Here is a 142,878-nt window from a genome sequence, read left to right as displayed (position 1 = left end):
GGATGGGTGTGCACGCTTGAGGGAACAGCGTTAAGCCAGTGGGGAGCTAGGGCGATTTGCTAGGCACCAATGGCTTTGGAAGTAACAAGGAAGAATACAGGGGATTGACTGATGGATATAGAGATCAATAGCCCTGAAATATTTCATCCAAAGCCTCCTCCAGGTGACTGCAGAAAATGTTACATCTAAATCAGGTTTCCAGATGGCCCAAGAACCAATATAAGTTGTGCTGTTGCTAGTCCCTCGCGCCTTCAGGCGAGGTGTGATTTAAAGGGTTTATGGTGAGAAGGAAGGTGCTGAGACGTGTGAGCCTGCGGGGCGGGCAGCAGGGAGGCACGGCACAGAGCTCTCCTCCGGAGCAGCACGTATTTATAGGGCTGGGAACACGCTGCAGGCAGGAGGGAGGCTGCATGAAAGGGAAGGAAGGGAAAGCAAAATTCCCTCTCCTAGGTACTGGCACAGAGGGAATGCCAAGACCATTACAGTGAAAGACACAAGGGACCATGGGGTGAGTCAGAGATGGGTATCTGCACTGCAGGGGACACTGGGCACTGTGTCCTGGCACCCAGCAGGAGCAGGAGGAGGGAAGGGCTGGGGAAGTGCACCACGGAGCAAGAGCACCCAAATCCCCAGTGACATGCAGCACAAACACCACAGTACCAGTCTTGCTTGTGTGTCTGTCCACAGGACATGGTCTTGAGTCCTGACCAGGAGCACATCCTACACGTGCCTCTGGGACATCACGGAAGGGGATAAGTTGGATAACACCATAGGTCTCTCTCAGCAGCCCAAAGACTGCAGCAAGAGCCCATCTGGGGCCTGATGCCCCAGACTGTGTGACTACAAAACACTGCAGGGAAATGGCATTTCATGGGGTATGCAAAGCTCTCCCCATCCACACTGGAACAAACTGCAGGTTGTGAAGCCCAAAGAAGGGTATAAGGGAAGCTGGAAGAGGTAAATAGTTGTGAGCAAAGAAGTTACTCATGAGGAGGTCAGCAAAGGGGTCTCATACAGCACGAATCCAGCTTGGCCATTCCAGAAGGAAACCTGTCCCTGCTGGCTGGGCTGAACTCTGAGCGGCTGCAGGATGCTCCGGCTCTCCTCAGGGATGGGGTTGCAGCAGCGAAATGCCTGGTTCCGGTGCAGGACTCACCTCCTTACAGACTTCTCCCACTGATTCTCAGTGTATTCAGTGCTGCAGTTTTGCTTCCATTGCTCAGGCTGGGAAACTGGGAAACTGCCACATTAACGCATGCTAGCACTCAAACACACTGTGCTCACCACTGTGAGGGGTTAAACATGCTGGAGGAGATCTGAGAGGACAGGGACCTGCTGATATGTGCCCCACAAGCACACAGAGAGCAACAGGCAATGTTTTAGCAGTTTGACCACTGGACATCCTGACCCCATGACTGATGGCCCCAGTGTTTCAGCGTGAATTATGGGCCTCACGCGATGCCAACAGTTATCGATTATAAGATAAGCCTCTGCCGTCGGGGCCTCGCAAGCCTCATTGGGGGAAGGACGGCTGCTCTTTAACACGAACTGATCGATTATACCGAGCCGCGGGGCTCAGCGGGACGACACCGCCCTCTGGCGGCCACGGAGCGCAGAGCAGCGGAGAACGGGAACGGGGAACGGGAACGGCGCAGCTCGGGTGCGGTGCGGCGCTGGCTCGGCAGAGTGTGCTCTCTGCCCGCACAACGGCTGTGCCGGCAGCAGGAGTGATGCTGCTGCTCCTGCTGGTGCTGTTGGTGCTGCTGGTGCTGCTGGTGCTGCTCCTGATGCTGCTGCTGCTGCTGCTCTGGAGTAAGCCTGGATAGAAGGGGGAAGACCCCATCCCTTCTTGACCAACCTTCATCCAGGGGGCGGCTGCAGCCCAGCCCTGACCGCCCCCAGCACGGCTCGGCCAGTGTGCTGGGGCTGCCCGGCTGGGCAGTGCTGTCCCCTGGGCCAGCAGCTGGTTCCGGTGATGGTCAGAGCCTCCCTCGGCAATGCTGAGCCCCTCGTGCTCATCAGCCGCCCTGGAGAGACTCTGGGGAGGCTTCAAAGCAGCAAAACCCTTCCTTCACCTCCTGTAGTAATGAGGGAAGCAGGATTAGGCTGGGCTTTAGCTGCACAGCTAGCGTGTTGCCTGGAGATCAATTTGGGGAAAGGGAATGCAGTGGTAAAATGCCTCCTGCTAACCCCGGGACAGTGCCGGGTTGTGCTGAAGGGGCAAGATCACAGCTTCTGCTGGATTTGTGTCTCACCTAGAAAACACATCACTTTCCTGTAGTCAGCAGGCTCACACCGCTGGAAAAAGGAAGGGAAGCAGGGATGTGGGTTATCCAGCTCACAGGCAAATCTGTGCTGAGGGAGCAGCTGAGGCTGAGTGTGAACAGGCACAGCCCCATCCCACCCGGTGCTGTCTGATGCTGCCACAGGGAACAAAGGCCACACTCACACTGCCTCTCCAGCTCCAGCTCTGCAAACCTCTGGGCCAGCCTGGGTTTAGAGAGGGCCCAGCAACCTCAGAGGTGCTGCCCGTTGGTGTGGCTCCATGTCCTGTGCCAGCCCCTGTGCCAGACAGCCACATTCCCTCTCTCTGGAGCCTTGGTGGGATGGGGGAGCCCAGTCCAGCTGCAGAAGTGGCACTGGTGGTCCCCAGCCCTGCCTGTTCCAAGGGAAGCAGTGTGCTGGTGCACTTGCCAGGCTGGAACTGGGCTCATCCAGGGCTGTGTGCTGCGGCTGTGCTGGCGTGATTGAGCATGCTGGAGTCTAAGTGCCTGGGTATATGGGTGTAATATACTTGTGCAGTGTGAAGCTGGGTAGCAACAACATCTCCTTTTATCTCCCCTGCCTGAGGGAACAGAAAGAAAAGCAACTTTCTGTTGTGGGCTCTTTAATTTTGTGTGGCACTTTACAGCCAGGGTGAAGGGGCTGTAAAAAACAGGGCTCTCCAACACCAGGCATCAAGAGCCCTGCTGCCTTCGGGGCTGGCTGAGCTGCTCCTGCCCTGTTCGGTGTCCTGCCCTGGCCTTGTCCAGAGGCAGCTCCATCTCTCTTGCCTGCCCCGGTCAGGGAGCTGCTGCCTGTATTTACAGCCATCCCCTTGCCCGCTCGCCTGTTTGATCCCGACAGCAGGCAGCGATGCGCCCGCTGTGACAGTTCAAGTTGTGTTTGTTGCTGCTTTCCTTCCAGCTGAGAAATTCACTCTGTGAACTTTTCATCCTCTCCTCCTGGGGCAGAGGCCACGGCTGGTGAGGCAGCACTGAGGCAGCACCGAGGCAGCACCGAGGCAGCACCGAGGCAGCATCGAGGCAGGTGATGCTGCGGCTGCTGCCTGCTCAGGGGGAGGCTTGCCCAGCTCCATTAACCTTGCAGACCCACGAGGTGTGCAGGCAGCCGGTGTCCCTGTCACACACAGGCCTGTGGAGCAGCAAGCTCAGGGATCCCCTCTGCTCCTCATGGTGCTGGCGGCTCCTCAGCCTTGTCCCAGGCTGCTCAGCACTGCAGGGATGGTGATGGAGGGCGGCTGGGCTTGGAAAAGAGGAGGATTTGCTGCATTCCTGCTGGGGCAGCTGGGGCAGCTGGAAGATCCCCGTGCGGGCACAGACAAACCCAGGCCAGGCTCAGGAGCAGGCATGAGGGATTAGCAGTCACATCGATGGGGCTCCGAGCAGTGCTGTTCCACTCCCCGTTGTTAAGCACCCTGTAACTGTGAGCGATGGTGCTGTGCGGGCGGCTGCTGCTCTGTGTGGTTCAGCTGTATTTCTGCTGTTCTGGCAGCACAGAGCCCAGCAAAGGACAAGTGTGGCTGTGTAGAGACATTCACTCAGGTGATGCTGAGGGAGCTGCAGCTAAAAAAGCAACAGCTTCGTGGGGAAATCCTGAGGTGGGGAGAATGGCTCCTTCCAAAGCTGCTGTGGCATGGCGGTGGCATGGCTTAGTGAGCACCTAATGAAGGCTGGCACCCTGCTTGGTGCCCTCTCCATGCACTACCTGCCGAGGTGATCCTGTCCCCTTCCATACACCAGTCACCACCATGAAGGTGAGATGCACCAGTGCCACGGTGCATCCATGCTGTCCCCTGCCTGAGAGACCTTGGAAACGTTCCATCCATCATGAAGAGGCAGAACAAGTCCCGGTGCCACCAGCTGGCAGGGAGGGAAGCTGCTGGAATGCTACTGGATCCCACGGGCTGAGCTTTAAACGTGCTGCATGTGGGTAGATGCTGCCAGTGACTCTTGATCAAACGGGGGACGGGTGTCCCATGGACTGCACTTGACGGCTGTACTGTACAGGAGGTGCTGCCCTGATTAAGTGTCTCAGAGACTTTTCTGTGTCGGAGTGAAGACAGGCAGCGAACACCTGGTAACTCTTTGCATGCCAAGGCTGGTGGTACAAGAGGAAACAGATGGTGCTTTGCATTCACACAAGACGAGAGCAGAGAAGTCTCTTCTGGCACTTCAAGTGTGAGCTGGGCGAGGAGCGGAATCTGTACCTTCGGATAGAATCTTCCCCCAGACATGCTCATGTTCTGGCAAGAAACTATAAAAACCCCAAATCTTGGCAGTTCTTTCTGGTGCATCAGCCTTTGCCCTGGTGGGACTGAGCTGCAGCCTCCAAGAAAGAGCAGTCTGCAATGACAAAGGGAACTCGGGAGCACGTTGCTGTTTGATTTGCTCAGCAGCAATCTGCAGCCCTAAGAATGAGATCATGAAACTGTGCGAATTGTCAAGCCCTCTCCTTGCAATAAATCAGCATCTCAGTGCGTTTGTAACTTATCTTATCAGCTTAATACAATCCTTATCCACAAAAGCACTAATCCAATTCCTCTGGAGGGATGTGTCTGATTAGATTAATTAATCTGTGTGCACTGTGGATTCCCCTAACACTTGAACTCTTCTGGGGCAAACTCCTCTCTGAACCCTGAGCTGTTCTGCCTGAACTGGGCCAGGAAGGGGAGAAGGGCAAAGGCATCAGTGCGGTGGAGGGAATGCCGGGTGCTGAGGCTGCTCAGACAGAGCAGGATGGGACACACATGGTTTTAGGAAGCGGGATGCTGCCCAGGGATGCTCGTGCAGGGAGCCCCATGCGCTGTGGATGCACAGCCCAAGACACAGCAGCTCCTGCCTCCCTCCAGTGCTGCGTATCTGACCCTGGAGCTCTGCAGGGCTCTGCTTGCTGATGCATTTCCATGTTGCCCCACTTTTCATACGTGTTTTGATGAGTAAATTTGCCACATCAAGCTAATCTAACTCCCAGCAGAGCCCTGTGTGCACTACAACATGATGGAATCAAAATGATGATGTTTTAATTGCCAGCTGGCATGGGCACACCTATTTTTAGCCATTATCTACATAGCTGCTGAGATAAAAGCTTTGGAAAATTATTAGGTTTTGCTCAGATACTTGCTTAATGACACCAGGATTATGGTGTTGGTTAATGGTGTGTAGGTGAGGTGTGCAGGAGGGGGGAAGGCTGCAGGGGTCCCCCTGCAACAGGGCTTTGGGGGATAGAGCTTGGGGTGCCCCCAGCTCCAGGGGACGTCGCTCCTGCAGGCCCAGGGCAGCAGCAGCAACGGGTGGGTGAGCCCAGGGACTGCCCCATGGGTGATGGGAGCTGTGCTCCGGTGCAGGCCCAGGACATGGGATGGCTGCAGGTGGATCTGTCCCCACTCGCTGGGCAAGGACTAAACCCCATCTCTAATGTTTGTATTCAGATGCTCTCCCAGCCCCTTCTCACACACAGCAAAGGAGGTGATTTGAAATTTATCAGCAAGTGTCAAGATAACCTATACAATTCAGAATCAAAGTGCAAAGACCAGCACGAAATGACAGCTGCAGCATCCATGGAATCACATGTTTTATCCCAGTAAGTACATGAAAATTGCAATGTGCTTTTCTGCTATTCAGGCTGAAGGGCTCCTTTAACACAGACCATCTCCTGATATCAAAGTGAATGATTTCTTTCATTATTCCTGGTTATGAAGCCTATTTTCATGTTATTTGTCATTTGTGAAGCCATTTGGTTTAAAGATGGCTCAAAGCTTTTGTACTGAGCAATCAGGGACAAAGTAGGGAAGGAATAACTAAGGGGAAGATTGGGATTCTTCATCTGCTCTTGCATAATCAAACGCAGAAGCTGCTCCATGCAGGGCAGGGATCCATTCCCTGGCAATTGGATTCCATGGGCACTCCAAGGCTCAGCCCCTTTCCAGGCGGGTGGATGTGCAGGAGCAGGGCTCCACTCTGCAGCTCAGCTTCCCAACAGCTCCTCTGGGACACGTGGGGAATTCAAGTGACTTTGGAGCCAGTGACTGTCTGCAACTCACAGGTTTGGATGTAAGGGCCAATCTATCGTGCAGTTGTTTGCACACCACCAGAAATGGGGAATGGATCTGCTGGAGGACTTTTAGAGGGACCTTTTATCCTCCCATCTGCAGCCAGGCTCCTATTCCTCATGCTGAAAAGCAGCCGTAAGAGTGTCCTGAAAACCCACCGCTGTGCTGCTGCAGGGCTGATACATCACTCACCGAGGAGTGATACTGAGGCACCAGCTAGGAGGGAAACAAGGGGCAGAATCAATTCTCCAGCAAGTGTTGTTTGATTTTGTCATAACTCCTAATATTCTATACTGAGAAGCATATCTGCTCAGCCTGTGGATGGAAAGCTGTTGCATTAACATGCCACAGAGGGCAGCTGCAGCCACTGCTTGATTCCCACCACAGGACATGGGCATGCTGCTCTCCTGTGCTGAGCCCTCCTCACACCCTGGCTGGGTACCGCTTCCCATCTCCATCCTTATGTGTCCTTGTCCCCAGAGCTGCCGCCATGCAACACATCCCTGCCGGCCCATGGGAAGCTTATCCCTTGCCCAGTTAGTGCACAGGGCTCAAGGCAAGCTGGGATCCTACCTGCTCCCTGCATCCCTGAGGCTGTGGGAGCATGGACAGGAACATGAGGGAACAGGGAGAGCACATGAGGGCTGAGCAGCCTTTGTGCAGGCACTGCAGCCATCCTGGGTACCAGGGGCTTGTCCTGTGGCTGCAGAAGATGCCGCTGACCCCAAGGAGCTGGAGGCATTTTGCACCTGAGATGAACAGCTTTGCTCTAAGTACAGAGGTAGGGATCCCATTGCTTCCAGGAGGGTATTTTTATTGGCTGCTTGCAGAGAAGTGGCACTGCGAGTCTAAAATAGCTACTGATGTAAAAGCAAATATAGGGAATGTGCCTGCAGAGGCCCCTCCCCGAGGAAACAGATTCCATCTGCTCTGGCACCAAGCACATTTCAAAAGGGTTTTAGTCCAGTTTCAGAGATTTTGTTCTCTCTCTTTGTACTCTGTATTTAAGACTGATGTGAGATAGGGTGACGTGAGCAGAACCTGCCACAGGGGAGCCTGGAGCAGCTTCAGCTGGAGCCGCTTGGGAGCAGGGACTTTCTGCCCTTAGGGGCTCTTTCCAGGAGAGAGGAGTCATGAGAGCTATCACACACCAGCACTGAATGGGAGCAGCCTCTTGCTGCTGTCAGATACCATCTGAGGGCATAAACATAAAACCTATTTTCCCACTGAGCACTCCCTATCACTTACCTCCCTGTGTCACCATCACACCTCTCCTGGTCCCCACATGTAGTGTTTGCTGAGAGCAACATAAATACAACCACTCTTAGAAATGGGCTTTATCAAACTCACCCTTCTCCCAGCAAATCAGCAATTAATTCTGCGCTGATGAGAAGTCCCTGCTAATGAAGGAAGCAGGAGGAGGTGGGCTGGGGCACAGCAGGTAATAACCACACTGGAGCACTCGGGAGCTAATTGGAAAGGCAGCAGAGATGGAAGAGCTGTGTAAGCATGAAGGAGTCAGCAAAACCAAGTGCCAGCTCCTCCATGCTGCCTCATGGCTGCATCCCAGCCCCATGGCCCTCGGTGCTCATTGGGACTCACCTCCGGGTGCTGAGGACCCCGGACAAGGGGACGGATGGGATCATCCTGCAGAGCTGCCATCAGAAGGGATCACAGCACAGAGCCATGGAGTGTGGCTGTGCTGGGAGCCCTGGGGCACCCTGCACACCAGGGGAGCCCGTTCTGGTCTGGGGTCCCCTTACCCTTACACGTCCTCCTGCAGAGACACACACGTGTAGGGGCTCTATTTGAATTTGCATCCTTAAAGCGACAAGTCTGGAGACAAAAGGAAAACCTTTTCCATGACTGAGAATTAAAGTTATTGCTTCCTGACCATCGTAAAATTGACTTCTACAATAAGATACTTAATTAAATGTATCCATTCTTCTGATACTACTCAAAGAGTTAAGTCCAGAAATGATGCAGAGACACTGTGGGGTAATGTATTCATGTGGATGGTTATCTTCCTCATAAAGGCATTATGAAAGTAGCAAAAGTAATTGCATTATATTTATGTCAATTCTCTTATTTAACTTGGCTGCAAATGAAGTATTCTGTATTGAACTGCAACCCATTTTAATTTACAAAACCAGCTCTCTTTGCTCGGTAGTATTGCAACTAATGAAAAATGACTCAAAGGAACAGATTTTTTCCATATGAATGCTCCTATAGACCCGAACAGACTCACTCCATAGCTGGAGCAGCTGCCAGGGCCAAGCCAGGCTGTGGGCTCAGGGAACATACACTGAGTTTTACCTTGCTCTGAAACTTGCAGGAGTCAGGGCTCATGTCCCACCAGGCCCCACTCCTGGGGGATGCAGCAGAGCCCTTCACATCCCATGGGCTCTGCCTGTGTCTCAGGTGCATCCAGGATTCAGCCCATTGTGTGACAGGGATGTCCTGGGCACAGCAGAGCTGCACTGTGCGGATGTGCCCCAGCAGCAGCATCACTCCCTGTCCCCATGTCAGTGCCCTGCACTAACCCAGCGCTGTGGTCCTGCTCAAACACAGGCACTTGTTACTGCTCACTCACAAGGACAGAATGTCTTCTGGCCTCTCAGTCCTGTGGGGCCGGCTCCGAGCGGGGCTATAAGAGCATCTTGTGCACCCAAAGAATGCAGAGCGATGCTGTCCTGGGCTGAATCCCGGCGGCAGGAAGGGCTGTGGGACCATGGGAGGCTGCCTTCGCTCCCGCTGAGGAGCCCTTAGAGCTGCTGGGCTTGGGCTGCTGGCTCCATCCTGGTGGGCAGCAAGGGCTTCACCTCTCCACCATCCTCCTAAGTGTTGCCTCATCTGCATCCCCAGGCCCAGGCTCAGCCACCTCCATCAGCAGGTCCCTGCGTGTCCCGATCAGTTCCCCTTGCCAGGCACTTCACATAGGATCTGTGGGAGATCACAGGGCCCTGCCTGCAGCACACTCATCCCTGCACCAGCCTCTCCAGCTCCTGAGATAACTCCCTGCTGTCTGGTGCATGCCTCAGCACTGCATCCATCAGGCTGGCCCTCTCCTCCTTGCCTTGTTCATGTCCCCATCAGCTCTCGGCAGCCATCACACCCTTTCCTCCTCCTCCTGCTCTGCAGGTCACTGACCTCAGGATGCTCTGCCCTGCTCCATGCTTTGGCCTGGCAAAAGCCTCCTTGTGCCGTGGTCGGAGATGGGATCCCATGGCTGAGGTCTCCCTGTCTCCATCTCCCCTCCCTGCTGTGTGTGCAGGAGCTCAGGTGCTTATTAAGCACATCTGAAGGCCACTGCTCACAGGCAGATGCAGAGATACAGAGATTTTCATTGTCAGTGACAATATTAATGTTGCATGATTTACAATCTCCTGTGCGCCTGCTCTTCTGCCAGCCAAGCGTCTGCTTCAGGCCCGTTCGGGTGCTTTAGATCTGTCCTTGAGGATGTAATAGAGTTATTGAGAGGCCACAAACATTGATTGATTCGTACCGACTTGCTTGGCAGGCGGCCTCGCGTGGTTGTAGGGGAGGGAAGGTTGGGGACAGGGACACACCGGGTGCTTACCATGCACCCCACAGCCGGCCCTGCTGTCCCCTCCTGGGAATGCCACTGGCGCTTGGTTCCTGGAGCTCTGGAAACACTGGGATGAATAGAGATGAGGAAAGATGTCCATAAAGATTCACCCTGTTCAATAAGCTGAAGCAGAAAGACACTGAAATCCATCATCCTGCAAAGCCACCTCTATTTTAAAGCTTGCAGTATTCTCAAGTAGCCAGAGCCTGCTGGATCTGGCTGGGAAAGGAGGGTGGCAGTTTTCCAGATGCAGATCCACACGCTCCTCATTCCAGCCACCCACCCAAGGCAGAGATGGAGATGCTGTTGGTGTGCGGGCTGGAAGGGGCAGCGCTGGAGGAAGTTGTGAGCACATGTTCTGCCTGGTGGACTGATGGATGGGCTGACACATCCCTGGCTCCTGCTGGGCAGTGGGTACCAGGCAGAGCCAGAGCTGCAGCCCTGCCAGCAGTGTGGGGTGGTTTGATGGGCCCAGAGCTGGGGGAGCCACTGGCTGAGCCAAGGCAGGAGCAGACAGGACAAACAGCTCCTCACCAAGCACAGGACCCTGGTACCATTGCCAGGACCTGCCCCCAGCCGAGGGGGGCACACGGCAGCGTGAGAGGGGCAGGATGGGTTTGGGGTCATCCCATCACTGATGGAGCTGTGGCTATGGCAGGAGGGGACTGGGAGCACCTCCAGCACCTCGGATGGGAGCAGCCTGAGGTCGGTGGCAGCCCCTGGTTGGCACCCGGATGCTCCCTGTGCCTCCAGCACTCCAGGTACTGCTGTGGCTGCTCCCACCAAGCGGCATCCCGAGGTGTAACTGAATTCACGCTCTTGGATTTAACTCATTATCCTGCCAGGATTCTGGCATTCCAAACGGTTCACAAGTGCTTCAGTTACAGGAATTGGGGTGTTCAGACAGCTCTGCCCACTCTGCCTTCCACTCTTCCCATGGCTTCCAGCTGCCAGGCACATAACCAGTTCCTGCCCCAGTCCTGGGTCATTGGAGGGTCCCCCCCTGGGGCTCAGCTCTCCCTGCTGCTTCTCTGTCCTTCCAGGGCATCTTTGGGTGGCCCCGGATGAGGCCCTTCATGGCATGGTGCAAGGTGATGCTGGTGCCCTGACCATGGTTGGTGCATCTCTCCTTCCCTGCTGAAGTGGGGAATATGTACTGAAGCAGTATCCATCCAGGAAGTGCCCTGCAGACTTGCAAGGAAATTAATAGCTCCATTTCCTGCTTTCATGGTGCAGAACTGTAATTCTTCATGGTGCTGTAAAGAGCCACATACAGAGGTGTGGGGTGAGCTCTGTGAAAGGACATTGTGATGGGAGCTCTGGAGGACACCAGTTTATCATGGTGGGAGCAGCTGGGGTGAAGAGCAGCTGCCTGCAGGCAGGGACAGACAGGAGGTGGGACTGTGCAGATGGTCCTGTGCAGAGCTGCGGTGCTGCCAGAGCCCAGGAGCAGCTCCCATCACCCCCAGGGATGTGGGGCAGCAGCGCAGGATGCTGGAGGAAGGGAGGGAGTCACTGTGCCCATTGGACAGCCCCCTCCAGCACCCTGGGCCCCTCTCACACTCACAAGGCAAAGCCTTCTTCAGCAGACCCTGCGTCCTCCAGGGCCTCCTCCAGAGCTCTTTGCTCCATGGTTATTTATCCAAACCACCAGGTCGATACCTGATCAGTTTGTAAGCACCAGGACCAGCTTTGGAGTCTTTAAATAAAGACATTCAGAAAGAAACAATGAAAGAAGCAGTTGCAGCATTTGCTGCTTCTTTGGGACAGAGACATTTTAATGCAGTTCCTCAGGACAAGCTTAAACATCCCACACCTGAACATCCCAGCTCAGGGCCTGGGCACTCACTGCTCCCATCTCCTGCTCCACAGCCTCTGCCTTCCTGCAGGATCCCACCTCTGGATCTGAGCAGCTCCCAGCCAGGGAGCTCCCTGGAGTCACCCCAAATAGCTGCAGGGGGGTCATTGCACCCTGCCCAAGCAGATGTTACATCCCAACCCTGAAGGCAGTTTCAATGCCAAGGTCAGTTGTTTGTCTTTGTTCCTTCAATTCGACATTGCCCCTTCCTGTTTGTGCTCTTAAAACATATAGCACCAACACAACACTTCATCTGTGCTCTGAAAGTCATCAGTCAGAGGCATGTAAAATATATACCAGGAACACAAAATCACCACCCTGTGCACATTAAATATTTCCTGTTTGGAGTTCCATGACAAAGTGTGTATCAAGACATGTTATGTAAAATGGACAAGTTAAATCCAATTCTGCCCAAGTTAACATCAATACTAGAAAGTTAACTTTTGCATTTCCCAGCTTTTTGACATTTCCAATCCATAATTTCAGTGTTGAGGTAAGGTTGAAGAGATTGCTTTTGATACCTGGGGTCCCCTTCCTTCATGCAGGTGATTTTAATGTGTTTCCTAACACATGTGATACCCCGATGCCTGGTGCTCCCAAACAGCAGTTTAACAGCAAACCACCATGCTCTGAGATGATTGCAGCCATCCCTCTCCATAACCCTTGTTTGGATCCAGCAGAAATACATGGATACCCCCATCTATTCTGCTTTGGTCTGGTAGCCAGGCTGCTATTGTCCTGGAGGGCTTCCAAGTGCCAGTCTGCTGAGGACAACACTTCAACACAACCGCTTCACTGGTTGTTAATGTTCTGCAGGGATATTCAAGCCATCCCTATTATCTTTCCCCAGGTATTTTAAGGATCAGTCAAGCATCTCAGGATCCACCCCACAGCTCATGCAGCTGAAGGAAGGGGAAGGCAGACCACAATGATCTGCTGTTCCTGTTCAGAGAGCAGTGCCAGGCTTCCCTGACCACAGGCCACCCCTGCAGCCCCAGTGTGCCCAAGGGAAGAGCTGAGCTCTCCTGGCTCATCAGGAGCCACAGTGACTCCAGGCTGGCTCCATTCCTGACCAGGGTGATCTGGGGTGAGCCAGTGCAGGGTTCGAGCTCCCTCATCAGTGCTGCGGTTGTTTCAGCCCCTGTTTGTGCTGAGCCCATTTGGGGATGCTCCTCAGCTTGCACTAACAGCAGGGCAGAGGCTGGTGCTGTTATTCTGCCAGGGAGTAACAGCATTTCAGAAACGGCTTTCTCCAGCCACAAAGGAAAGCCTTCACCTAGAAAATATGAGCTCAGACCCCCTGATGTGCGTGTGGTCATTGAAAACCATCTCAAGTCTTTAATAGAAAAGGTAGAAATTCCTTTGCTATTCATCTCTGATATTTATATAACTAACCACTGGGCTAAGGCACACTCTGAGCCCTCAGCTCAAACAAACAAGTATTCAAGGCTAGAGGTTTAATAATACCTTTGAAAACATAGCTGTTATTTCCTGGTTGCGTTTCAGAGACAGACAGTGGCAGCAGACCAGGTCTGCTGCAGGTTTGCTCCTGTGCTGCCGGACCCCTCTGGTACCCCCCGCTCAGCCCCAGCCTGCAGAGCCTCTCCTCAGCACACACATCAGTCCCTGTGCAGCCCAGGAGATGCTCCAGGGCTGTCTTCCACCCATGAGAGGTTTTGCTCCTGCTGCTGGTTTCAGAGCAGAGGTAAGGACAAGGCAGGGATGATGCACAGAATGGGACCTGCTCTGAACTGGTGTCAGTGTGAAGGATGCCCCAGCTCCTGAGGGGTTTTGGAAGGAGCTTCTGCACTGGGGTTCTGCAGATGCAGAGTGACAAATGAGGGTGCTCCAGCTGATGTCCAGGGCTGGCTCCTGAGCAGCTCCCAGAATACCCATGTGAAGGTGCCCTGTGGGAGCCTCCATGGGAGTGCTCACAGCCCCATTGCTGTGATGCTGGCAAAGGGGCAACGTCTGCTTCCCTGCGAGCAGGATTCCCCTGCACAGCTTGCAGGGCTGTCCTTGCCATCCAGCACAGCAGCTGCAGCGCCTGGGGGCTGCTGCTGACACCAGCACCCCCTCAACGCCCCTCTCAAAGCAACAGGGCAGCAGAGCAGCTTAAATTAATTAGGCCTTAAATTGTACGACAGCACAGCCAGGAGTGCAGTTTGTTTGTGTGTAAACGGGGCACATGTCACAGTAAATGCCAGCAGTCCCAGTGCTTGGAATAATAAATGTGCAAACAGCAATTAACAGTTTGCGTCTTCTGCTCACATGCAAAGGACATAATTAGCTAGTTCCATCTGTTAATTATACCTGCCGTGGATCAGATATTCATATCCCAGCCAGAACTTGGAGGAGGAAGGTGAGACTGTGCAAGCAAAACTCAGACACAGCTCCAGGAAGCTTCGGTCTCTCTGTGGCTGCTCAGAGGCACCGGGTGCTCACAGAGGTAAAGAGATGCTCCTCCTTCCCCCCGTGCTGCAGCCCCTGCAGGGTCCCTCTCAGTGTCCTTGTCCCTTCACCACTTTGGCAAGCCCCAGCGCTGGCAGTGCCCGCAGAGCCCTCGGTAGGAGGTATCCAGAGATGACCCCAAACCCCTTTGAGGCTGGGTTTGGATGGACCTTTGTCAGGGCAGGAGTCAGAGCTTGAGTCCAGCGTGGCAGCAGGTTCAGTCAGACCTGGGCCTTGGTGACTGATGAGGCTGAGCAGAGGCTTTAACACAGTGCCTGGTGCTTGCATCCCTCCACTTGAGTTCTTACCTCAGGAGATACAGGACGGATGCTCCTGCCTCACCATGCACCTGCCATGGGGTGTGATGGACACAAGTGCATGGCACCAGGGAAAGGTCTGGGCGCAGTGCTGAAGGGCAGAGCACGAGGGATGCTTCCAGCTGGGGTACCCCAGTCCTGCTCCTCAGCCTGGCCCAGTGCCAGTCCCTGCCCCAACTGGCCCCCAGCATCCAGCCCTGCCCCTGAGTGAGCATCTGGTCCTGTTGCTCATCCTCCTGTCCCACTGCAGCCCCTGTCCCACCCTTTGCAAACAAGGACTCATTCTACTGCCCCCATCCTTCCTGTGCCTCATAACAGCCCCGATGGAAGCCCTGGCAATGCTGCAGGGAGGGCAGCACAAGCCGGGAGCGGCTCCCCCACCATTGAGGAGTAACTCAGATCCAAGTGCGGGGGGGTGAGGACTGAGCCTGGGCTGCCAGACACATTCCTCTATGCTAATTTCAAACAGACTTTCAGGATGAGCTCTCGTGGATCTAAGCAAGCAACAGAATCTTAACTATCAGAGCTCCTCGCTGGCTGATAAAATATGGATAAAGGAGCCATCACTTTAGAACAGCAGGAAGAAAAATAATTGCCAAGGTTGGCTCTCATTTGAATATTCTTTCAAACCCTCGTAGCATGGAGATGGTTGTTGCTGTTTCATTCTGCTTGTGTGGGTAATTCTGCTGGACAAGATCTGTACTCGGCACAGCTCGAGCAGCAGTAATGAGGGGCTCTGCTAATTGCTGCATTGGACCCAGGCAACCCGTCTGCTCCAGCGCGGGGAGAACCCCTGGGGTCCCATAGCAGCTTCCTGTGCAGGGCCCCGGGGGGAGCCGCAGCAGCAATAGTGTGAGCAGGAAGGAAGGAGCTGCAGAGAAAGGAGCTGCATGGGTTTGGTTGGGAGGGTTTGGGTTTAACAGGGCTCTTTTTGGTGGGTTCCTTTTCCCCTCCCCGGGCTGGTGCAGAGGCTGACAAGGACGGTAAAGTGACACTGACTAATTGAATTCTGAACTAGCAGGAGCAATGCAAATATCTGACAAATTGATTTAATTGCGTTCACGTACAATAAAGCTGAGATCTAAAAGGTCAGCTAGAAAATGGAAAGGGTCCCTGGAGTGCTAACAGGAGGAAGCTGACTTTAATACACATTCATCACATTTTATCATCTAATTAGTTCACACAATGCCAGGCTGATAGACAGAGGCCCAAACAAAAGTATCGATTGATTATTAGCCACATATCTATCATATTGCCTCCAGCCGGCTGTCAGGGTGTGCTGGCAACTCCTGTCCAGTCTATCAGCAGAGGGGGGGCACTTGATAAATAGTTTTTCTATAGCAGAATTTAGACTCTGGAAAATGTTTTCCACAGACACTGAATGATAAAGATCCTGCCAAAGCTCTCAGCAAACCCACCATCAAACCCCGGCCACTCTTGGCTGCATCGGGAATATTTATGAGCCCACGGGCAGGAGGCTCTGCTCCATCCGGAATGCCCGACCCTGGCATCACCAGCACCAGCTCTGCAGCCACGCTCACCACCATGCTCAGCAGCTCCCCAGAACACTGTCATGCTTCCCATGCCATCCACCCCTAGCTCCCGGGACACACCTCTGCCGTGGGGGCAGCCTGTGGGTGGGATGCACAGCACAGAGTGGGAGCCAAGAAGCATCCTGGCACCCCAGGCTGGGGAGATGACTGCAAGGCCTGTGCAGTCTGTGTGTCCCCTCACAGGCAGGGATGTGCAGCCTCTCCTGGGCCACCTGGAACAGCTACATACACAAAAGCTCTTCCATGCACACCAGATGCAGCCACTGCACAAGGTTTGGGATGCAGCTGGATGTTGCTCCTGCCTCCCTCTATTTCCTCATGGTGCCAATACACTCCTGAGAGACCCGAGCTCCTTGCACGTGCTGGTTCAGAGTGGGTGCTTCCCCTTTCCAGGACTTCCAGGGGGAAGTTTGGTGTCCCCAAGAGCTGATGCTGTGGCAGAGACCTCGCTCAGCTCCCCCATGCACCTCAGCTGCTCCCAGGGAAGGCTCTGGGTGCTGACTGTGGGTCTGTAGCACAGCAATGCCATGAGTGTGAGTTCATCAAGCAGGAAGCAGTTGTAGCTCCCCATCAGCCAGCTGCAGGACATGGCAGTGGGATGAAGCCCCTGTTAACACCCTGCCAGAGGTGAGGGGTTAGTTAACAACACACAGTCCATGCATTGGCACAACCTGATTCCTTGTGCTGGAATCAGTCCGGAGCCAGCACCAGAGGGAAGGATATCCATTAGGGAGAGAGCATTCCAGAAAGCAACATGGGATAAACAGCGGTTTAGCCACATGCCGTAAGAGTGCATCGGTCCTTGCTGCACATCCACAGCTGCATTGATTTGCATTAGTTTTGTAAGAGCATATGGGATGGGACCTTGCTAAAATGACTTGTTTTTCCTTTTCCTCAGGCTTTATTCATTTGTATTCTGGATTATCTAATCATTTGGGCTTTAAATACCTACAGTTAGAAAACAGAGAGTTGACTACGGCCTAATTCACTGGAATTGGCTTCTGCTAAGACTGACACGTTCAACAGCTGCCAAAATGCCATCAGCCTTAGAAAGAGAATGTCTTTACTTTTTATTGTTAAAAAATGAGCAGAGTTAATCACTGCAATGGAAGCATTTAACTGGTGCACAGGATGTGCTGAATCTATTTGGCAATCTGGCTGCAGACTGGGCTTTAGCAGCAGCGCTGCTCTCAGCAGAAGCTGTTCAGGGACCCACAGGAATCTTGGCCAGATTCAGCTCCCCCAAACCAGTCCTGCCCCAGAGTCTTCCTTTGCCTCTTGAAGCTCTGCAGCACCACAGAGCTGAGCAGGGAGCATCCTGCAAAGCCTTCAGCACCCCTACCCATGCTCCCCTGCCCACTGGTAGATGCAGGCAGGGACTCCCCTTCTCTGGGGTGCTTGTACTGCACTTGGCAAAATGGAACCTACTGCAGTACAGGGGCAGCACCAGCTTCATCTCCCATCGGCATTCCTTCATTATCAGATGCTGCAGGAGGGGAGAAGAAAAGGTCCCAGACACAGTGGGGTGCACAGGCTCATGCATAGGGCTGGGGTTTCAGCTTGGCTTAGCCTCAGTTAAGTCTCTAACCTGGAGAAGGCTTCTTACATTCCAGTGGTTATCCCAACTCTAATTATCTCTCTGAGCAGCCTACACATCTAATGCATTCTGAACAAAGCTAGAAATAGAAGGATAATCAGATTATCCCAAATGACAGCTGCAACATCTGTATTTTCCAGAACACAGGCACATTTGTTGTACAGAATATTGTAATGAGGCCGGAACTCGTCAGTGTTACTTCTTTTGTCCCTTCCTCAAAGGAGCAGGGGTTCACTCTCCAAAAGAATATTAATTGGTGCAAAATGTGGGAAACTGTTCTCCTGCAGTGAGGTTTGTTTGCTGCTGCCATCCTGCAGAGGCACCGCTCCCCACAGCACCCAGCACACACACCCCATCCCTTCCACAGCTGACAGATGCTATGGGACCCTTCACATCACTCAGTGCTGCCTCCTCCCAGGGCAGGGCACAGGGACCCTCCTGCTCTCCAGGTCTATGCAGCCCCCCCATCAGCATGGCCACACAAATCATTGCTCCACAGAAGACACCCAAAAAAGGCCAACCGACAGCCTGAGCATCACCCAGACCCTGCCACAATCCCACCCTGAGGCTCTGGTGCAGGAAACAGCTCCCCCATTGGTATTGTCTGCAGGGACTCCTCACGAGGGGTTCAGAACAGCTTCAAGGCAGCAAAGCTCAGAGAACAAAACCAGATTCTCTGTTTATGCTCATTTTGCTTTCAGCCTTTTAGCTCTGCTCGTTCTGCAGAGGATTACACGCTGCTCACCAAGCTGGGGCTTCGGTACTTTAATTTCTTTTTTAGCTATAAACCCATTTTCCACTCTCTTTCAAGGAAAGCAGCAGGTACCAGAGTGCTGCTGGCAGGTCCAGGGCAGCTCCCCAGCCATGGCCAGAGCAAGACCAAGCCCTGGGTGCTCCTTAGGCACTGGAATGTGCAGCTTTGCTAACTGTGAGAGTGAGAATCTTCCTTAAGCCCCGATAACACTCAAGCAGTGGACCCCATCAATGACTCCTGTTACCACATTTCTCCTTCCCCAAATCATTGCTGCTCATATCCAAGTTTTTAGTGCAGGCTTGACTAAACTTCCTTCATTATAAGACAAGAGCAAGTCTATACTTGAAGCTAGTCAAACCACAAACAGCAAAGGTGCTGTTTTAGCAGGTACCCTCTCTTCTCCATCCAGATCTCCACATACAATAAACCCACTAATTCAAACATCACAAGATGCTTCAAAGAAGATCCTGGCATGGTGCAGCCTCTCTCCCATCCCAAACACAAGAACAGTCAGCAGGAGGCAGCTTGGATGCTCTGTTCTTATCCCAGTCAACAGTTACTGCTCCCACCTGTGTGCCCAGCTGCAGCTCCTCACCCTTACTATAAATACCACAGGTCCTGGCTGTCTGTTTTCTAGCACTTGAAGAACTGTGGTTGTGAGCTTGCATCTTACTCCTTTCCTTTCTTCCATCCTTTGTATGGGCCCCCTACAGAGGTGACTGGAACCATGCTGGAGCACCTGCCATGTGTTGGGGACCCTGCCAGGTCAGTAGGATAGAATTGGGTGCTGGTCTTGGGTAACAGTCCATAATTTGCTAATTTTCATTTAAATTGAGGTTTGTGCTGCTTTGATGAGGGATGTATTAAAGCCAGCGTGGCTGACGCTTCTTAAATAAATTCCAAGATGAATTCCATGCATATCCTGCATTAATGTGGAAGGTGGAGATAGAGGCCGGGGTGAGCTGAAGCAGAAAGTATACTGTAAATTGAAGCTTGGCATTGAATATAAATGGCAAAAGTTGGTGAGTGCCAATAACAGTAAATCAGGCTCAAGCAGTGCGTGGCCATAAGGCTGGGGATGGATTGTCCTGCAGACAGGGCTCTGTGGGGCCCTACTGGCAATGGGGCTGTTGCTTTCCTCAACCAGCAGCTCCGGTGGGTACCCTGGAGGGCTCCAGCTTGTTTCTGTTCTGCACTGGTCAATCTGCTTTGGGATACAATGGAGGTAATTGATGCTTCCCCCCCGGCTGGGGCCGCTCTGCTCCATCCCATCCCAGGGCTTTGCCAGCTGTTGCCAGCTGTTACCAGCTGCAGCCCCTCTTCAGCTCTCGGCTTGCAGGGGAGATGCTGCTTCACAGCAAACCCATCCTTGTGCCATGGTAGGAATGCCAAATGTCCCTCCTGAGGCTGTACCTCATGCACGGGAAGGGGCTTCCAGGGGTAAGCCTCTAGGCTTAACCCCTGTACCTCTCCCAGGGAAGGTGCAGGTGTTAAGGAGCTTCTGAGGTTTTTGTTCTCGCAGGCAGTATGTGTAGGGAAGGGTAATTTGTATTGGCAGCATGAGGGGAGAAGGAAGATGACCACAGAGAGACAGTCTGAGAAATGAGAAGACCAGAATGTTTTTATAATGAAGAAGGAACCTGTGCAAAATTGTTTTCGATTAATCTGCGGCTAACTGAGCTCATTAAATGGGAATTATTTCATATGGGACCAGAGAGAGCACCTGCAGAACTGCTGCTGGAGCAGGGGGGTACCAACCTGCCCTGCTGGCGAGGGCTGGCCTCAATGCAGTGAGCAGGAGGCACGAGTGGGAGATGGGCTGTGCTCCTGCAGTGGGGAGCTGCCCTTAGGAAACATGGCTCCCAGTATCCCAGTGCTCGCAGGGCGCTGGGGTGTGCTGGGTTGACTGGTATGTGTAGAGGGAAAGGAGACCATTTGGCAGCAGCCAGATGTAACAGGATGACTTGAGGATGTAGTGGACATGTTGGGAGCCTCCAGCCCTTTATGGAGACCCTTTATTGACTTGTTTCAATGCCAACCTCAGCTGGGCTGAGCTGCCCCTGCAGGCTTTTCCCGAGGCAGCTGAAGGAGCAGCAGGAGAACACTGGAGCTCCCCACACCTGCAGGACAGCAGGGAGGAAGGCAGCCGTCTCTGTCCCCTGGCACTGCTCATCATCCTCTGCTTGGGAATTGCCCATCGTGGTTCTGCAGCCTGGGAATGGACTGTGATCGATGGCAGCGCAGCAGGATGAGAGCTTTCACCAACCAGAGCTGAGGACCTGAACCGGCTCCAAGTTCCTCATGGAAATCCAGCTGGAGCGGGTGCTGCAGGCGGCACTTGGCTGCAACGCTCTCGTCTCAAAGGCAAAGCAGCTTCAAGGTTACACATGCAAAACCCTGCGTGGCTTAATGTCAGTGCTAATCCCACGTCTGCTGCTCAGGAGCAAGTCCTGGTTTTGTACAAGTATCACCCAAATCATCACTGTCTGCACTCCCTTCCCAGGCTGGGTTTTGCCTTGACAACAACCTGATTCCTCTGACCTGAAGGATTATTCCAGATTTATGCTGGGATGTGAGAAAACCCAGGATTGATCAGGCCTGGTGGGAACAGCAGAAGGCGAATCCCAGCTGTCTTCCTAACATGTCCCTAATCATTACAACCTTTTAACATGATAATTTTGCAAGCAGGTTTATCTCAGACAGGTCTGACAACCACTGTCTGTGGAAATCATCCTCCCAACCCCAGCCTGCAGGAATCTATGGCACTGTTGGGAGGGTGAGTCCCAGCCTCCTGGTCCTGCTGGTGCCTCTCCCAGCGAAGCAGCAGGCACTTTGGATCTGGGGGGCAGGAATGGCCCCAGCTTCTCCTGGGTTTTGGGTGGGCAGCTCTCAGCTTGCAGAAGGTGTTTTCCTCTTCCAGGAAAGGATGAGTATTCACTGGGAGTCCGTGGAGGTGCCATCGCTCTGCTCCTTGAGGATCAATTTCCACCCTTATCACCACAGTAATGCTCTCTGCAAGGCAATATGATTTTCTTCTGTGTAAACAGCAATAACTTCAGAATTACTTGGGAAAGATGGAGATCTCAAGAGATGTTTAAATTACTGGCTATATCTCATTAATCAAACACAAATGCAAGACTAGCAAAGACTCCAGTTGCTGAGCTGGAAAATGCTTAAATTCATTTATTGAGGCAGCAGGGAAAGGGGGATCCCTGCCAAGTGCTGAGGGGTCTGAGTGCCGGGGGATGACTGTGCCCAAGTGCAGCTCTCACTGCAGCTGTTCCTGGAGTCTCTGCTGGCCCAGGACCAAACCTATGCCGTGGGTTTATTCCCGTCTCTCCTTTGGCCACATGGAATCGGTGCCTGGAGCCGCTCTGGTTGGGATCTTGGCACCACCGGCACGGAGGAGCGGGGCTCTGCAGCCAGGAGAGCTGCGGCTGTGCCATGGCTCCTCCAGGTTGCCATGCCAACCAAGAGGAGACAAGCACCGCTTTAATCTGCAGAATCACCCTCTTGACACAAAATCCAAGCAGGTTGTGAGGAGCAGGGTGAAAGGTGTCAAGGGAACAGGGAGACCTTCACTGTGTATCTCCACATCCAGTGTGTGGCTGCTTCATCTCCCGTTCTCCAACACCTATGTTCAGAACTGGAAACACAAGAGCCAGATGCAAGCCCCAGGAAGGTCCCTGGCCAGTCTTCAGAAGGCAGCGGGGAACCCACTGGGTATCTCAACACAGAATACATCAGCATGCTCTTCTGATAGGGCATGGCTGCGTCACAAACGGGAAGCACTGTCCCAAGGGCATGAAGATGCCTTCACCTCATGTTCTTTCCCACTGTAGCAAGGAGGAAAGACATGGTGGAAACTGCAAAGCCATTTCTGCTCTTTATCCTCTTATTTTCATGCTTGAAGCCAGCTGGGTCTGTAGGTGATGAAGATGCAGCACCATTTTTCTCTGATCAGCTTCTGTCTGGACTTGCAAGGCAAGGAGGCTCATTCACTGGAGAGATGTCAAAGATAAGGGCCAGAAATGACTGTCTGCTGCGTGTCTTGCTCAGGAGCTGACAGTGTGCGTGTAGCATGATGTCTGGCCATCCCTGGAGCCCTTCAGGTCTGCCCTTCCCACTGCATGTCATGTTGGTATCACAACAACTGACACTGGAGACCCCAAGAGCTCCATGCTGAGCTGCAAGGAGCAGGGCATGCCTCAGTGTTGTTCCATGGTCAGAACAACCCATTCAGGGCATGCGGCTTCCTGTGTTGCTTTCCCTTGTGCCCAGCTGTGGGTGTCCACACACAGCAAGGTCATGGATGTAGAAAAGGAAACATCCAGTGGTGGTGCTGCATCTGCCTCTGCTCCATCCTTCTCCATGCATTCACCATCCTGCCCAGGCTTAAGTCTCACGGAGACCTCACCACCAGTGAGGGGCTGAGCTCCTGCCTGTGGTTCTCCCATGTCAGTGTGATGGATGTGGCAAACAGCGGTAATGGTGAGATCCAAAGCAATGTAGATTGTTCTGGGAAGGGGGTTTGGAGTTTCCCTGACTGCCTGGAGCACCCTGGATCACAGGATCTAGCCAAATGATCTCAATATTGGCTGCATCATCACCTATTGATATCCCAAATTCTGTATTTGTACCAAGGGAGCTTTGCTAATTTTCATGGATCTCCCGTGTTTCATGCCCTTGGTGTCCTGTCATGCACTGATAGTTTTAGTCCACAAGCTAGAGAGCAATATGCTTATGAGTAATAGCATCTTATTGGAGTGTAAAGATGTTCCTATTTCACTGATTTATCCTGCACTTAAACTAATTCAAAATTCACTTACTTCAAAAGTACTGGAAGCAAAATGCTTTCTGTAAATAGCTTAGCTTTTTCTAAACTGATATTGCTGAAAGGGAAGATGGAATAACTTACACTATCTATTTTCTCTTGGAGGTAGCACCACTGTATTATTTTGACTGTTTTCCATAACAAGGGCCATAGTTGATTCCTCTCTGTAAGAGAGGCTCATGGGCTGGCAAGGACTCTTTGACCTTTATATCCGAGTCTTTAGGAACTCTGTCCAGATGAATCTGAAGTTTATTTAAGCAGCTTGTTAGGCACCCACTGGGTTCCAGTTCACTGCATGGTGCCCTTCTGAACCAGAGTGCAGCAGCCCAGGAGTCCCTGCCAGCCTTGGGAGGTGATCCCGGGAAGCAGGGGCTATCCCCCTCTGCTTCAGCTGCCGATGATGCCCTGTCCTGACATGCAGTGATGGGAGCGGCTGAAGTCACTCAGCTGGAATCTGCAGGGGTTTCTGCTCCCAAGCATTCCACATGAGTCAGTTCTACCTGGGAATCACACCCACGGCAGGGTGAATACATTTACTGTGCATGGCAGAGGGCAGGCTGAGGCTGCAGAGTTTATCAGAGAGGGTTGTACTCAACTGGTGCAAGGGTGTCAATCATCCACTCCTGGCCCTTTGCTTAATTCCTTGGTGTTCTGTGCTCCAGAGCAAGACTGCTCCACCACGTGCAGCTGTGGGATGTGAACTGTAATCCCTAGCGAATGCCTCCTGAGTGCTTGTGAGCAATAAGGGTTTCATTGTACTAAACTCTCCCCAAAGCCCTCGCTCCCTTCCTGCTTCCTCTCTCTGTTCCCTCTTTCAAAGGGTCAGATGCTCTGAGACACCCATGGGGAGGTGCAGGGGTCCCATTGCCCTGCTGCCCCTGTGGGATGCTCTGGTGAGGGTGTGGGTTGTGTCCCACCCCAGTTTTGGGAAGCATCGGTAATGTCACCTCATACTGCTGTGGCTGGTGGTGCCCTGCCTTGGTTGGCAGCAGTGCAGGAGGGTCACAGGAGGTCTGGGGTGTGAGCGGGCTCTGGTCCCACACCAGCAGCCCGATGGTGGCCGGGTGATGCTGAAGCTGCTCCAGGCTTGTAAAATGTAATGTCCCAACAACATTTCCATCATGAGGGAACAAGAATTCTTATCTGATAGGGAAGAATGAACTCAGACTTCGGTAAGTGCCATCCCAGGCTACATTAGCGCTGGCTTGCTCAGAGCCCACTGTTTAGTTGGTTGTATTGAGCACAGTTCATTTCCCACTTGGAATTCAGGTATTACTTATGTCCCAGCCATTAGGGATACACCATCAGAGGCTTCTTTTTCTAGATTATAGAATATATCAGGAACAGGGAAAGCAGGTGTGGCACCAAAATCTAGCAAATGAATAGTTGTGATCTCTTATTAATCCTATGTCAATCCCAAGTAAAATCATTCAGAATCCTACAAGAGGCAGTCATGAAGCAGTCAAGAGAGCAGAGCCCCACAGAGTAGGTGGCACGGGTGATCCTGAAGAATAAATCTTAGTGGGAGCACGCTGGGTACCTCGTTACCAGGCAGAGAGTGATAAATCAGGCAGCTGACAAGAGAGCTCCAGGAATGATGAGGGAGGTGGAGGATCCATCTAATGAGCAGGGATTAAATTACTGGAACTGGTAGGGCTCAGCTGAGTGACAGGGGAGGAGGCACAGTGCAGGGAAGGGAAAGGGGGAGTAAGATGTATGGTTCAGAGACTCACACTGGGCATTGCTCCTGCCAGCGAAGGGCAGTTGATCAGGGGCAGGTCCTGGGAAGCCTCATTGTCCCTGTAAAACTGATGCTGGTCCAGGGGCAGCTCTGTATGGTGGGACAGGCTGGAAGCCTGAGCAGGGCTGGGGTGTGCGGCAGCAGATGCCATGAGGTCCCTGTGGCTGTCCCACACTGTGCTATCAGAGTCATCAGAAGCTGAGTCATGTCTGAGGTGACACTGCTGTGGGTTACGGCACAGGATCAGGCTCTGATGCCAGAACAGGTTTGTCAGCTCTAATTTAACAGTTTAAACCAGCAGCACTGCTGGCTACCGGGTCTGCAGTGAAGGGATGAAGTGAGTGATGTGACAGTGTCCAAGCATCAGTGTGTGATGGAGGGTGAGCACCTCAGCTGGTGGGGCTCTGGGCTGAGGCTCAGGGAAGCTTCATCCCCTTGTGGCTGCAGAGGCTCTCCAGGCAGCCCAGCCAACCACTGTGATAACACATGAGGAGCACCTTAGAGCACAGCACAGTGAGCTCCTCGAGGTGCAGCAGGGGCTGGCATGTCCATGCTGATTCAGTGGCACTTTGCCATGGACAATCACCCCTACCTCGTGAGCAAGCGCGGGAGATGTCCTGTGTCAGAGGGGGTGATGCTCTGCAAGGCTGCAGCACAGTGGCCCAGCACCCTCCTTGGCCAACCAAGCCACCCAGACAGCACATTCTGCTCCTGGAGTGGACCATGCAGCTGGTGAAGGGCAGCTTAGAAAGCAGAGCATGTTGGCAGAACGTTTCTCATCTGGCCTCCTGACACAAGCTGGAGCAGGCTGTGCTGCAGGTGAGCTGTCTGAGGCCCTGGGCTCTGCCATGTTTGTGGGTACATCCTGTTCCTTCCCAGTTCAGAGCTGTAGACTCCTCCAGCACCAGAGGCATCAGCTGCAGGGCTCAGGTGGTGAGGTGCAGAGCACAGCCGGTCTCCTGGCTCTCCTGCTCATCTCTGGCCCTCGCTGGCTGGCTGCATGATGGCAGGATGGCTCAGAATGAGCTCACTGCAGCCAGCAGGGCTGTGTCTGCACCAGCATCAGGACAGTCCGTGCTCTGGTCACAGCTGCCCTGGAGGCAGCTCTGTCTGCAGAGCCACAGCAGCTGGGGCCAGGTCTCTGTGTGTGCCTCTGCCCAGGGCACCCAGGCAGAGCTGTGCCTGCACTGGGACATGGATGGTGCCTTCCAAGAGCAAAGTCCCTTTGTGAGCGTGTGTGGATCTCTTCCTCCCTCCCTGCCTCGGTTTCCCCTTCTGTAGCCCAGCAATAATGTACTCGGCTGCCCCTCAAACATAAGACAGCATCTCTGCAACTGCTGCCTTCCTCTTCCCTGCCATCATCACTGCTCGAGCACAGGATGGATGCAGCCAGCTGGCACTGTGTTCAGCCATGTCATCCTGTCATGCAATCAGCCAAGGGCTGCCTTTGCAAGCCCTGGTCCTCGTCCTGCAACAGCTGAGATTAGAACAGGAGATTATCTCCTGATAATGTGCAGATAGAGCCACTCACCTGCCAGGAAGACCGAGGGCAGCTGAGAGGGAACTGGAAGCTTTGGTCCTGAATGATACTGGGACCAGCAGAGGGGAAGCAGGTTGTGAGGAGCAGTGGGAGGCTGGAGCCTCTGGCTGTGGCAGAGCATCACCTCAATGCGCAGCCTCTCAGCGGGACACTGGTCAGACTGGACCCATGCAGCCTTGGTGTGTGGGGCTGTGGCTCTGTGGGTGCCAGCAGTGGGACCATGGGATGCCATCCATTTTGTTGCTATGCCTGTGTCACCTGTGACTGCCCCTTGTCTAACCTCTCCTGTCGCCTCTGCCAGCAGGTATGTCTCAGACAATGGCTTTCCCTTTGGCTGTGTTTTCAGAACTATTCATTGTATAAATCATGGACCACAACATACTTGTCTCACATACACTTTTCCAAGTGCAAGAGCTGTTCCCTCTTTTATAGCATCAGTGCAACAGGGGATTGGTTTCTGAGCAGCTTGCCCAGAGATGCTCTTCTTCCTTCTTTTGTTAATTCTAGGCAAAGATGGATGTAGGTTCCTAGGCTGTATAGTTTAGATCACAGGAGCCACTATTAAAAGCTATCAGAACAAACACTTATTGTAAACCCAAAGCTGTTTCCATGACTGAGAAAATGCTTTGAGAGCCTGGAATGCTGCTGCAGAACACCTGGAGTGCCTTCTTGGGCTAGGGTTTAAATGTCATTGCACGCTCGCTGTTTATTCTCTGTCTGGTATATGTTTACAAACTTCATTCATTCCCTGAAGGAGGTAGAGCACAGTGTGAATTAATCTACCTCTTTTCAAGGTGTTTCACTGCTTCTGATGACAAGTCAATAATGAGGGGGAATTATGGGAGATTAACCTCTGATGCTCCCTGGAAAACAGATGTGCAGTGTCTGTAAACGTCAGGAAGCAAAGGTGATAATCTCTGAAGATTATTCCTTAGCAGAAGCAAATAACTGGGGCAGCAGCACTCAGTGTGACACAGGCCAGAGCCTTCCCTCCAGGGACCCATCCCACTTCCAGCCCGGTCCAGCAGGACCCTTTCTTTCAAGACACTTCCAATGGCAGTGTAAAGCCTTCCAAGGGAGGAAACCTCCATATTCCTTCCCAAAGCACTGCAGAAGGAAATTACTGTCCCTGATAAAGTACACACTTCCCATTTCACTCAAATGTGTCTAATTCCAGCTTCCCATCAATGGGTAGTGTTAAGCCTTTGATAGATTAAAGAGCCCTTTCCTGTCAGAGGTCTTCTTCTCAGACTGGTGCTTGTGAATCACAATAGGAGCACAGAACTGGGAGGGACAGCTTGGGCCATCAGATCCCATTTCCCTGCAATTGCTGGCAGCCATGTTATAAAGTCCATTTCAAACTCAATTTTAAAGCTAATTGCATGCCTTGCCCCCAATACTCCTCTCAGGAATCTGTTCCAGAACAGCATTTCTCCCAGTCAGAAACCATCTGATTTCCAGCCAAAACGTATTTGTGCCAATTCATACCTCTTTGTTTTCGTGCCAGTGCTGCCTGTTCTCTGAAGCCATTTCCCTCCTTCCTTGGTGCTCATCTGCTTCTGCTTTTAGAGCTCCCTCCCCAGCCCTCCTCTCACTTGGCTATATATGCCCAAGGCCCTCACATGGGCTCTTCAGTCTGGAGGTTGTCCTTGGAGTCTGGCTCTGCCCCTGTTGCTCTCCCAGTTTATGTTCCTGGAGCAGAGCTGATGGGAATAGTGGGAATTCCCATGTCTAAACAGAGCCAGCCTTGGAGCAGAGTTCTACTTCCCCTTCATGAGCCTTTGCATGGTCCCAGACAGACCCTTCAGCTTCTTGGAGGTGCAGCAGCATCTCCAAAAGGGCTTTCCAGTCTATTATGTGGGAAACCTGGCTCTGATTAGGACCTTGCTAAAAGCATGTGCAGGTTCAGGCCCTACCAACTGGTGTAAGGAAGGGCTTCTTGCTGCCTGCCTTGGCTTTAGAGACATCAGAGCATTTAGAGCATCACAGGCATGTTCCCCAGTCACACCAAATGATGGGGACTTAGGAGAAACAGCCTCTGAGGAGGCTGCTCCATGGTTGCCCACTACAGAGCTCCTCCACTGTGGTGTATCAGGCATGGACTCCAGGTCTGGTGAAATCTGAAATAGTTTATTTCGCATCTCACATCCCTTCTATAGTCTACTAGGTGCTAAGCAGTAACTTTCCACTCTTTTACTCCCTTATCAGCTCAATTTAGCAAAACTACTAAGGGTTACAAATACCCACACTGTTTGGTCTGTCTCTGAGATGCACATCCTGCTTTATCTTGCAAACTGCCTGCCCTGTTTTGTGAGCCAAATCTTCACCCTTCGTTGCTCTCTTTACAGTTCCCAAGGCTTAGGCCGAGCAAGGCATTAACACCTGGTGTTTTCTTCCCAGTTCCCAAGGCTTGACCCTATTCAGGGCAACAGCACCTAGTATTTTCTTGACTGTTCCCAAGGCTCAAGCCCAACCAGGGCAATAACTCCTGGATCCATTTTAACTATTCCTATCCCATCACACACACTCCATCTTCCTCCAAAGCAACTGATCTCGACCCCTGCCAAAATCTGGGGCATGAACTAGAGGATCCCCATAGGGACCTGTCCTGGCAGTTCCCACATGGGGCTACCAGCACCAGTTGCCTCTCTAGGCTGGACACTTCCTGAATGCTGGAAGTGCTGAATGCTGGGGATGCACTCCTATTGCTAATTAAGGTGAATGAAAGCGTGCAGATAGGCAGTGTAAATACATAAGCCCTTAAAAGCAGAACTGTCAAATAAAGTGTTACACTCCATCAGCTCCTATTGCCTGCACTGGCTGAACATCACCAGACGCTTGGATAACACTCCGATCTGCTCATAGATGCGTTTGACATCCATGCAGGAGAAATACACATTCTATGATGAATAAAAAGAGTCAGAGCCCAGGCAGAAAGCATTTAAAGCTAAACCATTTGTTTTAGAGGGCTTTACATTCAGGTTGTAAAATTTCCTCTGGTCTGGAAGCTGCTGCCTGAGAAGAAATAGTCTCTCTGTTATGTATGATTTGCTGCAAATCCTATTAGTCTTCTGTGCAGCATGTCACAGGAGAAGAGACACAGGGATGTCAGACCAGGGCATTTTGCTAAGCACTGCAGTTCAGATGTGTGCTCAGTGTAAGAAAGACCAAAGCACTGTGACTCTTCATTAAATGGTGTCTGTTTTGAGGGTTATCTTATATTTTTGGAACTGAAAACGATTTCTTGGGTTTATTTTTATGTGATATTGGGAGAGCTGAGAGCAGGCTTGTTGATGCCAGCAGACTCTGTGGGGTCTACAATTTGGAATACTTGTGTTTCCATGTCTGAGGAGGGTTCATTTCTCTCAAGGTAGACTTAGGCATAACAATAATACGTATTGTATATATGTAAACTCATGTATATGTGAAAGGACAGATACATGAGCTAAGCAGAGCAAACCCATTCTATGCAGTGCTTCCCGTGGATGCCAGTCTGTCCCCACCTGAGGATGTCACCCCCAGTCCTGCACATGAGCCCCCTCCCTGCTCCATGACCTTCAGCTACTTGGGGTTTGCATCTAAGGTTCAGTTCTGGTTGCTGCCCCTGCAGCACCCCCCGTGCTGCCCTATGGGCCCCACAGAGCCCCAAGCACACCTCAGGCAAGCGCCTGCCACCAGCCCAGCTCTGCAGCCTCCTCTGGGCACCAAGCAGGGCAGGAAGCTGGGGAGGGGATGTGAGGATCCGCTCCTGTCAGCTCCAGTCAGTCCCCAAACGTTCCCATTACCGTAATGCAGTTGAAAAGGAGTTACAGGAAATGATTTAGAGGACACAAGACACTGCATTTCAGAGGTCTCATGTGTGCCATAAAAAATATATTATGAAGGAATAATCTCTCTTGGAAGTGGCGCTGCACAGAGAGAACACATGTCCAGCTGAGAGCAGCATTGAGCTTTTGTTCATTATGGGGAAGCCTGAGCTCTGTCTCTTCTTCAATGAATATTTTTCCAGCTCTGGGTATGGAGTTCATATTGGAACTTAATTCTTTTCTTCAGATGATGCTTTTGGCATGACCGCAGCGCAGCTGAGACTCCAATGGCCCCGTGCCTGCTGCAGTTCACAGCCCGAGGGATATGGGTCAGATGAAGAGTGAAGTCAGGGCCCTGCATTCCTGGGAAGTGAACTGCCAGGAGATGGGCCATGGAACCCCCTGGAAAACTGCCCTCAGGGACAAGGGAGCAGAACAGAGCAGGCAGAGCTGTGGAACATAGGAGCTCTTGATGCCCAGGTGTAAGAAATGAGGAAGGGAAGGCAAGAGACTGACATGGAGTCAAAGTTAAAAGGCAGGAAGGAAATGTACAGGCCATGGTAGGGACAGGTATCCTGGGAAGAGCATATGGACACTGGCTGGTTGTGTAGGGATGGGGTCAGGAATGCCAAGGCACTGCTGGAGCTGAACTTGGAATGGATGCAGATATAACGAGAAGGGCGTCTATAGGTGTGTCAGCCAGAGAAGGAGGGTCAGAGAAAACACATCCCCTCAATGAGCCAGCCTGGCAAACTGGTGACAGTGGATGGGGAGAAGGCTGAGGCGCTCAGCAGCATCTGCCTGTCAGGCCTCTCCTTCCACAGCTCTCAAGTGGATGGACTGCAAGACAGGCACCGAGGGAGCAAAGTCCCTCCTGCTGTAAGAGATCAGGTTTGAGATCCATGATCTTCCAGAGCTGGAGGGAATTGGCTGATGTATCTGCCAAGCCTCTCTCCATCATCTCTGGCAAGTCCTGGCAGTCAGGTGAGCCCCCCTGGGACTGGAAAAGGGGGAACACTGCACCCCTTTTATAACAGCTATAAAGGAGGACGCTGGGAAACTGTCATCCTCAATGCTGTGCCTGGGAGGATCATGGGGTAGGTCCTCCTGGATCATATCTTCATCAGGGACACAAACAGCAGGGTCAAGTCCACCCTCTTCTCTCTCCCCCTCTGCTGTGTTCCAAGGAGACCCCCATTGCAGCCCTGATCCAGCTCTGGGCACCAACACAAGAGGGAGTGAGTCCAGAGGAGGCCATGGAGCTGCTGCAAGGGGAGCAGCTCTGCTCTGGAGCCAGGCTGAGCTGGGTTGGGGCAGCCTGGACAAGAGAAGGCTCCTGAAGGGGAGACTTTACTGTGGCCTTTCAGTATTTCCAACCCAAACCATTGTATGATTCTATGTTCCCCCTGAGGTTCACAGTAACAGCAAGATTTGGAGCAATCCCTGGACCTCCCCCATGAAATCTAGGCCGTGGCTCATCAGCTGGGGGTGTATGATGGAGCTCTGCCAGCTTCCTCCCATCCAGCCCTTGCCCAGAGCACCTCTGCATGACAGGATGCACAGCTCTGCAGTTCCCCGAAGCAGAGCAGGGTCACAGCATCCAAATCCCCCTGCTCACAGCCCTCCAGAGCTCACAGCCACATAGGGCTGGAAATGTACTCTGCACTTTCCAGTGCTTGCTCAGAGCCCAGCAGTGGCCCTCACACACGTTAACAGGCAGCTCTGCAGCTTCTGCCATGAGGATCAGGTGCTGGCTTTTGGGGTGATCTGCAGCATTCAGATGCTGGTGGTTTGGGGGCAGCAGTTCAGGTGCAGAAGATGAGGTTGCTGCTGGTTTAATTGAGAGGGCATTAGCAACAGCTGTGCTCCTCAATTCCTCTCTACTACAGCAATGCCAGCACTGGTCTGCTGCAGGGGGTACCATGGTGGCCAGGATGCCAAGAGCTGTGATGTGCCTCAGTGTCACAGGGCAAAACCTATGAGGAAGAGACTTCTGGGAGATCCCAGAATGAGGGAGAGGAGGAAGCTGAGAGACACTAAAGCATTTCTTCCCTTCATAAAAATCCTTCCAAAAGCCAAAGCTGAGAGCTGGAGGTGGGAAGTGCCAGAAATGTGGAGCTGAGAAGAGGTAGTGACTGCTCCAGAATAACTGTGAGGAGGGAGACTCTCAGTCCCAGCCTGCACCGCTAAGGCTGGGCATGGAGCTCCTGGAAGAGCAGCTTGTGAGGGTGTAATTGGTCTCACCTACTAGTGCAGCTCCTGGCATCCAAACTATGAACCCCCCCTGCTGCAAATGGCCCTTAGCTCCACCATACCAGCAAAGAAGCTGCTTCCTGCCCCTGCCCACGGTCTGCCACCTCTCCCCAGGCTCCCAGGAGAGAGCAGGCTGCCCTGTGGAACCTCTCCACTCTGCTCCTGGGTCTCAGAGGGCTATAGACAGGAGACCCTGCTGCAAGGGGCTGTCCCAGAGCACTTGTCTGGCCATTCCTCTCGGGGAGCTGGAGGGTTTCGGCAGGAGCCATGGGCCGGGGGCAGTGTGTCGGAAGGGTGGTGATACAGAATGCACTGGTGGGAAGCAGAGGGGAGCAGGGCAGGATAAGGGGCCAAGGAGCTGTAGCACCGAGGGACAGGAGCACGGTCGGTAGAGGCCATGGGGCGCTGCCTCCCTCCCTGCTGCCGAGAGCGCTGGCAGGGGAGGATGTGGCACCCGGCGGGGTCTGTCCGGGATAACCGGGGAGCAGCGGGGCCGCGGCGCGCCGGGGGCTGCCCTGCCCGGCGCTGCCGTGCCCGGTGCTCCCGGTGTTCCCGGTGCTCCCGGTGCTCCCGGCTGCTGTCAGCGGTGCTGAACGGGCGCTGTCCGCGGTGTCGAACGGCAGCGGCGCTCGGCGGCCCCAGCGCGCTCCCGGCGGCGGCGGGGGCGGGTCCTGCCCTCCCCTCCTCTTCCTCCCTCCCTCCTCTTCCTCCTGTCCCCGCGCCGGGAGCGCGCTCCCGCCTCCCACCCGGCACAAAGTTTAGCAGCAGGAAGTCGGTCGGGAGCGGAGCGGAGCCGGTGGCACCGGAGCGGAGCCGCCCCGAGCCCAGGCCGCCCCGGTGCCCGGCGGGGGCCGGCGGCGACCGTGCCATGCGGGGCTCCCCCTCCCCACCGGCGGCGGCGGGGCGGGAGGGCAGCGGCGCCCCATGCGGCGGGGGCGGCCGGGCGGCGGCTGACACCATGTGCGCCCGGTGCCCGGGGCGAGGAGCGGGGAGCAGCCATGGCCCCCCCCGCCGCCCAGCCGGGGGTGCCGGGCGGCCGCGGCTCTAAGGTGCCCCCGGCGCGGAAGCTCCTGTGCATGTGCAGCCTCTCGCTCTGCCTCACGTACCTGTGCTACAGCCTCATGGGGGGCACCGCACCGGGCGCTCTGCGCTCCCCGGCAGCGATCCCTGGCACGGCGACCCCGCGCTCCCCGCCCGCACTCCCCGGCACGGCTCTCCCCGGGCCCCCGCGCTCCCCCGCCGGCTTCCTGGGAGGCTCCGTCGCTCCGGACCCCTCGGCGGCCCCGGTGCGGGCCGGGAACGGCAGCCACGAACGGGCGGAGGGGGCCTGGCCGCGGACGCCGCTGGCCCCCGGGGAGGTGATCACGGCGCAGAGCGGAGCCTTCGAGAGGGACCCGCAGGAGTCGAGCACCACGGACGAGGAGCTGAGCAGGGCTGGGAGCCCCGGAAGCCGCGGCGGCAGCAGCACCACGCCGGACTACGGGGAGAAGAGGCTGCCGCAGGCTCTCATCATCGGGGTGAAGAAGGGAGGGACGCGGGCGCTGCTGGAGGCCATCCGGGCGCACCCCGACGTGCGCGCTGTGGGCACCGAGCCCCACTTCTTCGACAGGAACTACGAGAAGGGGCTGGAGTGGTACAGGTGAGGGTACGGGAGCTGCGGGGCGGCGCGGGGTGTGTGTGTGCGGGGTGTCGGTGCGCAGGCGGTCCCGGGGGTCCGCAGTGCTCCGGGGGTGCCCGGTTCTCCCACAGCCTGGCCCGGACCACGGCTCGGTGGGGCCCGGGACCGGTGCGTGGGTCCTCGGGGACACGACCGGAGCGCAGCTGGGGCAGGCCGGGCTCTGGCGTGGGTCTCTCGCCTGGGCGCGGTGGTGATTTGGAATGCGGTGTTCTCATGGGAGGGTAGGAAATGTGCGGAAACATCCTCCTCTAAGTGCCGTGCACTGAGCTCGGGCAGAGCCTGGCAGTGCCACTGCACTGGGTGTAAACCGCGTCTAAATGGGTCAGTGATTAATAATTACTGAAATAAACAAGATCGCGAGTGGCTCAGTGATGGATGTGGGGCTCCGGGTGCAGGAGGACGTCTGCCTTCATCCCAGCTGCAGGGCTCGCTTCACAAATAACATTTACTCTCTTATTCAACAAGTTCCGCTTCACAAAGTTTTTTCTCCATTGACAAGATCTGACATTACCCGTGAAGAAGCCTCTACCTGTGCTGGTCTGACACAGGGCGATGTTTTAAGGGAATCTTCAGCTAAAAGCCCTGATTGTTAGAAAACAGCGGGCTGCAGTAATGAAGTGTTAAGTGCCTTGGCAGGTTTAGCAAATCAATGAACTCTGAGGGCTCCGGCTTTCTCTCTGGCTTTTAAAAACGCAGGGTATCGGTAGAACCTGCAACTTACTGTTAAAAGCAACACATACTAGTTTCTTTATAAGAATCGGTCTATGGCTGGACTGGTGAAGTTCTGTCTTTTTGCTGTACTTATATGGTATTTGCTCTGAAATGGAGCAGAAATAAATAGAGGCAGCAAGTTAGTTACTGCTTGAATTATCTGGTCACTCTTTATCAAATAGACTACACAGTCTTCATGTCAATGGCATTTAAACGTGAGGAACTCTTCTGTGGCAGCTGTGGAAGCAAAGTCTTCATAACACTTGTGTGCTCCAGCATCTGCTTGGCTGTGTTGAGATGCTGAGGGATTTTTGGGGGGATTTCAGCAGAGTGGACATCAGCCCTGGGAGTGTGTTTGCCTCCAGGAGTGTGCTGCTCAGTGTGCTGCACCAGCACGGGGAAGGAATAAAGGGCTGACTGTGCTGCTTGGTTTTATATACATCATTTCAGACACAGTATCTTATTTCACTGAATTTTCTTGCAGGAAAGGTTTCCCTTGAAAAATAAGTGTAGAAACTTGCTGGAACAGGCTAGAAAGTGGCATATAAAAAGGTTTGGCTTTATTCAAAATAGGCAGAAGATCAAGCACTGAGTATGGCAAGCAGCTGCCTTTTCATCTTCTAAGTCATGCTACAAGGAAAGGGCTGGAGAGTGGGTGTAACTCCTCTCGGGGAGTGAAAGGCAAACACAGGTTTTCCTTCTCAGGTGCATTGTTAAATCCTTCCTCTCTGCAGCAGCAGCTCTGGGGTTTGTTCAGCTCATTTCCAGCACGGGCACTGTGCTGTGCTGGTGTGGAGGGGCTGGGTCAGGGCTGGTCTGTGAGGGTCCAAGGGCACAGGAGGCTGGGGTGGGTTCTCTGGCTGTGTTTATTGGCTCTATAGGCTGTATGATAGATTACACTGCTGTGTATCTGCTGTTTGCGGTGGCTTGAGGATGTGCCCCGGTTGTTCCACCTGAAGCCACCTCCACACCCGCCCAACCCCAGCAGTGTTTTCCTCTCTCCTTACACATGTCTGTCAGCCTCACTGGGACAGGACACCAGCTCACCCTGTGCTGGCATCTGTACCTCGGTGAGCGACAGGATTCCCCCACAGCCACACCAGGACCGGGCTGTTGCCCTGGCACAGGAGGCGAGTGCGCTTGGTGCTGTACATATGCAATGGAGGGGAAAGGTGGCCCTCCCCATTGGCAGCTCCTCCTGCCCTTCTGGAGCTCACTGACTGAGCTCACCCAAGGTGTCTGCTTCCAGCTGCAGCCCAGGATTGGTAATTGGAGATGTTTCCTATCCACAAAAATACCCGTTTTCTTTAAGCAAAGAAGCAGCTCTTGACGTGTTTATACCAGCGTCTCCTTACAGCCACCTCTACCACTTGTTTATGTTTTGCATATAACACTTCTCTGTATGCCTTATAAACTGTTAACTTTTAATGCTGTCAGGTTTTCCCTTATGTAGTGAAATGAGGGAAGAGCAGGTCCTTGGAGCTCCTTGTTTTGTCATTCAGACCTGAGGATGTCTTCTGCTCTGGCAGAGCTGTAGGGAAGAGAAGCAGCTTTTCCAGCTTGGTTTCTCTGCCCATAAAACGAAGGCAGCACCCACCACTGCCATGTCCTCTCGTGTGTCCCATGCTGTGTGCTGCGGGTTTGCTGTCTTGGGACAGTCACCTATGAGCTCAGTGGGAACAGTAGCCAGAGGCTGAAGTTGTGCAAGCAGAGCCCCAGTGCCAGCTCCCCACAGCCTGTGCTGCTTTCCCAGTATCCTTTAGGGAAAGCTGTGCTCTGGCTCTGCAGTCAGGGTTTATGTGGGAATTAGCGACCCGAGGTCTTCCCACACATGTATTTATACACACTGGGTCGAAGGTTTGTTTCAGTTGGTTGGTGTTGTGCTGCCAGAATCATTTGTGTAATTGTAACTTGTGATTCTGCACATCCTGGTGTTGGGCTGTCTGAAGGACAAGTGCAATGATGCCGCTTTCCTTAAACTGCTCTTAATACCCCCGTGTACATTAACTCTCGTTGATAAATGTCCTGGCGTGTCTATTTAATGCAGAATGTAAGCTGACTGCTGTTAAGCAGTGTGCTAAAGGCTGAGAGGGAAGTGACTTTTAACCTTTCCTTCTGTTAGCAGACTGGCAATGCTTTTCTCTGGTGTGTTACTGGCATAGCTTCATTGCTCTCTCAAGTAGCAGACACGGCTACCTAGTAGTAAATATTATCTTTGGTGATGAACTCTGCTGACTTCATCCCTTTCCCTGTACCAGGATGTGGTCCCACCATGGATGAAGGCTGTGGCCAGGGGCCGGTACTGACTTCCCTTTGGAAGTTGCTGGCAGCTCTTTCACCTGCTGGTTCCTTCTAAACCATGGGAAGCACTGGCCTTCCCTGCAGGAATCACTGCTGGTTTCCAGGCAGTGCCTGAGCATCCTCCTGCTCCCTCTTGTGCCCAGGGCAGCTCTTGGTGCCCACCTACCCCAGGCGTGGGGTGACCCCCACATGCAGCAGGGCTGGACCAGAGCCTTTTGCACAGGGAGATGCTCTCTCCTGTGTGATGCTTGTGCCTCAGTGGGCCTGTCCCATGCCATGAACTCTGCCCCAAGCTGTCCTGCAGTTGGAAATGAATAAAGAGCCATTCTGAGCAGAAGGATGATGTGACCTGGAGGCCTCTGAGCACAGGAGTTCAGTTTATATCTGTGAATATGAACAGTGGTCGGTGATTCAGACCTCAGGCTTCGGCATCTCAGAGCTCTCTGAGCTGAGTAGAATAGCTCAAAGCTCCAAGTGCACTGCTCCCACCCACAGGCTCAGCACCATGTGGTGGTTCACTGCTGTCCACACTTTCAAGGCTTTTTGGCCATCCCATGGTTAGCAAAAACCTGGAGATTTGTAACAGTATTTTGAAAACAAATCTGCAGTTTTAACAAGAAAACAGTCCCCACAATGCAAATACAGCAACTGATAGTGGTGGACTTAAATTGTGGAGCTTTAAAGCTCACTGATTTGAGGATTATTCCAAATAATCGGGAGCTCAGTTCTACGTGTACCTGCACACGGCTTTACTCCTTGTTTCCCTGTCGATGGAGCCTTCACAGAGAGGCTGCAGCATTGTCTGTAATGAGACCACGTTCCTCTTGCTCTGCCCTAGGCCTCTGTGTGTTAAGCACTTACACAGGGGCACAGCTTTCCGCATGGAGCAGCCCCATGGCAGGCGCTGCAGGAGCAGTCACCATGGCAGGCAATGAAGTGGTTTGCATGTCTGACGCTGGTTTTGCTGCCTGTCTGGGTTTTTGGAGCGCTCGCTGACCGTAGGGCCGTGTGTTGTGCTGTGAGCTGCTGCCCCCATACAAATCATGGATAACACCATGACAGGGAGCTGTTCTGCTGCTAACAAACACATGCTCTCCAGCCAGCGGTTCCAAGGAGCAGCTGTGGCTGCGGAGCCGGTGCTCACACTGTACCCCTGTGGGCTGTCACACACTGATAGGATGGGCTCAGCTCCTGCACTGCCCTGCGGGCTGTGCGGTGGGGCTGTCCCTGTGCACCGTGCCTGATCCTCCTCATGCATATTGCTATGTCTGAGGAGTGTGATGAGACCCCCCTGCAGCATCCCTTAACAGCTGTTGGACAGCAATAGCTTGGGGCTGTTTCAGCTGCGGTCCCACATGGTGTGACCCTCGCTGTGAGCAGTAATTGTGTGGCTGGGTAGTGCCTGTGTCTCTGATGTGCTTGGGGTATTCAGAAAATCAAACCCCTTCCATCGCGCTGTGAGGCTGTGCTGATGGGCACTACAGAACACCTGCAGTGGATGGATAGATCGGGGCTTGCTGCTAATGAGTGGCACCACTGCTGAAGGCTGGGAAATGCTGTGTTTCTCTGTGAAAGGCCTTCCCAGGGTACAATGCCCTCTGCACTCTGGTAACTTAGGGAAAGTGTATTGATTTTCTTTCCCTGGGACCTGCTGTGAGTTGGCTTTTGCTGAATTGTAGTGACTCAGCTGCCCTCTCTCCTCTGGATCCAATGCATTGGGATTAATCTGGGTTGAAGACTACAAGCATTTCCATGTCACAGCTCTTTCAATACATTGTCCCCCTGTGCCTGTCCTAAACCTTTAAGTCTGGGTTAGATCCCACGTGTGTGCTGGTTTTCCTAGCCCAGATCCTCCATGACTTGGAAGCACACACGCACACACCTACAGCACTGGCCTCCCATTGGTGCTGAGGTCTGGCTCCCAGTGAGGCTGGTGCAGGGTTGGGGCTGATCTGGGTCCCAGGCTGGAGGCTGTGGCAGGGGCCGAGGTCTTGCCTGGGCAGTCTCTGTGTTCTACCCACCTGGGGGTTGAAGAGAGGTCACTCCAGCATCAGACATGGGTTTTCTTCCACATCCAGAGCTGAAGGAGTGAGTTCATTGTGTGCCAGAGCTGGGGGGGACTCCTGGCCCTGTGTGCTGGGCTGGTGGAGCCCACCCTGCTCCTGATGGGCAGCCTTTCTGCTTGGTTTCAGCTCAGGGGATGGGCTATAGGAGCGATTCAGGCCTGTTTGCAGTGTTTTACCACCTGATGATGGTTACCCACAGGCTGCTTGACTGTAGCCATGGGAATGGCAGCTCCTCACAGGGCCCACAGCCCCTCCATGCTGTGTCTGCTCTTGCAAAGAGAGTGAGAAGCACGAGGGCCCTGAGTGCCCACAGGGCTGCTCACTGCTTCCACTGCTGTGTAAACCACTTGCAGCTCAGTGAGTAGTGTGGGGGGAGGCAGCATGTGTGGGGGACTCCATGGCCATGTCCCACCACCACAGCCCCTGGGTCCTGCAGGGTTATGAACCCAGGGCTCAGAGCACCAGCCAAGGGATGCAGAGATGCTCTCAGAGCATCCTTGGAGCATGTAGGGAACTGCCATAAGGCTTGAAATGCTCCAACTGTTGCACTGTGTTTTCAAGAATGTTTTCTGTGAGATTTTGCTCAATAATCCACTAAACAGACACTGCAGTACTTTGCTATTAATGGCTTAAGTGTTATTTGTAGTGTTACAGTTTGTGAGCTTCGCTCCGTGTGTGAGTGCAGCATCCCTGAAGCATGTAGATGCTACAGCAATCCTGAAATAGGCCCGAGGAAAAAACAGCCCCTTTGGAAAAGAGGAAGGCAAAGAGTCAGTTGGTTGTGTTCATGGGTTTAACTGACGAGCCTGACCCTGCTTGGTTCTGATTTAGTGAGGCTCATTCTGCTCTGCCCAAAGCCCAGACTAGCACAGGAGGTACAACAGGTTCTCAAAGGGACTTACGGACAAAGGCTTTTGATTTTCAAAGTGAAAATTCCAGTACAAATTGGTGGCACCGTGTATGGAGAAAGGTCAGAGCCTTCTGCTTCTCGTGGCTTTCTCTTGCCTCTTGTTGTCATGGGGACTTCTTTTCCCCGACTCTTTCTATCATGCACTTCAGCAGGAATTTTATTGCTTTGGGGCTGGAGAGGCTCATGTGGGACATTTCTCACTGCTCATGGTGCAATACACACAGGTAATTTCTTTCAAATGATTTTTGCTTGAAGTGGTTTCAATGAATTGCGAAGGGTGCGAGTATGAATGGATGGCTGCCTGTTTGTACTGGGCTCCGGTGAGGAACATGAACTGTCAAACTTTCCAGAGCATCAAGTGTGGGTATTATCATTTCACTGTGGTATGTATGTAGGCAGCAGTCCATCTTACCCTGTTTATTCAGTTTTTAAAGCAACGCTTAGGGTTTGAGGTAGTTTAGGTTGGTGTCCCTCCCTTTTAAAGAGTTAAAAAGGAAATCCTAAGTTATAGGAGTCTTTTCTAAGCAGTGTTTTCTCGCTGTGATTGAGCAAAGGCACAGGCATCCCTGTGGGAGCAGCTCCTCACACCTCTGCTGCACACGTAACATGGCTTTGAGCTGCTGCAGGGGATACTTGTGTGGCTGGGGTCCTGTCCCCCCCAACCTGAGGTGAGCATCCCCAGAGCCCCATGTGTTCGAGGCCAGGTTGGATGGGGCTTGGAGCAAGGTGCTCCAGTGGAAGGGGTCCCTGCTCGTGGCAGGGCTTGGAACTGGATGAGCTTTGAGATCCCTTCCAGCCCAAGACACTGTGGTTCTGTGCCAGGGACCTCCTTCCCACGCAGTCCCTGCCTGGCCCTCTGCTCATTCAGGCAGCTGCTGTTTCCAAGCCAAAGGAGGGTGGTTAAAAGCCAGTTGTTTGAAAGATGTGGAAAGGATTCATATTTATGGGGGGAAAAAAAGGAAAATGAACCAAAACAGCCTCAAAACCTCTAACGTGTTTTTCAGATCTCCCATTTGCATCCCCAGAGTCAACACACCAATTTAGTAAATGTTGCAAGGCACACAATTTTCCCCCTTGTCATATTATACATCCGAGCATCAAGGATGGATCATAAACTTGCTCTTTATGGCTTTAACATTTCAATTGCTAGTCACATTTTATGTAAATGAAGGTATTTACCTTGACAAGCTCTCCTGTGAAGTACAGTACTTCTTTAAGGAATTTATTTGGCAACATAAACAGGCCAAATGCTGCGGGTGGATGCAAGATTCACCATTGATTTTTACAGCTAAATAATGCAGGGTCCTCCCAAAATATACCCAGGATTGTCTGCTCCAATCTTGTCAGTGCCCCGGAGAAACTGAGGCAGCAGGACCAGGGGAATGGGAATAGAATAGCAAAGGGATGTCAGTTACAGCCCCAGACCTACTAAACAGAACTGGCTTTGGGTAAAAATAACTCCAGCTGCCAGACTTTATTTTGTATTACTGAGATTGCTGCAACACATTTCAAGCCAAAATCTGATTTCCATTCCCTCCAGAGCCAGGCTGGAGAGGACGTGGCCCCCTGCTTTAGTAGCAGGTAATCATTTTGGATCTGAACAGAGCAACCTTGCTCTGGGAGCCTGAATTTGCAGCTCTCCTTTGTTTTAGAGCATATTTCCTTTCATCTTGCATTGAGATGGGCACAGTAATATAATACACTTTCTATTAGTCTTCATACACATCTGCAAATAACTTTATTTCAGCCTCAGCTCTGCCCTTTCTGTATTTGTTCTTGATGGACATTGATATCATTAAGCTGAGCAGTGAGTGCGCTCATGGAAAGCCAGCATCAGCGCCAGGCTGTGCTCAATTCACATTTGGATTCTGCTGCCAGCACAAGCTGCTATGGCCCAGCCAGAGCACAGACAAAGCCACTCCACCTGCAAGAGGCCAACTGCAAGGGGCACCAGCCACAGAGGCTTTGGGGCTGTCCCCAGGCAGCTCAGCTGCTGTGCCTTCCCCTCCCCAATCCACATGGCTCCCAAAGGGTTTCCTTGCTCATCTGTGGCCGTGAGGAGCTGCACACCTTGGGCAGGTCATTAACTGGGTCTTACTGGGCTCCAGTCCTGTTCATTGCATCCAGAGTGCTGATCTGTGAAATGCTGGTGGCAGCCCATGGATGCTGGAGCCCTTGCTGCTGGAGGGCTCTGATCGGCCTTCAGTTCATCCCTGCTTGGTCTGTCCCCTGGGGAGCACCAGCATTGATCCTGCTGCTGCTCACCTGCACCATCAGTACTCTCACCCCCGATCTCATTTCTGGGCTATTTGGACTGTGTTAATCCCAAACCACCAACCACCACCCCTGCTGCTCCATGGGGCCAGGGGACTGCACCAGGTGGTATGGGTGGGACAGAGGTACCCTCTTCTACCTGAGCTGCTAAAATCATCCAGGAAGGCAAATAGCTGCAGCCCAGAGCTCAAGAGGCTCTGGAGGAGCTGGGTGGGATGATGGGGAGGTGTAAGCGTGGTGGTTGGGGCTGGATGTGACTTGTGCCATGGGCACGAGGGGATTAAACTTGCCTGGTAGTGGAGAGGAGCTCTTGGCAAGCATTCTTGCTTGCCTGTCTTCACTAACAGCTACCCAAGGTAGATTAACCATCTGGCCAAAAGAGAGCGATCCAAGCTAGCCAGGCATCTGCTGCGATTCCTGGTATGACCGTGTATATGTGTCCCTGCGGAGCTGTCAGGGTCCCAGTGTCGGACCCTGTTCCTGTTAGTGATCCAAGAGTGAAATTAAGACCCAAATGAGGTCAAGCACTGGAATCGATCAGTAAGTTTATTACAAATTACACAAAGACAGTTATTATAGAAAAGGAAAATTATTGTAATAAAGGGGATAGTGATGGGACAGGTTGGGAAAAAAGGTAGAAAATGAAGTAAGGATTCTCCCAGGGAATTGATATTGGAGTTTTATCTCTTCTCCTCCCACCCATCTCAGTCAAAGACAGGTGGAATTCCATCTCAGCTGCTCAGAACCATCTTTGAGACAATGGACACTGGAGTCTGATTTCACATCAGTCTCTCACAGGAGCTGAGCCTGATGGGACAGACAGTGGGGGCTGAGGGGGCCCTGGCACTCTAAGCAGGGCCCCCAAACCTCCCTCATGAGGGGCAGAGAGCCTGGTCCCCACTGAGAGGGGGCTCTGGTCTGTTCTCACATCTGCTGCTTGGGATGCTCTTGTGCCTGTGCGGTGGTATGGGAGGGGGCTGTGAGGCTGCTGCACATGCCTGCATCAGGAGCAATAACAGCTCCTTACTCAGCTCAAAATCCTCCAGAAACCCCCCAAAAGGAATCAAAGCACTCTGGAAAAATGCCCGAGGCAATAACTTCATTGGTAAACTAAAGCACTGAGAATTTCTTAGACCCAGCAAATCGTAATGCAATTTCCTATGCAAAAAGGGTTTATCTCTATCTAAATATTATTCTGCATCGTTACTCATTGTAGGGAAGCTATTGCTCTCCTAGGTTAACTGATTGAACTTTGGAAATAAAGCTGCAAGCCTATACTGAGACAAGGAGGCACAAAAGCACAAAATGTAATCAGTTCTAAGTAACGTTAAGTTTGATGGCTTTGTAATGGAAAATAACTGCGGTGCTTGAAGGTACTTGACACAGTTTCGGGTCCTTAGGACCTTAGTACAAAAGGTGTAAGAAAAGCAGAATAGTAAAAATGGGAAGTGGGGATGGGGAGTATCTGGGGTTAGCAGGTGTCCAGGATGGGCACAGTTAAACTAACTGATGAGTAGGACAGGATGATTGCTTTGTCTGGAATGTTAATGAAGCTGATGCTTCAGAGACTGCCAGAAGTTATGAAGATTGTTGGGTTAGGGTAAGCGACCCTTAAAGACCATCACATTTCTGTATACATGTGGGAAACTTGCTGGAGAATGATGTAATTCATGTGTAGCCTCATGAATTTTGTTGGAATCATACAGACGAGGGCTTGACTTTTATTGCTCCTAAACTGTAGTGTTATTGTTAGATGTGAGTAAATGTCTACTCCATTAGAAAATATTAAAGTTTGATATTAGTTCAGAATTAAGAAGATTAAAAGAAACATTTCTGCAGTCTAGCCCACCATGAAATTGGAATCTGTTTGGTATGTAAAACATGTAATACAAATAGCCTAACAATTAATGGCAAGGAGAAAACTGGTATGGATTTAAAGCTCAAACTACCCTGGAGTTCTTGAGGCTGGAGTGGCAGCAGGGAAATGTGTTATCAGATCATAACAGGCTTGTTTTGCTAGAGCCAGTGCTGGTGAAGTTACACCAGAGTGTGCTACTTTTACCTTGTTCCCACATAATACTCTGAAACCCTCTGTTCTTGGAACGGGGCTGTCTGTGGGAGACCATCCCCATCTCCACCATGAACCAGTTTGGAGAACCCGAACAGAAATTCCTCAGCCATTTTTTGCTGTAGGCAATGGTGTGAATGTGCCTTTCCCTTGCTGGCGTGTGCAAGGAGCTGTTTATTAATGCTTGAGTTCAAAGCTGCTGACTGCAGTCGGGTAATGCATTCAGGAGCCGGGTCCCCGCCGTGGATACGGAGCCTCCAGCCTCCCAGCCGCATCCCTCAGAGGCAGCCGCTTCCCGGCGCCGCTCCCCCCGTGCCCCCTATTAACTTCTGCTAATGCTGGAGTGCAGCGAGGCGGAGGAGAGCCTCGAGCCCCGTGCTGTGCCCAGGGGCTGAGGATGTGGGATGTGGGCTCTGCATCTTCTTGCATCCTCCTGTGAGCTGCTGAGCCCCAGGTTGCCCTAATGTGGGGTGTGCAGCCCTCCACAGCAGCAGGGGTGGGGGACCTGAGACCAGAGGTGGGTTTTTCTAGGGGAAAGAAGCAGATTGCAGCACCACAGGCTGCTTGGGATGCCTTTGGGATGCAGGTTCAGGGCCTGCAGTTGTGGTGGTGCTGCCGAATGAATGTTGTGTGAACCTTCAGAGTATAAATTGTATTTCTAATCCAGTTTTTCTCCCAGAGAACCCCCTTGCACCTCATGTAATTTTGTGTGTTGGTCCTCTGTGCTTAAACGTACAGTGCAGAATATGTAACTCCTTCATTAACAGGAGTTATGTCCTTGGTGTTTCTTGCTGGTTGACTTAGTATTGTAATGAAGAACATGAATGCTGTCTTAATTAAAATGCAGCCTCCTACATGAATATATATACCTTGCTGCTGAAAATTAAGGTTCACTGGAAACAGTGAGTTTAAAAGCTTGTGGCAGTTTTAACTGGCAGCATGTGCAATGGGAAGCGATGGGATTTGGAGTGCCCAGCTCTGCAACCCAGCCATGCGGGACTGTGCTCACAGGGATGGGGATCTCAGCTGCCTTCACAGCCTGACCCTGTAGGAGCTGCCTGTCCCTGACTGGCAGCAGAACTGTCCTGGGGTGCCTGCTGCCTTTGAATGTGGCTCTGTAGGGCTGTTGCCCATCCGCTGGCAGGACACGGGCAGGATGCAGGCAGTGTTGGTGCTGTGCCATCCCCATCCGCATCCTGTGACTGGGAATTGCCCCAGCTACAGACTCACTCCGGGCTGGTTTGTTTTACCAGGGAGGTGCAAAGCAGCTCTAATGAACCAGAGAATTTGTTTCATAATATTGCTTAAAAATATATATATTGTAAATGCAAACAGTGCCAGCTCCTCTGCGAGCACGGTGCATGCATCGCCGTTGGCAGTGTTATCAGTTATGAAGATATTTTGCATTCAAGGATTTGCAGTTTCTGGGCCCATGAATATTCAGGCTCCAGTTTGCCCTTTCTGTCTGTGCACTGCACCGATCCCTTCCTTTCCTCACTCCTTTATTTTCTTTCCAGTGGATTCAATTAGTTCTATTTGCTGCTTTAGCAATAAAACAATTCCCTCTGTGGTATTAAAATGAGTTTCTTTCATTATTTCATTTGGCTTCTTGCTGTATGTTGAAGGAAGGCGAGGGGGCTCTGCTCATCCTTTGCCCTGCTTCACAGGGGCAGGCTGCCAAGCCAGGGAGGACATGGAATGTACTTGGGGCAGCATTAAGCATTAATGAAGGGCACTTGCTAGTGCAGAGGTGCAGGATCCTCACTGACAGAGCTGCTCTCAGAGCCACAGGTAGAATTTGACTGATCCTAAAGACTTCCAATAGGACTTTGTCACCCTACTCACTGTGAGCTGGCCTTGAACGTGCCAAGCTTCTGAAGAGGTTCAAGGAGTTGATTTGGATTGGTGCAGAGCCTTTGCATCAACTGTTGGTAATGAAATGCAGAGGCTGAGCATTGAGAGTACTGGGTTTAGCTGAGGCACAAGTTAATCTGAAAACACCAATTTAAACCCAGCAGATCAGCTCATGGAAATGGTGTGGGCAATGCCTGCTGTGTGGCATTGGGCCAGAGCTGGTCAAAGGTCCTGGTCCCATTTTCTCCCACAGCAAAGCCCAGCGTGGCATAAGAAAAGAACACAGGCATCGTGAGAGCCGAATAACAGCGATTATGTGGGCAGGGTGTACAAATAATTACACGTAACGCCAGAGCCCTCTCGTCAGTCTGCTCTTGGAGTGCCCTTTCGGGGGGTTGAGATGGCGTCAGGTAGCCATGTACTGCTAACAGACCCATAAATCATTCTTGTTTCACACTGTGCTGAACACAAATCATATTAGTTACAACAATGAAGAGCATCTATGTAGAGAGAAAAGAACTACAAGCTAGAAAGAGGAAGCTGGATTTAAACCTGATTGCTTTTCTGTTTATGTTTGGCTGGGACAGGGTGTGTGCGGCATGGGCAGAAGTGGGAGCCTCAACAGGCCGACACGGGTGTTAAGGGTGGATGAGAGGAGACATGGCTTTGTGAATTCAAATTGGGGGGTTAAATTACTTTTCCTCCTCTCTGTGTCTGGGGAAGGTTAAAACAGTTGTGCTGGTTCCAATTCCCTTTTCATTACGAGATTAAATCTAGACCCAAAAGAGAATTGCCAGGCTGGCAGAGTGGCTGTGACTCCCGGGGCTGACAAGTGCCTTAGCTTTGTGAGGAAGAGGTTTGTGCTTTTCCTTTTCCCATACATGGACCCCAATCCTGCTGCTGTGGGTCACCCACTGCCTCCACGGAATCTGGGATGGGTGCCGCTAATCCTGGCCTAGGGAAGCCTTCACCAGGGGAATCAGTCAATAACAGCGAGTTTCAGTGGGACAGAGTGAAGGAGCTTGAACAGGAAATATGTGTATCTGGCCTGGAAGAGCATTTTAAAAGGAAGAAAAATTAGAGTGTACAGGAGGGTAAGTAGGACCACAAAGTCAAGTAATTAATCACACTGCTTGTAACTTGGAAGGGAATAAACGTGATAAAAGGATTTGTCTGAGTGGATTACAGGCAAATTAGAAAAAAAGGAGGGGTCATCATGGGCTTGGGAATTGTGCTCCTCAGAAATCTTCAATCATCCTCACAATCAATGCTGCGTTTCCTTAATAGCGGTGTGAGCCGCGGCTCGCTCCGCATTGTCCTGGATTAACCACTAACTGCAGCCCATACATTAAATGAGCTATTGAATATTTGTCTCTCAATAGTACACTTGGAAATTGTTTATTTCCCTACCAGGCCATCTGCAGTGCATCCGGATACTGTAACCTAACAGTGCAGTGCATCTGGGTACTGTAACCTAACAGTGCAATGCATAGGGTACTGTAACCTAACAGTGCAGTGCATCTGGGTACTGTAACCTAACAGTGCAATGCATAGGGCACTGTAACCTAACAGTGCAGTGCAGACAGGCAGTACCTGCACTTGATACCCTTCACTGGCATCCTGGACAAGTGATCACAGGAGCTGCTTTCTCCTAAACTGATTGTTTGTTTCTGGAGACAATTACACTGGGTTTATTATACATTGTATGTTTCTCTGCAACAAACAATCTGCTTTATGGGTTTTCCTAGTAAAATACCAAGTTGCTATGCTCACTAATATGATTCAATTGTATTGTGTTATCTGACCTTTAAGGAACTTGCAATCTATAATAACATGGTTCTACAGCCGATCCACTAGTAAAAAGCCTTGGCTTCTGGGAAATTCAGTCTGCAAATAAGTGGAGCCCAGGTATGAAAGGAATAACAAGGCACTTTAACCCCTTGGCTGCCTGCCTGCCTGTGGTGGTTATACCATCGCTGTGATGAGGTGCTGTGGGGATGTGTGTGCACAAGGAGGCTGGGAACATAGTGCAGTGGAACATCTGGAACGTCCTGGAACATCCAGAGCTGGCATCCCTAGTCCCTGTTCCGGGAGGCATGGGGACACAGAGGGGACCTGCTCTCTGGGCTATGCTGAGGGCTGGCCATGGGTGTCCCGGTCCGGTGAGCGGTGCTTGGCAGCGGCACAGGCTGGGCACTGCTGCACTCATGAATGGTGGCATGGAGATGATGAGCACTGGGCTCCTTGTGGCCACCCAGCGCTCCCCTCTGCCCGCTCGCTCTGGCTGCACTGCCACACACAGGGACACCGTTGAGCTCCGCTGCAGACCAGGGAGTCCATGCCCTGCCCTTTGCTCTGTGGTGGCACAGGGGTCCCATCACCACCAGTGACCCCAGGACTGGTTATGGGCTGTGCTGGAGAGCACGGCCCCGTCTGGCCTCCGGCTCTCCCTGCTTCCCTCAGCTGTGATTCGGAGACAGCTGCAGGAACAAACTCACTAACAAAGTTTCAAGCTGACAAGCAGGTATTCTTTATTGCGGCACCGGGAGACACGGGGGATAGCTCCTCCTGACGTGTGTCCCATAGCGCTATACAGGCCATCCTTACATGGTCACTGGGTGTGAATACATATTCATGAGGATACACATGAATTACATCATTTCCAGCAAGTTTCCTGCATGTATACAGAAATGTGATGGTCTTTAAGGGTCACTTACCCTAACCCAACAATCTTCATAACTTCTGGCAGTCTCTGAAGCATCAGCTTCATTAACATTCCAGACAAAGCAATCATCCTGTCCTACTCATCAGTTAGTTTAACTGTGCCCATCCTGGACACCTGCTAACCCCAGATACTCCCCATCCCCAGGTCCCATTTTTACTATTCTGCTTTTCTTACACCTTTTGTACTAAGGTCCTAAGGACCTGAAACTGTGTCAACTACCTGGGGCCTGATGGGGACAGAGGGGTCCCCAGGCAGTGTCTTCTTTGCCCAGCAGACAGCCACAGGGTCTCCATCAGTGCTCTGGATGCCTTTCCAGCCCACTAATCACTCTAAGCATCCTGATTGCTTTTGCCTGCCCTCCCTCCAGGGTGGCCATGCTTCTCCTAACAGCCATTGGAGTGATTTTATTTAGCTGAGTGAAAGATGGGGATAGTTGGGAATGTGCTAGACCCAGGAACTGGCAAGAGACTGGGAAGCTGAACAGAGAAAGAGCCACCTCCGAAGTGTTTACTGATCCCTTCCTCAGAGGCCAGCCTGTGCCTGCCTCTGGTGCTGGGTCTTTAAGAAAGTTTTCCTGCTGCATTGGCTTTGGACAGAGATCTCTGTGGAACAACTTTTCCACTGAGGAACAAGAGATCAGAGAACCGCTCCCTTTAATGCTCCAGTGCGCACCAACTCGCAGGGATATGGTTTGAGGCTCTGCTCACCTTGTTAAAGGTCACCTTTTGATCCCATCAAATACCCTCTTTACCTGGAGATAACATTTAAAAATGAGAGACCAAAGAGAAAGAGCTTAAGAAAGAAGGAGAACCTGGAAGTTCGCTGAGCATGCCCACGCCTGGCTTGTGCAGGGAAGAGATTAAAGCAGGTCCTGGTACAGGCAGGGAAGGGCTGTGTGGGGTGAGAATGGAGTGGGAATGGGGCAGCTGGGGGGGCAGTCCCATGGCATGGCTGGGGCCGGCGCACTGACTGCCCCATGTCACTGATGCTCCCCTGTCCTGCCGGAGCCCGTCACTGGCAGCACCGCGGTGCGAAGGAAGCAGCACCAGGCCAAGGTCACAGCTGAGGTCAATAAATAATACATGACAATTAATCTTAGCATCCTGCAGCTGGGGAGAAGGGCGAGGACACTGCGGCTCCTGCGCCGGGCTGGCAGCGGTGCCTTGGCTCCCAACACCGGCCTCTGCCGTGGTGCTGGGAGCGGGTGGTCCATGGCAGGCACAGCCCCGGTGCTGGTGGAGCTGGGTACCACTGTGTGTCCCGGTGTGCTGGGAGGGGACTGACTGGTGCCTGCTCCCCACAGGGCACTGGGCTGGCTCCCAGAGTGTAATCCATGGGAGCCACGCAGCCTTCCTGCGTTCCAGCTAGCCGTGAGCTCTCTGTGCTGGCGGGGTTCAGCGATTGTTTGCTTTACAATCAATTCCCATTTGCGATGTTTTAATATGTATAACTGTCTCCTTGAGACTACAGCATTCCGCAGGTGGTAACACTCAAAGGTTTGTTGTTTTTTTTAATCTGTAGTAAGGATTTACAAAGGAAACCTTGACTTTTAGATTGATTTTTAAATAAGCATATATTTAGCTGTTAGTGCTTGAAGTACATATTGGATTATATTCTTCTGCAAACAGAATATTCTAATTGATCTTGCTAATAAATAATGAAAGCCAGCCCTGCTACATATAATTCAAGGTTACACTGCGTTTGTACCAGCAGCACTGGGGAGTTTTTTAGTGCTTAAAAGATTATTTCTTTTAAAAAGGGAAAACGGGGGGGGGGAGAGACTGAGTGCTGAGCTTTTCACTAGCATTGCCTTTTGTTATACTCTAAAATGCAATTAGCGAGTGTCACCGTTGGAGACCCTGATATCCATATAGAACTGAACTTGAAAGCCTTTCTCTCTCCCTGCAGTCGCCCTCTCGGGAGTGGCTCAGCGCCGGTGCCTGGCTGGTGGGTACAGAGCAGCAGTGAGGTTGCAGAGCCATGGGGAGGAGGGCACTGGGCACTGCTGGAACGTGCATCGGCTGCGGGATCAACTTTAATGTTCAGCCTTGTATTGACCAGTGATGGGGCACTTGGCTGTGGCTGCCATGCTGGGATGGGCACTGTGTGCCCAAGGGATGGGAAGCTGCCGGGGATGGCACTGAGGTCTGGCACCTCACTGGGACCCCGGGCTCTCTGCAGGGTCATGGGAAGCAGGCTGTGGGCCAGGGGCCAGGCAGCCAGTGCTATGCATGGCACACAGCTGGTGCTGTGCATGACATGCAGGCGGTGCAGCCCAGTGCATCACATCATGACCAGGGGTAACTCCAGCGCTAGGTGATGTCTTGGGCATAGCCACAGCTCCTGACACTGGTGCAGAACATCCTTTGTCATGAGTCCTGCTGCAGTCTCATTCTGGCACATCTGGAGCCCACTCTTCATGTTGTTTCCCCAGGCCCCAGCAGTGGTGGGCTGATGGGGATGGAGGCTATGCAGAGCTCAGTGACTTGGGGAGCTGAAGTATTACAGTTTGCAAATGTGGTGCAGACTCTCAGCGTGTAGAGCAGGCATTAATCACTCAGTGACATTGCAATTACCATAAAGGATAGGGCATTTATTTGGCATTTAACTTGTAATTAGCGGAAATAACTATTTCTTTCCCATGCTAAGAAAGAGCAAGTTGCAAATGGGCAGATTTGACCTAGAGAGTTTATGCAGCTCAGCTGCATTGGCTTTGCCACAGGGCAAACAGCTCTTTTGTCCAGCTGAGGTGGAGTCTGCTATTAAAGCTGACATTCGTAGCAGTCATCCCTGCTCTGTACAGAAAGTCTCCCTTGTGCTGGATTGCTGGCGGTGGTGAGCAGTGGGGAGGGCAGGACACCTGGTGAGTGGTCATTGTGGGGGAGGTCGCTGAGCCCAGTACCCTGCTTTTGGCCACAGGCGGGTGCCCAGGGACACAGGCCAGGGCATCCCTGTATGTATAATGTCTTGCTCCCTAATATGTGGGGTATTTCTCCCTAATAATCTCAAATATCCTCAGCCCAAGGATTAGGATAGAGGCCAGCTCAGCATCCAGTGCAGGGTGGTGTGCAGCTGGGTGGCTTTGTCCTTTGCTTCCTGATGGCTGATGGAGGAAAGGAATGGTCTCTGGGACAGGGCAGCCATCCCAGCCTGGGTGCTGTGATGCAGAAGGCTATATCCAGTTCCACCGCTTTGAGACCAGCAAAGCTCCTCATTTCTGAGTAAAACCCTACATACCTTGTGGCTGGGCTTGTTGTTCTGCTCCTTGTTGGGGACAGGCAGCGATGTGTGTCTGACCCTCTTGCTGCCATCCTGCCACCTGCTGCAAGAAGCCATTCTCCTGTAGAGCCAGGAGTGGTGCCCAGGGATGAGCCAATGCAGGTCTTGAGGAGAGAGAGGAAGTTGCTATCTTCCTTCTCCTGTAGGCAGCTGGCAGCCACTCTCCCCACCAGCTGGAGTGACGATCAGCCAGCAAATACTAGAGCTGCTGACATCTCATGGGAAACTCACTTTTATTTAGGTGCATGTCTGTGAATCTTTCTGCTTCTTCCCCCCCCTGCTCCACAGAGAACAGGGCCTGGAGTGCAGGTTGGATGGGATTCTGTGGCTCTTAGGACAGGACAGGGATGCAGAGCTGAGTGCACAGAGTATCTTGGACCTGTCCTACCTCTGCAAGGCTGCCTCACACCCAGCACATGATGTGGAGCTGGGAGCAGCCCGATGTGTTGCTGCAGGGCCCGTAGGCTGCTCAGGGTGGATGGCCCAGGCAGGAGCAGAGGGACAGACACAACGGGACAGCCAGAACAGGACAGACGGACACTGCTGCCGCCGGGCAGGACCGAGAGCTGCAGCCGGTGTCTGTCTCAGGAGTCAGGATGAATACGGATGAGGGTGCGCAGGGATTGGGGCTGTTTAGAGTGGGGTCCTGCGAGCTGGAGCCCCTGGGCTGTAATCACACCTGGCGATGGAGCCGGCCCGGGGCAGGTGTGGGATGTCCTGGGGCAGGTGTGGGATGTCCGGGGCAGGTGTGGGATGTCCCAGGGCAGGTGTGGGATGTCCCGGGGCAGGTGTGGGATGTCCCGGGGCAGGTGTGGGATGTCCCAGGGCAGGTGTGGGATGTCCCGGGGCAGGTGTGGGATGTCCCGGGGCAGGTGTGGGATGTCCGGGGCAGGTGTGGGATGTCCGGGGTTGTGAGCGCTGCCTTCCCCTCCGCACAGCTCCGACTGTAGCTGCCTCTCGGGCGGTGTGTGAGCCGCAGTTAATTAATGCTCATGAAGCCGCTCGCACCCTTGGAGAGGAGCAAAGTGTCCTCACTGTGATGTGATGTGCAGGCAATGCAATTAGCTTGGTTCCAGGAGGTTCCCAGCCCAGCAGCCCTCCCCGCAGCCGCTGTCCCTGCTGGCCACGCTCACAGGCTCTCGCTGTCTGCCGGGCAGGAGACAGCCGCGCTCAGTGTCTGCTCCTGCCACCACCTCTTCCCCCCTGTGCCCTCCCTGGCTCTTGCATCATCCCCACTTGCCACCCTTTTGTCCCATTAACGGCCTGATGTCATCATGACCTGCGGCTGGGGTCCAGCAGCCACCAGTGATGTCATGAAGAGATGGAGACTGAAAGTCACCTCGTTTATCCTCAGCTGTTTACCTCGATGTGAGCTCTGGGGGTGCCAGGCCCTGTTCTCCAGCTTCAGGGGGGTCTGGATGACACCCTCGTGCCACAGCCCAAGCTGCTGGGAGCTCTGATGAGGGATGTGAATCCTGGCACAGTATTCTTTTCCCATGCTACCTTTGTGTTGTGGGGACCAAAGAGCTCCTGGTGCTGAATGTTTGCAGGATGGGGCAGGTTGGGGGGGTCCGTGCGGGGTTTGTGTGTATGTATATACATGTATGTGTGTGCATGTACGCATATAATAGGTAAGAAACTTGAGAACCATCTGTTCCAGCTTTTGGGGACACTAAAAGCCATTTCCGGCATATGCTGAGGCTGTAGGTAACAAATCACTGTGGGCTCAGTGATTCCCCTCCACAGGGGTTCTGCTCCATGCTGGCTCTGATGCCCCATGACCTGGGCCCTGTGCAGCCCCCAGCCCCAAGGCAGGGCAGGGCTCAGGGCCTTCCCGGACAGTCTGGAGTAATTGGATTGCTGGATTCTCTCTGGGCTGCCCTGGAAAGAATGTCTGGTCTTTCCCTTTGTGGCCCATCTCTTCATAAACCCTCCCTTTGTTACTGGCTCTTTTTTCCTCCCAAGACATGAAAACCGGGGCCTGTCATCTTTCGCTCTATCTTTGCAATAGATGAAGATGTCAGGGAGCTTGATTAGCTGCTTAAGAGACCTGCCATTACCTTTTTCCTCCTCCAATTCTTGAAATCATTTCATAGGGATCCAATTTTCTCGTTCGTATTCACTCCTGCAAACAGGTTTGAAAAACTCTTTGTTAGTTGAAATAGTCTCTGAAATGCGCTGCTGTATTTCTTTTTGCTATTCTAATTAGCCTTTTAACTCAGTGCTGCTTGTATTTATAGACGGCTAATCCTCCCTCTGCAATCCTCCTCCTCCATAGCAGAACATTTCCACTGTTTAAAAGCCGTTTGCTCTTTCCTGTTTTCTGTTTCCCAGTTCCTCTGCTGTTGCTGTTTAAATGCTCCAGCTCTTGACTGAGCTTCCTGATCAGACGCAGGGTCCCCTTTGCTGTGGCACCTCTCCCTGAACGAGCTTCTGCTCCAGGCTGGCACAAGCCTTTGAGCAGCTGCCTCCCTTCTCTCCTTCAGCATCATTTCAAGAGCTCCTGCTTTAGCTGTTCAGCTCCTACCACCGGCTCCTGCGGGAATGGGTGACCCAGGGTGTCCGTGTGGACACAGCTCTGGTGCCCTCGCACCTTCCCACTGCATGCAGGAGCCTCTTGCCCTTTGCTGGTACCCACAGCCTCAAGCCCTGCTGCTCTCCAGGGCTGTGCAGGCTGTGGCCGTTCAGAGCAGCCCCTTGCTCTGAGCATCTCGGGTTCGCCCGCTCAGAACAGCTTCAGCATCTGTGTGTAACCAGATTTGTGTCCCCATCCATCATCCTAATTAAATCCTACTTTAAAATATGTTTTTACTTTTTGATGCTTTTATGTACTTAGGAGCTTGGCCGAAGTGCTCTGCTGTAGTTTTGCAGTAAGCCCTTCAGCTTAGCACTGGGGAGCACGCTGTGGTTTCCAGGATGGGGGGGTGCAAATGTGCACTTATCCCCCAAAGCCGGTGGGAGAGTCCCCCATAAGAGCCCTCTTTGCTGTGCACCTCTAACCCTTGACTTAAGAGCAATTCCTCTGCTAATGCTTTAGCTCTGCATTTATGAAGCTTAAGATAACTCAGAGCTCTTCTGGAGAAATGCCAAATTCTAGCATAAAATATCAGAATGTCTTGTATGGCGCAAAGCTTTATCTGTAGGCTGGAGATGTAGGGCTTTCCCTTTATGTGGCCCTCCTGCCAGAGCTTTTCATAGCACGGTTTCAAAGAGCAAATATGCAGGAGATCTGCTGGCTTAGCGCAATTCCTAAATGCAGATAAGGCTTACAGCCCTTGCGCCAGGTAGGAAGATTCCAGTGACAGCTAAATGTGCTCAGTTGTGCAAATCCCTGGCTGTGGCAAGGAGAGATGGGGAGCACAGGCAGATGGTCTGGCACAGAATGCGTGCTGGGATCCTGCAGAAGCACACTTCCTAAAAGGTGTCCTGACTGCCTGGTGCCAGAGCCTTTTATAGACATGGAGGTGAGGGTAACGAATTGGAGCTCCCAGCCCCACTGTGGATGGGTCCCACCACCATAGGTCCCTGCTCCTCTGCATGTCATCTTCCTCTGGGCTGCACTCAAGCAGTCACAGTGAGCAGTTGGCCACACAATCCCAGATCACCCACACTGCTGAGCTGAAGAGAATCCCGTGTTCCAAGTGATGCCAGATGCAGGGAGCAGCGGCAGGATGTGACCAGAGCATGCAGCCTGGGCTCTGCAACATGGGGAGTCTGCACACAGCGCTGTGTGTCGGTCATGGGGAGAAAGTGCTGCCCCACACAGAGCAGCAATCCCAACCCAGTTCCAGCAGGAGAGGAGAGCTGCTGGGGAAAGAGAGGGGCAGGGAGGACAAGAGTGATTAAATACAATGCTGAGTGCAGGGTGAGGAGGTTGTGCTTGTCAGGGGCTCTGATGAGAAGCAGGGGCAACCAGGACTTCCTTCTAATATCACATTTTAAAATGTGCATATCTGTTACCAGTGAGTTATTTGCTCTACATAAAATATTAGTCCTTGTCAAGATACATCTTTCCAGTGCATAAACCGCATATTTTGTTGCCTTGTTTCTTTATTCAGTCTCTTTGCTCCCAAAAATTCATCTCCATTTTAGCATTTGCTCAATTCTCTTCATGTTTACATGGCATTTATGAGATGCCCACGGCACGAATCCTCTGCTGCGGGCAGCTCAAGGCGCTGCGGCTGAGGAGAGGGGCTCGCGGTGTCCTCAGTCACGATGCCACCAGCACCGGGTTCCACGTGGCAGGATCCGGTACCGGCAGAGGAGAAGCAGATGTAGGTGGGTGGCAGCTTCCCAGGGACCCTCAGGTTTGTTTCAGGAGTGGTGCTGGGAGGCTCAAGCACTGGCTGCAGCCGGGGGCACACAGCCCAGTGTGCTGCAGCCCACCAGGGCACAGTCACCTGCCATTTGCTTCTCAGCAGCCATGAGCCAAGGACAAAGCACCAAAGGAGTTAGCCTGGATGAGCACGGAAAGCATAGATGGTGCCAGCATCTCTCTTGCTGCTACATTGCTGCTGTGGCAAGGAAACCCTGGCAGACGCCGGGAATGGCCCTGAGTTACACAGGTGTTTGCTAAGGAGATCTCAGCAGCTTCCGAGGGACAGAGCTCCAGGAGTCACAGTGTGAGTGATCCAGGGAGCTGACTCCTGCAGCCCCTGTGCAAGGGACCTCTGCACCTCGTGGTACTCCATGAGTGGAACCCCTTTAATCCCAGAGGGAAGGAGTGTCCAGAGCCCTCAGGGAAGGCTCCAGGATGGAAAAGAACTTTATTCCATTTGACACTGCGTCAAAGAATAGGAAAAATAGTCAAAAGGTAAAGCAGGAAAGCCCACTAAGAGCATAGTTGGCTACCAGGTTTAGCCTTGGCTGCCTTCATGTTTCAGCTGTCACAGGAGTCTTCAATTTCACCTCCTCCTGGGCATGTGATGCCCCAGCCTCCCCATCAGATCTGGGGTCTCAGTGCCTTGCACTTTGGCAGTGTCCTATGGACCTGGACAAGATGGGATAAACCTTCTTTGCCCCTCTCCCGTGGGCTTAGGCTGCTCCCAGCCCTTCCCCAGCCTCCTCAGAGTCTCCTTTCAAGCCTTCCCCAGAGCTGGCATCCCCTCAGCTGGTGTTCCATGCTCACAGCCTCCTTCAGACCTTGCAGTAAAACTTTACACATCATTTATCATGAGATGTATTAACGGTACAAACAATCTCTTAGCTTCCTTTTATCTCAGCATGCCCACCATGTGGTCTACTCATGACTATTAGCAGCACAGATGACAGACTAGGCAGTGAGAGGATGTTTTCTAATCTGCTTTCCTCACCCCCTTATGCTGAGGGGGGTTCTGCCACCAGTCTAAATTGAGAATAGACTGGGAAGGAGTTTATCGTACGCAAGGGGTTAAGGTTGTGTGTGTCATTATGCACAGACCAAGATTTCTGTCCGTTTCCTGGTCCAGCCACTATTTTTTAAGCATCATAAATCTGTCTCCCTGCTGCTAAAGCCAGCAAGAAATCACGCCTCACTGTGTCAGTCTCCTGGCCTGATTTAAGCAAAACCATGCAACTGGTTGCTACTGTATGGGAATGCAAAAGTAAACGCCTCATCTGCTATGCTGCTGGTGGTTCCGCAATCATTAATCTAATGAAACCGATAATAACTCTTGGGGATGTGGTTCTGGGTGAAATCTCAACTCAACCAGAGACAGGCTGAGCAGCCCGAGCACTCAGGGAGTGATTTGTCATCTGCAGGATGGAGGCACCTGTGATGAGCAAAGCGACTCCTGCCAAAGCCAGGCTCTGCTGCTTGGTGCGAGCAGGAGGAGGGTTTGCTGTGGGTGCTGTGCGTGCAGCACTGATCCACATGGCTGTGCCAGCCTGGTCAAGCAGGACATTGCAGAGCAATGAGGAACCTGAAGTCTCACTGGAGCCCAGGCCTGTGTGAGCTGTCACCCTCTCCCAGCAGTGTGAGGTCACAGAAGAGTTTGCTTTGGAAGGGACCCTCAAACCATCAGAGGCCAAGGGAAAATGCAAGTACTCATCTCCATACTGGCTCTCAATGAAGACCTGGGCAAGAGCAGCCAGAGAGGCAGGTTTGTGCTGCCAGGGAAGGGCTTTCATTGACTTGCCCACACGGACAGGTCTGCTCACTGCCTGGGGATGATGATGCACACACGTGTCCACAGTGGCATCTTCCCACTGCTCATCCAGAGATTTCCTCCCACACCAGCAGTACCTGGAGCAACAGAGGCCAGCACCGGCCCAACCTGCTGCTGCACAACCCCAAGGACACAGAGCCATGGCCAGGACACCACATTCTGTTAAACACTGCACCATTTTGTCTTCTTTATGGCTGGAGGCTTTTACAAGAACATGCAGTTTTTGTCTGCACTCCAGCAAGAGGAAGAAGGATGCTTGTAATCCGGTGCTGGAGAAATTGGCTGAGGATCAGAGATCTGTGCCAGCCCCTTTGCTCTCCCAGATCTGCGGCAGAGATGCCTGGGAGCGTTTCTGAACCCTTCTTTTTGCCACAGAAAAGAAGCTGCTAAGTCAAACCCTGAACAGTCTGCACACTGAAGCTGGTTCCGATGAGCCTTCAGGTTTTAAAGTGTTGGGGGAGAAGTTCCATTGTTGACAGAGCACAGCTGCTGTAGTGAACAGGTTTGACAATGAGTCAGAGTTTGAAGGCTTAATTAATTCAGCCTTAGCATGTGAAAAAGCACCCAATTAATAGGGCTGAAAGCTGGGAAGGCTCAGTCTGTATAGACCCCAAATAATGCACTGAGAGATCACAACATTTCCAAGACATTGACCTTTCATCCACGTGGGAAGAGCTTTTATGTCTCAGATCTCTCAGGAGGAGAGGAACATCCCAGGCTGGTCTGTGAGCAGGAATTCCTTCCTGATAGCTCCATGTGAACCGGGCAGGGCCTGGGGTAGGGGAGCATGAGCTGGTTTTGGGGCATCCAGCCCTCGGTATGCAAGGATCCCTGCTCCCCAGCACATGCCCAGCCGACAGCACTGCCCATGGAGACATCCCCAGGGGTGATGGTGCTGGTTCTGGGGTGCTCCCCTCGAGACCTGCATGGCTGCAGCTGCCCCCTTATAGCTGGTGCCTCCTCACATGTTTCCCAGGATGATGCTGGTTTTCCTGATGGTTTTATGCACTTCCAAGGGGGCAGAGGGAGGAAGGCTTATGGCTGTGTTTATGAGGAGCAGATTATCTGCATATGCTGGGAAAATCACAGAGGCTGTATAAAGAGGGGTCAGTACCATCCTCCGGTGAGCAGAGTGAATTGGTATTAGCCTGCAGTAAAGAGGATCTTAAATTATTGTTGTCTTGTTTGTGTTGCTGTACAGTAGTTTAAAGATAACAGCCATCTGGGAAGAGTTCAGATAAGTTGTGGGGGGAGCCAGACAAGCTTAGATGCTCTGACTGCAACATGCTGAAATGAGCCTGCTGCCTCTAAGTGCTTCTGCTTCTCCTCCCTGGGTCCAGGTTGATAAACCTATGGTACCTGGGGCAGGGTACAATAAACCCTGCCCAGATCATTCAGCCTCTTCCCCTGTGGCATGTCCCCTGTCCCAGCATCTGCCTTCGCAAAGCAGCATTGCCTCTGCAGACCCTGCTGATCGACCAGATGGGGGTTTGCTCCTGGTGCCCCAGAGCTGAGGTGTGTGTTCAGGTGCATGGTGATCCTGTTTGGGCTGTCCCCAGGCACAGAGAGATGGAGAGATCCTGAGCTGTGAAAGCCCAGAGGAAGGGGGGGCCCACACCTGCCAATCTAGGGGTGCAGTTGAGAGCTTTGCCTATCTGCAGTACAGTTAATGGAGTAAGAAGCCAGCTCAGCTGGCCCCTGCCTGGCTCTGCAATTTAAACATGGGTTAATTAGGAATAACGAATGTAGCCTGTGGTGGGCTGACACAAAGGGAGTGGTGAGTACAAGGGGAGCTGGAGGGCTCCTGCTCCTTGGTGGATCCCACAGCTCCATCCCATGGGGATGGCCCAGGAGCATTGCTCCAGCCGGGCAGAGTGGCTGTGGTCATTGCCTGAAGGTGTAAGTGGTATTTTGGGCCTTTCCTGGGAGGATGGGGTTTCTGGTAGCTGCTTCCCAAGCATTTTCCCACCACTCCAGTGGAGCACTGACAGACGTGTTCAGGATCATGAATGCCACAACAGTTTTAGTCAGCAGCATGGGGCACAGTGGTTGCCTGCAGCAAAGGGTGAGCAGGGACACAGTTGGGATGCAGTTAGAGCAGCCACTCTCCTGGTGCAGTGGGGAAGCAGCCGAGGAAACACTAAAGGCTCTCTGCCAGGAAGAAAACCCCAGATGAAAGCAGTGATGGTTGCAGTGATGGTTGCAGTGATGGTTGCAGTGATGGTTGCAGTGATGGTTGCAGTGATGGGTGCAGTGATGGGTGCAGTGATGGGTGCAGTGATGGTGCAGGGCCCCACTGCACTTTGCAGCTCAGGTGATGGGGGCACTAACTGTGTGGAGCACTCAGTAAGGTGGGTGACCTGGAGTAATCTTATTAGACCTTTCCAAGAGGGAGACCCCCTGGGAGCAGTCCTGGTGCAAGGCACTGTGCTGACAGTGCTCATGTCCATGGGGCTGCGGCACTGCCCTGCGGAGCCCAGAGCTGGTAATCGTCCTCCTGGCAGGCTGGAAGCTGCAAGGCATTACTGTAATCTAGGCTGCAGGAGATAACAGTGAACAAGCTTTGTGGAGTCAGACAAGGGTAAGCACTGACAAAGTCTGGATTGTTTTCAGATGATAATGGCTCTCCTTAATACAACACTTGATGCAACAGAGCACAGGCTGCGTGTCCATCACTGCAGGCTGGCCACGGGCTGGCTGATGGCAGCAGCGTGCAGCTGGTCCCAGTGCTGGGCTGGCCTCCAGCATCCCACAAGGAGCCAGCCCAGGTGGGCACGGTGCTGGTGGGCAGCCTGTGGGCCCCACTGCAGGTACTGCGAGGACTTACCCTGCACCAGAGGTGAACGGGAAGTGCCATGAGGGACATTCAGCCTTCACTGGAGATGCTGGGACTAAGTCATTGCCTTGGGACGCACAGAGCTGGAACACAGGCTTAAATCAGGCAGGACAGGCGCAGGGCGAGCGAGCCTTTGAGAGACTGTATTGCTGATTCCCCAGTGGCTTTAAAATCTGCCTTTGTGTGGTGCCGCTTTTGAATCCCTGTGTTCACACAGCAGCTTGAGGGGAGTGATAAGACTCATGAATATGGAATGTTTCTCAGGGGGTGGAAGGGGTGTGCTGGGACTTGGGGGGGTTCCTGAGTCGCTCACATCCCAGCTTGCTGCAGGGGCCATGTGCTGAAGTGATGGGCAGCTCTGGTCCAAAGCAGCCCCCAGGGCAATGCTCCTGGGTCCGGGCATCCAGAGTGATGCCGGAGCAGGGGCCAGGAAGCAGCCAGGCAGGATGAAGAGAGCAAGGGTCCAAGGATGGGCCTGGGGAGCTGTGTGAAGGTGATGAGGTGTTTCCTGTGCCTGTACAAAGGCACTCATTTCTCAGCAGTTCCTGGGACCGGGATGCTCCATGAGGTCTGCAGAAGCAGGCACGTTGTGTTCAGCACGGGTCATCCCCACCAGCAGCACAGCCCAGCATCGCACTGGTTGCCCAGTGAAGTGGTTTTCCAGTTCTCTGGCACTGAGCACCCCGCTCCCTGCTGGTCTGCCTGCGAGCTTGAAGCTCAGTTTCCCCTTGCCCCTCACAGATGTCTGTGTGCCTGCATCCAGCCCAGCCTGTGGCTCACAACAGGAATGTGGGAACCCCGGAGCAGCTGGGGCTCAGTGAGCCCTGTGCCCACAGGAACCCCCACTGCTGGCCTGGCTTGGTGCTGCCTGGGTCCCCTGATGGCCCCAGGCTCAGTGTCAGGAGCCCCCACTGCTATGGGGCTTAGTGCCCCAGTCCCTGCCCAGCCCAGCCCAAGCTGCAGGGACAGTCACACTGCCCGGCTTGGTGCTCAGCATGGGAGGCTCTCTGGATGTCGCTGCAGACAGCTCTGCATACATCCACTTGGTATCGATCTCTCAAAAAATCTTTAAAGATTAACTTCTGGGGACAAATATAACATCTTTATGGAGCGCTGGGAACAAACTGCTTTGGATGCGGGTGCTGCTTGGTGGCACAGAGACATCTGTTTGCAACAGGACGCGCTGAGCAGATGATCTGTCAGTGTGCGAGGGGATGTGTCCTACAAGCGGGTGCCCCCCCGGCTGGCAGCAGAGGTAACCTTGCCATGGCTGCAGCTGCACAGGCCGTGCTCCAGGGCTGTGTTGGTGACACTTGTTACTGCTCCGAGTTCTGGCTTGTGCTGGGAAACCGGCCCGGCTCTTTTGGCTTCCACCTCCAGCATCACGGCAGGTGGGGAGCAGCCTGCAGAGGTGTGGAGCAGCAGGCGAGCGCATCCCACCCTTTAGGCTGATGCCACAGCTACAGAGTGGTTTTGGTGTCCATGGTCACACAGCACACCCGAGAGGAGGGCTCTGGCTCTGCTGTGTATGAGCACCGCAGCACAGCTCTGTCAGAGGGCTGGGAGAGCTCTGGGCACATTTGTCACCCTGAGAAATGCCCAAAGCACCCGGTGGTGCTTCACAAGTGGGTGAGAGCAGTCAGAGCTGTGTGGGGAAGAGCTGGGTTTGAGCCTCAGCCCAGGTCTGTGTTCACAGGGTGCACTGTGCCTGCAGCCAGGGCTTGGTGTGCTCCAGCAGTGCTCTTGCACTCACTGCAGTGTGCCCAACCCCTGGGAAAGCTGCTGTAAAACCAGTTTATGACTGGGCACTTTCATTCCTTCACCTTGAAGGTTTTGCTCCTCCGGAGGCTGGCTGGAGCCCAGTGCTGCTGCACACAGATCCCCTGCAGGATCAGGTCTGATGCGGAGCTGCGGGATGCTCTGGGTACCTGTCAGGCAGACACACTGGAACCACTCCTGTCCTGCTGCATGGTCTGTGAACCTCTGCTCCCAGGCAAGGCCACGGCTGTAACTACTCCACAGAGTTGCAGTTATTCCTGTTTCTGCCTCAAACTGCTGACATGTGTGCCAAGAGCAGCTCTGACTATTAAACTGGCTTTATTCAGGGGGACTGGCAATTCCCAGTACAACTGGTTCCATTGCCCTCCCAGGCAGCATTGCTCAGTGCTGCATCCCCAGGGCCAGGGGCTGCAGTGGGTGCTGGCTCTGCCACTCAGCTACAGACAGTGCTTGCCATGGCCAGCCTGGGAGCAGCAAGTCCATCAGAAACCAGCCCTGGTAGTGCTGGGGTTGGGCAAACAGTGGCCAACACACTCAGGACTGCTCCTGCCTGCCTGGGAGCCTGCAGTTGATGGCACAAGGACTGTGAGCTGCACAGGAGCAGAATGAGCATGGGGAGACCTGGGCAGCAAATGCTGTCACCAGGAGAGGAGACCTTGGTGAGTTTCTGCCTTGTCAGACAGCTGTGAATGAAAGTGTCTTTTTCCAGGGCAGTGAATCATGGTTAGGAATCACTCAGTGATTGATATCAGAAGCAGTCGGTATTGGGTCATCGTGTCCATCTCATGAGCCAGCGCCTGTGCACTCCCCCGGGATACTTGCCAGGCATCTCTGACCTGCATCCTGCTGTGGAGTTTCCACCTTTCCCAGCCATGGCAGTTCCTTGATTCCCATGGTTTGCTGCCAGAAAACTTTCTCCAATATTCAGCCTGTGTTTTCCTTATGTTAATTTCTTGCCATTACAGCACCCTGATTAATTACTCTGTTTATGCCTCTAGAATATTTGCAGGCTGTTGCCATTGATGCAGGAACACTTTATAGAAGAGGAATGTCTGTAGATCTGTAATTGCTTAATGAAGTGCTGATAGCAGGAATCAAAGATACTCACTGTAACCCTGGGCTTTGTAGGACCAGTGAATGTCTTTGTGGTCTGCAAAAGACCTATCTGTGCCCCAGTTTATGGCCACCTCGTTGCCAGGCTGGGCTAGCTCAGGCCTTCTGCTCACCTTTGTAGGCTCTTCCTCAGCTGGTTGACTTTGCAGCCATTGCCTGACACGGTGATGTTCATAAGGACTCATGCCAGAGACACCTTGTCCCAGGGAACGCTGCAATCCAGGAATGGGACAGGGCTTCTGTGTGGATTCACTGACTTGCAGGTTTGGTTAACAAATCCCTGGGAATGAGCCTAGCACTGAACGCATTGGGATCCGGGTTCCTTGGCCCCTACCCCAGTGTGCCTGCATTCTGCACTTCCTACCTGTCCGTTCTGCCTGTGTTTCCCAGCCCTGGCTGCTGGGTTTGCTCCTGTCACTCGGCAGCTCCTCATCCCCGGGCACACAGCTCTGTGCTTCCCCAGGCCCACAGCTCTGTGCATCCCCAGGCACACAGCTCTGTGCATCCCCAGGCCCACAGCTCTGTGCATCCCCAGGCACACAGCTCTGTGCATCCCCAGGCACACAGCTCTGTGCATCCCCAGCCCTCTGTGTGATTCCCACATTGTCCCAGTTTTCCCTGTGCCATCGCTGAAGCCAGGCTCCCTGCACACACTGGGCAGCGGATGTGTGTTGGTGAGATCCGTGCCCACTGTGAGGTCCGTGTCCCTTTATGCCATCTCCTTCCCAGCAGCAGCTCACAGGGCAGGCTCCGGCTCGGCTGGTACTGCCACGGCTTCAACATACAAAGATGCTCCAAAAGGTCTCCCGAGTCCCCAGCAGGGCTCCCCTGCCTCCTCAAGTGAGAAGAGAAGGACCCATTAATGGCTCTTCATTTCTGTTTATCAAAGAAAAGAAAGCTTTTGTCAAGCATTAAAGCTGGGATTTAGGACACAAAGCAAACGGCTTTGCTGTGGGCTTCTGAGGAGCCTCAGGAAGAAAAACAGTTGTTTGAAATCCCTGACTCAACCGGTGACTGCCAAACCCTTTGTCTTCAGCTGAGCAGAAGAGGATCAAGAAATTACCTGTGTGCTGTGAACCTCTCTGAGGTCAGGAGCTCCATCCGGGTCTGGGATCCAGGGCAGTGAGGATGCACTGAGCCGGTGTCCGGGTGCAGGCTGAGGATGCTGCAGCCCTGTGCCTTGTGAGGGCTGAGAGCCTCAGAGAACCCAGGACAGGGTGAAGCAACTGGCAGGAAATGCAGACTAAACATGTGTCCTGGAGTGCGGATGTGCAGTTTATTTTAAACCCTAATAACTCGAGATAATTGATAGTGGAGTGCAGTGTTTCCAGCACGTTGGATTACGAGCGTCTGTCGCTCACAAGAAGCTGTAACCCTGAGCTATGAGACGTTATTGGCAGTATTTAACACAAATCTTTTTTCCATCATTGTCAAATCCCACTTTAACATGCACCACAGGAAGAAAGCCGAATACTAAATTGATTTCCTTAATGGGAAGTGTTCTTCAGGAGATACCAACCTGTGTGGAGGTGCATTAATAGGATTACAATGGAACCTTTTTATTTTGCTTTATTTTTATAGAGATCTTTTATGGAGATCCCGTGCTGACACACAGGACCCTGTGCGCACACACTGAGCTGCGTGGCTGCAGTGCAGCCGGGATGAGAGCATCCTCCTCTGGGGACACAGCTCGGGAGCTTGGGACTGTTCCTGCAGAGGCTCTGCCAACTCCCCACTACTGGGAGCAGCCTGGGGACCAGTGGGCCCTGCATCTGCTGGGGTCTCGGAGCACCCAGTGCCTGTCCTCACCCAGAGCCCAGTACCCCAGGCCTGGGCAGGACAAGCAGGAGAGAAATGAGCAGGGGCACAGGGCAGAACCAGCGTGGGGCTGAGCACGGTGTGCCCAGGGCTGGCCCTGACCTGCAGAGAGCCCCAGCAGCTGCTCACATCACAGCCCTGGGTTCACTCTTCCCCAAAGCCTGATGTGCAGCATCAGTGTGGGTTGGGGTGTGCTGGTGCTGTGCCCGGGCAGCCTGGGGCACTGAACCAGACAGTGCTGCCCCATCACCTGTGGGCAGGGGGCTGGTGGGTTGGTGCAGGATCCTGTGTGCCAGGCAGCAGGAGCTCCTCTGGGAGCACAGGAGCCTGTGATAAGGTAATTACCTTCTTCAGCACCAGCTAATTGACAGAGAACTAATTGACTTTTTAGAAGTTGCCGTTCCCCTTCCCTGGGCAGGGTGAAGGTGCCTGGAGCTTCTCTCAGCTGCTGCTGCTGATGTGGGCAGGAGCACAGGGCAGGGCTGGGGCTGTACTGGGGTGTCTGCAGGCAGAGCTCAGCCTGGGCTCAACACAGGGTTCACACGGTTGCTGCTGACTCAGAGCACAGTGATGCCACATTAGAACATCTGTGTCAGTCATGGGGCACTGTGAAGTGGTTCACAAGTGGGGCTGGCAAAGCTGAACCTTTCCTTGTGATGCTCCAGGGATTTATGTCTGTGAATAGAGGAGCTGTGTAGGAAGCAGCTGGTGGCTGGGCTGTGAGGGGGGATCAGTCACAGGAGGACAGTTTGCTCCTCACAGCCCCATAGGCTGCTGCTGCCCCACTGAGGGTGGCTGCAGGCAGCTGAGGCCATGAGGATGGTGTCAAGGTGGGGAAGAGCCACTGAGCCCTGAAGCTGGGGACATGTGTGTGTGTGTGCATCCTCTGTCAACTGCACTGCTGAGCTGTTTGCTCTCTCCTCAGAGGCAGAGGCGTATGCAAACACACACAGGAACACCTTCCCCCGCTGTCAAATGAGGATTCTGAAACTTCAGCCCAGTACTGAAGCCGGTGACTGCTCCTTTGTGGTGACACATCTCCCCACACGTATCTCCCGGAGTCTGACAGTCTGTTTGGCATCCCCAGGCCCCGCAGGCATCCCAGGATCCAAGCTCAGCTCCTCCGACCTTGCCCAGCACGCACCATTTCCTAAGCTCAACATGACAGTTTAACCCCTCAGGAGATGTGATGGAGATGCACAGGCGCTGGCAGCAGATGAGCACAGACACAGTGTTCCTGGTCACAGTGCGAGGTAACGAACAGGAATTTGCAGATCTACAGTAAAACACTGCACATTCCCAAAGGCTCAGTACACTCAGGAGCTGGCCTGGAGCAGGCACTGACTTCAGAGATGTACTGCCCCAGGTTTGACTGACAAAGAAGGGAAGAATCGTGGTGCCCATGGTGCAGTGGGGCCGTACAGTGATGCAGACCCCCCTTGGCCTCGCCTGCCCCCCTGGTTCTGTCTGGGAGCAGAGGATACCCATCAGGTGCACCCCACTCTCCCACTTCTGGAGCAGTAACAAGTCCCAGGCAGGTAGAAATAAGCTGCCACTGTGATGGATAACAAAATCACAGCAGCAGTTAGGGCGGATTATGGCTTTTTTCTTCTCTAACAGGAAGGAGACGTCTCTCCATATGAGCCTCAGGTTGCTCAGGGCAGCTGCCACCGCCATCCATCACTGCTGGTCCCCAAGCACTCCCAAACTGGAGATGTGTTTGGTCTGAAATGTGTCCACACGGCATGAGGCTGCTGAGCAGGTCGGAGCTGATGAAGGCTGCTCTGCCCCAGAGCTCCAGCTCAGGTATGGAGGTTATGCTGCTGCCTCTAGGTTGGCTCTGACCTCAAAGGCTGCTGTTTTCTGGGGCACAGGGTGTGTTATGGGGCAGGAGCCTGGGTCTGTCAGGGTCCCCTTTGGCTGGGTACCAGGGCTGGGAACCACAGCTCTGCACCCAGTCAGCAGCGGGGTCACTTAGTCTGGGGCTGTGGTGGCTTTGGGAAGGATGTCCCTGCCCTGCTGAGTGTCTGGTGGCCCATTGGCAAGCACAGGTACTGAACCTGGCCACTGCTCCCTGGCCCTCTCCTGGGACACAGTGTGAGCCCCTGCCCATGGGCTCTGGGGACCAGACTGGAGCTGAGCATCACTAGCAGGAGCCTGCAGAGCCGGCTCTTCCTTACAGCAAGGTATTTGTGGCCAGTCAGGTAGCACAGAAACAACAGGATTACCTGTGATGCCACAGGTGTTAAATGTGCAGGCGGTTTTGTCCCATGCTGGTGCAGCAGCAAAAGGACAGAGCTCTCAGGAGCCCTCGGTGGCAAAGCCTCTAGAGAGCAGGGAGTCAAACAGGAGCAATGGCCTCTCCGGAGGGGCCAGGGCAGTGTCAGGGTTTATTGCTCCTGGCATCATGAACAGGTTTCCCCAGGAGGCTGGAGTCCTCCCAGCAGAAGCTGTGTGGGGTGAGCACTGCAGATCAGTGGGGTCAGCAGCACAGAGCTCCTGGCCCCACCACACCTGGCACATCCCTGCCTGCTCCTGGGACGTTTGGGTCCTTCAGCCCCAGGAAGGTGTCCTGCATGCATGGAGCAGTGCCCAGGGCACACACCATGCGTGTTCCCTGCTCAGGGGCCAGCAGCACCCTATGCACTGGCTGCCGGGGAGCACATCGCCTGTCAAACAGCATTGATCCAGACTCTGTCTTATCTGAAATGACCGCAGCCCCGAGCGAGAGCAAGGAAGACACTGCTCTTAACTAGCACAATTAGGGCGTCAGGGCTGTGACAGTGGCAGGAAAGGAGCTTAGCCATGGTGATTAATTTCCCGGTGCCACAGCGGGGCTGCACGTCTGCCTCTGGCGCAGGACGGGCTGACCTCGGCTCGGCTTCACCGTAACCCCAATTTGATGGAAACTGTCAGGAAACATTCAAGTACAGGAGGAGAAAGGTTTCCTCGAGGAAACTCCATGGGGATGCAGTGTTTGGCTTTTGGAACCAGACCTGCTGATGCTGTCCCTGGCAGCCAGAACCGGGGCACACACCAGGGCAGGGCAGGGGTGGCACGATGCTGCCCTGTGCCAGCAGCATGAGAGCCATGGTGGGATGCGGTGCCTGGGGCAGCTGCCTTGGGCAGGACAGGGCACAGGCAGCACTGCAGCAGCACTGCTGAGTGGAATGGAGCTGCTCACGGCACTGACCCATTTGCAGCTGGGGTCGTTTCCCTTCCACACACCTTGAGGCTTCTCCAGCTCCTTCCTGGCCATGCCCCAGCACCACACTGGTGCTCCCAGCGCCAGGGCCCCTGCTTTCTGCAGAGGTTCTGGATTCATTCCCCGGCTCCCTCCCTGCTGACAGCATCCCTCTGCGCTGCTTGTAATGTCTGGGTGTAGCAGCTTTCATCAGGTGATAAACCTGGCTCAGTGAAGCCAGACCTTGTGTCAAACACACTCTAATATTCTCAAAACACAGCCCAGCATTGCACATCCTAATGCCAGACGTGCACATCGGGATTAGGCGGCAGAGCCCCTGATGTTCTGTCAGTCAGGATACAGCAAATCCCGTACGTGCAGCACAGGGGAAGATACTGATGGAGCCGTGGTTGGAGCCTTCCTCCATGCTCTCTGCTGCAGACATTTACCTTTGAACCAATGAGCTGGGAAGGTTTTCGTGCTGATTAGAAGCCCGGCATTAGTATGCAGATGAAAATGCAAATCAGCCCAGATGAGACTTCCTGGATGGCAGTGCAAGTCAAGGATTTAATCCAGCTGATCTTGGAAGTAGTTTAAGCTCCACAAAACAAGAACACATAACCTGATGCAAAGATCTCATCTCAATAAACCTCCCTGCCAGCAAGCTCCTGGGGCCTCTGCCTTAGCAATGATGTTTGGGCAGAGGTGAAGTGCTTGGCACGGGTACCTGCTGTGATGCCTCTGCCCTGGTGTCCCCTGTGCTCCTGGGCTGTGCTGCTTTGCCCCCAGCCAGGCCATCAGTGACTGTGGTTGCTGCTGCCCTTCAGAGACCTGGGGCAGCATCTTCCTCTTCCCTCTGCCTGTGTCTGGCTCTGCCCCATTCCACACTCTCCAGGTCCTCCCACGAATGCCCAGCTCTCTGCTGCAGACCAGGATGGTTACTCTGGACATGCTGGGGTCCTGACTTCAGTGAATTAACTGCATCCCTCTGAGCTTTGTTTCGTCATAAGAAACTAGTTGTCATCTCCATGCCAGGTTCTGAGATTTCTTCTGCCAGTTCCTGCCTGATTCCCTTCAATATAGAGAGGCCAAAGCTGTAGAAGGGCCAGCCAAGCCCCAGATTCTGGTCAGAGTTTGCAGTGGCTCAGATTGCCAGCTTCGAGCTCCAAATCCAAGCAGAATTAATGGGCTGCAAAGTCCATGAACTGCACATCCTGAGTGCACATGGGGCAGACCCAGCGGCACTGCTGAGCCTGGTGGCTGCAGGGTCAATGCTCTCATGGGAGAGCTGCAGCTCGCACCCAGTGCAGAGGAGGGAGCTGGGAGCCTGTGTCCTCACTGCTCCATCTGCTCCTCTGCCAGAGTGCCAAGGGGCCACGTTCCTGCTCCTATCCTAAGGGAACCACAGGGAGAGCAGCAGGTGAAGGGATGCTGAGAGGGAAAGATGCAGGCATGGCAGAGCAGTGGACCAGCCTGCTTAGTGAGTATTTAATAAGCCTCTGTGTTAAAGGCCTGGTCCCCAGTTGTACAGAGGAGATGTGGGGACAGGAAAACTTCTTCAGCAAGAACAAGCAGGGGGACTGTGTGCTTCCCAGCTGTTCCTTTCCAGAGCTGGAAAGCCTTCATACCAGGAGCAGGAGCCAAGGAGCGCTGGCAGTGCCAGGCGGCTGAGCACAGCCCTCACTGCTCCATCCTTGTGCATAAATTACCTCCAGGCTCTGAGCTAAACAAAGGGCCCTGAAATAATTCTGCATTTTAATACAGTCAGGGCTCATGCCACTGTTGTCCTTACAGAAAGGGAATTTGCATTTCTTTCTGCCTGCTCCCCCTGCACAGCCTGCTGGAACCAGAGACCTGCTGCACTGCCTCCATGCCCCACCACAGACGGATGGGGTTTGTCCATCACTGTGACACAGTAATGCAGAGCTGCTCCAGTCCCCAGACTGGGGAGCACACCAGTGCCTCAACTGCCTCCTGTGTGGGGTTCCTCTGACAGCATCACACTCCAAATCACTGCTGCTGGTGAGCAGGCAGCTCCCGCAGCCTGTGCCCGCTGCTCCCCACACCACCCCATGGCAGGGCCTCAGCTACCGGAGCCAAGAGAGGAGCTGGCACCTGCAGTTCTGGTTTATGTTTGTGTAAACTGGGAAAGAAACAAACTGCAGCTTCTGCCTCCCCAGGGAAGGCATTCCCCTGGGCTTGGAGCCTGCCGTTAGCTGTGCCTCCTGCGGAGAGCACACCGTGAGCCAGGGAGCAACATACATAACAAACACAACATATAACATACAACATAACATACAACATAACATATACAACATAACACATAGCATAACATAACATAACAACACAACATATGTTTCCTCTGCTTGGGACCATCTGCAGTCCCAGGGCAAGTGGCAGCACATCCCTGGAGTGCTCTTCTCCTGGGGCAGTCCCTTCAGTCCTGACATTCCTCAGCCCCTGTGCTGGAGGAATGGTGGGTGTCCATTCTGGAGGATGCTGCCATTCCTGAGGGAGCACTAAGGCATGAGCATCCCACCTCCATCCGCAGCAGCCGCGCCAGGGCCTCCTGCTGTGGGGAGAGCCGTGATCGCAGCTTTCAGCATGTTCAATTACTGTCAGTTAATGATGATTAATTTACAATTAAGGGCCTCTAAAGGGTAGTGTGTGTGTGTGTTAAATAAATATTGATCTTTCATTTGTGGCCACAGATATATTACCCCAGTTACAGAAGCACAGCAGCGGCAGGAGCTGGGCTCTGACACACAGAGAGCTTCCCCTGATCTCTGGGGCAGGAGGGTTGTGATGGCAGCATCCTGCCAGGAGCTCTGGCTGCTCAGGACGGGGTGAGGATCTCTTCACCCTGGTTGTTTCAGTGTCAATGGCAGTTGTTTGGTCCTGTTCTCACTTGCAGGAGTCGGGTGAGAGCAGGGGAGTGCTGCCCACTGATGGTTTTCCTCTTGCACAGCCCCTAATTGGCCTTGTAAAATAAGCAAACTGTCCAGAGCCTGTTGCGGTTTCATTAGCAGCTCAGACAGCTCCAGCTCCTCACTGAATGCACAATGTGGTCTTCAGCCCAGCTCTGGAGTGCTGCTGGCTGGTGTGGTCCCACCACAGCCCGCACACATGTGCCACATTGTGTGCTGGGGGATGAGGTGCCCTCAGCATCCTCTGCAAGGACACCATCAAAGGACATGGCCCAGTGCCTGTCGGGGTCCCTGGTGGGGTCTGGCCAGGGTGGATGGAAGGAGCTGTGCCCCACAGGATGCTCCTCACAGGGGATGAGCAGTGTGGGCTCAGGGCTTCAGCTTCCCTTGTGCCACATCCCTGTGTCACCCCCCCCCATCAAACCACCCCAGTGACTGTCACCTGGACACAGCTCCTCTGCCCTGGGAGCACGACCCTCGCTCAGCGGAGCTGGCCATGGTGCACAGCTCCTTGTTTCAGGCCTCGAGGCACAAGAACTGCCACCAGCCCAGCTGACCATCATTATCTCATCCTGTCATGCACGTCCATCAAGTTCTCTTTATGTCAGAGCAGTGTCTGACAGCTGCCTGACGTTCCTGCCTGTAATGAGCACATTCTCCGAGACGTATTCCTCTAAAAACCTTGTAGTTAGTTACACAGCTCTCCACATTTTCCCATTTTAGCCCTGTTTTTAACTTGCACTGGCAACTGCTTTGTTGGGCTTGCAGTGGCTATCTGTGCTTAGCAATACCCACAGCAAGATCCAGACTAAGCTCATGGAATGTACCACAGAGCCCTGCCCAGGACACTGCCAGTTAAAAACATGGCTGGAAATGACAGGTAGGAAGCAGGAAGGGTCCCAAACTGAGGAATATGCTCAAGCTGCCTTCATCCATGTGTGCTGTGGCCCTCAGCTCCTGGAACCACCACAGCGTGTTACAGTGGGAAAAGGCAAGGCAAACAGCACAGTCAGAGGTAGGGCATGAAGACCAGGGACCAGCAGTGGCTGAAACATCTGCAAGGAACAGTCATCTTCTCTGTATGATGTTTCTCCAGACACAAATTCAGTGTAGCTGTTGCTGTATCATACATCCTGCATCACCTACTATGGCTGTGTGCGTACAGCCATCCATGCAGATGCTCTTGCATCCTCACAGATCCATGTGGAGGGACGTTCAGAGGCTCCGTGCATCCTCCCACACATCGGTGAGTGATGCCCACAGCCCTGGGATTGCTTTTTTCTTTACATTCATTCTGATTCCCAATACCTGTGTTCAGGATTCTAGAGAAATACCTGAACGTGGTGCAATCCAGCCCAGAGGAACGAAAGCCATTTCAACAGGCACCGGAGCCAGCAGGTCCTGAATGCTGGAGCTCAGGGCTGCTTCCACAGCACCACAGACCTTTTCTTCCCCATCTGGATTCTTTTCCACATATAGATGATTCGGGGGGGGGGGGGGGGGGGGTAATGCCATCCCACCCACCTCCAGCCGTGTCCCAGACAGCTTCTGACTGATCTCTGCTCCTTTTTCCCAGCACATTCCCAATCAGCATCCCCTCACCAGGAGCTTGTTTCCCCTCTCTGCAGTGCATTTCTTGGAAGCAGGCTCATGAGAAGAATATTGTCTCTGGCTTTCTCTTTTATTTGAGGCATGTATTTAAAATGATGCTTTTGTTCCAAATGAATGAGTTGATTCATTCAGAAGTGCAGTTTCTGTTTTTGAATCAGCAGAGCTGTTTATGCTCATAGTGTCCATAAAACTGTTATTTTAGTCCTGACACTGATGCTTATGAATAAAATGTAGATCTCATTCAGAAGTACATTAGCTGTAGCTATTTGGCTTCTTGTTAAAGCATTAATTTTTATTGCAAAGACTACATTGCCAAGCAGCTCCTTCTGCATCTTGCAGCAAACCAAGTACCTTAAAGTACAGAGGCCAAATTACAGCCCAGGTTCCCCTCGTACCCTAGGGCCTAAATGTTCAGTTTCTGTCTGGTTTTGTTCTGTGGCTGGATCCTGGTGGGAACTTCCCAGTTACCCTGTGTGAACAGGGAGACTGGAATAGATGCACCATTGCTCAGGCAGCCGGGGTCTGCAGGAGTCACTGGTGAGCTGGCACTGCATTGCTTATTCATGACGGGCTGGGTGCTGGGTGCACTGGAGCCAATTAGCTCTCCCATGTATTTATTGCACTTTTTTGCTTAAAGCAAGCTGTTAAATGTCAGAAATACTTTAGCATTTTAGCAGAAAGATAATTTTTAATAGATTCCACCTACAAAAAGGAGCTGACTGGCAGAATATTAAACTCAGGAAGATTTATTTTTAATCCGTGCCTCCAAACAGCTTGAGATAACCATTTCTCGCATCACTCCTGGCTGGTTAACACTGCTGGCCCCTGCCTGTCCTCCTCACTTGGTGCTGTGGCAGCTGTGGGCTCTCACATCCCATTAACCTTGCCTGCAGAGGGGCCAAAGCCAGAATGAGCTCTTGTAGTCAGGAATGTAAACACCACCCACCCCCTATCCCTGCCTGCCCCCAGTGCTCCTCAGGGCAGGATGCTGCCAGCCGGGCTCTTCCCATCATCATCTTCCCACACACCAGCTTCCAATAGTCCCTAAATTAACAGGCATATAAATCCCCAGTGAAGCCAAAGCAGCTTTGGTTCTTCAGGACTGAGTCTGGTGCTTTGTCAGTGCTCTAGGAAGTGGCACCAGCAACATGGAGCATTCGACAGGGCTGTGGTGAGTCTCACCCTCTTCCTTAGAGGAGCTAATGGATGCCCAGGACTGGTGTCTGGTACCAGCAGCAGTGCTCTTACCAGGGGTCATGTTTATATCTTGGCTCTTTGAGCTGATGGCACCGGGGGGGTGCTGAGTGAGCACAGTGAGGCTGCCATGGGTGGCACAGGGGTGTCCTCTGTCCCCTCTGCCTCTGGTCCTACTTGGTTTCATTTTCAAGCTAAGCAGTATCAGGCTCTCCTCAGTATCAGCACTAAGTCCCTGGTGCTGGATGGAGCAATTAAGTCATTGCTCATAATACAGCACGTTCTGAAAATTAAGGTGGCTTTATTTGTTTCTCAGTAATATAATGAGTTATTTTGAGTGATGCTGGATTTAATGGCTAAATCAATATGTGTATTTAGTGTTAGGCTTTATTTTAGTACTAAGTGACATGAGATAAGCAGACTTAGAGAGTGTTAATTGGTTTGTGTTTAGCATTTACACTAATCGGAGGGTGCAGTGCTGCCCAGGGCCCTGCAGCACTAGTAATTCTGTTTATCCAAACCAGGAGTTGTTTACTCTATTGACTGGGATGGCAGCAGTCTGTTTTATCACTTACTTGAATGTTATACTGCATATGTGAATTTAACAGAGTCCTGGCCTAACCTAAGCTGTGCTTCACATCGTGTGTATGTGTATGGGGAGAAGATGGCTAAACAAACCTTGAAGAAAACAAAACATTAGCAGGCACCTGTATTGACCTCTGCAGTGCAAGGAAGCAGCCTTTATTTCCCTTGGCTGGTGGGCCTGTTTCTCTGCCTTAGCATTGAGGGTGTGCACAGCGAAAGCTGCCCTCCCCTGCTGCAGTCAAAACAGAGCCCCCATCACCCCAGTTATTCCACCAGCCCTGCTGAGCCTCCTGCTGGGGTCGTGGTGCTCTCTTGTCATGTGCCAGACCTAGAGGATGGGGTTTATAATGGGGGTGATTGGGCTGTGGTGCCAAGGGAGGGATCCTGCCCAGCTCTGTGCATGATGTGGATGTAGCCTCCAGGGTCTCTCCAGGCACAAAAGCAGTTGATCTATCAGAAGCCTCTTCTGCTGTTGTCACTGAGCCTGGCCTGGGCTCGTGTTCATCCTGCACTGACAGGAGCAGATGCCCAGGGAAGAGCCCGTTGCAGCATCCCAGGAGCCGAGGCCAGCACAGCACAGCTAGCCTGCAGTGCATGGCATGGCTGCCTGCAAGCGGCTTGGAAGCAGCCGCACCACCACTGTGCTCCCATCACCTGCTGCTCTTAATAGAGCTGCTTCTGGATCATTTAATTTGTATCTAAACATTTGCTCCCCAGCTGAGGTCTTGGAGAGCCCATCTCCAGCTCCCTGCACCGGCGCTGAGCCCTGGGGATAGAGCTGTCTGCTGCAAGCACTGACACCCCTGTCTGCTGCTAGCACTGACACCACTGTCTGCTGCAAGCACTGACACCACTGTCTGCTGCAAGCACTGACACCCCTGTCTGCTGCTGGAAGCTGCCTCCTGAACCATGCCCGGGCCCTTCTCTGCTGCAGACCCAGGACTCGCTCCATCCCCAGCCCCTTCCACTCGCAGTGGGGCAGATGAGGTGGGCACTGGAGGCCTGTGCAGGATCTGCAGTACTGTTCCCCAAGCAAGGATGCTCCATGTAGGAAAGGTTAGACACCCCACAGGCTACAGCTTCTGGCTGCCCTGAGCGGTACTGAGAGGTAAAACAAGATGAAATCCCCTTTATTTGGCAATTGCTATTTTATTGATTCCTGCCAAGCAGCCCCTGGCTGGGTGGGATGGGAGTGGGTGGAGGGGAGAGGGGAGAAGCCTGGAGCTGCCGTTATCTGGAGCTGCAGCAGCTTCTGACAGCTTCCGAGATGGACGTTAAATCACTGCTGCGAGGGAGAGTGAAGGGATGTCAGTTGGGCTCGCAGAGGAAGCTCTGCTGTACCGATTGCACTGACTGTGTGATCCAAGTCAGAATGAGAATCATAAATCTTGATTATTCTCTGTCTCAGCTGATTTGAACCAAATGCCTTGGACAGGGATATAGTTCACATCTCGCTGAAAACTGCAAAAAAACTGATTAAATGTACAAACTGATATAAATAGCACTCGATCTGTGTTAATGCCCAACCTGTCACTGCTGAGGGTGAGGATCCTGCATGGCCGGGCTCTGTCCTGAACCAGCTTCCCTGGTGTTTTCAGAGGCTCCTTTCTCAGCTGCTGTTTATTTTGGTACTTTGTTCCTGCGATGCTCGCTGTTATTATGATGCTGTCAATTACAGATGGCATCTCTGATTCTGATTGCACTTTGCTTACAATTAAGCATCCTATAGAAAAATGGAAATGCTGGGTCATTAACATAAAGTAATAATAAGGTAAACCATTCAATTATGGAGGAAAAAACATTTTGAATAATAAGGATATTGTATGCCTAAAAGACATTCAGATGCCAGTGTATTACCATTTTTGCATACATAATAAATGAACTTAAACCCCAAAATAATCGGCAGAAGGCAATAATAAATAGCTGTGCCCTCGGCAGTGAAGAGCAGCTCCGGGTGGGGAAAGGGAGTCTCAGACCTGTGCGGTGCTTGACAGTCACTTGGGGTTTGCCTTGGCTGCTGTGGGGCTCATCTGAGGCTGGGACCAAGGTGTGGTGCAGTGACCCCTCCCAGTACCTCCAGGTTGCTCTGGGAGCTGACACAGCCAGGGTGGCTATGGCACCGAGTGGGACACATCAGGAGCTGCAGGGAAGAGGCAGTGAAGGGGGACAGGGCAGTGCTGTTCTCCACTGCCTGGTGATGGCGAGGGAGGGCAATGGAGCTCTGCCCAGGGCAAGTGCTGGGCCCCAGGATGCAGACCTACCCCACTGCAGTTAAAAAGTGTGATGTTGGTGCCATTGGGAAGATCTGCCCACCTGCTGTGTATGTGGGACTGGCTTTGCTGCCTCCAGCATCTGCTATCCCCTCTCTATGGGATCCCGTCCTCCTTGTCCCTGTCCCTCTGCATTCAGCCACTCTGTCCATGGCACCAGTGGCCCTGCATGGACCCATCTTGTCTAGAGCTGAATTTGAACAAGGACTCATGAGGGTTTGAAGCTGCAGAAGGGCTGAGCTCAGGGCTGGCTGCTGGCCCCTGCCCAGCTGGGACCGATGGTTTTGTCTCAGACCTTTGTGTGCCACTGGGGTGAGAGTCCATCTCTTTTTCCTGGCTGCCAGAGGTGTGAGGAGTCAGCACTGGGATGTGCACAATTACTTCTGTTATTCAACTATTCTGCAGGTAACGCTCCTCTGTTGTCCCTCCATAACAATTCCCAGCCTTTTAGCTGTTGATGGCTCACCTATTACTCTGGCACTGTGTTAGGATAACATCCAGATACATCTGAAGAGTGGAATTTATTTACTGTTTTTCCCTGAAAAGCTTTTAGCATGATACAGCAGCAGAGCTTTCACTTAGGCAGCCATTATTGTCAGGGTGTTTTTCCTGCTAGAAGTAAATTCTCCAGGAGATGAAAAAGAACTCCTCATGATGTGGAGCTCCAGACTAATACATTCTAATAGTCTAGTTTCATGGTGTTCCTTCTCAGGATGGGACCGTCTTTGGGAAACAGGAATGGTTTGAACCACCCAGTTGAGTCGAATCAGTATTTAAAGTGGACTGGACTGTTTGTAACACCCTTCCTCAGCTGTATCTTTTCCATATCAAACTGGCTTTTCCAGGAACCACAGCCTGCAGCATCAATGGCATGTATTATTAACAGTCCTGAGACTTCCACAGGTACTACTTAGCAACCAGCAGGGGTTGGCAGCGCTGCATGGCAGCACTTCTGCAGGGATGCTGGGCACTTGCACTGGTGTGCTCAGGGCAGAGGCCCTGCCTGGTGCATGTCTGAAGCCAGCTCCTCCTTGGGAAAAGCTCTTCCCAAGGGAGTGGGAATGGATGCTCTGCTAGGGGCTGCTGCCAGAAGGTGCTCTGGGCCTGCTGGTCTGGAGAAGCCTTGTGTCCTGCAGGCACCATCCAACACGTGTCAGCATTCCATATACATACATGATGCCTCTTTTACCTGTGGGTGTGCTGGGAGGAACAGGAGCATCCCCAGGCTTGGGAGGACCTGCTTTGCAGAGTGAGCTGCCTGTGACTGAGACCCAGCTATTAGGACACCCCAGTTTTTCAGTGAGTTTGTATTTGCTCATTAAATACCTGCTGTTTGCTCCCCAAACTGCCTGAACTTCTGTAAGACCTGTCTCGAGTGTGGAGCTCCATGTGGTTTACACAGTCCTTGGGGTGGGTGGGCTGCTTGCTCAGCCCTAGGATTTACACACAGTCACACACATCCAGCCCTTTTCCTTTCTCCTGTGACAGTGCAAAATGAATGAGCTCACTCAAGGGACTTGTACCCACACGCTGAAGGGAAGCCTGGTCTTAGAACAGGCTTCTTTGACTTGCACATCCTCGATCAGAGAAGGCAGGCTCTGCCAGGGAGTCCCTGTTCCAGCGTGTGCGAGGCAGGGCACTCACTAGTGCTGCTTAGCTGTAACTGTGATTAATACAGCAATTAAACCTGGGAGATGACACTGAGAGATTCCCAGAGAATAGGATCACAGTGCTGCTGTAGAGAACAGTAGTGAGGCTTAGTCAAAACAGTGTTGACTGCAGTGGGGTTAGGAACAGGCATTTCCAGCCTCTTTCACAAGCTGTTTCATGGCTCAGCACTGACCAGCAATAAATCATACACTAAAATTGGAGAGTCTGAGCCAAATTTATCCCCAGTAGAACAATGTGACACTGAACACACGTCTTCATCCTCGGCACTGAGATGGCTTTGCACAGCCAAAGCCAAGCGATGCTGCGGGCCATGGCTGTGAGCCCCTCAGGTGATGTGTGCCAATGCAGATGTGCTGAGTGCCTCCAGCTGTGCCAGGAGCTTGCAGAGCTCGGGGGCTGCTCCTAGGAGAGCTGCTAGGCCAGGCCAGGGCAGTGAGCAAGCCCTGTGCATTCACCATGGCTGCTGGGCAGGAAGGGGGTGGTTAAGGGCACCCCCATTAAGAAGGCAGTAAAACTGCATCAGCACTGTCTAATCTGAGACACTCCAATTTGTGTGTGTGCTGTGCAGTCAGATGGGCAAAGGGATTTCAGCACAAGGCAGCAGCCATATCCCAGAGGAGATCCACTTGAGGAAAGAACAGAAGAAAGCAAGATTTAGCATTAAGATCATAATTTCAGATTGCATTGTGTGAGCATCAACACTCTATATACGTGAGAGCCTTTGGAGAGCATAGTGCTGTAATAGCTATCCAAGCCAGCCTGAACAGCCAGGGTTATTTTTAATTGCAACTGAATGGATCTAACCTTGTGATGTTTGTTCACAAAGCATTGCTGGATTAATACAGGTTCCATAGTTGCTTCAGCTAAAAGACTTTAATGGATCAGCTTAGTTCTGTGCTCCATGATTATAGCATCCTTACCAGCCTATCATGCATGAGCCAGATGGTCCCAGTGAAATCAGAGCATATTTATATTTTTGTCTGCTACTCAGCCACCTGCCCACTGATTTAGCTGCAGAGTGGTAGGAGGAGAGGAGCCTTCCTGAGTGAGGTTCACCTCGGTCCCTAGCCCTGGTATCTCCTCCACCTCCACCAGAGGAACCATGGACGTGTTCCATGCCCAGGGCTGCTGGAGCACTCTCCTGCTGGCTGTGGAGGGTGGACACACTCCAGTGGCAGTAGCTCTGTCTCCTGGCATGGATTCAGCTGCTTTCCAGTGAGCAGGGGGATGCTTTCAGTCCTGTTGGCAATGAGAGCCATTAAGAAGGTACAAGTACTAAAGAGATCCTGAGCGATGCCTATAAAACCTTTGAATCCCTGACAGAATCAATAGTGGGCTCTCAGGAGCAACTTCTTATCCAGGCCAACCTAAAAACATGCCAATGCGCTGTTAAAGATTTTGCATTCTGTGGAGACACAGAATCCCTTTCACCATCATTGTTGGGCTCCAGACTGGGTGAGATGATGAAAAATCACATTAGAAACAGACTGTGCTCCAAGGGCATTTTCCTCAGTGTCTGGGAGAGCAGCTCAGATGATGCTCGTGGGCGGCATCCTTCCTCCAGGTGGAAGCCCTGCTGGGATGTGTTGCAGTGAGAGGCACAGACCCCTCTGGCCATGTCTGTGAGGGAAGCAGGGGTGGAGGAGCAGGGGAGCCCCATGCAATGGAAGTCCTGGGATGCAGACAAGGTTCCGCAGTGTCCCAAGCTGTGCATCTGCCCAGGAGCAGCCCCAGCAGGGCTGGGGCCAGGCCCCTGCTGCACACACTTGCCTCTGTTTGGATAACTTTGCTATTGGCACCATCTCTAATTTGGCATCTCGGTTACCATAGCAACTCGATGCTTCCGTTGGGATCAGATCAGCCTGCAGTTAGTCAGAACTGTTAGCACCTGCGTTGGTATGGCAACACAGCCCTTCTCCATCCATCCTGATGCTACTGTCCAGGGATGGTCCAGGCAGCCCTGGAGGGACCCTGCGGCCCCAAAGGGCAGTGCAGCCCCATGCTTGGCCCTGCTACAGGGTAGTGAGATGCTCCCAAGCCCTGGCTGATCCTTATTCCCTGTCTGCAGTGAGAGCTGGGGCTGCTCCTGCCCTGGCTGCAGGGTCCTGAGCTGCTGAGTCCTGCATGGGAGGAGCTCAGCAGGGATGTGGCTGGCATGGAGCAAGGCAGTGCCCTTGGATCTCAACCTACCTCTCATGAGAGTGTTCTGCACAGGCACCAAATGGTTTTGCAACCTTTGGGGGTGGGGAAAGCTGCTGGTGCTGGTGATGGAAACCAAGAGTCCTCAATCTGAGGTATTAACTCCTGCAAGAGTAGAGCTCAAGGCGCAGAGGAGGGTGGTTCATCCCCTCTCCCACAGCCACCAGCTTCCAAACCACCACACTCTCCCAGTAAGTCCCCGGGGGGAGATTTGTTTTGCTTTAGCCCCGGTCTGATCTGGCACCCGCTTTTCTGCAAGTGCTTTACAATTTGTTTAATGATTTTTAACAGACATGTGTGAGCCGTTTGAATTAGAGCAGTATGAATCTATTAGGCAGCGACAGATGCAAGTTTTGTGTGTTATTAGAAGGGATTGGATTCTGCGGTTTAGCGATGTGCAAAGGATTGGACTTTGGAGAGATTAGAATTATTTTCAGCGTTAAGCACAATATTTCTAAGCTAATGCACTCAGTGTTGAATATAGATTCACAGAGCAGAAAGATTATAAAACATTAAACCTATGTAAATTCAGCCGTAAATTTATGTTTGAGCAAATTCAACAAGAGATTTGACTTGGGGGCTTACAGCAAATAGGTTCTGCTTTTAATGCGCGCTGCAGCGTGTGGCTCCAATGCCACTCTCCCCTTCAGCATCCCACGGCTGCTGAATTACTGGCAGGTCACAGCTGACAGCTCGAGCAGCTCCACTGGAATGTGTTAATAATAAAAGGGAAAATGACTTCATGTTTGCCTTCTCGGAAGACAAAAGCAGATGTTTGCTCCACCCTGTGGAGCGGAGCCGAGCTCCATGGGCAGTGACACTCAGTGCTTGGGCATCGCCTCTTTGGGGCAGCAGTTGTGCAAACCAGAGTCCTCCTCCGCTCCTCCCGGCCCTGGGAGTTGCTGAGAACTTCTTTCTCTTGTGGAGAAGATGAAAATGCAGCCAACAAAGGCTCCTTTAGAGTGGGATTGCAGGGAACCTGCAGCACCGTGAGCAGGCTGCCTACACAGAGATAAATGACAGCTGTGACTGAAGGAATAAACAAGATAATCTGGATTTAAATAAAGCACAAGGGGATTTTGGCAACATGCAAATTCACAGATTTATAAAGTGTATCCTTTGAAAATAAAGAGCTTTTCTGAAGCCGATGGTTAACAACAATTACTGCAGCACTTCTCCCAATGAGCGCTCCGAGCTGGCCTTTGCCACCAGCCAGAGGAGGCTGGGAGCTGTGGGGTTGCTCGTACGTGCCAAAGCACTGAGTCCTCATCCTGCTGCAGGAGCTGGGGCACACAGGACTCCAGCCTGGGCCTGCTCTGCTCCAACTCAGCACCAGGGGATGAACAGGAAAGGGTGAAATACCAAAAGCCCACACAAGCACCCGATGTTGCCATTGTCCCCTTTTTTCAAGTGGGAGGTGATGGAGGAGGGTGGGATGTAAGTAGAGACCAGAGCAGAGCCATGAGCAGATGTGTCCCATTCCATCGCTGCTCTGCAGAGGTGCATCAGGCATGGTCAGCAGCATGTCCATGCCTCTTCACCAACCAGCCTAGCATCAGAAGGGAAAGAAATGCTGCAAGAAAAGCCAAAGTGTGTCCAATAAGCTATGGAGTCCCCTCGAGGAGCAGAGTGTTGTCCCAGCACTGCCACTGCTCTGCAGCAGCCACCAGAGCAGAGCAATAGGAGCACTGCATCCTGCAGCAGTGCTTGGAGCACATGTGAGCAGCTCTGTGAAGGTTAACTGCTCTGAGGAGCATTCCTGCCCTTCCAGGATCTCGGCCACTCCAGGTTTAACACCCTTGTTACCCTCAGCAGCAGGAGCTGGTGATGCCATGCATTGTTCTCTGCTGTGCACTTGGCAACAGCTACTGTGTGCAGCAGGATGGGTGCGTGTGGTGGGAGGTTCACGTGCAGCAGGATGTGTGCAGTGGGATGGGTGCACGTGGCAGGATGGATGCAGCAGGATGTGTGCAGTGGGATGGGTGAATGCAGCAGGATGTGTGTGGGGCTTACTGGCTCTTGGTGCTGATAGGCTCCAGCTGCCAGTGCCTGGTGGGAGCTCAGCAAGGCACCCATGTGCCTGCCCAGGAAAGGCAGCACATAAAAGTAACTCTGAAACAGGGCAGAGCTTTTCTGCATGCGTATCCCAGAGCCGCAGCAGTTGTGGTGCTCTGCAGGGCATGGGGTGTCTCGAGGACACATTGCAGCTCCCGGTGTTATCCTTAAAACTGTGCAGCAAGAGCTGAATTTGCTTTTCCTTGTCTTTTCCTTGATCGCTCCTTCCCTGCTGTCTCTCCTCAGTGCCAACCTCTCTATCCATTTGTCTTTATTGTGCATGGAGTTAAACGGGGTCTGTAAATGTGGCAACACTTTCAGGTTATTAGCTCTGCAATTCCTTGGCTCCTGTTTGTTGTGATAACATCATCTGAAGGGGCTGTTGTAATTAATAGTTTGTTCGTGCTTCTTTTATAAACCCCTGGTGTGTTTGTTTTATACTTCAGCATCAGCCACTACAACTTGCTGCCAGTGTCTGGTCTGAAGCGTTACCACTACAGGGAAAGGGCTGAGACGTTTGGGGCTTTGTTTGAAATAGTTTATTGAACCCATAATTTAAAGTCAAAACTCAGTAAGTACAATATTAAAGACAATACAATCATCTTGCCCTGACCACAGAGCAGAGGGGAACAAAACCCTTGTTTACAGAGTGCCTGTGAAGGGGCAGCTGGAGCACGGCAGTGCTGCAGGACAGGACCCTGGTCCTGTCACCACCCCTGGCCAGTGCTGGGATGGGCTGGAGCAGCAGCAGGGGTGAGGAGAGAACAGATCTGCCTCTGAACTCTGAGTGATTTAATCTCTTTTGAAGCTTTGTCATCTAAAACCTCAGAGACCACAGACACAGTCCATGATGCAGAGCAAATGAAGGACTGTGTAAGTAAAGTACCACATCTTGGGGCACCAACAGTGCCATGGAGGTGCTGGTCAGGGGTAGTAGGAGCAAATGAAGCACAAATGCCACCAGTAACACCCTCTGATTGCACAGCTAGAGCATGGGCACAAGGGGCAGGGTCCAGCCAGTCCCCGTTTGCTCTGAGCTTTTAGTTTCAGAGCCCACAGGCACACACTTGAGGAGCAGCATCTTGTCAGCTGGGAGAGAGACCAGGCTCAAGGGTGTGTTACAGACACCCATCGGGCAGTGGCTGCGGCCAGACTGGTTCAGGAGGCAGCGCTGTGGGGCTGGGGCAGAGCTGCCTGTGCCATGCAGAGGATCAGAGCTGGTGACAGCCCCAGTCCCCTTGAGCCCTCTCATCTGGGAGTCCCTCACTCCTAATCCTGCAGATCAGAGCTGCCTCTTCCCATTCCCCACAGTGCCACCTGCCACAGGTGATCCCCCTGCACCCATTCGACCCCCCTGTGTCACGGTGCTGATCCAAGCTTCCAGCAGCAGCAGTAGGCACAGCCTCAGGTGCCCAGAGTTTCACCCCATTATCAGCTCACCATCAAACATGCCTCTGGTCTGGAAGAACCTGCTGTGAACCCAGACCTTCAGTATTCCTGTTAGCAAAGGGAGCATCAGAGCTGATCCAGCCCTGTCAGGCTTTACTGTGCTGTAAAATGAAGATTGGGGTAAAGAGAGAAGGCGGAAAGCTCTATTCTCCCATCCTTGCAGAGCAGGCCAGCAGTGAATACAGAGCACAAAGGAGAAACACTGCCTGAGCCCTGCAGGATGAATTAATGGACCCTGTTGCTGCTTGATGTCTTCGAGCAGAGACGGGTCTGGCGGGACTGGACACCTTTGTGCATGTTAATGTGCCTGTTAACTTCATCTAGAATTGCCACTAACTACAGAGACTGGGAAGCAATGTTAACACTTTCTGCTTTGGAACTTCATTAAATCTTCAGTGACAGGAATCGGGAGGAGAGGAGCACAGGCAAAGTAATCCACTGAGACTGAGAGATCCTTGCTCTTTCCTGAGGAGCTGCCATTACTGACGAGTGTCAAGGACAGGCACCTGGCCAGAAAACCCCCAGCCACTACTCGGATGTGGTATCTGTGTCCCTGCAGATTGGTAGCGCTGGCACTAAGGATGTGCTCTGGCTGTTAGCACAGGACAGCAAGCAGCAACATGAAGTGTGGTCTGCAGCTTGATATAGAACCCGTTCAGAAGGAAATGCATACAAATTGCTAGCTATAACTGATGATAAAATAACTATTTTGTGGAGCAAGGAACACATTGATTTTGGTAATTAATGGTTCAATAGAAACCTGTTCTCAGAGTGCCCTGGGCAAAGTCACTGGATTAGAAGCATCTTTATTCCCTGGCCTCGGTTCTCTGCCTCACTCCTCCACATGTTCTCCAGCCCCAAGGACAGCCGCAGGCACTGACTGCTGCTCCCCACCGCTCCCACTGTCCTGGCTGCAAACTGGGGCAGGACTGGGGCTCAGGCTGTGGCACTGCTCACCCGGAGCACAGACACCCACCACCACTGCCAGAGGGCAGCTCCGGTGGGACACAGTGCTGGAGGGCCTGGATGTGCTGGAAGGGGTGAGCTGGAGCCCTGCAGCCCTGCTCCCAGCACAGCCCCATTGCCAGCACCCAGAGAGAGGTATTTTAGCAGGGAAGAGGTGACTGCGGATGCCAGGACCCTGCTGGCATCGTCACTCCAGAACACTGATGGCACGAGCAGCCCTATGGCAGCACCAAGCCCCTTCCCTTGGGCTGGGCAGCAGTCACACACAGGAGGCTGGGCTGGCAGTCAGACCCAGCTGGGCCTGGCCTCACTCGAGCTGTGTAATTCCTGAAATGGCTGTTTCCTGGGGCTCGGTGGTTTGACGTCAGCATCACCGCAGCCACCGGTGCCCAAGGTGCTCTTACAGAACCATTTCCAGCCTATTCACATTGTTCCCTCACCGTATGTTTGTACTAAAAATAGTTGCAATGTGAAGGGATAATCCTGTAAGACCCCGAGCATCACCATCCTCTGTGTCTGCTGCAGGAAACCTGGCCAGTGCTACCAGTGCTTCCCGGAGCACTGACACCGCTCCTCCTCCTGCCTCCCAGGCACCCCATCTGCAGGGCAAACCAGCCAACAACGGGTTAAACAAACAGGGGCTGTGGGGATGTGCCTATGCAGGAGCCCTTGGAGAGCTCAAGATAAAAATACTGCTATAACTCAGTTAAGAAGCAGTCAGTGCATGGCCATGGCACACGCAAAGCTGGAGTTTGGCTCCTGGCACAGCTCTCCAGCATCTCCAGCACCCTGAGGAGGTGTGAAAGAGGCTCTAATGCTCTTGCCAGGGACATCACTTAATACCTTCCTGCTTGCTATGATAAACTTTAACTGGGGGCAGCAGGGATGAGCATTTACCTCTTCATTTTCTTAGATATAAATGCTATCTCGCCGCAGTTTCATTTTACACTATGGTAATACGCTATCCAGGAAAGTCTTGCTATGCTAATTTATCCAGTAGGCAAATTCCTTTTGGCTAATAAAAGTGCTTGCACAGGAAGCTCAAAACCCAGCAGCAATTAATTATTGACAGAGCATGTGAATTAGAGATAAAAGAAAAGTCATTCTTTCTCACATACAAGATAGTAAATAAATTTAATTATTGTACTAGAAGCAAGGGATCTTATTCTGTATTAAGTTTTATTAGCTGAGACATTTAAAAGCATGTCATCATAACAAAAAGGTCTTGTGTAATCCTAACTGCACCACTCTGGTACAAGGCTCTGAAGTGAATAGGCTTAATTGAGCAAATGGAAGCAGATGGCTTGCTGAACAGACAGGTATTGTACAGGTTTATTGTCAATTAACTTTTGTCTACATATGCCTATGGCGAATTGACTGTATAATGTGTTACTGAGGCTGATTTAATGCTTCAGGTGCCCACCATGTCCAGGGTCCAAGAGGAAGCCAAGCCAGAAGTGCTTTGGTCACTGGGGCCCACAGGCACGAAGCATCCCTGCTCCTGACAGCCCCAGCAGCGCTGCACAGGGCAGGAGGGACACGAGGTGTACCCCCATGCCCAGCCCCTTGCTAACATCCCTGCTCTGCTTCCGCACAGGAATGTGATGCCCAAGACGCTGGATGGGCAGATCACCATGGAGAAGACCCCCAGCTACTTCGTGACCAACGAGGCCCCCAGGCGCATCCATTCCATGGCCAAGGACACGAAGCTGATCGTGGTGGTGCGGAACCCGGTCACCCGCGCCATCTCGGACTACACACAGACCCTCTCCAAGAAGCCAGAGATCCCCACCTTTGAGGTGCTGGCCTTCAAGAACCGGACCCTGGGGCTGATCGATGCCTCCTGGAGCGCCATCCGCATCGGGATCTATGCCCTGCACTTGGAGAACTGGCTCCAGTACTTCCCCCTCTCCCAGATCCTTTTTGTCAGTGGGGAGAGGCTCATCACTGACCCCGCTGGGGAAATGGCCAAGGTCCAGGACTTCTTAGGCCTCAAGAGGATTGTGACAGAGAAACATTTCTATTTTAATAAAACCAAGGGGTTCCCCTGTCTGAAGAAGCCAGAGGACAGCAGTGCTCCCCGGTGCTTGGGCAAGTCCAAGGGTCGAACTCACCCCAAAATAGACCCAGACGTCATCCACAGACTGCGCAAGTTTTACAAACCCTTCAATGTCATGTTTTACCAAATGACAGGCCAGGATTTCCAGTGGGAGCAGGAAGAGAGCGATAAGTAGAGCCACAAAATCAGGACAAAAAATGCTCTTTTCTTTTGAGGTGTAAATCATCATTAGAGACCCCAAACTCACCCAGGGCTGGAGGCTCAGCATCATGAGCACAAGGTTCTTGTGCTGTTGGGGTTGCTGCCAAAGCCCCCTCATGTTTCCAGCCCTGAAACCTTAGTGGCACCAAACCTTGGGTTGCACTTGGGCTCTCCCCCCTGTGACCATGAGAAGCCAGGGGCTGGTGGGAGGAAGGAGGCAGAGGGTGCAGGACTCCTTGGGGTGTTGGGATGCTTTGTGCCCACATTGCGCTGCTGGTTCCCCCTCGCAGCCAGGCAAGGCAGGAGCAGCTCCTGCGGGGCTGCCTGAGCAGGAGGGTGGCCCCAAACCCAGCACATGGAGTCAAACCCATAGATTTGATTTCTTCTGTCCTGGGTTTTAGTTTTGCCCAAAGGGCAGCATCAGATCTGTTGAAGTCTGGGCTCGTGCATTCATGTGCACACTGGTGTTCATGTGTGGAAGGAATAAAGCCAGTTATGCTGCAGGGGAACGATGTACAGAAACTTCATTTGCACCAGATGTTCCTGTTGCACTAAAACTAGTGTTTACCAAGTGCCACAAAACACCTCGGTCTGATTCTCCTCCAATGATGGGTGCATCTCCACTGCTGGAAGGGAGCCCTTCCTCTTTGCTGGGATGCTCAGTGAGATCAGACCTGGGTCCTCCCCAGGACCCCCCTCCTGTGTGCTGTGCCCTGCTCTGGGGTTCGGAGGCAGGTGTTCCTGGTGGGAATGGTGGGATTCAGAGCCATGGGGACATCCCCAGCACAGAGCCTGGGCAGGGATGGATGTGGGGCCTCTGGCACTGCCCTTTGCACCTTGAAAATGAGAGCTCTCCTGTGTGTCGGTGACAGAGGGGCTTGCACAGCTTCAGTTCACAATCACAGAGGAGTGATGGATTCCCAGGGAGAGCACTGCTCTGCACAGAAAATGTGTGTTTTCTACTGGAAATGGCCAAGTCAACCAAATTTGCAGTCCTGATAGAAGCCGTAGAATAAACCCGGATCCCATCTGGATCCACCAGCAATGTGGTGAGTGCTGCACTCTGGAACCAGTGGAGAGCAGCCAGCAGCACTCTGACACAGCAGCACTATTCCCATCCCCATCACTGAGGGAAAACAGAGAGGGAACAACAGGGAAAATGCAGAGCTGCTGCTGCTGAATGCTCCCCTCATAGGGGTGGTTTCTAAGGGCACTCCAATACTGTTGGCTGCTTGCTTTGTTTTAACAAGTGGTGAGGATGCCTCCTGGGCTGTGTGTGAGTCCTGTCTCCTTGTGAGAGGCTGGTCCTGCCTGTTGGGAAGCAGCAGAGATGCTGTGCACGATCACTGTGGGAGGACAAAGACTCAGTTTTGATTAAGGTGGCAAGAAATCCCTCCTGAGCCAGCTAACCAAATGAAATCACTGTTTTCTGGGTAACAAGCTGAACCTGCTTGGGTTCTGTGGCCTGTCGCGTGGTTCATTACGCCATGAAGTGGTGCTGGTGCCTTGGATTGGATGAAAGGCAGAGCTGAAGCCATTTGGACAATTTAGCCCTTGGGCCTTGCTGGAGGGGCACCGCGAGGTCCCTGCTCGCATCACGTCAGCTCCCGTTAGCATCATTAGGTTTAAAACCAGCTCCTGACACAACAGTTTTTCACAGAGCCACAATCCCCAAATTATTACCTGAAAACTGAAGTCTGTAACAGGAATCATTTTACAGCATTTCACGTTATTAAAATGTCAGATCAGCTCCGGAGTGAAAACTGTTTTACACAGTTCGGTGCAGCTGCTCCATGTGTTCAGTGGAGGACGAGGGAGGGGATGACCCAGGACCAGTGTCCAGGCTCCTCACCAGGGGGTATCCAGAGATCCTTGCCTGTTCCCAGCCTGACATCCTGGCTGAGCAGAACCTGCCCATGCAGAGGGGGGTTGGCCCTGGGAATGCTGCCCCAGCTCATGGCATGGCCAGGGCCTGGCAGGCTGCTGGCTGCACATGACTGCAGCGTGGCACTGTGCATCACCTCATGGACAGAGTGGGACTGCCTCAGCCCCCATGCCCACATTAACCAGGAACAGTTCTTCTCTGGGCAAGGTCTCCTTGAGCTTGAAGAGCCCCAGGAAGCCCCATCCCCACCCTGCAGGTCTCCCTGCATACCCCATGGTGTGGTCTGGTCCAGGCACTGCCCTGTGTCTCCCTGGGCAGCTCAGGCTGGCTTCTCCTGGGAAGAACCTCTGGTCCCCAGCTGCCATCAGGCCACTGTCCCTCTTCCTGTCGTGCCCTTCACTTGGAGGGACAGGAGATCTGAAACCACATTTTTGTCTGACAACTACATCCCAATGAAGCATCCCAATAGGAAAGTCACAGCGTGCGGCTGGACCCGGAGCATCCTGCGCTGGGATGAAGCACAGTCACATCTGGGGCTCGGTCCTGCTGCTGGAGCAGGGAGCTCTGCAGCCCCAAGAGGGGTCACTGTATGGTTTACAGTGATGGGGGTGCAGGGGGTGCTGGGCCTGCCCATGCCCATCCCTTGCTCCCGTTCTTTCTGCCATATGTTCAGAGGTTTATTTTTTATACTGGCTGCAACCTCCATCCCGGAGGAGGCACCGAGCACCCATGGGCACTGAGCACCCCATCCCAGTGGGACACGGTGCCAACAGCCCCTTCTGCTCCCCTGACACACACCCCGTGTCTGCCGTGCTGATGCTGGGGATTGACAGGGAATGATTTTCTCTCTGGCCGAGAGTGGCTTGCGAATGAGAGTCAGGTTAATAACACGTTTTTTTTAAGCTATTCAAATGTCAGCATTAGAATACACAGGAAATTGAATTTTGTATTTGATTTCAATTAGCAGAGCATAAATTATATTTAATTTTATACACGGACTGGGTGATTCATTGTTCTGGAAAAGCTGGTACTTTATGGTTCAGAGACTGGAAATGGAGAGTGAAGTCTTGTCTGAAACCAAACTGCTGTGCTGTCGCCTCCCCCAAATGCGTCTCTGTCAGTGTCACTGTACCTGAACAAAACGAAAACCCCAAACTGAACACTTGACCCCACAGCACTAAACAATAAAACATTGTAGCAGCTGCATTTCTCTGCTCCATTTCTCTACCAACACCCCAGCAGCAGAGCTATGATGGGTGCTGGACGTGACCCATCATCAGCCAGCCCAGTCCCGAACAGCCACTCAACCCCCCTATGGGATACGGCCCTGTTGGTGCCAGAAGGGCTGGGGGAAGGTGCGTGCCATAGTGGGACCAGGACCTGGACCAGGACCAGGTCCAGGACCACCTGGGCCAGCTCCAGCCCACAGGGTCTCAGGCATCCTGAGCTGTCCTTCATGGGATGCAGTCAGGGACCCATGGTGAGCACAAACCCTGCTCCAGTCACTGTCCTCAGCCCCAGAGCTGCCCCAGCTGGGGACAGCAGGACCGTCCCTGCAATGGGGACAGCAGGATTGCCCCTGTGGTGGGGGACAACTTCCCTCACTGGCCTCACAGCTTGGGCTGCACCTCCCAAGGACACAAAGAACAAATCCCTGAGCAGTGAGGAGACATCTCACTTACTGCTCATCAAGGATAGTGGATAATAACAGGAGGGAGGGGGCAGGCTGCGGGCAAAGAGATGGGGGGGGGGGTCTCTTATTCTGTGTGCACAATTTCCTGCCAGTCTGAAAACCTCCATTTCACAGCACAGCCCTATTGTGGCATCTGACAAAAACCCCTGCAAAACTTTTATCAACAAAATGAGAAGTAGTCAGCTATAAAATTGCTAATTATTTTCTAGTAAATTTACTTTTAAATAACTTTGGACACCAATTACAGGCACCATTAAGCCCCATTAACACTGGGTATATTTGCTAAACAAGGATGGAATACTTATTCAAATCAAGATCATTTGTGTGTAGATCTCGCTGTTTGGAAAGCAGTCCCCTCTACCAGATGTTAGAAAGTCAGCAGAAGATCAATTACACCTCACTCTTAATCAGATTTATAATATTTAAGTTGTGGCATGATATAATTGAACCCTTGAACCAAACACCCCCATGAGCAGGGACTGTGACCCTGAGGAGCTGCCCTGGCAGCACCAGCGCTGGGTGGATGCAGGGCCAGGGATCCTGAGCATCCTCCTCTCTTGCAAGACCCAGGTGAGCCCCACATTAAGCTGCTCCAGGTGCCTCTTACAGTATCCCCTTCCTCTGCTCCATGCAAGGCTTCACCACCCTCTGCAAACCTCTTCTTGTCTGGCCAGGGAGCATGGCTCATCCCTGCGACCTGCTGCCCTTTGGCTCTTCAGCCCCATAGCCAGGCACCTTTTGCTGCTTACAGGGGTTTGCTCCCAGAAGATCTGTGCATCTCCCTGCTCCCTCCACATGCTGCACACATGCAGGATGCCCTGGTGCTGGCATCACCAGAGCCCCAGTGCTGGTACAGGCATCACCAGACCCCAGTGCCAGTACTGGCATCACCAGAGCCTGGTACTGGTGCCGGATGTGCTCCATGTGGGGCTGAGCACCAGCATGCACCTCTTAATTGGCCGTTGCCAGGCGGCTGTCAGAACGCCGGCTGCAAAGCTGCTGCCTGCTCTGACTTTCCTGCTGTTATCTTTGACATCCTCATTATTTATTAACTGCCCTGTACCCAACAGGCTGCCACTGATGCGGAGATGCTCTTATTATGCAGGTTCAATATTCCGCCTGCCTTCCAAGGTCACATCCTCCAGGATGTCTTGCAAACCAGATTGAAGAGGCACCAGTAAAGATTCAACATGTTCTGTGTGTGCTGGTGCCAGGTTTCAAACAGAGCCCTCTGAGTAAGGATGACATAGATAGAACCATGGAATTGTTTAGGGTAGAAAAGACTTTTAAGACCATCAAGTCCAGCCGTTAACCCAGCACTGCCAAGGCCACCACTAACCCGTGTCCCCAAACACACCTACACATCTCTTAAATCCCTGCAGGGATGGTGACTCAGCCCCTTCCCTGGGCAGCCTGTTCCAACCCTTTCAGTTAAGAAATCTTCCCTAATATCCAGTCTAAACCCTGATACAACCTGAGGCCATTTCCTCTTGTCCTATTGCTTGTTGCAGAAGAGATGGACCCCACATCCAGTGAAAGATGGAGATTTTCCTTAGTTTTCCTTTGCTGTTAATGTATTTATGGAAGCATTTTAATTGTATTTTACAGCAGTAACTGTATTAAGTTCTAGTTGGGCTTTGGCCCTTTTAGTTTTCTCCCTGCATAACCCCACAACACCCCTGTGGTCCTGAGTTTCCTGCCCCTTCTTCCAAAGGTTATAAACTCTTGTTTTGTCTGAGCTCCAGCCAAAGCCTTTCAGCAAAGCTCAGCCAGGCTTGGCTTCTTTCTGCCCTGCTGGCCTCTGCGCCTTGAGGATTCCCATCTCAAGGCATGTCCACTGATCCGGGACCCCTTTGCCTCCAGGACTGCCCCTGAGGGGCTCTGCCAACCAGACTCCTGCTCAGTTCAAAGTCTGGCCTCAGGAAGCCCGAGGGAGCCATTCTGCTGATGTCCTATTTACTTCTCCAAGAGCTGGAACTGTCACTTCATGACCATTGTGCCCACGACAGCCTCCAGGCAGACGGTTCTATGACACCCTGTTGCTTACTGCCCTTCCCTGCCCTGTGTGTAGCACTGGGCTCTCTGCACCTGCATCAGCAGACCCAGGAAACCAGAGCAGCCGGGAAGGGGCTCCCACCCCAGCTTCCACTGGAGCAGATGAGCTGGAGAAGAGCAATGTGGGGTATTCAGCTGCCCACATCCCAACCTCCGTGACCTGCTGCAGCTCTGTCAGCAAGAGCAGACTCCCTTCCCCAGCACCCTGCCCTCTGCCACCACCTCCCTGGCACGGAGCCGTGACCCCGCATGGTGCACTTGGTGGCTCCTGCCTCCGTGCCAGCGGCTGTGACCTCCCAGATGCTCCAGGCAGGAACGCCAAAGGAAGTGATGCTCCTGCTTCAACAGCTTTAGTGGTGCCTTTTGCTCAGGGTTTTGCTTTGCTTTGCTGACCTCAGAAACGATCCCTCTGTGAGTCACACGCTGGAAAAACAATCTGATTAGAGAAGCCTTGATGCCTTTTAAGAAGCTCTTCTGACTTCAGGTGAAGGACTTGATATCAGAAGGAATAATTTGAGGGTCACTTTGCTGTTGCTTTAACCACCAGCAGGAATATTTTGGAACATTTCAGGTGTAACACAAGGTCTAACAGCCCAATGGATGTGAACACTTGCCTACATGCACCACATGCAAGGACAGGGGCTCCCAGACCAGAAGATTTCTCCAGGAAAGGATTTATCTACAGATTAAGAGGAATTTCTGCTCTAAGGCAGTGATGCTTTAGGATGCCAGAGCAGACAGACACTGGGGCTTTGCAGACTCATGCAGAGAGCTCCCCATGCAGCCACCACCAGCCCTGTGGCTGCTCTGGATGGGATAGGACACATCCCACCGGTGTCAGAGGCACCTGGCAAAGGTGCTGTGTGGATCTGGCACCCTCTGAGGGCTGGAGTGAGGCTGGAGCCTGGGCAGCCAAGGGACCTCAGCCCAGGGTGCAGGCTCTGAGGAAATGGGGTTGAGAGAAACCAGGATCATTTCAACAACGTGTTTTGTGTCTGAAGTCATTATGTGCACAGAGATGTACAGAGAGCTGAAGGACAGAATTAATATAGTAAGTAATCCTCTCCCTTTAGCAATATCTTTCTGCATGAAATAATGATTTAATTTCTAGCTTCTTCCAGCATACACATTTCCTCATAACAAACACTTAGATGATATGCAGCTCTTTATGTTTCAAGGCAAAAAGCGTGGAGTGTAATGGACTCTACTCTGACTATCTTTCCATGAAGAAATTTCACTGTATCATGGGAAATGAGGAAAAACATTTTATTTGGAGACAATTTCTTCCTATTTAAACCATTCTTTTCTCACGCCTTTGTTCTGTGTCTGAAGGGAGATGTACATGACTGTGAGCTCCTGCCCCACACGTGGGGTGTCTGTGCTCCCCAGGAGCCCCTCCCACAGGACCCCCTTGCTGCCCCTGAGCACTCCCACAGGGGCAGGAACCTGCTTTCTGAGGCTGCAGAACCCAGCCCAGGCAGCCCTGGAGCTACCTTTAGGAGGCTCCCAGCTCTGCTGCTTCCTTTTCCTTCCACAGGATTAATATGCAGAGCAGCAGAGGACAGAGCTCTGTCCCATAAGCAGACTTGCCTCCAGGTGTTGCTATCCGTGCTCTCCAAGGCAGATCCCACAAACATCAACACCACGAAGAAGAAATGAGCTTTCCCCTGCTGGTGACACACCGCTTAAAAGCCCTGATCCAGATAACACGAGACATGTCTGTGTAATGAAGGCAAACGACACATCTGGCAATTTTCCACCCAACTGACAGAGATAAACAGCTACAAATATACCCCATTAACAGCGTGAGCATCCTTCAAAGTTTGGCTTTGAGAGTCCAGGGGCCGGCACTGCAGACACCTCCAGCTGCATCCTACACGGACAGGCCCTGCAGGAGCCTCCGGCTGCTCCTGCTCCATGGGCTCAGAGCCGGGGCAAGGCTCGAGCCACAGCTGGATGATGTGCCTGTGTTGGGAATCCCTCCCCTGGTCCAGCACCATGGTAGAGGGTAGAGAAGTGTTCTGTTCCCTCTGAGTTCCCAGTTTACTTGGGCAGAAGTGTCTCATCACAGCTAACTCCTGCTAATCTAATCCCTCAGCACTATGATGTCTGCTTCACCCTGTCCAGTGCCTCTGAAAGCACTCTGGGGTGATGGACACTGATGGAGTACCATGGGTACATGGTGAAGAGGAACCACTCTCAGCAGATGGTCTTCCTGAAGGCGGTCGATCAGTTTATGGGGTTTTGCCCAAGCACCAGTGATTTTGGCTGCCCTTTGTGTGCTATCTGATTGCTTACCAAAGGTTTACTGCTCAGGTGTTTGCTTCAGCTTAAAGGCCCACAGCATTCCCCGAGCCAACTGCAGCAATATCTTAATCGTGAACACTGGGACCACAACAGCCTCTGCCTGTGTGACACCAGTCTGCAGAGGCGGCTCATCAGTGACAGTGCAAAGAGGTTCTCTCTATCCGGGCTGCATTTGGCCACGTTCCCGTTCACACAATCTGTCCGGGTTCACACAAGAGGAGGTCCTGCTGCGAGGGACCTGCAGAGCTGGAGAGCATGAGCCCAGCAAACACCCGGCACAGCCGTTTGGTCGGGGCCACCTCTGCAGGGTAAGACAGAAACCTCTTGACCGTTCCCTTCCTGCAGCACTTGCAGCACAAAGCCTGGAGCTCTCCTCGCAGGTTCACAGCTCCCGTGGCAAAGTCTTTGTCAGATCCACAGCACGAGCAGTGCTCTGAAATGAAAACCAAACCCAAACCTGAGCCTGTATTCCCAGACCTACATTAGAGATGTTCTAACGGCCTGAGAACTGTGAGCATTATCCCTGTTCTACCATGGAAAATGCCTTTTCACACACTCAGAGAGGGACTGGCATATGCCACCAGCCTGTCCATCTGTCTTGCTCTGTTTGCAGCAGCAGAGCTCTCAAACCAGAAAATCAGTCCCTGGTCCTGCCAAAACCTGCACCAGCTTTGGTCTTTTAAACACAGGGCACAAGAGCTGCAGCGATAGGAGCTGGAGGCACAACCATAGCACACATAGGCCAGGCATTCCTATGGGCACTGGGTACAAACCAGCACCAAAGAGACAGACCCAGCGCTGGCTCAAGCCCTGCAGTGGAGGAGACTCTTCCTCCTGCGCCATGGGGGGAACAACCCAAACTGCACCTTCCTGGAGGACATTAGGCACAGAGACACAGCCCATCCACTACAGCCCGAGCATGGCAAGAACACGGGTGTCTGTAGGAGGTTCGTGTGTGCCCCTGCACATGGGGTGCTATGCAGGCAGCTTGGGAACTGCAGCTTCCCACCACCCCTCTATGCAGAGCTGCACCCGGGGCCTCCATCAGGCAGAATTCCCGTTTTCAGGTGGAGAAGGCTTTGTGCATTTGAATGTCTGAGCCAGGAGCCAGGCCAAGCAGCAGACACCATCCCTGCGCTCTGCTGGCCCCATGATCCCTGCAGGAGCACAGGGAGCTGTAGCTGTGAGGTGTGTGCTCATGCAGAGGGGACTGTAGGAGCTGTGCACTGCTGGCTGCCATTCCTCCCTACCCAACTGCATCTCTTTCCTCAGCTCCTTCAGCTCCTGCCCTGATTGCAGCTGTCAAATCGTTTCAGCTAAAGCCTTTTTCTCCCTGCTTTTGAAGCAGCCTCTTCATCTCCTCTTCCCAGCTGTGCCCAGGTGATAGCAAACACTCCTGCTGTGGGGCTTTACTACTCTGTGTTCTGGATGGCACCCTGTCAGTCATTCCAGTACAGCTCTTGGGTGATATTTGGATTACCTTGGCAAGCACTGGATGCTCTGAGTACAGTCAGACCAGTGTGCAATGGCAGTGTCAGCTCCTACCCCAGCACAGAAGGAGCCACCCATCTACGATTCTATCTGGAAGGCTGCAGGGAGCAGCAGTGCTCAGGGATGGTGCTTGCACTATTAACACACAACTCCTGTCTCGCATTAAGGGCTGCTTTATCCCTGTTAAAACACAGAGCAGCCCAAACCAACACAGTTCAGGGCTGGGTTTCATTTCAGCTCTGAGTGTACTTCACCCTGACACATACTTTACAAGAAGCTGTTAAACCTCCTGCAGAAGGGCAGCTCAGTCACCCCCATGAGCACACAGCCACATGGCTGCTGCCCCATGAGGTGCTGGCCCCAAGGAGCCCAGCTCTGCTGGTCTATGCCATCCACACCGCAGGTTTCCCACGGGGAACACATAAAATGCTGTTTGCACGTTTCAGTATCAGCGGGCACACACTGGAGCCTGCTCTCCCCATGGCCATGGCTGCTCAGGTGGAGCCCACACAGCACCAACAGCTTCTCTGGCGTTCACATTCTTGCTGAGGGCTTAGTAAGTTTGTGTAACTTTCTGTTAAGCAGCAAGGGAATCTTTTCCAGGGGAAGGCAATTCCAGCACATCCTCCCTGTGTAGGCTCCATGTTATGGAACAGTGGGTCTGTGGAACTCATTAACATACCACTCTTCACTTACTCAGCTAATTGCATATTCTGCTCCAGGATGAGGGAAACCTCTGGGCACTGATAGGATGTTCGGGTTGTGGTGGCTCCAGCCCCAGGCAATGGGGATGCTGCCACTGCCCCATGCAGGGCTTCCCAATGGCCTGGGCACTGCCTGACCCTGTCCTGCAGCCAGCTCAGGTGAGTGGGACCTGTGTGAGGCACCGCTGCCTCCTGCCAGGATGTGTGCACTGATTCCCTCCCCATCCCATGCCCAGAGCAGGCGCTGCCCTTTGCAGACCATGGGCTCGTGGGGCAGAAGGGGCAGAGCTGCCCCACAGCTCCTGCCCAGGCGGTGCTCACAGCAAGGCACAAAGACGCCTCTGGGATCTGCCATTTGTTCATCTCGGCACAAAATTCTTCCAGAGATGATTATTTGAAAGATGAGTCACCAAATACAATAGCAAAGACACATCCTTGACTTACTGGCAGAGAAGAGAGATGTGACCAGCATTAAGTCTCTGTGCAATGTCTCCATCACACAGTGTCTGGCGTTTATTCTAAACAGCTCTCAGTCTTGAGAAGAATTGTTTTTTCACATCAGAAATCCGGATACTTTTCCAAAGAAATGTCCCTTAATGAAAGACAGACCATGTGTGCAGATGTAAAAATCATTGTAGTGCAGCTCTGCCCTATACAGCTGCTGCCTTTCAAAGCCTATTTTTGTGAGCACACACACACATGTGGAGATGCACATTAGCATCTCTGCATTGAGGGTGTGCTCTGAAATGGGGCATAAATTCCAGCTACCTTTGGGGAGCTTCCACTTATTGAATTTTCTCTCTCATTCTGTCTGGTTTTCCTCACAAGGAGCCTGAGCCTCCCTGTGGGTCCATCCCCCTGCCCATGGCCGTGCCCACCGAGGCTCTGCAGGGTGGGCTGGTCCAAGCAAGAGCAGCCCAAGAGGAGAAACCTCCATGGGCAGAGCAGTGATGGGAAGGGGCAGCACAGGGGGATGTGGCTGGAGGGTGACACATGTGCTGGGTGCCTGCAGAGGGGATGCTGGAGCAGCCTGGCCCTTGGTGCCTCATCACCCCCTGGTCCCCATGCACCCTGTGCGATGGGAGCCCTGAGCCAGGGCTGCAGACCCTGAGCTGTGCCCAGTGCCTGTGGGTGAGTGACCCAGAGCACATGAAGTACAGCAGCCCCTGCTTGCTCCCCCCAGCCCCAGGGCAGAGCCCCCCTTGCCTTTGCTGGGTGAGGAGGGGTGAAGCTGGGAGCGGAGGTCTGGTTTCTGCACTGCTGTGTGAGGGGAGGGAGGGTGCTGTCTTGTAGCCTATTCCGATTCAACAGTGTGATCTGACCTTGATTGTGTTGGTTTAACTAGGATATGAAATGCAAATATAGCCTAAGCTCAACAATTCTGGCACCTAGCAAAGAGACTGAAGGGTGGAACACTTCCAGAAGGGTCAGCAAGAGCAGGAAAAATTATATAGAGCAAATAAACAGAATAAAAGGCTTCTCTATTATCCTGATGCACAGGGCTGCAGCTCCAGGGGACTGCAGGAGATTGTGCTGCTCTGAGGCTTATCCTCAGGGACAAGCTGCTGATCAGGAAACAGAGAAAAGGCTAAGGGCAAGGAGACAATTTGGTTTTAAATGACTACAAGGCAGGAGGGAGTCACCATCATCCTGCTCCTTGGCTGATTCTGCATCATCATCATCACCCGCCCCGCAGCCAGGGCACTCGCCCCCTGGGATCTGGGGCCAGGCCACAGGAGAGAGTTTAAAGGGCCAGGGTGGGGAAGGGGAATTGTTCCCTGTCCTATAGCCAAGCAGACACCCTGCAGGGGAGCACAGCCCCTGCTTTGGAGCAGCTGCTGTCACCAGGAAGGTGAATACACACAAGCTACTGCTGCAAGCTCTGAATGCCACGAGCCATGTGAACACTGTAACAGGCACAAACCCCTTCTTTCCCATCAGGGTGGGACTTGCACATTGCCAGTAACTTGCAGTGAACCCACGAGGATGCCAGTCCTGGCTCCTCATGCCACAGCAGCCTGTGCTCGGGGCAGGTCCTCATGCCTTGGCTCACAGGGTCAGAGCTCTCAGGCTGCCGGCTCCAGGGGATGGATGGGAGACACCGGAGCACGAAGAACGGCTTCTCCCATAGGAGCCCTGAACAGCGTCTGTGAAGGGTGATGTGAGCAAGGATGTCTCCCTTCTCCTCGTGCTTTAAGGAGCCGATACCCTTGTCTGCACAGGAGCAACTTGTAGCTCAGATTCAGCTCAGGCTCAGACAAGCTTCTCACCTCAGGGGAATGCAGTGATTTCTCCAAGGGCTGCTGCATCCAAATCATTGCAGGAGGATCTCATTGCCTGCTCTGCTGCGTGGCACAACACCCACGTGTGCAGAGCTGGAAGGTGCTGTAAGAAGCTCTGCCAGCCCTTGGGGTGGCACAGTTACGATGCTGGGATGGATCCTGCACCAGAGTGCCAGAGCACAGGCTCCCTGTGCGAGGGGCAGCAGCCTGACCTCAGCCTTGGCACCCTCGACACCCCCTGATGCTCACCTCGGACAGACCCAGCAGCCACATGGGATGCAGACCTGCAGCACTTCACTCCCATCCAGCCCATCCCACTCTGCACTGTGACTCCTCATAGCAGGAGCACGTCGAGATCCTGACAAGACTGAGCTGATGGGAGATCCCCATGAGGGGTACCGAGGGCTGGGGGCAGAGCTGGAGGGTGCTGGGTGCTGTGGGGCAGCCCCACCATGCTCCTGAGGTCCATGCTGTGGGCAGCACCTCCTTTGGGCCCCTGCAGTGCCACTGTGACCATCATCCAAAACTTCAAACACAAATTACAACGTTCATCGGGGAAGAATTGCTTTCCTACCAATTACAGTTAATAGGGTAAAATTAATGTGCCAATTAATATGGCTGTTTCCAAACCTCAGTCTAATATGTTAAATACTGCTCCTGCCTCTGTAAATGCAGCAAAATAAAGTGATGATCAGGATGGGAGCTAATAAAGTTTTGCTTCTCTGTACTTAAACTTCTTGGCATCACTGACTTAAGGCACAGGAAAAAGGAGATTATTTAACATTTTAAGGTTTGTAAGACCCATAAATCATTTCATACATGCCATATTTGTTGAAAAGGATAGAATACATTCAATTTTACAGTATATTAAACTTCATCTAATTTGAACGTAAGAACAGACCAGCAAAATAAATGACCAATTTCTGAAGCAGAAATTACCATTTGGCTGCTGCCATTATGAAGCTACTGGTATTTTATCATGTTCTTAACATAATATTGCTTGTCTATTGATGCATAGTTATAGTGCTAGTCCAAATTGGAAGGCGGTGAAAGAGGACAGTGCAGAGGGTTTTTTTAATAGGCATCATTTGTCAGATGTTATTTCAGAGGTCTTTGCACTGATGATAATATGCAGATTAAAGCAGAAGTAAATAGGGGGAAAAAAAAGAAGAGGAAGAGAAAGAAAAGAAAAGAAGGGGACTGAGAATGTGAGCACATTCTGGCCACAGCAGAGGCAGGTGGGCCCAGCCCCAGCGGGTACACATAACAGTAATTAATCTGGGTTGAAGGGTTTCTTCTGAACCCCTCCGTGTCTGACAGAAGGAGCATCCTCCTCTGAATCCCAATGCTGCCAGGACCTGGGGCACAGCGAGCAGAGCACAGGGTCCCTGGGCAGGAGCAGGGCTGCAGCACCAGCACTACCCGGTGCTGTCCCTCCTCCCGTCCCCTGCACCCCCTGCAGCAGCCACAAATCTGAGCACGAAGATTATGTTTAGTTTGCAAAAGAGGAGGAAGGTATCTGCATCCTCCAGAGTTCATTGTTCTGCTCCACTTGGTATTATAGTGGCAATATATTACAGAGGAGAAAAATCAGCTGGCTGCCTTGCCTCCAGAATGACAATGGGCAGGCACAAAACATGATGGAAGTGTGGCTGGAGGAGATCTCTGCTGGGTGCTTGTGGGCACAGCATCCTATGGGGCACAGCCCACTGTCCCACAGCAAACAGACACCTTCTGTGCAGAGGGGACAGCCACACAGCTCTGACCCCAGTGATGCACTGTGGGCATGGCTGCAGAGCTGGGATTGCCTTTCTATCAAACAATCCCAAACAAAACCAGCAAGATGCTTTGTTCATATTAAGGATAATTCCCATTCCCAAACCCCAGAGTTTCCTCTGCTGAAGGGTTCCTACTGGTGACAGGCAGGGGGGAAAACAGGGACGTGCACGGGCAGCAACATCGCTGCTGCCATGCAACCCACTCAGCTCCTCACTGATGCTTGATAAGAACAGCTCAGAGCCCAGGTCTGCTTAAACCAAATGAATTGCTCAGATATTAGAGCTGAAATCGGGTTTCACGACTGCAAATCGGCACAGGGATGTATTGTGCTATAACATAGATTTCAATTACTTCCCAACCTTCAGCGCGATGATGCGACATTACGCTCCGCTGTCGGAGTTTGCCAGCATGCTCTTACTTTTATTTCTCTGTTAAATATGGTCTTTGTTGCGCTTCATTGATCTCTGAGCATATTCTGCTGTTTACAACTTTGATAATCTTTGTGTAATCTTCAGGGGTAATTGAATTCCAGCAAACATAGCTGAATTTTAAACACCAAGCAGATGTAAGTACATTAAAAAGCCATGATATGAAAGTCAAACCTGGAGACAGGGACAAGCCCTTGCTCTCAGCTTCTTCCCTGGAAACCAGGAGCAGAGCCAGGCCCAGAGCCCCAGGTGTGTCATGAGAGAGGCAGGAGACACAGCAGGTGATGGGAGCAGCCTCCTCCCAGCATTTAATCTTTCGTAGTAAATACCACATCATTTAATGATTTTTGAATATGCAAACCCCAAACACTTCTGCATTTACACAAAGTCCCAGGGAATTCCACTGGGTCTCACTCTGCTGGGATGGGATATAGTCAGCAGCTATCAATCTTTGCTTAAATATCGTGGGGATTGCCCTTGCACCAATACATTATCATTTTTATGGGCATATTTTGTGAATTAGACAAGGGGGAAAATGTTGGGTTGGATTTTGATGTAGAAGTTTTCCTGCAGAGCCCTGGAGGCACATGCACACAGCTTCCACAATCATTACTGTTAGTATTTGCCAGCACCAGGAACATACCCAGCACAACACAGCTCCTGTGCCAGCACCACACTGCCACTGCCAACAGACCCCCGGCACTGACCAAACCCAGCCCTTGCTGAGACCCCAGCACCGCATCCCCTGCCCCACATCCCTCCCTCCTCTCCCTGCTGACCCGAGTAGCTGCAGTTGGCTATTGCCTCCTTTTTGGCAGCTGGAAAAACAGATCTCTAGCTTGAGGACATCAGACTTTTGATGCATTTCCTACAAACTTTAATTTCCCCAACCATCCTCCTCAGGATGGAGGGGGACTGCTCAAGTATGCCATAAATTAGTATGCTAGCAGAGCTGCCCCTGGAAAGCGGATAAGCTCAGCCAGACAAGAAGGAGCCTCCAGAAATCTCAGTGCTGGAAGGGAAAACTCACTGGTCTCCTGCTATTTGTGCTGGAGCTCCGTGTCTCCAGTTTATTGCAGCGGCAGCACACGGCAGCCTCCGCGCAGCACAGATTTCCTGCCGAAGGGTGCGAGATGCAAGGAAGGGTCCCCATGCAATCGAAAGAAAAGGAATTAAAGGCTTGTCTGGCTGCAAAAAGGGATATTGAATCTAATCTGAGCTGGTGTAATTTGGAAATCCAATTGCGCTTGTCCATCAGCAAAGGCAGCAACTGGCAATGGGAGCCAGGAGGCTGCGGGCAATGCAGGCTCACAGGACCAGGGCAGGGGAGTGAGAGCTCAGCCCCACAGGACCCCAGCCTGTGTGGGGAAGGATTCTCAAGGTAGCCAAAGCCTCTGTGCTCTGCTGCAGTCCATAAAGCCCCTTTTCAGCAGGGTTTATAGAGCAGCCCTGACATGGGACAGAGCCACGTGCAGGACAAGCTGCAGGTTGGAGAGAAGCTCAGCCCAAGCCCTCCCTGCCTTGCCCCAGAGTTACAGGGAGGGAACCACAGGCTGCCCTACAGACCTTGCAGCTCGTCCCCATTGAAGCTGCTGGGGCCCAGCCCCAATACCCCATTCCCAGGGAAAGCACAGCGCTCCCTGCAGCTCCCAGCTTGGAGGGTTTCCAGGAGAGGCAGACACTGATTGCAATGGATGTAAATGTTCCTGCTCAGGTTTTAACCTGGGCTCAGACACCTCCTTGTCTGTCCCTTGCCCTGAGTCACTGCATTGTTTTACCAGAACAAGGCAGTTTAAGGTCTTTGCTGGACCCCAGTGACCCAGCTGAGGCTCGAGGCTTCTGCTGCATGGCTCCAGCTCATCCCTTTGCTCCTGAGCACCACTTGCAGCCATTGCCTGCTGGGTTTCCCCCAAGGCAGGAGCCTCCAAGGGCCCATCACTATTTCAGATGCCAAATGAAAGTTACCTTGCACCCAGGCTTCGGCAGTAAGGAAATGATCCAACCCACATCAGGCTGTTCCCAGGCTGCTGCCTTGTACCTGGGGAGCCCCTTCCAAGTCCCCTGCGCTGGGAAGGTGCCACCTTGGCAGCACTGCCCCTCAGCAGCCTGCAGGGATCACAAGGCAAGAGGGAAGCAGGCACATGAAGGTGCATCAGGACCACAGGGCTGCCCCTAGCATCACAGGCAATAAAAGGAGGGTACAGAAGAATGGAGCCAGGCTCAGGAGTGTCTCCTGTAGGACTGAGGACCCTGAGGGAGCCCCTGGGGTGTCTGCCCTGGCCGGGAGCTGGGGAGCAGATCCAGAGGCAGCACAGTTTGGATGTCACATCCCCAGCACCGGTGCTCCCACCAGCAGGAGAGCTGGAGCAGAGCCACCCACAGCCATTATCCACACACACGTGCTTCATTTCCTGAATTAAAGAGCAGAATTATAATGAGACACAACGTTAAATTCCATAAAAAGTCAAGCTAATCAGTGACCAAACCTGTAATTGATTCTTTTGCTCGTTCAATACTTAATGCTACATGTTAAGCAATAGGATTTTACAATTTGCTACCACTTCACTTACAGAGAATTAAGCAATAAAAATCCATTCTGAGCACAAACAGCAGGAAGGGAGACACATCTGCTAATAAGTATACAAGCCAACAAAGTGGCTCAACACTTGCATCGATAGCTTGTTTTTCAACTGCCTCCCTGTATGACACATGGAGTGTCTTTAACACACACAGTCATGGTCTGAACCCACCCTGGGGGAATGCTGCTGTGGGAATGCCATAGATGAAGTCTATGATGGATCATCGCCAGGAAGCTGCAGACTGCATCATAGCAAGGGGAAACCCTCCAGCCAGGGAGAACCCTGCTCCCAGGACAGCTCTGGGGTGCTCAGCCCTAAGGAGCTCCTCTGGACACAGATCTGGGGCACAGCCATTCACCAGTGCAGATGCCCCATGGCAGACAGAGCCAGACCCAGCACAGGAGCAGCACTGGAGGGGTTCACAAACTTGTTTTTAGAGGAGGTGGTTTGGTTTGGAACTTCCTGCAATACATCCCTGATTTTATTAAGGAACATTCAGGACAAGGAAGCAGTTTCCACGGCCGTTTTCCACAGACAGGTACCAGAACTCAGTTAAAACCTGGGGTTTTTTTTAACGTAAAATTGTCAGCATTTTCCTCTGCCTCCTGTCTCAAAGATGTTTTCCTCCACTGGCCTCTTACTGTTTTTCAGCACAAGTCAAACCTTTGTCTCAGAGCAGCAAGGTGCTGCTGCTGGAAGATTAACCCATGGCAGTGACAGAAGAGCCAGCAGCAGCAGGCCTCATGTATCCCCAGGAAGGGAACGCTGCCCATTCATTTCCCAACTCATCTGCTGACCCCCAGCAAAACAAAGGCTCTTTTGTGCCCTGACTCACTGCTTCCAGGGCACCGGTACCCACGCAGGGAGAGGCAGCACACAGCAGCCTCATCATCACCTCCACAAACTGACAGCAGTGTATGGATCTCCACAAAGGCTGATTCCTGCTCCAGGAGGGATGAGTAAAGGGCTTTTCTCTGCTTCACAGGATGCAGCAGCCCCACAGGAGCCTGTTGCAGAGATGCTGCCCTCAGCCCTGCACCAAGCCCCAGTGTGCTCACTGACCTGTCAGCTCTGGCAGGCTGCTGGGGAGGGGGGGCCAGGCAAGGACCCCCTTGCACATGGGAACCACAGCTCTCACCTCCTCCCTTCACCGTGTACTGGTTTGGCTGCACTATCCTGCCCCAGGACCACAGGCAGCTGCCCTAGGGCATGGGGTGCTCCACGGCCCTGGTCACCCCATGTCCTGCTCCCCATGAGCTCAGTGGGTGCTCACCCATGCACGGGGTGCAGCGGGTGCAGCATGGGCCTCAGCAGATGTTACTTCAGATGCCGTCTCGTGGCAGGAGACACGCTCCAGAAGTACAATGATGATTGTGAAGGGGATGCCTGCGCTCCCAGGCTCCGCGGGGGTTCAGCATCCTGCTGCAATGATTCAGGGAATCTGTCGAGGCACATCTTATGAATTCCACTGAAGCTGTGGAATTGCTGCATTAGGCAAATACCTCAATGGTTGTCAAGTCAGCCACATGCTGTCAGAGCTGCTTTTCATTGCCCAGACCAGAGACAGCAGATGCTCATAAATAGCAGTCATTTTCTCCACTGCTTTCAGCGCTAACCCTGCACTGCCTGCACATCTCACCCAAAGCCCACAGCAAACATGCTGCAAACCCAGGTCCATTTTCCCTGCCCTCTCTTCAGGGGCACTTGCTAATGGCTGCAGAGATGCTGCAAAGGTGCCTCTGGAGCTGCATTACAATCACCCAGCGCTGGACCCAGTCTGGAGAGACCCTTCTCAGCACAGAGCCAGACCAACCTGTGCTTCACACAGCACTGCTCCTTGGGGAAGGAAGTGCCAAGCATAGAGGGGCTGTTTAGAGTTAAGTCTGCCCCAAGCACAGATGCACAGCACCAAGGTCTCCCCACAAGAGCTCTGAGCCAGGCACACTGTGCTGTAGGATCGAGGTGCTGAGGCACAGCAAGGGAACAGAGCTACAGCCCTAGAAAATGCTCCCAAATTGAAACTTTAAGCAGCAGTAAATCTCAGTTTTCATAATGCAGATTAACGCAAACGTGACAGAGCAAATGGAGCTCTGCGGAGCTGGGGGAGGAAGCAGAGAAATAAAAACCCATCACAAGGCAATGGCCCCGGGCTGGGGTGAGGGGGGGAGCTGCTGTGCAGGAGCTGGTGGGCAAAGGGGGTACAATGGTAGAGACCCGCAGAGCCAGTGCTGCCACTGCCAGGGGCTGCCCGGATCCCATCTCCAGCACATACCTGGCTAATGAATTTGTGTCTGACAGCTTCAAGCATCAGACAATTTGTACAGTACAAGAACGTGCCTGAACACTTGTCACCGAGGCTTGTAAAGGAGCGCTGTGCCCAGACACCGGTCATGCCCCACATCTATTCCAGGCACATCCATCACGTCCTGCAGGCACGCTATGTAAATATGAGGTGCTTGGGGACGTGCTGCTGCCACCGCAGCTGCCGTGCTGAGGACACCCATCCCCAGCACCCCGTGTCACCCCAGCCCCGGTCCCGCTGTGCACAACCAGCTGGTGGGTGACAGGACAGGCAGAGAGCGACAATCTCGGTTAAAAGGCGTCTGCTGTCTCCTGGGGAAGCAGAGGAAGCAACTGGAGACACAGGTGCCCGCACAGATGGGAGGGAGGCAGCACTGTCTGTGCCAGCTCAGGAGCAGTCCCAGGCAGACAGGAGATACAGGACAGAACAGGCTCTGACGGGGGAAGGAAAGGGAGATCACAGTCTTCTGATGACAAATTCCAGCAACAGCAGGTCCTGTTTCTGGGGGATCACAGAGATGCCTGTTTGTATGTACCTTTTCCACATACACTCAACAGGCACTTGTGTTCTGCACTCGGAAGCATTGTGCCCATTTGTCACACACAGGTAAGTGCTCTCAATCAGTGAGTAGCTGAGGATACAACAGGGACTGTGATTCTCAGTGTCCCATGCCTGAAAAAAGCTTGTCTGTGAAATCTGGGAAGAGGCAGAAGGAAACAGGCTCCGGTGCTTTGCTTGTTCCTGTTCAGCCATGGGGCTGGGGGAATTGCTATGGAAAACTATACGGGGACAAACAAGGAGCTTGACAAAGGCTGAAGAGAGAAGCAACCCACAGGGCAGTTAGAGGCTGCTGGGGAGGTGTCTGCAGTCTCAGGGAGAACCAATAGGACAGCATGTGGCAGGACCCATAAGGATTTAGCTGGGAGAGGGTTAAACCCAGCTGGCATGGAGCAATGGAAAACAGGTCTTGTCAAAACATCCCACCTCCTCCTTCAATGAGATTACAAGCTGGCCTGATGAAGGCAATTACACTGATGCAATGGGCTTCTGTGAGGTGCTTGGCACTATACCCCATGCCAGTGAGTGACATAACACACACCACACCAGAGCCCTGCTAAAGGGATTAGGACACTGAAGTGTCTGTCAGTGAGGAATCCCCACAAGGGTCAGATGCTGCTGAGCCTTGTCACCAACACACCCTGGGCAGCAAGGCAGGACACAGGCACTGACACTGGTCTAGCTCCTGCCCAGCACAGACCTTGCAGAGCACTCAAGATGCACTAACAAGCACCACAAGTCACAGTCCCAGCATGAGGCCAATGGGCTGACATGGAAACATGCACCAGTTCAGAGCAGGAGTTGCTCTTTGGGGACACGGCAGGAATGTCACAGCTGCTCCCATCCCGTGCTGTGACAAGGTGTGAAAGAGGGAGCAGGAGCCACAAAGCACACTTGAAAGTCTCGAGAAGACTCCTGCTATTGAACAGCAAAGCCTGGACCAGATTTGCAGAGCAGCAAACAGCAGCCGCAGCCCTGGAAGCCAGCTCATGGTCTCAGGTCCATCCTGGTGGGCACCTGGAGATTCAGTGCAGCTTCAGCAGCATCCTCTGTCCAGGCTGGGAGCAAGGGCACAACTGCCCAGGGGCTGGCATCACCCTACATAGGCCAGCCCAGACACACACAGCTTTTCAGATCCTCCACAGTTAACATCTCCTACAGAATACACACTGATGCTCAGGGACATTTCTCCAACTCAAATGCAGTCTCCAAGTGTGGATCCCTGGTAATTCCTTGCAATTCCTCCCCCCCTTTTCAGAGCAGCCTCAGCACAAGACCAGAAGCTGGTTTGCTACAGCAAGGGCTCCAACACAGATCCTCTCCTGCACCTAACAAAGGTCTGTTTGCATGCCTTTGAGAACATGATGTGGCTGACACCTTCCTGCAGAGACCCAACTCCCCCCTGCCCCTCTCACCCTCTGGGGTTGTCTCCCCCAGCCTGTCTAGGCACTGATGCTCTATCACAGCCTGTGCCTGCCCCAAAGAACACTGCGCTGCCTCTGGGCACAGGACAGCACTTGCAGAAAAAGGACCAGAGACTACAGTATATACAGGCTGTCCGGGGGAGTCCTGCTCTTTAGAGAGACCCCCAGGCCTTGTACCACAAGCCCTGGGTGATGCTGCAGACATCACACCATGCGCTCAGCCCCAGATGGCTCCAATAAAGGTTGTTCCCTCCCTCCCAGTTCACACCAGCATCCCTCTGGCTCCATACACTGCTCTTCCTCCTCCTGTGCCCAAACAAACAGGAGCCACAGACCCCATCCAAACACAGGCTGAGCATCAGCAAGGAGCCCAAGCAGCCGCTTTCACTTGGCTGCCTTCTGCCACAGAGTCATGTCCTAGAACTACCAAAACCCTGTACCTGGGTGTGCTGCAGAGCGAGGGGAGGAGAGGTCCTGGAGCCGTGTGCAGGAACAAGGCTCAGGAGGGCTCTCAGGAAGCCCTAAGGCTGCTGCACACCCGTGCTCCCGGCTGTGGGTGCCAGGGAAAGCAGGGACCAGCTCCTCTCTGGAGTGCACATTTCCACCCTGACCCAGCACAGTTCCAAAACCAGTGCCCTGGCCTCCTGGGGAGAGGCAAAGAGCCCCTGCTTCTCCTGACACCCTTGAAACTGCTGTAACAATGGAGAAGCATCTGATTCTCCAGGAGATGATGGAGGGAGGATGCTGGTGTCATTAGCAAGTTAATTAGAAAAACTCAAATGGAGCTTTAAACATTTTTATAATACATTTGGGCCTTTTTTGGCAGGATTATTGCATCTTTTGGGTTTCCATTTCCCATTAAAGCATTCTCAGTATTGCATATATAAAACCCATGTGATCTTAGCTCCTTGCTGCCTTTTTTATTTTTTAAAGATGCCTTTTTTCTGGTAAGATTTATTAAATATTGTAATCAGTTAAACTCTGTCAGCTTAAACATTTCCTTTAATAGCCTTGTTAAATGTGGATTAGATTTAAAATCCCTGCCTCTGAACTCTGGAGCATCACTATTTATATGCAACATTAAAAAAATGAAAAGCTTTACAAAGGGGTAATTACTGCTCTGCTGCTGCAGGACAGACACTGCCTTGCTATGTTATCTCAAGGCAGGTTTTCCAGCCTCACCCTTCTTGGGCAATACTGCACAAGTATAAGTTGCTCTTCCTGAAGTACCCCCTCAGGTCAGGGGAAGCATCACTCATAGAGCCCACACCACTTAAAGCACTGTCAGCTGTGGCTGTGTTTTGTGACACCAAGAGCAGCCAGAGGCCCCTGCAGGACACTGAGCACCCCAGCAGTGAGACTCCATCACCCCAAACACCGGCAGCATCCTACCTGGCAGCACAGTCCCCAGCACCACCAGCCTCCAGAGCAAACAGAAGCCCAGCTCTCACACCCCCCCTTTATGAGCTGAGCTCTGCAGACACACCTGCAGCCCATGAGCTGCTCCCATCAGTGCTGATGGGCAGCACCTGCAGCTCCTGCAGCTCTGCCTCCCCTTCACTCCCCATTGACTCCAGAAACAGGGAGTGCTGGGCTGGATGCTTGGACCACTCTGCCAATGACACCTGTGAGACTCCTGCTGCACCTCAGGGCTGCTCACCTTGCTCATCCTCACAACCTGCCCTGCTTGCAGGGAGCACTGTGTGCAGACCTGATTTAGTGTCACTTGAACCCCAGGAAAACTTTGAGGTGCCCTTAAGAGCAGTCAAAGCAGAAGAGAAATCTGCTTTTCCAGTTCCCCTTCTCTTCCCACATGCAGCAGCTCCAGGCTAAGATGTGGGGAGGGCACCCAGGAGCTTTCCACCCCAGCCGGGAGCTGCTCTGGCTCCATATCCACCAGCCACACACATCACCATTCCCCACAGATCCCCTCCTTCATGCCAAAAATCCCCTCTGCTGCATCAGGCATCTGCCTGCAAGCCCAGCGGTGTTTGCTGGACACAAGGCAGGCCTGAAGGGTAAAAGCACAAAGCCCAACATCAGAGATGTGCTCTCGATGCCCGCTGGTACCACTCATGTTTTGCACCGCTGTGGACGAGTTTCTTCTGCTTCCCATGCTGAATGCACTGGCAGTGGCCCCCACTGTTGCCACCAGCCTGGTTAACTGGTGCTGGTGAGGAGCCAGGAGGCAGCACTGCCCTGCCTGCCCTGTGCCCACCCATGGCTTCCTAGGAAGCCTACAGAGCAGCTGCAGCAGACAGCAGCATCTCTGTCCCTGTCACTACATGTTAGCAGCAGTGGTGTCAAGGTTCTGCAGTTGGTCCTGTTTGTTATCAATGTGTTAATGATCTGGAACGGGCAGGGAGGGAGAGCAGTGATGTACACATCATGTCTTTGACACCGGTCCAGGTGAGCAGCAGAGCAGCACCTCAGGGGCACGCAGGCACCACAGATGAAAAGCCACTGATGGAGGGAGGCCTGAGACACCCTGCAAGGGGCTGAAGAAACTGCCCTGGCTCCTGGGGAGGCTCCTGGGGGCTCTGCACCCCACAGCATGAGCACAGGCAGGGTGAGCCCCACACTGGCCTGCAAGGGGCAGAGGAGCCCACTGCTGTTGCAGCCTCGCTGGGCAGCACCAAAATGCCTCAGTTCGTGTTGTTGGAGGTACGAGTTTTGCTGAATACTTTGAGGAGCAGAAGGAACCTTTGGGAACTTAACTGTGTTTTAATGAAGATTTTTACCATTGAATGAAAGTCAATTTTCTTGGAGTGATTACCCAATCTCTAGAGGGTGTTGTAGGAACAGAGGAGAATGGAGAGGGACAGGAATAATAGCAAAGACTGGAAAAATTCTCAAATAAGGAGAGACATTAAAACAAGACAGAAACAGAGAGAATAAATAATAAATGGTCTTGAAGAGACAGACTGGGAGCTCGTCTCATCCCATTCCCATAGAAAAGAAGAGAAAACACAATGTTGAATTAAGAGGTGGAATAAAGAGGAAATGCTTTTTTCACACGGGGTGTAATGAGTCTCAGCACTGCACAGGCCCAGGTATGGACGCAAAGTCAGAGTCAGGGTTTTAGGGCTGAGGTCCCTGCAGCCGAACACCAGTGAGGGGTGCTCCAGGACACCCCAACCTGTGGATGCTGCACTCCCACCCCTGGGTGCCAGTCTCGGTCCTCTGGATCTGCAGGTGGCACCCACAGGGATGGCCACAGGTAAAACACGGCAATAAATCAGTTTACTATGTGCTAACGCAGATAGAGGTCCATGAGTGCATCTTCCCTGTCTCAGTCAGCCCTGTGGCTACTGGGGATGGGACTTCAGGGAATGAGAAACTCTTCAGTTCTGCACTAGAAACTGAAGTCTTTGTCCATTTAAAATTCATAAACCAACAGAGACCACAAGTTAAAATCGGAGGAGCCCTGTTCATGTGGAGCACTGCAGCAGCCACCCTGCTGCTATGAATTATTTAGCTCGACGCACTTTCACACCGGCCCCGCATGCTCAGTGCCCTCCTCTCGATTACGTGTTCATGGTAGAGGGGTCAGGAGGAACAGGACACTTACAATGTAAATGAAAGCGGCCCTGGGAGATGTGCTGGGGTGTTTATTTATGCTGTTTATGACTGTAAAAGTGTGACCATGAAGACAAGCCCCTATCATGGTAACTTGTGCAAATGAACGTGGTTAGGAGATCATGCATTAAACAGCTCACCCCAGCGGTGGGGCTGGGTCTGGCTGTGCCTGTGGGGTGGCACAGAGACACAAGGACCTGCCCTGCTGAATGAGGAGGAGCTGCTTCCGAAGCCATGGCAATGGGCAGCACACGAGGCGGTGCTGGCCCCACACATCACGGCTGCACTCAGGACAGTGTGGTCCCAGCAGGCACCGAGCACAGGGATCCACACAGGCAGGAGGAAGCAGCCAGGTGACGTTCTCCACATGAGATGTTGTGTGGCAAAGAAGTGAATTGGGTGACACCGAAACCTCTCTGAGTTTGGGTTTGACAATTCAGCTGTCTTTAAAATGGACACGATTTCAAGCAGAAGTTTTGGAGCTTTTCCATCTGACGCCGTTTAATGTTCTCAAGAAGCACGAATTCAGTGTGGAAATCAGGTTCTTCAGTCTGGACCAAGTTAAGTCCTGCAGCCACACAGGAAGGTTGGGCTTTGTTTCATGCTTTACAGAGCTTTCTGTGGCACTGAAGTGTTTTGGGAGCTGTTTAATATGAAGCCAGTGGTGTGGACAGCAAACAGAAACCAGGCTCCTCCAGCTCTCCCTGGAAGCTCTCCCAGCAGCTCTGTGAACAACAGCAGCCGTCATTCCTGGCCCATGGATCTCAGCTCTGCTCCAGCTGCCCTACGCACACAGGCAGGACCAGGCTCCCAGGGACCATGGGCATCGGCCACCACCTTGTCCTCGGGCCGGACAGGGATCCCACTTGCCTCAGCCTGCCATGGACCACATGGGATCAACGTGCATGGAAACCCAAACTGCAGTGAATGGAGCTGCTCACGAGCAGGTGAGAGCCCAGGGCAGTGCACAGGGAAGGGGTGGAGAGCAGGATGCGGGTCCCCACCACCCAGCACACCCTGTGCAAGTGCATCCCTGTTCCCTTTGGCCCGGAGCATGCAGCCAGCCCAGCCTCGCTTCTCACCATGGGATGGGGATGTGGGCAGGGACAGTGACAGGGACAGGGGTTCCTGCACTCTCGGCAGCCAGCATTACCTCTGGGCTCAGGAGCAGCTTTTCCCGTGAACTGTTATTAGCCCTGTATGGAAGGTGATAATAACAAGCCATTAATGGGAATCTGTTTGAGTGCCACTGTGTGGCAAGATCGTAAATTAACGGCCCTTTCATTTATTGTCATTTTACCTATAACAAGATGCTGATTTTCCCCCTGGGATAATGAAATTGGCCTGCAAGAGCCATAAATCCTGACTGTGGTGTGAGGCTGGCGCAAGGTGTTGGATTAACGGGCTAATGACAGAGATGTGAAAGCTCATGAATCGTGTGGCTGCAGGAGGAGCAGGGGGGTTGGTGCCAGCACCCGCACCCAGGCATTGCTAAGGCTAACAGTGAGTTATGTCAGACCAGGAAGATCCAACCCCCCCCCCAGGATCCCCCCTGACCTTCATCCCCACCAGGGCTATCCCAGGCTGCCTGCACCTGAGCAGCTCAGGGTCAGCCAGGAGGGAGAGTTGGTGACTTCTGCTCCCTTCATTTGCACCATAGACCAAAACCACGCACTGGAAATAGGATCTATCGGGCTGAAATGTCCCCTTTGCCCCCTGCCATTGCCAGGACCATCAGCCAAGGACTTTCCATCTGTGGACAAACATGACTTCAAAACAATGCCTGAAATTAAAGTTCAAACGACAAAGTTTCTCATTATGAGGTCTTTCAGTGGCAAAAAGAGTTAGAGCTCTTGGGACAATGAGGACCATCTCCATCCTGCTGCAGAGGTACCAGGAAGGCTGGGAAGGAGCACACCCCTCCTCATGCCCATCCCTGCAGTGGTGCACAGCCACCAGCACGAGAAAGGCTGCAGGGGGTCACTGATGGAGCACCCCCAGCACTGGTCACACCAGGGTGACAGTACCTTCCTGCACCCCTCGAGTGCTCCAGCCGCCCCTGGGGTCTGGGGGAGCACTTGCTCCTACCCCGTTCCTCTCCTCAGGTCCCAACAACCCAACCAGGCTTCAGCTTCACCCAGTGCGAGGCAGGAAATCATACCAGGGCACAACACTGTCACTGGGACAGCCAAGGGGCCCTGCAGCAGAGGATGGTGATGGGGAGGAGACCCCTGAGCCCCTCCGCTGCTCCCAGGAACCCTCTGTGATCCTGCCCCTCCTGCAGCCCAGCCTCAGGAAGGGCTCACAGCTCGGGGGCTTTCCTTGCATAATTCATCACAGATATCACTTTAAATATTGCTATTTTCCTCCCTCAGATATGAGAAATATTAACTGGCCAAACTTTGCTGTGGCTGTCACCATCCTTTTAGCAGTGTGATTGCCAGGGGGGGATTTATAGTCCTCCCCGCACCTGGGTTATTTGAGTTTTGCTTTGCTGCAGGGCCAGGGCAACAATAAATTTCCCTCTCCTCTGGAACATGCTCTAACCTCTCATTTTCTAATAAAGTGTTAAACCTTGGAGCAACCCACACTGGCCTCAGTGCTTGCAGGGAGAGCTGAGTCTGAGCTGCTTGCAGGGTGCTGGAGGGCACTGCTCTGGGCTCTTCCTGAAGTAGCTCTGATAAATCCTGGCTTCCCTTCCATACAGAGCCCCCTCCCCAGGCAGAGGCCACATCCTGCCCAGCCCTGGCAGCACTGCACCTAGTGGGCTCTCAGGGGTGCTGGAGTGGGGTTTAGGGCCAGGGGCCAGGCCCCGGAGCTCTGCTTTGGTCAGTGAGTGGCTGGGACAGTAAAACCAGTCCAAGTGGAGCTGAGGATGCTGTTGAACAGCAGGCACCGGGTGATGCCAGTCAGGAACAGGCCACCTGCAAGCTGGAGGAGCCCCTGAGGGCATCGGGGGGAAATGCAGGAGAAACCCAGAGGTGCTCAATGGGATCTGACCAGGACAGAGTGGCAAGAGGGAAGCAGCCCGAGAGGCCCCACCCCCCATGGATGGAGCATCCCCAGTGTGTCCTCATGCTCCAGCCCATGCTCCTGCTCACACAGCAGAGGCTCAGTGACCACAGGACCCAGCCAGCAGCACAGCACCCAGCATCAGCAGGGGGTTGTTGTGTTAGAAGGGTCCTAGCCAGGGTTTGCCACCCCCTGTACCACCTGCAGACCCTCCCCATGCCGAGCAGTGCCTTAGGAGAGGCTGAAGGGCCTGAAGGATGGATGGGTGGATGGATGGTGCTGGTCTCGTTACAGCACCGGAGGCAGCCGCAGCATCAGGCTTTTACCGGCTGAGCTGCTGGGTGAATTACGGCAGGGTTCTGCATTGTGGTAATATGATTTTTTCAATATATTCTGTTTGGATTGGCAGGTTGGTCTCACTCTTTCTCAACTGACTGATAAAGCACTAGACAGGGGATTAGTCCTCTTGGAAGCTAAAGAAAGAGGTAATTTGGGTTGTTTATAGCCTGCAGGGGTAGAATCAAAATGTACAATACTGAGAGAGTCAAACTTTTACAGCGTACGGCACAGCTATAACTCAGAGCAAGTATCAAACATTACAGTCCTGTGAAATGCATCCCCGTGACAAAAGGCTGGAGAGGCAGAAAGAATGAGAGGAATTAATCTGTCCTTGGGACAAATATTATAATGAAGACAAGAAGTGCCAAGAAAATTAACCCCTGCTTGGGCTGGTTTTAGCATCTCCTGGTTAGCCCTGAAGTCTCATCTCTGCACTTTGGGTGATGTCAGGAATGACCCATACCCTGGGAGGATCCTGGGTAGGCGTAAGGGCCTTTCAGACCCAGTCTGACCTTGGCTTTTCTGCATTAAAAGAGTAACAGCTTTCCATCAACTGGGCTTTGCTGGATTTTCCTAGCTATTAAATCTAATTGCTCAGATAGAGTTATAAAATTATAATTTTAACCATGCAATTTAGATGGAGTAACCGGTCGTCTGTTTCTGTGATTATCCCTGATTATTAAATGAACAGCTGCCTCCAAATATGTTTGCAACAAACTAATTCAATGAGTGCATGTGCCTGAATATTCATGCCCCCGACCCGCGGCACGGAGTTTCTCACTGTGGCTTTAAAGTTAATGTATGCCTGCAGTTTAATGAACACACTTCCATCAGCTCCTGCGGGTGCTCCGGGATCCAGCACCCAAGGTGCCCCAGCCCTGCTCCACCGGGTGCCTGCTTCTCCCATGCCTTGTTTGCGGCTCCAGCCCTCCTGTGGAGCACCAACACCGTCTGACACTGCATAGGCCCTTTGGTTCAGCTTTGCCCCTACACTCTGTAACCACACCAGTGAGCAGGGAGCACCCTGCCCTCCCCGGGTGCTGACATACGGGTGATGCTGCCCGTAGCTCCCCTGGCCTGTGGCCGTGCCCTGGGGAGCAGCTCACAGCAGCTCCGCAGCCACCGTTCCATAGGAATTCCATTGTCCTCCTTCCAAAGGAGGAGCCCCCATGCTGCCAGCCTGGGGATCCACACACTCCCTGCAGGACTGGGGCACAGCTGCACCAGGGCCTGTCTGTGAGGAGTAAAACCTGCCTTGGTTAACACTAAATGTGTGCATGGTCCTTCCATCCCTGCAAACTGCAGGGGAAGCTGCACTTTTACTGACATTTTAGTAATATTCATGGCATGATACAGATTAGAGGAAAGCATCACCCTGTAACACAAGCAGGTGCCCAAGTGTCGTTACTTCACCCCGTGCTGTTCATATCATGATGCACAAGAGTTTGCCCAAGGGTCTCCCAGCCTCCACAGCACCGTGCAGCCTCTGGAGCCTGACAGAAACCTCCTGCTCTTGGGAATGTGCTGGGATTTACATACTTACTGGAGAGAAACAGCTGCTGTGCAGGAAAGAGGCTCCCAGGATGCATTTCCAAGGCACCTATTAGGCAAATGCTGGGTTCTCCAGGAGATCCCTCCTGAGCACAGCAGCCGCTCAGCCGGAACAGCTGAGCACCAGCCCGGAAAGTGGAGCCTAGTTTGGGGCAGTGACTTGTACAACCTCAGACTGTGATGTCTTCCTCACATCCCCATGGACACGTCGCTTGGCAAAGTGATCCCCATTCAAAAGAATGTATTTTAAAAGCTTTTATTAAAGATCCAAGATAAAAAAAAAAGAAAAATCTATTAAAGTATTTGAAATGTAAAGTAGGGCTTTCATTTTAACAGCATCCCTGATGCCTTTTGTCTCTTTCTGCATAGAGGTTTCACAAGAATATACACAGCTTGACAGACTTTCAGATGGTGTTAAAGGTAACACTCGATTGAGGAGGAAAAGAAACAGTTTGACAGAGATGGGCCAGAGCTGGACTCTGATCCGCTGCTCTGTGGAACCAGGGGCACACAGGAGGGTGGAAAGGGAGAACCATGAGGGCACCAGTGCTGGAGCTGCCTCCTCTGCTCGAGGACAGGCAAAAGTGGCACTGCCGGTCCCTGAGCACAGCCTCAGTCAGTGCTGCTGGAGCTGCTGCCTGCCATGCTCTCTGTGCCATAGGGAAGGTGGGAGACAGGAGCAGGGAAGGAGCAGGGAAGAAGGGCACTAAGGCAGGACAGTGCCAAAGGCAGTGAGAGCTGTGAGCATCGGCCCTTTCACCTCCCCACAACCTCTCCCAGCTCTCCCAGTGCCCACTCTCCATCAGCATGTCCTGGCCCCACAGCACTGGTGTGTCTGCCTCTGACTGGGGGTCCCCCAGCTCTGCAATGTCCCATGGCTGAGGCAGTGCCCTCTCTCCAGTGTTTCCAAGCAGAGGCTTTGCTTCCAGCTTCCCCCCTGAAGCCTGCAGGGAAGAGAAGGGGTCTCTGAGCATCTGGCTGGAGTTCCCTTAACAAAGCCCTTCCCCTCCTCTTGACAACATGCTCCTTGTTTCGGCCTCCACTGATCCTGCAGCCCTCAAACAGCAGCTTCTCAGCACTGACCTCCCATCAGAACCCCTCAGGCAGGCTCTGGATCCGGTCACGCTGCAGGCTGGGGTGCAGCTCTCCGGGAGATGGGTGACTGCTGAGGTGAGAGCTGAGCCCATCTCTGCTCCCGATGCTGCTGCAGCTGGAGCCGATCCACTGCCCATGCTGTATCCTGCCATAGCCAGGCCTGTGACAGAGGCCACGGGGGGGGGCAGTGGGTGCCAGAGGGATCCTTCAGCAGGACTCACTGGCTCTGTGGGGTGATCCTGGCCAGGCAGGAGCTGGTCCCTGCCCTGGGGCTTGATGGGGATGTTGGTCTCCTGAGCAGGGATGACAGGAGCAGGCACCAAGGAATGCTGCTGCTGCTGCTGTAACAAGAAGCGATAGATTAAAAAGCTAGTTAAAAATTCATGCAAGAGAGCAGAGTTTCCCAAGCATATCAGAGTTAATATTTATAAAGGGGATTGTTGCTCAGTCTCAATTATCCTAAAAGCTTGGTACAATTGATGCATTGGAGAAACCACGAACACAGGCATGTCAAGGGAAAACCATTCCCTGTGACCGCTAACAAAATGCAATCAGATCTGCAACATGCGGAGCCAATTGATTTTCAACAAGTTATACCATGTAAACAAATGATTGATTCTCGGGCTCCTTTTATTTCTGAGCAAGCAGCCAGAAACCTCTCCAGCTCCTCGGAGCAGGTAAGGCTGGTGGTAAACAAGGGCTGCAGAGGGGCAGCATGCAGTCCTTTCATCAACCTGCGAGCAGCAGGAGCTTTGATTTCTTTTTTCCCCCAGCCCCTTAAGCAGCCACTAAATAATCAACAATTCCTCAGGTAAGCAACCCCTGATCATGTGAAATCTTTGTTGCCAGTGGTCTTGTTGGACCAGCTCCTGCCTTCAATGAGAAGCAGGAGCTTTTTATTGCCTTTGCATTTTGCCTCCTCTGATGTTTCCAGCCTTCCTCTGATTTACCAGAGACAGATGAGACAGGAGTATCTCCAAGAGCTTTATCACTTCTCCCTGTCAGCGGCGGCTGCTAAGTCAACAGTGCAGTGGTGTGTGTCTGCACTGCCCGTACAGAGGGTGCTCAAACCGCTCTCTGCTCCCGGTGAAACCAATAAGCCGCACTCCACTGCACTGCCTGTGCCCATGGCAAATTACACCTCAGCCCATCCCCGGCACGCTGCAGGGCCAGCACACAGAGGTGGGTGCCCCAAGAGCTGCATCTCCCCCTGCCCCATGCACAGCCCCTCCTTGGCTTTGCCTGGGTACCTCATCCCTGCTCTGGTTCCACGGGGTGTGAGCCAGGACTGACCTGTCCTCCCCAGCCTGTGAGCACAGCCTGCCCACGTTGCACCCTGTGTTTTACTTGTCTATCACTTTACTTGCCTTTTTCCACTTCCTTATGCTCCTGGTCACATCCCCCTTGGCACTGGGGTGGTTCTGGCAACACAGAGGCGTCAGCACTGGGCAGAGCACACTCCCTGTGCAGCTTGGAGACAGGCAGTGTGCTCCAGGTGCAGCTCTCACCCTCCCTCCAGCCCTTCAGAGGCTCACTGGAGTGCTGCTGAGATTGCTGATTGCATACCTGAGGAGAGGAGAGCCACATTGCCCTGAACTGTGATAATTGGTTCAACAACAGCAATGAAGACACATTTCCAGCGCTCCACGCTGCTCACTCCCACCTTGTGCACAGGAGATGTGAAGTTGGGTGTTCCTGCAGCAGGGTCCCGAGGGCTGCAGGGGAGGGTGACTCTGGGGGCTGGAGCCCTCTGCTCTTCCAAGGACCCAGTTTGTGCATGGACTGAGCAGTGCAGAGCTGCTGTCAGGGCAGGGGCCCAGGCAGCCCCTTCCCACAGAGCAGGGCTGTGCCCCAGGGGTCCCTGTGACTGCAGCAGGGACCCAAGTCCTTCCCAGAGCAGCAGCCTCCTCGACCAGGGCCTCTTGTGCCAGGACCCTCACAGTGGGGATCCCCATGGATGGCAGGGTTGGGGTACCCCCGCTGCCACCCCCCGGTGTCCCCACGGTGCCGCTCGGCTGCCAGCTCAGTGCCTGCTCCTGGTGCCAGCATCTGGCTCCATGCCCTGCACGTGGGCACAAATCATCCTGAACACAAACAACGGAGGAGGCAGCGAAGCCGCCGTGTGCGTGGGCACCGAGATTCCGGCACAGCAGAGACTTCCTAGGGCCAGGAGTGGGTCTGTTCAAAATTAAAATGGTCTTTTTAAAGCAGATTAAACCCGTTTGAAAGCAACCGTGAACATCTGTGATCTCACAGCAAAGGCTTCCCTGCCTCTCTCAGAAATTGCCCTTTCCCGTTATAATATCAGCATAATTCTGTCTCCTATTTCAAGCTTGTAAGATATTTATATTTCAAATAATTTTTATAGAGCTCAACTGTGAATTGCAAGCTGTGTTTTCTGCTTATGTATTAATTGTATGTGTGTGTCCAGTGCTAAGCCTTATTGCCGTGTAATTTGTACAACGTAATTAACCATGTAGAAACCATAATACATTGTGTTTGGAAGAGTTACATCCAGTTAATCTAATTGGCTAATAACATCTTTTCATTTAGCAGCACGTACTGTATTTCCAGTGATTGAATTAATGTCATGTTAACGGCTGCTTTTTGCAACAACATTTGGCATAAATTGCATTAAAAATTGATGTTCGTACAAATGTATTTTGAATACAGCTCAGCGTGTGGCCTGGGAAAACACTCCTGCTGTTTATTCAATCAGCTTAGTGTGCGGGAGCGCTCGGAGGAGCAGCACCCAAGAGCCCTGCCCTGATGGGTTTGAGGAGGGATCGGTGCCGGCAGGAACGCTGCGGGTCCTGCTGGGGCAGAGCAGCCCCGGGGGCCCCGGGTGACCGAGCCCCTCCGAGCTCCGCGCACCGGGCGGGACACGAACACGCTCCGCAGCCGCTCCTTCCCTTCCGCCTCTCCGTGCACACGGTCCCGGGGCCGCGGGGGATGCGGCCGCAGTCGGGAGAGCAGAGCTCGCCCTGACCTGCCACGGGGAACAAACCGAACCACACAGATGGGCAGCAGGAGAGCGGGACCACAGCCATGAGCGTGAGGAAGGAGCCAATGCTCTGCTCTGCTCTGCTCCAGAAGCTGCTGGACCTCGGTTGGCAGGTGGAGAGTGCAGTCAAAAGGAGCACTTGAGAATGAGACCTCAGGTGCTCAGGTGAGGTCTCTGGCGGGGCTGCAGTGCCTGTGCAGGTGCCTCATTTTGTTTCCATGTGCATCACCAATCCCCAGCTCCAGCCTGAGCCTAAAGCAAAGCTGCAGAAATAAAGGGGCAGAGGATGCATTGGCAGCACCACAGCCTGGCCGCCCGGAGCCCTCTGGAGCCTGCTGGCAGGGAAGGGGGACAGGACATGCCCATCACAGCATCGCAGGTGCCACCCCAGCAGGAGCGGGCAAGGGCAGTGCCCTGCCAGGGGACACAAGTACCCTGCACACACACACACAGGCAGTCTCACAGCTTGTCTTGGCACAGGCAGAGCCCCATTGCACAGGCACCAGTCTGCCACAATGCTTCAGGTCTGGGGCAGCCTCTGTGCGAATTGCAAATGCACTTAAATGCGGAATCAGCTCCTCAGGCTGCTCAGGAGAGAAAAGCACTGCTCCCAGGGTGCCTGGGCTCCCCAGGGCTGCCTGGGCATGCTCATGGACTGACATGTGAGGGTCCTGCTCTGGTAGTAGGGCTGTGGGTGCCTCCACCTCTGGTGCTCACAGACACACACACATACACATACACACACCAACCCCTTTCTTCCTCCTCACAGTGCTTCAGGAGTTCTTTTTGCTCTGCAGTGCATAAATAACAAGAACTGGGTTTTGATTCTGCATGGCAAAGACGTTGCTTTGAGGGCTGCCTGTGATCCCTCAGAGCCTGCTCACTCTGCCTTTGTTGTGCATAGCTACTAGAGAGGAAAATAATGGCCTGTGAAATTCAAGGTGCAAAGTGGAGACTGTCAAGGAAAATGGTTGAGCCCATACAGACTTTTTGCTTTTGTGCTTAAATTTACATAGAGTGACTTGGGCTTCATTATTTACAGGTTGTGTGTTTCCTAATTCCTCTGACAGGTCCTCAGTGGTGGTGAGGACATGGCAGCCTGGGCATAGCCCAGGAGGTGGCACAAACACAATATCACCACATCCACTGTCCCTCTGTCGCTCCCTCTACTCTCCACACTGAACCATCTGCAACGCACACATTTCACACGTAAAATCAGAACGCTTGTGCTGGTGCCAGTCCTCTGCCCAGGCTGCTGTTACCTGTTGGATGGTGCTGAGGTTTCTGGTTTGTCATCTTCAGAGCATCACCTCCCTGGCCACCCTAGCACCCGGCTGTGCCCTGAACACTGCTGCCCTGGCTCATGGTGCTTCGGCACAGCCAGACAGGACACCCGGCTCCTCCATGGCCTGAGCTACCCGGGAAACAGAGCAGAGGGCAGAGGCTGTTTCTGGGGGCAGCAGGAGTGCCCATGACATGGTGCTGCTGTGCTGGTGGATAGCAAGAGCCTTTTCCCTGGAACAAAAGCCTCCTCCTCCCTTTCCCTGGTCCTGCTGCTCCAGGCAGGGCAATAACAGGCATTCACATGTCCCAGCTCCACTTCATCTCCAGCTTGTTCTTCACTGATTGTCTATGTGCATTCACCAGCAGATGTGGGCAAACAGGGCAATGTTACCATGGGGAGTCTGCCCAAGGGGGGTTGCCACAAGCACCTCAATGAGAAGAGACCCCCAAGAGCCAATACATGAACTTCAGGTCTCAATGGTGCTACCAAAGGACTAGAAACAAACCTTTGGGATGATGACCTGGAGAGCCAGGAGGAACTTAGCAAGCTCACAGGACGAGCATCCTGGAGCAGGAATGTGGGAAGCCCCAACCTGCTGCCTGCAGCCTCTTCAGCATCAGCCCCACAGGTTCTGCTCACACCCACCCTGAACCCCTGTCAGTGTCAGTGCTCCTGACCAAGCCTGGCAGCACTGTGGCCCCATTGGCTCTCATACTCTGCATTTCCCACTCTGGAGAACAGGGAGAGACCTCCTGTGTCTCTTCAGCAATACACAGTTCTCATGAAGCCTCAGTGTTGATGGAGTCAGCAGCAAAGGCAGTGCCATTGTGAGGACCACAGCTCCACTGCTCATCAGGGCTTCTTAGCAATTTTAAGTCTATTACAGAGGAACATCTGCACATCGTTAGAATGCTGCACATTTCCCACAGCCAGGGCAAACCACATTCCCTGGGCAGATGGATCTGAGGTGAAACAACACAGCAAACACAGCAGGACACTGGCGCTCAGGCTAAGCTCAGGGCTGGGGAATGAGATTCATGGATCTGCACATGGCACTTCCACTGAACAACTAGAGGATCTCTGGAAGATGTGACCACTGGTTACCAGCCCTGCAGGTGGACGATTTACTTAATTTAAAGCAACAGCTAAAATGAGATTTATTGGAGAAAATTGTATCTAACATCAAAGTGAGTGAACTACATGCTTAAAGGTCATTTCTTAAAGTAAGTTCAAAGAGAATACGTACTACAGAACTTGTGAATGGCATTTTTAAAAGAGCAGCTTTTGTTCCCTTTCAGATTTGTGAACAAATTCAGTGCTTCTAAACAGGGGCATAATAAAGCCAGACTTAAACATCTGCAGCGCAGGCAGGCAGCAGGCAAGGCTCCCAGCAGCTCTGCTGATGCCCCTGCATGCCCACAGGCAGCCATCAGCCTGTGTCCTCTCCTGCTGCCCCTTGTCCCTGCCTGCTCCCATCCCTGCCAGGGGCACGATGACAGCCCTGGTGGGCCAGTCCCTCATGCTCCATCACCTCTGGCAGGAGAAGGTGGGACCAGGGAGGGATGGGGCCTAGGAGGTCAGGGGCTCTTCAGCACCAGGCTCACCCCACAGAGATGGGGGTCACCCAGGATGGGGCACCACTGCCATCCCTGGGCAGGCACCACGGGTGGCTCCTCGGCTGCTCCTGGTGCCTGCCAGTGCTGCCTCCATCTCACTGCCACTGAGCATGGGGGCTGTAAGACTGTGAAATAAACCCACATTGTTCTGTTTCCTCCTCCTTCCCTTGTAAAATTGCTTAAAAATCGAGTTTCTCTTCCCTTCCCTCTCCAAAATGTGTATTTTATTCCAATGAACTGTAACTTTCCTAGAGGGAAAACCTGCAGGAGCACCCCACACTTTTACCTCCCTTCCAGAGCAGAGCAGCTCCTGACACACAGCACAAGGGAACCTGCTGCCTCTGGTGCCACCTTCAGCACACATGGCTTTCCCCATCTTTACCCAGAGCCCGGCATGATGGAGCTGGGATCAGCTGGGCACAGTGTTGGAGATCCAGCGTGCTCAGAGCAGCTTCTGCAGGGTAAGAGGGAGCAGACAGCCCCAGCCCAGTGCATGGGCAGGGACACAGGGAGCTCCATGGGCACTGCTTGGGTTTGTATCCAACACAAAGTCTTTCCCTTGTTTCTCCTTGATGGAGTCAAAATCCTGATGTATTTTTTTTCACTCTATGCCCATCAGTGCATTCTGCTCCTGCTGGGAGGGAGGGGTTTGGTTTAAGACACTTTACAAGCAAAGGCAAAAAGGACAGGAAAATTGTTGGTTGTAGTGGCACTTGTCCAGGAGCCCAGAAAACACCAGGAAAACAATGCACAGATACATTTGTGCCGATGACAGCCTGGTATCTTGTCCTCTCACAAGCATTTTCCATGCCTGTATGAAAACATACATTCTACTGTCTCTGAGGGCACCATTTCTGTGCTGCAGCAAAACCTACACAGCTGTGAAGGGTACCACAAGAGCTTAGGAACATTTCACAGCTCGGGGTGGTGTATGTTTCCTGTCCTTGCCCTGTTGTCTTTGCAGGTTGTACAGGCTTGATTTTCCACCTCACTCAGTTGCTGCTCATCAGCTGCATGGGCAAACATCCTCATACGTAGCCTGTGCTATGACAGGGGATGGAGGAGCTGAGTTACTGCTGCAGCATCCCCAGCTGGAACCCCACAGCACCCACAGCCTGCGAGGGACAACAAGGAGCTGCCTATGGCACACGTGCACTCAGCACAGCCCCAGCCCGTGCTGCCTGTGACGTGGTTCACATGTCCTGCAGAGTGCATCTGCAGCAGCAGAGACATGGTGGGAAAGGCAATGGCCGTGCAAGGCAAGCGATGCAGGAGAGAACAGCCTCTGCCTCGGTGGGCATGAGAGAAGCAAACCCCCATCAAGCAGGGAAGCGGCAGTGAGCAGGGAGGCAGAGTGTGGGCTGCAGCTGCCAGCCAGGACTGCGGCTGCTTGGAGGCCTTGGCATGCTGCAAAGAGCTGATCCCCGCAGCCTTCAAAGGCAAATCACAGATCCTAGCTCCAGCCAAGCACCAGCACAAACAGGACTGACAGCCCAGCTCACTGGAATACATGTCACTGCAGTCAGCATCCCACCGGAGTCCCTGGGACACACAAGCACACCCAGAAAAAGACTTAAATCACAGAACCACAAAGCAGTTAAAAGTCATGTTCATAACAGTCATTAGTGCTGATTCTCACATTCTTTACATAGGAGCAGCACGTAATAATAATTTCCAATTAAATTACGCTTCTCCAAGGTGCATTAACCACTTTTATCCATCCGATTAATTGGAGCCATCTCTGCTGCATGGAACAGAGTTACATCCCTCCAGAGGAAAGCAGACAGTTAATAAAAACTGTTGCTGTGGTACTAATGCAGGAACACTGCTCTCACACACCAACACTCACATGCACACTCACTGCAAACTGGCTCATCAAAGCCAGACGTGTGGCGTTACCTGTACACATCAAACACACCTTGCAGGCAAGCACATGTCTGCTCTTGCACAGCACAAATTGGAATCGTGGAATCCCAGCCTGGTTTGGGTTGGAAGGGACCTTAAAGCTCCTCCAGCTCCAACCCCTGCCACAGGCAGGGACCCCTTCCACTGGAGCAGCTGCTCCAAGCCCCTGTGTCCAACCTGGCCTTGAGCACTGCCAGGGATGGGGCAGCCACAGCTTCTCTGGGCACCCTGTGCCAGCGCCTCAGCACCCTCACAGGGAACAGATTCTGCCTTACATCCAACCTAAACCTCCCCTGTAGGCTTGTGCATCTTGCAGCACTGTCTCCAGAACACACCCTCCAAGCCCAGCACTGCTATCCGGTTTTTCTGGCTTCCTGGGAATCCTCTCCCACCCTCCATTACCTGTGCACCCGTTCCACTGGGAGAGCAGCACCCAGGGACCTGTCCCCCTCCATCCACCCCCTGGATGTGCTGTCCCTCTGCCTGCTTATCCCCGCTGTGTGCTGTGAGCCTCATCCAGGGCCGCTCCAGCACAATCCAATCCTCCTCTCCCTCCTCCTGGGACACAGCCAGGAGGTTCTGCTGAAGGCAACAGCCTCAGTGAAGGGAGATGCACGGGGCCCAGGTTGGGCAGGCAGAGCTGAGCTGATGCCATGACCTGGGTGAGATGTTATTTACTGGAGAGGGATGAAGGTTTCCATGCAAATTCTTCAAACACTCAGTTCTTCACATTCTTCTTGGCAAGAGATGAAGGGAGATTCCTCTCATGCAGAACAGCAGACATTGGTGCACAACAGCAGAAATAGAGGGCAGGGTGTATTTAAAATACAGAGCGTGGGACATCTGGACATGTGCAGACAGCACACAGACCTTATGGCAGCTGCACAGAGGATGGAACCCCAAGGTGCAGTTCCAACAAGAGATAAGGAGAGGTCTTCAAAAGGACTGTCTGCTGACCCTGCCCCTCTGAGGCTGGAACACATCCCCTTTGGTGCCATTAAAGGCTTTTTTCCTGTGTCCAAGCCTCCAGGGAAGACCCTCCTAACTGTGAGGTACAGCTGGCAAGGCTGTGGATCAGCACAGGACTGTCTTGCTGTTTGGGGAAGGAGGCAGCTCCAGGTCTATTCAGCTCACACCACAAGAATTACGTCTGTTACACTGGTTTTGTGCAAAGCAAAAGGATATTTCTCCTAACCCGCATTTAATTTCTGCACATAAATCCCTCTAAACCTAAACTTCCCATTTATTTTATGCGCTTAGATATTTCCTCATGAGTTGCAGGTGAAATCCAGGTCCTGGCACACTCATAAAAGCAAATACAGAAGGAATGTGTCCTGGCAATATATGCATCATCCCTGGGGATAAATCTTTCCTTGCTGGGAAGGAAGCCCTCCCAGCTCACACACACCCCAGCTATTCATTTCTCTCAAAATAAGTACATTTCAGGACAAAAATAGACATGTAAATACAGAATGTGTTCCTCTGGCTCTGTTCTGGAGGCAAGGTGACAACTGGCAGTTAGCCGGAAACTTACACACAGCTTACAAGCAGCTTATTAAGAACACATCAACCATCCCACACTGGGGAACAGTCAGGACCCTGGGAACAGGCACAGATCCTGGTTGTGTCACACTCAGCAGATACCTGTGCTGCTGCACTCTGGTCTAGGAAAGCATGGCAAAAACCAGCAAAATGCAGGCAGGGCCACGGGAGCATGGGACAGGTAGGGCAGAGCATGGGGACCAGCACAGCCCCGCAGTGGGATCCAGCACCGCGCCCTCTGCAGCCCTATCCCAGAGCATCCTCACCTCTGCCATGGGCGGCTGCTGTGGACCCCACTGGTGTGGGGCAGGCGGGAGCAGGGGCAGGACTCCCCCATCTGCTACCTCCACATCCACATTTCTCACAGGAAACACCACCAGGAGCTTCGTGGGACTGTGAATATGAATTGCTTTGACCTCACTTAGTCTGATATGACGGAGTACTAAATCTCTATTTTTCAAGCATTAAGCCTGTGTAATAGAAGGATGCTGTGAGCAATTTGCAATAAGATGAAGGGATATTACTGTCCTGGGAGACAGACAATCCAACCACATCCACAAATTGATAACAGAGATAGTGGCTTAGGTTCATGCTAGCTATTAATTAAGGGCATGTTTTATGTGGAAGACAATACCGGCTTACAGCGGCAGGTACTTGTTGGGCTCCCCTTCCTGCGGTGAGCTGGAGCGCAGCCAGGCGGGTTAGCTCGCCCTGGTTCATGCACTTACATCTGGATCCCTGACAGCAGAATTAACTCCTCAAGCCTGCAGCAGAGCAGCTCCAGCACCGGTGCCCTGTGCCCCGGAGCAGCCGGTGCCTGCCGGGAGCCCTGCCGCAGGGAGCAGAGCACAGGGCCTCTTCCCAGGGACAGCCGAAGCCTTGGCCAGAGCACAGAGCTACCGTGCTGAGAGCTCGTGCATCTCTGGCTGCTAATGAGCAGCTAAGCATGTCCTGAGCTCTTCCTTTGCCCTCGGAACTTGCTGCCTCATTATCTGGCTGATCTCCAGCTCTCAGGCAAAGAAACCCAAACCTGGGTTGCATTCCTTCTTGCTTTGCCTTCTCTTGTCTCAGCTGCTGGCAGCATCCCAGTCAGCCAGGGATGCAATCCCTCTCCCACTCAATGCCCTCAGCAGGCTTTCACTTCCCATCCCCTGCAGTGAGACTCTCAGCATCTCACATCCATTAATTGACTTGGGCTGGTTACAGGGACACTAACTTGTGTCCTCATTACCAACAGAATACCAGCCTTTCATAACCTGTTGCTGTTCACCCTAGAATTCAGCAGCCAGCCTGCAACATGCCTGAAAACTGACCCTGCACTGGTGTGAAAGACCCTGCTTCACACATGAGAACCTCCCACAGCTTGCACCCTGGCCTGTGAGCAAGGTCAGCTTGTGCACGGGGAGCTGCAGCTGCCCACAGCAGTCACAAGGTGAAGCATCACAGAGAGCAAGAACCACAAGCCAGGGAGAGCACAACAGCTCCGGAAGCCAGGACACCAACCAGTGCCCCCGAGTCTGGTGAGCTGAGGGAGCCATGCACCGGCAATACCATGATGCTCTTCTGGAGAGCATCTTCCCTGCTCTGTGTTGCCCAAAAGGTTGTGTAGAGCCAAATAACGCAGGTCAGCAGCGGAAGTACATATACAAAACTGGAGGAAATGGCAAAAAAGCCCTGTGTGATAAATAAATTGAAGCATCCTTTCTTAAGGACAGGCACCTATGGAGAAGTCTGTGAGCTAGACAGGATGGGAGTCTCACCTGCCCGAACACGTACATCCCTCATGGAGCAGAGGCAAGGACTGGAAGGCAGAGACCTGGGCACAGGCTGCTGAAGAACAGTGAGAAATGGAAAAGTTTACAGAACAAAGGGAAAGGACAAGCTGGAAGTCAGGCTCCTGGGAGTGCAGGAGTCCTGCTCCTTTGGTAGTGCACATCTGCAGCCTGCAGACCACATCTGGCCACAGCCTCACCCCCGGCTGCAGTGTCTCCACTGAAAGCCTGGCACAAACATCCTCCTGAAGCCAAAACCGGTCCCAGGCTGAAAGCGCTCATTAGCCCAGCAAGTCTGGAAACCTCTTGTGCTTCTGCACGCTCCACGTCCAAACCCACATCCTAGCCCACTCTCTGAAGCCAGGATGTGTACTGCACCTAGGCATATTGTGGATTACGTTTCAGGCTGCCTGCTGCAGCTCAGCTGTATGTCTGATCTTGGGTGAGGAATTTCTCTTTATACCAAACTGTCGATTCAAGTCATAAAAATAGGCTTTTTTTCCTTCTGTAAGTGCAACACTTTTCATATTTTTACTTCCAGCTGTCTAGATAGTATTTCACTTTTTTCATTTCTAGTGCTCTCTCTCAGTTATTTAATGTGAATTTCTAGGGCATGGTGCCCTTAGCAGACATCAGAGCAATATAACACAAGAAATCAGATATATACTGTTCCAGGAGAAGGCAGGAACAAAAAGACAAACTAGGCTCTTAATACATATGGTGCTTTTGATTCATGGAATATGGAAAATTGTATTTGATTATATCTGTAATGGATCCTTGTAACTTTAGATTAGGGTTATGCTGATGGCCTAACTAATGGACAGTTTATTGCAGGAATAGATTTCATCCTATCATATTTTTTTTCCTAGTATCAATTACTTTGAATGTTTAAATGTCTCATTTCTCTGGATGCTTATTGCTCAATTTACCTTACTAAAAAACTCTACACACACACACAATGGCCCTGGTGTTCCTCTGCCAAGCTGCAAGGAACTGCAGTGTGTGCCTGAGGTCCCAAAGCTCCTGCCAGCTCCTGCTGGATAGGTCGAAGAGCTACATTGGTGATGTACAGATGTTGAAGGCACGGCAGCACGTACGCCATGAGGTAACAAAGTTCTCTTAGCAGACATGTGGATGCTACTGGGGAAAAAAGAAAATGATTAAAAGGCTTATGAAATTAATCTGTCCAAAAAGGAAAAGGAGCATGTGGGATTGCTGCCTGTGAGATTAACAGATCTGATGATAAAAGAGACTGGGAGCGAAGACAGTTTGGTGGAGAGCATCTAATTTTCACTCAACTTGTATTAGTAAAGCCCAGAAGAACAGAATCATTAAATTATTACTCTCTGAAACAGTGCAGAAGGACCTTGAAGGAAACGCCTGTGTGCCAGTAATGAGTTTAGGAGGCTGTGGAGGCACTGCAGATGCTACCTATTGATCTGAGGGCCAGGGGGCAAAGAGGCTGCTGGACTTCTACTTATTTGTACTTGGCTGAGCTGTAACCATGCCTGGAATTGTCTCTAGGGAAAACAAATGAATGAACACCCAAAAAACAACCACACAAAAGAAACCCCAAAACAAGCCCAGAACACATCTTGCAGAGAAAAAAGCCACCTTTGTCCCACTTACATTCTAGCCAAGCTGCTACACACCAGGGGTTTGAGAGTGGTCTTTGCTGGTCCCAGTATAAAAGAATGCTCTGCCTCCCTCTGGAACTGGTACCTGCCACCCAAGGGGTGTCAGGACATTGGTCTCCTGAAGAGCACTGTCCCCAGTGAGGAACAGGAGCTGTTCTGAGGGCTGTCAGCTGAGACATGAGGGAGCACTGGGTGCTCGTGTCAGAGGGTGCCCGACACTGAGGTTATTCATTCCCTTTTTGACTTTCAGCTGAATCCTTCAGTTTGCCGAGCAGCAGAGGAGGGGATGCAGGGGCTCCTCCATCCTGAGGCACTTTACTGTCACAGCCCTTATCTCTGGGAGAAGAGCTTGACTGTCAGGATGCACAACAGCTCTGTTGAGGACAAGGCTGGCCACTGGCCACAGCAAGAGGCATTTTCCATGGTGAGACAGGATTATTGCATCCTGCTCCTGCCTTTCCCTACAGCCTTTTACCTTGTGCTTTGTTGCAGGCCTCTCTCTGCATTACAGCCCCTGCACGTGCTCCTGTGAAGCAGTTTCCTCAAGGACACACAGAAGATAGGGAATGCCTGGCACTGGGAGCTCCCAGGAATGCTGCACTGCTCGGCCTCTGCTGGGGCACATCACCCATACATGGGCTGCGTGTTACTGCTCCAGGATGAGAGCTGGAGACACCTCGGGTTTGTTTCATTAAAATGCAAATTAATTTAATAAAAACTGGAACTGTAAATTAATGAAGCACTTTAGAATTCCACACAACACAAGGTTTACGCTCCCTCTGTACGACTTCCTCAGTTAATGTCAGCACTAACTCTCCTGAGTGGCACCAGTCTGGCAGCTCCACTGATCTAAATCATTCACTCTGACATGATGGGACCAGAGCTTTGGGAACGGGCTCGTTCCCGTTGTGCTGCTCCCTGTTTCCCGGGGCAGCTGGGAGGGTTGTCTCTCCTGCAGGATGCTGCAGCCCCTCACAGCTGATGCGCTCAGCAGCAGGGATGCTTCCTCTCACTTTAAAACAGTGATGGAATCTGGTAATATACTGCAACCCAGCAGTCCACAAGGGCTCCAGGGCTGCTGCCCTGCACAGTGCTCCAGTGATGAGCTGCCCTCCCACCATGTGCATCACAGCTGCCCCAGGCACCATGCTCCCACCCAGGCTTCTATTCGAGACACAGGTTCTACTTTTCCCCTTTCTTTTTGCTGCAATACAAAGTGCCAGATTTAGGTGTTGACTCCAAAGCCATGTTCTGCACACAAGCTGTGGGGCTGTCTCTAAGGAAGGGCTGGCAGAGGGTCACGTATTGCTCAGGTCTACCCACCTTCAGGGCAAATCTGGCTCAAAAAACCCAAAAATCACCTTGAATACACAAGTGCAAGGTTTGTTCTCTGCACCTTCCCTTTATACTTACACTTCTATGGAAACACTGTAGAAAATTCATCCTTAGAATAAAGTAGAAGCAGAGAAGCACCATGAGAAAATGTTGGGTGAAATAAGAAAGGTATTTCCAGCAGGATCAACCCCTCCTGTCTTGCAGGTCCACATCTGAGCTCACCACCTCCTGCTTTTTATAGCAAATGGAGAGAAAAGGCAATTCTGAGAATAATTCAATTCATCCTAAAGCAGGCATCTAAAGTGGCTCAGGTAACCCACACAGAGCCTTGCCCTGCCCTCTCTGCTGGCTATGAAGAGATCCTGGGCAGACGCCTCGCACTGGCATGTCAGGCAACACAAATCCCCCCCACACCTCTCCCGATGGGACCTGGCCACCCGTGTGCATCCATCCACCTCTGCGCTCCCAGCATCAGCCTCATGTCACACATGGAGCCTCACAGCTACACCTGGAGCCTGAAGAGCCCCCAGCTGTACATGGAGCTCCACAGCTGTACACAGAGCCCCATGCCTGTACACACAGCCTCGTGCCACCCTCAGGCTGCGTGTGGAGCCCCACCAGACCCATAGCCCTCCTGGCCACTGAGGGGCCTGCTGGGCTCCTTCTCCTCTGTCCACGCAGCAGGGACCCCCTGGGCTCTGTGTTAGTGTTAATCACCCACCACACTCCTTTACTGCCATGTATACACCAGTGCCAGGAACATTATCCCTTAAATAAAGCTCACCCACCCTATTATTGTAATGTCAACTCTGAACCTCTCAGATAAGCCCGGCAGACAATTTATAATTACACAGAAGTAGCTCTTGTGCACTGCGCCGAGGGGCCATCAGGAGAGGATTTAGGTCTTTCACAGAGCCAGCGTTTGACAGCCCTTTTTGCTGTTATTTCATCTTGACAGCTCCTTGCCACCCAGCTCCTCCTGTGACTCCACACTCCAGCTCTGTTGTGTGATCTCAGGTGAAGAGAGCACGTAATGGGCAATAATTGTGGGTGACTCCTGTTTACTTGTTAACTTTGCTTGGCAGAGCAGTCGTGATGGATGCAAGGACTGGAATATTCCCTTTATCCCCCGTAGCACTGAAAGCGAACTGGTGCTTAATTCAAAGGCTGAAATCTATAAAAAAGACAACGAAACCCATCATTAAATTTCTCTTAGTGGCTATGTGCATAATTCATCCAAACACCATCAAATATGAATGGCCTCATGTCAGGATGAGCAGTATGGGCACTGCAAAGCCAGCCTGCTCCGGGACACAGAGCACATGGCAGCTTCCCACTGCACTGAGACCCGGCACCAAGCGGCTTCCAAAGCTTCACAGTCAGGATGGGACACTGGGACTGAGTGGTTGGCAGGAATGGCCACAGGATGGGGGGGGCACTGGCTGGGGCCTTGTCCTGTGCCCACAGGGCCCAGATGCAGCCAGAGCCTGGGCTGAGCCCTGCATCCCTGGTGCATCCCTGATGTGTCCCTGGTTCATCCCGGTACCTCTGCCCTGCAGCAAAGCCATTCACTTGCACTAATCCAGTACTTACTGCTTCCCCCCTTACACTGGAAAAGCACTTGTACAGATTATGAGATCTGAATCCTTTCCTGCTCCCTGCTCAGACATTAGGAGCTCAATGACCTTGGTTTCCCAGGCAGCAGCCACGTACCCATAGGCAGCCCAGGTTCCACCAGGCGGGTGCTCATCCATGGTCCTGTGGCAAAGGCCCCACCAAGTTTTCCAGGAAGTTTTTTTCCAGTTATTTGAGAAGCACCAAGTTATTTAATAAATCACAGAAGTTGTTTTGTAAAAGTGTCCTTTGAACCATTAGATATTATTGTGAATGCCAATTTTTCTTCCCACCTTATGGCAGGATAAAGATACCCCACTCAATTTTCATCAAAAGCACATGAAAGCAATCAAGGCTCCTGTAGTTTCTATGGAAATAAGGGATGCAAATTGGGATTGTGTGGTGCCTTTTTTCTTGAATTTATCCATAAAAATGCAAATACTCTTCAACAGATACTGAAATATTTGCCTTGTTCTAGCAGAGGCAAAACATATAGATGAGGCTCTTTTGTCCACTGGCTCCACCAGCAATGAGATTTGACAGCTCATGGAGCACGAGCCCATCGAAGCTGAACAAGCCCTGTTGGAGCACAGAACGGTGGCAAAGCTGGCTCCCAGAGGAACGTGCCCTGCCCAGGGGGCTGCAGCTTGCTCCTGGCCGGTCCCACAGCCACCAGTGCTAGCAAACAGGCTCACCACAACGTGACCTACCTCACAGGTACAGTGTAGATCTCTGCCCACAGCACGAGGCTGTGCCAGGCACTCTGGTGCTGAGTCAGTAGAGCAACATCACATCTTCGGTGTGGAAAACAGCTGAGGGAAAGGAGCAGCACAAACAAATCACATTGTGAAGCATCTGCTTTACCTTCCCATCAGAGAACAGCACACAACGGAGGGCATCCTGCTCCTCTACTAGAGCTCATCTTGTCCTGCAGCAGGGACTGATCACAACCCTGCAGCAGGAGGTTTAACTAATTCCCTTTCAGACTCAGGGATACAGAATAGTTAATGCTAGTGAAGGTCTTTGGGTTATTCCACTAAGCACTCTCCTGTTCTCTCCTCTTTTCCTGGGAGCTGCATTGTGTGCTTCACACAGCACTTACCAATAAATAATCAAAGAGCATCAGGAACTGCTGATCCACAGCCCAGCCAGTGCCAGGAGCTGCAGCCCCAGCAGGAAGCTGGAGCTCATCCCTGGTGCATACACTGTGCTTGTGGACCTGGGGAAATCTAAAAGGTCAAGGAATGGTATTTTGGATCACTGTTGTTTGCCAGAATGAATGACAAACCCGGGCAGCTCAACCAGTGAAACTCCAAGTGTGAACTAGAGCATGCTGCAGCTGCAATTATAAAGTTGCAATTAATTGTGCTGTCACTATGTGCACCTGAGAACAACAGCTAGATCAAAGAACTGAGCAGAGATCAAAATGATTAGTAGATCACTTTACTTAGAGTTGAAAGTGCCAATTAGATACAGCAAGGAAGTAGTCTGGCTTAGGTGCTTCTAGTGACAGCTCTGGAAAAGTCACTCAATAGACTGCAGACAAGCACTCCGGAAAGCCCAGTTGCTAACAGTGCGGGCAGGGAGAGGAGCCATGATGTGCCATCCACAGGCTTTTCCTTTCCAAGGATTGACCCCTTGGGCTGTGCTGAAAGGACCCGGGTGAGTCCCACCTGCCTGCATGGTTCTGCAGCCCCGAAGTTCACCCCAGGCAGGTCCCAGAGCCCCAAGAGCCCCTGCAGCAGGAGCCCCAGTGCTGGGGGCCAGGGTGTCCTCCCCTGCCCATGGCTGGTGCCAGAGGCAGCAGCAGCACATTGCTGAGCACAGGGGCTGGAGGTGCCCCCTGAGCTAATGGGGCTCATGTCCTGCATGTGGAGATGTGTGAGCAAAGGAAGAGAGCCCAGAGCAGGAGGCAGCATCTCCCGAGATGTGGGCTCCAGCCGGCAGCAGCAGTGTGAGACCATTCCCACAAGGACCCAGGGAAGGCACTGCAGCACGGTGGGCAGACACTGGCTGCATACGTGGACTTGGTGTCCTTCCTTCCATGTACCTCAGCAGTGAGCTCTGACTCCACTGTCTCGTGCTTGTCACATTGTTTAATTTCTGTTTTTAATTGACTCAGACATTATTTAATTTCTCTGTTTAATTGTCTCAGACAGAGGCTGCAGGCAATGTCATTCTCACATCATCTCCCAGGAACCTTGCAGCCATGAGGGTGACATTACTGGTCGTATGCAGTGAAGTTCTGCTGCATCCCTACAGACCCACCCCCAGTGGGGACCACAAAAGCAGGATCTGAGAGAGTAGATGCCAGTCCTAGGTGTTTGCAGGACTAAGGCTAGCAGCAGGACGCTACCCCAGGGTGAATGGGAACAGCGCTGGTTTAACATACATGCCGACATGTGAAGTAGGAGCTAGAATGAGAATTCAGCACAGCACACAGATTTACATCACTGAAACATCCCAGACAGACACCACTACTTACATCATTTGCATCCAGAAGTCCATCTCCCAAGGTGATGTGAAAGCAGGTAAAGCCAGTGAGCAACAAAGTCTTGCCACATACATGCAGTGTTACAGCAGCCACTGCAAGGTCTGTGTAAGCCACATGATTTTCTTTACTGATACAGGTTCAACCTGAAAAGAAATTGAACAAATGTTCCTTTGCATTTTAAACAGTCTTGCATCCAGCATGCCCTATACCAGTCACATGAGTTACCTGAACAGATAGCTGTTGTCATCTCCCAGGGTTCAACAGGTACCACACAAGAGGTATTTCATCAAGCCTGGTTTGACAGACACAGATGCCTCAGACAGCTATTTTCCCCACTGGTTTCTTTGGTGGGTACTGGATGGGACTGTAACAGCTACAGGTGAAAAATGCAAGTTCAGATTCTCCCTGCAAAGCTGTGACTGTTTGGAACCTGTAGCACTGCTCACTGAAAAGACTGTTAATGGCTCTGACCTTGGTGGGGTCTGTTCATCTCCTTTAGTCAAAAGTGTATGTGGGAGAATCCTGGAGAAGAGCTGAAGGTGATACCTGAGTTCTGCTGCTGCTGAGGGAGTTACAGCCTGCTCTTCATTTCTTGGATTACAGCTCTACAGTTTACACTATCAGCATCTGCTGCTGCAGGTGTAGTTTATAATCAGGAAGGGCAAATAATTACTGGTCAGGAGGCAATATCAATATTTGTAACTGCAGATGACTTATAAATAAATCATTTGAAATGACAAAATTAACCAGACAATTCACCTGGCAAACAAGAATTTGACCAGCTCTGCTGGAAGCACAGCGGCCAGCCAAGGCACCCCATGCAGAACCCCTGGGGTCTGTGGGAAGAAGCACCTCTGTGCCCCAGATCCCATGGCAGGACCATAAACAGGGATCAGGTGGGTTGCAGGAAGCTGTGGAGCGGAGGCAGCCCCAGGGGCAGGGGCAGGCACAGCTCTGTCCCACACCCAGCACTTGGGAGCAGGGCAGGCCCACAGGCAGTGAAGGCACTGCTCCTGGCCAGGGTCCCACATCATCTTCCAAGGGCCCCACATACACCAGCACAGCCTGATCTGGGGGTTATTACTTTTCCCAAACCCACAAAACAAGCGTGTGTCAGTCTAACAGCACCGTGTGCATCGTGTCTCATCTGTATTCAGCACAGCGCCAAAATGTGAAGAAGAAAATAGCCCTTGAAAATAAAAGTATGAGAGAGAGGAGGAGACACGAGCCATGAAACAAGCAAACAGCTCCCTGCCTGTATTCCACTTCCCAGCACCTCTGTCACTCCCACACCCTCTGAGCTGCTGTGAGCAGCTCTTAGTGCCTTTGGACTCATCAGTGTTCAGAAACATTAATATAATCTGCTCTGAGGTGTGCACATATTATCCAAACCCAAACGTAAAACAGGCAAGAACGGCACATTTTTTGTGATTTTTTTTCTCTGTGCATTTTAGCTCAGAACAGTCCAATATAAAAACCCCAATTCTTGCCTCCAATAGCTGAAATGTCAGTTTTCTATTATTTTTACAGTCTGGTCTCAAAGGGATATAAAGGGCATCACACTGCACTCAACAGTGCAGAATCACTGAGCTTTTTTGTATCTTGCATGATGGCACAACGAGAAGCATCATCCAAGGGAGCTGAAGTAACACCTTAGCCACGCTTTCCCTATGGCCACAGGCTGGAGCAAGGACACAGCTTAGTAAGGAGGGGATGATGAAGATCCCCCAACACACACAGGTGAGGTTTAACTCTTTGTTTAACCAGAGTGACTGGAAGACTTGTAAGTGCCGAGGATGAGGAAGCATCCATAGCAAAAGGGGTGACCTGCTGTGAGAGCATTCAAGCTTGGCAGTGAGATCCTAGGAATGGGGTCCTCCTTGCTCATACTTCACCTCTCTCCACCAGAAGCATCAACCCCTGAACTCCTCCTGGGCTGTGGGGCTTGTGAGGGACTGAGGATCCCTGACCAAAAAAGCTGTTAATGCCTCATTTGAATATTTTAGGAGGAAGCTCTCTAAGAAACCCCAGAAGTGCAGCTTTCCTGCAGTCTCCAAAGCCCCAGCCACTTCCAGCTGATGCAAATAGAATCTCGTTACTCAGCTTACTCCAGAAGAGTCTGGCACCTCCTCCCAGGACTGGAGGATTATCTGAAGCCAGGAGAGGAAATGGGCAGGTCAAACTTCTTGTCATATCCAGCAATTCCATGGTTTGATTTTTATCACGAAGGAGGTTTAATGTCATAAACAGCAGCATCCCTGCCAACAGCAGCATCCCTATGGTCCCCGCGGCTCCTGTGACCGGGGATGCAGGCGCTGGCAGTGATGCTGACCCTGGTGCTGGTGGGGACCAGCGACACAGCCCCAGGGGAGGGGTCCATCTATCCAGGGTGATGCTCAGGACCATGGGTCTGTCCAGTAGAGCTCAGTAGAGGTGGGTCTGGAGGCGAGGAGCTGCTCGGTGCTGCTCTGCTCCTCTGGCAGGTCCAGGTAGGGGAGAGAATATTCAGGTCTGCTGTGAATATTGTCTACTCTGTCAACCCTGTATTTAAATGACATTTGGCTGCAGTGCTAAAAGTACCATATTGAAAATCAATAAGTGGAAAGTGTTTGAAAGCCAATCTAAATCAAATATTACAATATGGTGAAGTTAATCATCTGAAATTAACCTCATAACTGCTTGGATCACTCTAATCTATAAAGAAAATCAATACAGGCATATCAAACCCTACTCCAAGCTGCTGTCTGTTCCAGCTGACCATGCAAATGGAAAATAATAGCCAGTGGATGCTTATTGCTCCTTATTATACATTAACACTTCACATGGGGGCAGAGATGGTCAGACACCAATTCCCTGTGAAGACTTGGCCATGAGATGCAGGCAAAGGCTCCTGCTCTGAAGAGGCACAACCACAGCACAAGCCCTCTGAGTCTGTCACGCAGTTTATCTCAGAGCACCAGTCAGAGCTGTGAGTGACTAACAGGCACGTTCATGAGGAGAATTGATTGTCCCTGGGTGAAAAACAGCTGCTCAAGCACAGCACCCTGCACCCTCCCAGGCCCCAGTAGTTCCAGCCTACACCAAGGTGCCTGGGGCATCCTGCCAGTGCTAGGACCCAGCTCAGAGCACCAGGCACAGACACAGGCACATGGATCCCTACCAGCACTGTGGGCACAGCACCCAAAGCCAGCCACAGCAGCACCCTGGGCACCAGCACTGTGCCTGCACCACACCATGTGCCTGCACTGCGTGCCCACAGTGCATGCCTGCACCATGCACCATGTGCCTGCACCATGCACCATGCAGGTGTCTTGGGCTGCATCACAACAGCAGTCCCAGACGTAACCACCACAGATGTGGCAGTGATGCCTCTCAGGGAATTCACCACTCCTGCTGCACCACCACTGGCTGCATCCCTGCCTCTCCCAGGATGCTCTGAAGGGAAGGGCATCGCCAACCCACACAGTGGCAACGGGCACAGAGCTATTACCCTCCCTGTCTAACCACATCTCCAAAGTGGCCATCAACACGGCATTTGCTAGGAGGCTCTGGGACATGACAGTGATAAGTGCTTTGATAGCAGATAGAAATCTATAAATAACAATAGCTCCTCTCAAAAACCTCATTTTAAAATAACGAAGACATTTCATAAAGTGACAAGTGTCTCAAATGCTGATAGCAAAAGCTGGGGGAGGCTCTTTTTGAAGTCTTGGGAACAGATGCAGGGAACGAGATCTCAGCAGCATCCTGCACAGCCTCTGGAGCCCAGATTAGTCAGAGCCAAGCAGAGTGATCACAGGCTTCTCCAGATGCTCCTTGCGGGCCCCACATTCAGGAATGAATGAAGGTTCCTGAGCAGATGCCATTGCCAGGGAGCGTGGCCACCTCAGACTGGTGCTGCCCGTGCTCAGAATGGAGAGTGGGACCTGCTCCAAGCTCCCCTCGCTGGCAGACCCCCAGGCATGCAGGTACCCCCGGGTCAAGACAAAGGAAAAAAGTAGCACCCATTTTATAGCTGTCAATGTGGCTGTGTCAGGTCCCTGAGTACCCACCCCGGCCAGTACCTGAGGGTGCAGCACCCGCACAGTCCCACCATCACCAGTAGGAATTCAGTGGCTGTCACCAAGCACACAGACAGACAGACAGCTCACAGCCAGCTCACAGGCAGACAGACCTCTCACAGACTAACAGCTTACAGACAGACCCCTCACAGACTGACAGCTTACAGACAGACAGACCCCTCACAGACTGACAGCTCACAGACAGACAGACCCCTCACAGACAGCCAGCTCACAGGCAGACAGACAGACCCCTCACAGACTGACAGCTCACAGGCAGACAGACCCCTCGCAGACTGACAGCTCACAGACAGACAGACCCCTCACAGCAGCAGCGGGCACATCCGTGCACAGAGATGCGCTCCCGTGCAGCAGGCGGCAGCAGCTCCCCCACTGCTCCCAATTAGCCCTGTGCTCAGCATCTCCCCCTGAAGCTTTTCCCATGATTCATATCAAGATGTAAACGCTGCATCACCCCACAGTGAGAGGTACCACGTACTGAGCACACTGCATCACCCCACAGAGAGAGGTACCACACACTGAGCACACTGCATCACCCCGCAGTGAGAGGTACCATGCACCGAGCCAGGCGGGAGCCATCCCAGAGGGGACCCGGCATCCCGGAACCTGGAAACGCTGTTGGAAGCAGCAGGTTGCCACAGAGTGATTAAGAACAACCCTTTGATACTGGAAACACGTTTTAATGAGTTCCCTGCAATAGCTGTATCTATCCCTTGGGCTCCTGTGAAAGGCCTTAACCAATCCCCCCTGCCCTCACCCACAGGGACACCAAGATGTATAAAAAAGTGCTTCGTTTTTAACACTTTAAGTTGAAAGGGCTCTAAATAACTGGGAGCTCTCCCAGTGCTGAAGCATCTCCTCATCTCTGTACATTACAAGGAGGAGCAGCGTTTTCAGGATCAATACTCGGAATTTACAAACCCCTCTCAGGTAAAGAGCCTCAGCAGCAGAGCCTGGATCTCAAGGGGGGCAGCAAGGA

The 142,878-nt window shown here is 52.6% G+C and overlaps 1 protein-coding gene across 1 annotated transcript; it reads left to right on the top strand.

Annotated features, from left to right (window-relative positions):
- The first annotated feature begins 33,596 nt into the window (after positions 1–33,596).
- Positions 33,597–90,967, top strand: HS3ST4 (heparan sulfate-glucosamine 3-sulfotransferase 4). The gene is made up of 2 exons (XM_034065826.1): positions 33,597–34,263; positions 87,891–90,967. Exons 1-2 carry the CDS (start codon positions 33,623–33,625, stop codon positions 88,525–88,527), a joined length of 1,278 nt encoding a protein of 425 aa, XP_033921717.1. The 5' UTR covers positions 33,597–33,622; the 3' UTR covers positions 88,528–90,967.
- Positions 90,968–142,878: the final 51,911 nt, after the last annotated feature.

Source organism: Melopsittacus undulatus, chromosome 8 (genome assembly GCF_012275295.1).
Source record: "Melopsittacus undulatus isolate bMelUnd1 chromosome 8, bMelUnd1.mat.Z, whole genome shotgun sequence".
Taxonomy (NCBI): domain Eukaryota; kingdom Metazoa; phylum Chordata; class Aves; order Psittaciformes; family Psittaculidae; genus Melopsittacus; species Melopsittacus undulatus.
This window is presented reverse-complemented; position numbering and strand designations above follow the sequence as displayed.

Bases quoted from the DNA above. Each gene is read 5' to 3' on its own strand.
- HS3ST4 (XM_034065826.1), top strand. From the start codon at position 33,623: ATGGCCCCCCCCGCCGCCCAGCCGGGGGTGCCGGGCGGCCGCGGCTCT. The intron at 34,264-87,890 runs GTGAGGGTACGG...GCTTCCGCACAG, and splicing joins AAGGGGCTGGAGTGGTACAG to GAATGTGATGCCCAAGACGC.